General features: G+C 43.9%; 1 protein-coding gene across 5 annotated transcripts; it reads left to right on the top strand.

Annotated features, from left to right (window-relative positions):
- Nucleotides 1-41536: 41536 nt before the first annotated feature.
- PRDM1 (PR/SET domain 1) lies at nucleotides 41537-142249 on the top strand. Of its 5 annotated transcripts, none has more exons than XM_063329865.1 (7): nucleotides 41537-41572; nucleotides 118948-119196; nucleotides 125896-126015; nucleotides 129193-129445; nucleotides 137202-138310; nucleotides 138617-138745; nucleotides 139157-142249. In XM_063329865.1, the coding sequence occupies exons 2-7, from the start codon at nucleotides 119014-119016 to the stop codon at nucleotides 139730-139732; spliced, it is 2370 nt and encodes a 789-aa protein (XP_063185935.1). In that variant the 5' UTR covers nucleotides 41537-41572; nucleotides 118948-119013; the 3' UTR covers nucleotides 139733-142249. The 5 variants fall into 5 exon arrangements, with proteins under 5 accessions (XP_063185935.1, XP_063185932.1, XP_063185931.1 ...); XM_063329862.1 differs by lacking the exon at nucleotides 41537-41572 and adding an exon at nucleotides 86006-86317; XM_063329861.1 differs by lacking the exon at nucleotides 41537-41572 and adding an exon at nucleotides 117302-117418.
- Nucleotides 142250-144179: the final 1930 nt, after the last annotated feature.

Below are 144179 nucleotides of genomic sequence, written 5' to 3'. Positions count from 1 at the left end.
CCCTGTATGCACCTCTGTAGAGACACCATACTTCTAGGTTAAATGTGAGAAAAAATGTCCTTTTGTAATTATCATCTCCTTGTTAGGCAGCAGATTTTACCACAAAACGTTTGATGTTTGTCACTGACAAGAAGGTTCTATCCTTCTCACACGATGTGACACAATCTCTGGCCCCAGACTCAGAATATATCAGCCAATGTCAACACTTTCTTCTTCCACTTTCTAAATATTGCTGATCAGGCCAAGTTTCATTTCACTGAAAAGGCCACTTTCTTTCCTGGCCCGGTGAAAGAGAGAAACTCGGAAGGGTTCAGACATGATAGCTGCGTCTCTCTCAGTTTAGACTGCAACCTCTGCATATTTCAGCCGAAAACTTCCCTAGGTCGCAAGCATGCAAGGCGGCAAAATGTGAATTTGCTGTTGGGATACAGGCGCTTGGGCTGTTCTTAACCACGCTGCCTCCTCTCCTCTGACCGCCCCTCGCTCGGGACCGTTCTGCCAAAAGAGGTACTCCTGGAAAGAGCTGCAAGAGTGAAAGCAGAATTCTTTACAAGCATTTTGCTGAACTGAAAAAAACTGCATTTCAAGATGCCATGCCCATCCTCTTTATGGCAGCTTTGCAAAAGCGTTGAGTTAAAGTTTATGATAAACACATAATTAGGATAAACATTTTTTTGAGCTGCAGCCAACACAGAGCTCTGCCGTAGCGACTGATGATGTCAGGTGCTAACGATATAACAGGGTGGCTGACAACCAGAAGCCAGGATGGCTGGCTTCTGTCTTCTCTGGTCCTATCTAACACGCACGGTATCCACCCTAGAGAATTCAGGCCACGATTATTTGGTTTTGTCCAGTGTCTTTCTACACACGTGTTCACATACATATTTTGTCCTTTATCCCATTTTTTCAAATAGTCTAAGCCAAAAGATCTCCACCAAAAAATCAGCAACTACTTTCCATGAATATGAAGCTACCTGTCGTCAGCAGTTTTTCCACTTGAAATTCACTTTATTCATGCTTTCAGAGTGCCTCCTTCACATGTCCTCCTCCATTTCTCTATGTTCCTTACCTTGTGCTTCACGTTTCTGCTCAGGAGTTACTGGCGCTATGCTAACTGAATATTATTTTTTTCCTTTAGGTGTGAAAATTTTGTGCTCCTTCTCATGAAAAGATTTTTTGAAAATAGAGAAAACTAGGTTGAGAGGTTCAAAAGTGATGGCCCTGGTAACACACAAGCTACACTGAAGAGTTAACATGGGTTTGGTTGCAGAAATGGTAGCCCGCTCTAAGAATATTTCTGTCCAAATCTGAGTATTTATTGGGTAGGAAGCAAAAGTTAAAAAAAAACACCCAACTTTAAAGCACAGCAAAACATTTGAAATGGCAAGATGTTTTAACTGGAAGTCCCTTTCGTGGATAGAGGACATCCAATTCTAATTTCTTATTCAATTTAGCTCTTTATTTTGGGCCAAACAGAAAATGTGATTTCACTCAGGGAATTTCAAGCTGGTCCCTTTGAGAGCTGTAGGCATGTTCTGCTCTTGGCGAAAACAGACAAGAGGGAGGAGAAATGGGATAGTGCAAAATGGGGAGAAAAAAAGGTTTTTTTGTTTCCAGAAGTAAAGCAGTTGGTCAGTCAAGTCAGATACTCTGGGGTGGCAGGTGAGCCACGGTTGCTTTTGCTTTAGACCCCGTGCTCACCTGGGACATTATCTGGGTCTAACCAAATCCCTTCCTCTGCTGTGAATGCTGCCTAACTCAGTAGGCCTCTAAAATACGGATGGCAAAGCAAGGGAAGAGAGCCAGAGGACTCAGCAGGGAAAGAGCCAGGAGAGAAGGAAGGAGAAGATGCAAGAAGGTGACCACGGGGTACGAGCGCAGAAAGGGGCACGAGAAATCAGGAGGCGGAGTGCGGTCGCAGACATTTAAGCTTGGTCCAGTCCCATGGGATGGGTGAAAGGGCCTCCTGGCTGGGTTAGTCTGGATCATCCAGTGACTGAGGCTTACTAAGAAAGGGAAAAGTCTCCACAGCAAAGGAGGCCTTCCACTGGGGAATTCCCTAAATGTCTGCTCTGCCCAAAGCTTCCCTTTTCTCAAGATGCCAAAAAAAGCAGGGGAAGGGAAACACAGACTTTCATTATTTTAGTCACCATTTAGGACTGAAATGCAATATACAAATTTTGTTCTAATTTCAAGTTCCCACATCTTTTTTTGTTTGACGGGTAGGAACTTCAAGCTTTGGTGCTACCAATAGACTTTCTCATCTATATTAACTTCAATTTTATGACCCCTACATCTCTTTTTCATTCTCTCTGGTATAATTCATTGCTATCTGTAGTATAACGCTTACAAAACTGTCCCCTGCTTTCTTCCTTCCTCTGAGTTCACAGTCTGGAATAACTTCCAGACATGGAAAGATTTGAGGCTGGAGAGTCTACATGGCTCCATTCACCTTGCTGCCCACCCAGCAGCCTGCAGCCAGCAAAACACCTGTACCTGGTCCTGAAGCCATCATTTTTTCTCCGTGCAGGCGTGCAGAAGAAGACAAATCTGCATGGAAAAGACAACAAAAAGCAAGTTTAGCTGTGTAAGCCTTACTTATGGTACCACAGCACTGGTATAACTACTTTATGTAGACGCAGCCTGCTCTTGTTTGATAAAGAGAAGAGAAAATCTCTTCTTTGATGAATCCAGCCACAGATATTACCCCAGCCTATGCTGTAATCCTGCCCTGTGCGTTATTCTCACTGCCTAACTCCTCTTCTTCAAGGCAGCACAGGTCAGATCCACATGGACACCAAGTACATTGGAAGAACTACGCGCTTTCCTTTTGCTTGGTGTTGAAACCAGAAACCTTAGTCTGCGCACGTTCCCCATATTGAAACAAGGACATGGTTCTGGTGGATGTCCAGGATACTACGGTCTAAAGCAATATGAACATTTCTCTCTAGTAAACAGGCCTTCATTTAATAAAATCGCATGAGTACCATAAACCTAAAAAAAAAAAAGAAATATTTGAAATATATGTTGACTCAGTTCTCTGGAGACTATAGTCTAACAATACATGTGTCCAATTTTATTATTCCTGTGTCCAGTATGAACTGATCACTTAAGGCATAACTAAATCCCTGTTGGCAAATGGACAGCATTCCTTGACGGGCATAACAAGTTGTATATGTCTGATGAGCCAAAAAAACCCTTTTTGAAGTGATTCAGCTTTGGAAAAGAGAAGTATTAAAAAATATAATTTTTTGTGAAAAACATTTACCCCAAAATTTGAAACAGGTGAAGGATGTGCAGAAGTGATGCCATTATTTGTACTGTATTTCACCAGAATTTCAGGGTTATTTTTGTGATAGCTTTTGAGGCACATCAATTATGCTGCTACCACCTGGTTTTAGGTCGGCAGCTGAACTTCCCTTCATACCCAGGACAGGTCTCCTCCTTTTCAGCCGTAAGGCTGGAGGGAAAATCCTGGCCACCCACTGGGCTCTGCAGCGGCATCCTCGCTCCCCCAAAGGGGAGTTTCCCATGCCCAGGCCATGGAAGGCGAATGCTAAGAAAAACTGAGCTGAGGAGAACAACGGGGCTGTGATTTGTCATGAGTTTTTCATGCCTTCATTAACAAAGCCAAGGATGGGGAAGGCCAGGGATAGGACCCTCTACAGAAAATGTAGTCAGAAGCAAGCGGAGTAAAACACGAGCCAGACGGTGCTCCTAGCGCTGGGCACATAACACTGCACAACTGGGCAGCAATTTGGCTAATCTTTTTTTAATAGCACCTTACTTGATCGTCAAGTCGTAACTAAAAAAGGCCCTACAGAATTATTTTTTTTTACTTCCATACTTTCTCAGGGAAATTTGAAGAAGCCTCTTCAGGCCGTGCTTTACTATTGAGAATATCCTCTTGGCAGGTTACTGGTTTTGATAGCTATTTTATATCCCTGTATCTTCCAAGTGTGTCTCCTCGCCTTCAGGGGAATGGGAATACTGACTTACAAGAGGAACAAGAAGGGAGCAAGAAGAAATCTGAACGATATTTTTCTCCTTGCATGGGTAATTTATTTGCTAAAAAAAGAGAACAATTTCATGTTGATCAAAATGAACGGGTTTTTTTTAGATAAGGAATTTAAATTAATTGTTTCAGTGTCTCCTTGAAGCAAAATATTTTGATGTTCTCATTTTGAAAAGCCTGAAATGAAAGGGAATTTTTATTTCAAGCTACATTAAAGTTGGCTTCACATGAAACCGTGGATGTCAAAGAGCATTCCTGTTCTGTTGGGGAAAAAATGAAAGTATGTCTGTAGTGGTACGGAAACTCAAATTTCTTTTGAATTATGAGATTTTACTGAATCAAAATAAAATGTGTATGAATAATGAGAGCACTGTTTCGTTTTATATAGAATAATTAAAATTGCATGTAAATGGAACAGTAGGTTTGCCTATTTCTTTTGGTGCAAGTTTGAATTAAACAAAATGTCTACTAATAATTTCAAATATGTGATGGCGATTTTCTGAACTCAACAGTATGCAAAAAACAAGCAAAAAATATCATCTTCTATACTTCCCCATCTTTCCCCAGATACTAAAATGACTGCAATATCACAACTTCCAAGTCAAAACCATATTTATTTATGGTAATTTTCCTATGCCATTTCCTATGACTGTAGGTGTGTGCAAATTTTGGGTTACCCTACAACAGAATATTTTCCTTCCAAAAAATAAGAAGTAGCAGGCCTTTGCTAAACAAAACCCTCTTCCTAAAATATTCTCTACGGACATGGGAGATAAGGCCTTTTTTTTTAAAGTGGCCTCTTTGTAAAGCTTCAAATTTAGATGGAACAGAAAATAGAACCCAATTCTAATTAGGGTCTAATGGCCCCTCGCTGGCTGTGGGAGAATTGTTTCAATTACACTGTGACTAGTGTCATTGCATATCAATAGCTGGAGCCTCTAATAATGCCAATAAACTATTTCTTTTGTTTCCTTTGTTAAATTGTTTGGTTTGAAGCTATAAATTGGGGACAACAGCATCAAGTGTCAACCTATCCTTGTGAAACCATTATGGGGTGCACAGCGTTCTGGGGTTTTAAATGTCCATTGCTAGCAGGGCCTCTGGCTATGCTGGACTGCATCTCCTCCCTTGCCTGTTGTTCCTGCTATTCACGCTCCAAGAAAGGGCAGAATTAAAAGATTACCAACTTGAGATCCAAGTGGAATATACTCCTTTTCTCGTGTTGATCTGATCAAATATAGCACCTGGGTTTTAAACTGACCTCATACTGCGGCTTGTTCTTAAATAATCAGTTAATTAAAATGTGACGCATCACAAACACCGAAACTTTAAATAACTTCAGTTGCCTAAAAAAAGAACCAATAGCTTTCCTTAGGAGGAAAAGTACTAGTAGCTTACTGAGAAAGCTTAGCCTCCAAGGCCAGTCTAGCTAACTATGGCCTTAGGGCCTAATCCTTGCAAAGTCAATCTGGAGAATGTCCTAATTCCACTGCCTGCTCTTCACGATCATCCTTCTGCTTTTTTTTACCCACCCTTGCATCCGTTTAGTGTCCTCATTTGCTTTCTAATGACTTTCTAAAGTGAACTCAGCTTTGGTTTCTTTCCCAGATGACCTTTAGGTGGCTTTCCTTTCCGTGCTTCCCTACATCACGGCAATAGGAACTGTGATGCTCATACCTGTATGAGCACCATATCAATACCATATGCTCCAGACACAGAGCACGTAACCAGCAACAAAGCTGAACCATGCTAAAACACACCTGTAACTTCCCAAAAGAGTAGGTGGAGCCGTGTAGGCATCTAAGCCACTTCTCTTGCACTTGGAAACAAGCAAAGGTGCTGAAAGATTTTAGCCCTGGTAGCCAGGACTGATGTTTTATGTATGTGGGGTATTTCCAGTGTAATTTCCTGTGGAGCTTGCTGCTTTTCTGAACCTACGATAATTCAGCTCGGTGGTGTTAGAGATGAGACAGTGACTCCTTTCTGGACAAGGTCGCGTGTCAAAGCAGAGTTTCAAACATTTCTGCCAACCTGATTCTTAAATACCGCAAGTACTATGAAACCCTTGTTCTTCTTGGGGTTATAAATAATCAGCTGTCAGAGCTGTCATGTAATTACCACGAAGCTACTTTCATTTGGAGAGAAACATAGTAATGATAGCCTCTTTTCTGGTATGGTGTTTATTGTTTCACCTTCAGAGCATGAGCACCATTTCTTTTTTTCAGCCTCTAATTCAGCGTTTTTCATCCTTTTACATATCCCTAATTTTTTTTTCTGAGAAAAAGACAAGCGTGGAGAGCAGGGGCAGTGCAACCCAGCATAGCAAATGTAAAGCCTCCTTGTCTCAAGCTGCTTGTCTTGTACCTTCCGGGGACCCCCGAAGAAGAAGCCTGAGGATCTATAGCAGTATGTGGGCCAACAGCCGAAAAGCAGGAAGCCAGAAGTCCTCACAGAAGGAAGTGAAAATACTGCAGTGTTGTAATCACTGTAACCTAACACGTACGAGAACATAAAGGCAAATGAGATGGTTCATCCTTACTGTAATTTCTTGTTACTTACACTCCGGTTTTCAAGTGCAAACTCTTTAAGCAATTAAGACTTGCAGTTAAAAGCGCTTGTTGAAGGAGCCTTGTAGTAGCATTAATTCTCTCACGTCTGACACACTGACCTGAAACACTTAATTCCCTTTACGGCATCAGGCTTCTTACTAACAGGGAAATCTTTGATAGCGAGGACTTGACAACCTGACAATACGGTCGAATTTCTGAAGTGAAAAACTCCTTGGGTAAAAATAAGGTGGGTTAAACGGATACACCTATGCTAATAACTAGGTACCTGTTTACAGTTATTAGTCACCTCATTAAAAGTATTACTCTAAATAACATGCCAGTTATATTTGTTAAACCCATTTCACAGGAAGCTTAACTAAAAAGGAACGAGGTTAAGGGCCAGATTTTAACCTCTGCATAAGTAGGTGGCTAATCACGGCTTCAGACGTGCGGCGGAGGGGGGGGCCCTGAATCAGGGCAGACCTAAAAGATACGTGCACACGTAATCACTTCCACAACGCTTGAGCCTGGGGCATGTTGCGGGATTGGGGTCTGAGCGAGAGGAGCAAACACTAGCAGAGCTGGGAATACCTTTTACTGCTCTGGGGATAATGCTTTTCTCTTTATGGGGAGGCTTTTAAATTATCTCTCAGTATAGCATATTAACAACCTTGGGGTTTTTTCTGAATGCTGGTCCACATATGTGGTGCGCCTGCAGATGCCGTGTGAGTTGTTCCAGCTCCCCTCAGCCCTGCCAGGCCTCCTCAGTCCTGACTTGCACACTGTCCTGGTCCGCTTCTTTCCACAGCAGAGGTTACCAGCTGTGGGACGCACTCTTATATTGTAGGAACTATGATGTTATTACCAAATTTATTTTTCCGTGTAACTTGAGAGAGGAATAAAAAGCAGATTCTCGGCTAGCGCAGATCATCACAGCCCATTTGTGATGGGGGAGGTTCATCACACTACACAGAACAATGTCGATCGCTGTCAAACGGGAATTTGACTCTCAAAACCCAGGCGCTGGTGGTGACTCCACCAACCCTCCACAAGTCCTGGTCTCCAGAAGGGCTAGATGGGAGGATAATTCCAGATAAAATGCCTCGGGCGCTACATGGGTTGGACCCCTCTTGCATTTTCAACAGGGTATTTTTTTTATTTTTTTTTTTTATTCTTGAACCAGGTTCAAAAAGGCCTTTAATGGGCAGCAGGGGACGGGGATGGGACTGAAGTCACTATTTCTGCCGCTTCCCCAGCTGCGAGCCGAGCTGTGGGCCAGCAGCCCCACATGGGCCAGAGCTCAGAGCACTCTCGTTCCTCTCTTCACTGTCCTCTGGTAGGCTGCCTGCTCCTGCCCCATCCAGCTTATTTTGCGTTTGCAAGGTAAAATTTCTGGTAGGGTACACACTGCATTGGTTCAGAGACTCTGAAGAAGGGCACAAAATAAGCAGAAGGAGCATACAGCTGGGGATGGGAAGTAGTGGGCATGGGGAGGGTCAGAGTGGGACCTTCCCCCGCAGCGGCACTGAGCTGTTGCATTGGCTCCCGCACCTCCTGTAGACATAGCCCACATCCACCACCCTGAAAGCCCCTGTTCAGCTGCCATCAAAACCCCAGAAGAAGCTTTGCTGGTCAAAAGCTTTAGAGGTGTTTAGCTGCAGGCCTGTATGCAATGCCAGGCTTGTCCTGACAATGAAAACTGAGCAACCTATTGCCACCCCACAGCCAAAGCGAGACGAGTTGACTTCCAGAGTAGGAGGGAACACAGTGGGGTCGGGAAGGAAGAGCTCCAGGTTCTTGACCCTGCTCTCAGGACTACTTCATGATCACTGGTGGAGAAGGATATAAGGAAGACACTGGTGTGAGGGCACTTACAGCCACCCACAGCACTGCAGAGTTTCCGAAGAAAAGAGCCATCCTTGGTCAGCTGCATGGGCCATCACAGGATGTTTTACGCCTTGCACAGTGACAGATCCGGAGCAGGGGAAGACAGACACCTCCAAGTCAAACGCTGGAGTACCAGAAACCACAATGCACAAGATGTCCCCTTGTCTAACTCCAGGCAGCTACATGCAGGGTATGGGCAAGAGATGGGTCACTGTACTGCACGTTTTGGAACCTACTCTGAGATGCCAAATCCTCCTCAAGGACTCAACGAGCATCCCAAAGCCCTCAGCCAGGGTTTGGGGCTCCATTCAGGAAGTCAGACATCAGCAGGTGTTGTGGCATTTAACCTGTAGGCAACTGTGCTCTTTATTGGATTGGGCCTGTCAGATCAGATCTTGAAAGCTATTTGTGTTAGTGCTTGGCTCAGCAGTGTGTGCAAGAGAGCAGAAATGCAAGCTATGTAGATATCCGTCCTCCATCAGTGCCTAAGCACAGCTGAAATAATTACCAGATGGTGATGAAAGTGACCCACAAGAGAATCACATAACTCCATCCTAAACAAGCTAAGATAAAATTATTGTCGCAGAGGTAAAGGGATAATAGCAACAGGCTTCATGAAAGGAAAAGATGACTTTTAATCTCCTGTACAGGGACTAGTTTCTCTTGCTGGAGATAATACCTGAAGGAATAGAAGAATCCTAATGTTCCCATGTTCCCTTATGAAATACTTTGAAATGTGTAAGTGGAAACTTACTTTAAATACATATCAAGACTACTCATAAGGAGTATGAATCATTCTGATTTACCAGAACAAAAAAAAAGAGGTTTGCTTTTCTTTTTAATGTATTTGATTCTACAGAATTTAGCTTATTTACCTCAGAGTTGGATTATAGGCATATTGAAAAATGACCAGAGGCTTGATTTAAGCTGAAATATATATTATTCAATAAAGAGTCCAAGTTAGTAATGTAAGTTCTAAATTGCTTCAGCATATTTTTAAGAGGGAGAAAACATTTAAAGAACTGTAAATTTACAGGTATACCGTATTACTTCAAATCACCCATTTAAACTTCTGAAATATTTTAAGTATACGAGAGACGAGATGACAACTTCCTAATTTTCTAATTGGGGTCTTGTCATGTGATGTTGCCTGGCGGGAGCTCTGTGGCTACCAGGAGACAGGTAGAGCCTGGGCAGGGCTGTGGGAAGAGGAGGCGATGTGAGCCCCGGCCCTGGCATCCCACTGTGCAGCGGATGTCCGGAGGACATCAGCTGAGTGAGACCAGAGACTGTCTCTCTTCAGGAAACGCAGCAAAATCTCTCTTTTTAGGAAAGTCTTCTCACCAGAAAAGTAACTTGGAACGGATAGCCTTCCGTATTCCATTAATCTACCTTTACTCTCCAAGATATGACAGAAAAAATAGGGAAAATTACTACTGAGGTCATGGGAAGATGAAAACTACTTTGAGTTTGACTCTGAAGAGGCAGAATTCAGCAGAGACTGCACTGTTGTTGCTGATTTTATGTAGAACGTACTTAGATACTAACAAGATTATAAAACCCAGATAGGTGCCTAGATAATCAGACAGACTGACTGAACTTATTTGTTTGCTTGGTTTTTCTTTTTGTTGATTTGAAGCCAAAGATCCAACCAAAGATCTCTGCAAAGTCACAGCAGTCTGTAAGTGGTATTTTCTCACATAAAGTTGTCTGAGAGGCTGAGGAAGAAAGACGAAGAGAACTTAAAACAGTACTTTTAGAGCTTTTTTAATAAAGATGTATTTGGAGTGCATTCACCATTCAATGTACATGCAGATCAGCCTTAATAATAAAGTACATTATATTTATAAATTTCAAAGAAGAAAATACTTCAGAGAAAGGATAAGGTAAGCCTGAGGAGTCTTAAACAAACATTTTTATACGGTCTCATTTTCTTCCAAAAGTTTCTTGGAGAAGACACTGAATTTTATCATTTAAATCCTATTTATAGAAGTTGACAGATTTACTTTCAAATGTGGTCTGTTTCTCTGTCCAAGGGCACATAAGTCCCCATGTCACACAAACATCTGATTATTTATTAAATCTCAACTGTGCAGATCCGGCAAAGTTTCAGACTTTTGTTTAATTTTCCGTGTAAGAATTAGGTCGCCTCTAATCTCCACATTTTAATAACTTCCTCTTCAACTGAAATTTAAATTGCTGAGAACCTTTGTGGGGGAGAGGAAAACTCTCATAATCATCTCATTTGAATGACTTGAGAAAAACAACACGAGTATCACTGGGTGCAGGTAAGCGGACTGCAGGTGAGCAGCCACAGCCCAGTGAGCTGTCTCATGTTGTCCCACCAGGCTGAATCTGGCTTGCTTCGGCTTTAGGGTTAGGATGAGTAGGATCGTTGATACTGGGTAATTCAGACCATCCCTGTGCTAGGCATGGGAATGGACGGTGCACCCCACTGAGGTACCTCCACTTGACAGAGAGAAATTGGTGGAGAGTTGGCTACCTCTGTAGCTCCGGGTACAAGAATACTGCCTGTGGAAGAGGAGGAGCGCAAGAAGAATCCCCAAAAGAGACATAGTAGGTGCATTTTGCGAATTCCTGGGACCTGTAACACAGGCTGTGAGGTATTCAGTCATGTGTCCATAAGGAAAATGCTACATGAAAAGATACTGGCAACAGATATGCTAGCAAATTTTATATGGTTCAGTGTGGGGATTGTCCCCTTGCAGGATTACAGGCTCCTCAGTCAGCCCAGTTTGGTGGGTGGTGAGAGCAATGACATCCCTCCTTCAATGGGGGTTGTTGTTCAGTTCCTCCCAAACTGGTTCTTAGAGATCTTTCTTAAACAGCAACCCTGCTGGAAAAGCTAAGCCCATCTAACTCTGATCTTGCTGCAAGGAATCATGTACCCAGTGCCTGAGGAAGCGGAGAGGGGGACACAGCAGAGGACAGAAGGAGCAGTGGAGAAGGGAAGAAGGTTGACCTTGAAGAGAATGCCTCATCCCCTGAAGTGTTCAAGGCCAGGTTGGATGGGGCTTTGAGCCACCTAGTGTAGTGGAAGGTGTCCCTGCCCATGGCAGGGACATTGGAACTAGATGACCTTTAAGGTCCTTTCCAACTCTAACCGTTCTATGATTCTATGAACCACCCCCAGCTTTCAATCTAACAGTGGCTTGCCATTTGGGCAGCAGCTCATGGTCTATCACACCTGTAAGAAGCTTCAGAGAAACACTGAAAAGACGACTTCTGCCTGTATATAACTGTCCATCTTTTCAGCAGCCTTTCCTTCTGAAAGTGAAGACCTTCCACTGCCTCATTTGCAATGACTGACACCTTGAGGGTTGCAGGGTTCTCACCCACCACATGGAGTTGCAACAGAAAACACAGCAGCTGCAGAAACTCGCATCTAAGGAAGGTTGCCTACATCCTTGTCCCACTCTTGGCTAGAGAGAAGCCCCACTAAACCTGATAATTAAACCTTGGCAGGCAGGCAGAAGTGTGCAGCAGAACCAGCATTTCTTCTCATAGAATAATAGAATCATAGGGTTGGAAGGGACCTCTGGAGATCATCTAGTCCAACCGTTTTGAATGTCTCCAGAGACAGAGACTCCACCGCCTCTCTGGGCAGCCTGTTCCAGTGCTCTGCCACCCTCAAAGTAAAGAAGTTCCTCCTCATGTTTAGGTGGAACTTCCTATGTTCAAGTTTGTGCCCATTACCTCTTGCCTGGTCCCCGGGCACCTTCATAAAGGACATGACCTTATTTTCAAAAATGATAAGTAAATTTCACAAATTACTCAGTCAAAATTATATTAAAGAGACCTCTAATACCATGAATGCCAGCTTCAGGCTCAAAAGTGATATGCGTGCCTTTTTACTGCAGAGTGTGTTTATATTTTTCCAGGAAGTTGGTGCTGAGAAGTTTCTTGCACAAGACACGGTAAGTGCCTCAGAGTCCAAATGGTATAGATCAGAAATGGTAGGTACTGTCTAATCCACTCAAATTTTTGCTAAATACTCTCTCAGTTTCACTCTTCCCATGCTCCCTTTCTCTGCTGAACTATTTCTTCCCATTAAAACCTGAAAAAAAATATACATACTTCGGCTGGCAAAGTCTCTTGAATGACTATTTTGCATTTATGAAAGGGGAAGCTATGATGGGTGAAATGAAAAGTCAGGACTTCCAGGTGTCCCAAAGGGCATTCCTAGGACATCATCTAGAAAATCATGACAAACTGGGCACAACCTGGCACCAGCACCATTGTAGCCCCTGAAGAATTCTCTTTGCATCCATCTTTCACTCACGATGACCATTGCATCTGTGGATCAGCTCCATCTGTTTTTGCCTTCCCTTAGACCCTCTATGGTTTGGAAACAGAGAATTTTGGACATTTGGAAACAGAGTGGTCTAATCTGCTCTCCTGGGATGTGTACTGGTGATGTGAAAGGCACAAGAAACTTAGATGAGCACCTAATCCCTGCCCCAGAGTGATGCAAAACTACTTTAAAGACAAGGCTGAAGAAGATTAGCACTATCAGTCTTGTACCTGAGCAATCTATGCTGCATGCTGCTGGCAGCTTCAGCTCCTTCAGAGCATTCCCATCTACCGTTGGCTTGCTCTACACAACGTGACCATATCGCAATTCCTAGAAACTGGCAGATAATCGCTTCTGAATTATAAACCTCCCGCATATTCTCTATTCCTCTAATATTTTTTTTTCTTTCTGACACTTTATCTTTTCAGTTTAATTTCTACGTCAGGAAGCTCGCAATTCACAGGAAGGGGTTTCAAACTGCTCAGCAAATTGAAGTAGATTAATAGAAGTGTGGTTCAACGGAACGAGGACACTATCCGTCACCCCCACTGTCCTGTTTCTGCCAGTGACAAATAGGGCAAGAACGGCCTAGACATGCTGGCTGCAACAGCTTGTAGCCCTATGAAGCTCCTTCCCTGCCTCCTCTTCCTTTGCCTGGACCAGGAGAAGCAGAGCAGGAGCTGGAGAAAGCTGACACCACCTCCCAAACTGCCACCACCATCCATCAAGACCAAAGGTCTGACATGGCCAATGCTGCACCCCATAACATGCAGAGCTTCATCAAGGTGCAGGCTGGCCCTCAAACCATCTGGAGAGCTTGCTCACTCATTGCCTTTCCTCTCCTCTGTGCCTCCTACACAAAGGGAGTGGTGGGGTGGAAGGGAAAAGGGCAGAGTGACCCCTCCAGCTCTGCCCTCACTGCTCCACTGGCCCTGTGCTGCCATTCACCTCCCTTCTCTCTGCAGCTGAATCCTCACAGGACTTCTGCCATGTTGCCTCCAAAATCCCCAGGTATCCACAGGCTCACCTAGCTCAGATCTCACAGCTATCTGGGGTGAGTGTTCTGGGAGCAGGGTGCCCTTCCTTCTGTGCAAGAAAGCCATGACAGCCTCTGGTCAAGGGAGGACCACTGAAACCTGGGGAACTTGCACCCTGAGTCACTCTCCAGCACAGATGATCAATGAAGACTGTCTTGCCGCAACCTGAGTCTGTGCTGAGGAGCATGATCTATCTAGAAAAGACTAGCACAGAGTGATATCTCATGTCCAGATCCCAGTGATCCATCTACAACACAGGTGATTCCACTTGGAGCAAGATGCTATGTGCCTTCTCCCGCTACCTCCAATGGCTCCAACACAGCTAGCAACTTTTCACCATCAACATGAGATGTCTTATCATACAGCTCTCCAAGCTGTCAGGATTTCCTCACAACCTGGAAGCTCTTTGGAGTCACCAGATCTCCATGGTAAGCAATGCCAGGTGGATCCCACCTTGCCTGCCCAGCTCACAGAAAAAAAACCCTCCTCTGTCCCTGTCCCATCTGTTCCAGGTCTGCAGGGTGTGCTTAAATCCCACAGTCTTTCAAGACCCCCTTAAATCCTGCAGTCCTCTCTTGGCTAAGTTTACAAGCCTTGCCAAGTGCCCCCTCACATGCCACTCTACAAGACAACATGATACCCAGAGAGACCACCTTTGCACCACACCTTGACAACACCTTTATGAGTTCTTGCCCATTCACTCCGCTGCCTCCATCAACCCATGCCACCCAGACACAAAGTGATAAGAGCTCTCCCCACCAGGAGAAGGCAAGGAGCGTCAGCTGGCCATCATGCATTCTGAGCTAATTCTGTGTCCCTGGGAAATTTGGCAGGCGGGGACTGCAAGTCCTGTTTCCAATGCCTGGCCCTGCCACGTCTCCTTGCAGGGTCAGCACCTAGCAGCTACTCAGGTGCCTCAAGGGAGCAGTGGGTGCAGCTGGGGTGCCCTGCCATGTGTCCCCTTCTGGTTCCCTATTTTTAACCCAGTGACTCTCCCCTATATCTCTTTTTATCATTTTTGCTATTTGTGATCACCTAGGGTTTTTTCGCCTCCAGTGTCTTCTCTTCATCTCTTATCCATCTGAGGTTTCTTTTTTTTGTTGTTGTTTTTAGCCTCTGTTAGGGATGGGCTGCCTCCCATTCCTGAAGGGGAAAAAAAAGATGGGGACAGTAGCCAAAAGCAGATAACTTTGGAGGAGTACAAAACAAGGAAAAATACAGCAACATTTTCCTGGTACACTTTCCCAACCATCATGCTCTCCTAGCCTCCAGCAACTTGCAGGTCAGGGATGTAAGCACACACTTTCTGCAGAAACACTGTTCATCAGAACTCTCCTTCTTTAGTCACCCACAGTGGAGCATGTTGTATTATCTCCTCCAAATAAATGAATATTAAAGGTTAAGCCTGGATATGGCAAACATTACTGGGTGAACAAGGCGTGCTGCACCATGCCCATAAATGAGAGAGACCCATGATGTCCTTGGAGAGAGAACAGAACTTTCATAAAGCCACGGAGGTTCTTGTAACAAGCTTCATTACAAATGCAGACCGTCTGCCCATAAACCAAAAGTCAGTTCCTGCCAATTTCCTTGTACGCATCTAGTTCCTGGTACCTTATGAACCAGGGCTGGGTTTCCTTTCAGTAATGAAATGGAAAATGAAAGAGCATGAAGGGGCAGCAATGGCATGCTCTAACAGAGAGATACATATGAAGAGTAAAATTCTTACCTTCTTGAAGTTAGCAGGATGCTAACACTGACTTCGTGGGGCCAGAGTTTCACTCTGATCCGGAGAAGCTGGCAGACAACCTCATCAGTCTTTGGAAAGTGCTGCTATACTTGTATTCCCAGTATTTTCAGCAATTTTAATGACATTAAGCCCTAGGGGGTGAAGCCCCAGGAAACAGAAGGATGCAAGCATTCTGAGTGATAAAATCATGAGCCCTGCTAACTTTCCTCACCCAAATCAATACCCTCAACTGCTCCACGCAGAGCTGCAATGAAAGGAACAACACAAAGCTACCACTGGGACCCTGAAATTTTTTTGAGGGAAAACAAGCACTGCTCAGCCACAAACACAATGTTCTGACCAGGCCACTTTATTATTATTTTTTTTTCTGTCTTGGGAAGTGCTGAAAATTCACCACCACGCTTCCACTCACTCTCTGGATCAGTCATATGACAATTTATCTTATTTACATTTTTACTATTTACATACCTACTCTAATCGCAGTTATTCTGAAGAATTGTGGACACACTATATGCAGGTGCCTAACTCCACCATAAATATTTACAGCAGCATTGCCACTTAAGAGCTTTCCCATGTGGCCTTTTTAGGCAGCAATTTATGCATGTTTTAACTCTTCTGATGCATTAGAGCATGCAGGTGAAGTTTCTCTTTAAAAGTGCAACCAGTGACATCAAGAATTGCCTAATAGCTAGGACATGCTTCATGTAATACTCATGCCGGTTTGGGATCTAATCCTTCAAGCATTCTATGCCTGGCCCTAATAATGTCTTCTTTAGATTTCTGTAGCCTAACACATTGGCTGCTTTCTTTTTGTAGTCTTTTTTTTTTTTTTTAAAATCCTCCCACCTCTCCCACTTCATTCATTGGCAAAAGACCCAACTGAACCAAATGGTAAAGGAAGCAAGAGGAAGCCTGCAAGCAGAACTTATAAAACCGATCTAATCTTTTAAAAAAACTAGTTTCTAAAAAGTCATGCAGCATTTATTGTGTGAATAGAGCTTTGTGAAGGGGTCCCTTTATTATTTAAATTCAAGTAAGAATTTAACAAAAACACTTCTGAAGTTTAAAGCAGTGAAGCTGGTGATGACAGAGATTAATGCTCAGTTTCAGGGAATCCACTTATTAATTTTGTCAGCCTGAAAACAACGGTTAACAGTTTCCAAAATAGCTGAACAATGTCAGCAAACATTTGCTTTGACTGAACTGAGACCCTCCCTTGCCCTAAGATCTGCCCCGGGACATTTTCAGAAAGGCTTTCTTTATCTCTTGACAGTGTGAAAAAAACTTTACCTGCAAATTGACTTGTGTGTAGAAGGAAGCTATCATTCATGCTAATGGAGCCCATCAGCTTGCTTTCACTGTACCATGATACCCTGGAGCAAAAAATGTGAAGCCTGTTAAGCCCTGGGCTTAGCAATAGGATTTACCAACTCTAAAATGCCTACCTTCCTCTGTACACATGTTGTCCACCACTATCCCACACATTTCTCTCTGTTTCTGTGACAGCTGGTCAATGTAAACTAGCTCTTAAAAGATTTTATGTTGATTTTTGTGCTCTGTGAGCTGTTTGCTTAAAATAAACCCTACAAATTTAAAAAAGCAAAGGCACAAAGAGACACTGGAAAACTGCAGTAGAAACAGAGTAGAAAATTGTACAGAAAATTGTTTACAAAGCTCCCAATAATTTGGTAATGTGAAGCATCTTCCCTGCTCGTCGCGCTCCTCAAATAAGACGTTGGTGGGCACATTCTGAAAGCATTAGAGTTCATGGCTCCTGCAAAAACATCGGTTTTATAAAATGTGAAGGCATGAGAAGGGTTTATCCCAGACCACAAAGCTGGAGAACAAAAGCGTGAACAAGCTGGTGCCAACTGCGCTCGATATAAAGGCTTTGACTGGGACACTCAGGTGGGTTAAGATGCACCAGATGTGTCTAAGTGGTGGGCAGCAACTTTCTTAGAGGTAATTTCCCAGTTAGTAGTATCATAATGCTAACACGCAAAGAAGCTTTCAGTGGGGGGAAGAAATGGCTCTAAGCCATCATCACCAAATGGAGAACATCAGGCTACTCCCAGCCTGGCCTCCTGAGATCTGGAGCTGTGCCAGCCCTGGGATCTGACACACCCCATCTCAGGCAAAAGAAGAAGGGTCGGGACAAAGGGCTCATCGACAGGCCCTGCATCTCAGGTCTCTTCTCTTGCCCATAAAAGCTGATCCCAGCCCTCCAGAGCTGGTTCCGTTGGCCCTTACCCCACACTGGACCCTGTCCAAAGCTGTGAAAGCACTACCCTCCTCATAACCCAATCAACGCTCCATACTGCCAGGCAAAAGTTTAAAAAACTGAAGTCATTATTGATCGGAAGGGGAAAACACCTTGGAGGATGTGACCGAAGCCAAAAGAGAAGCAGCAAGATTAAACAGAACCAGGTCAGGGCAGGACAGCAGTCTCCACAGGCGGCACGGAGCAGATACCCTTCACTTCAGGTGAGACAACAATTTATACATCCCTCCGCTGTGGATAGGTGGCAAAATGAGACTGGTCAGGAGCAGGGTCAGACAGTGAAATACAACAGGACAAGGAAACAAACCAACCTGAGAGAAGCATTTTATGGAAGCCTGCAGTGAAGTGTAATGATCAGAGCCTCCTTTTTTTTCTTGCAACAAAAATAGTCCTCTTACACAAAGTGCTGAGACCAATTGGAACTAGGTAGTGGTGAAAAAAGTAGTGTAGTTGAATCACTAAGGAGCCACAAATAGAAGAAGTAAATCTCCCTTTACATGTTGATGAGTAGCTGGAAAAAGGGAATTGTCTTTTTTAGACAGGACAAAGATGGATTGCTTTCATGCCAACAGAAAAAGGTCGGTCATGCGCAAATCTTCATACAGAAGAAAAAATGCCTAACACAATCCTGGGCATGTTTGGTTCCGACACATCGCTACAACAGAAGATTTATGTGACTTCCCAGATAAGCACACCTAAAAAGAACAGCCAAGGCACCACAGCGTCATCCACGGCTGCCTGGCCTGTGACAGGGCATTCTAATAAAAGAACCATGACCTGGTTTAGCGTTCTTCCACTGGCACATATGATCCAGGAGCATCTCTATCAAATGAAAGTTAAACAGAATTCTGTTAGACTGAAAATAGAAATTATAAGATTTCCAAGACACCTTGATATTGAAAGATCTCAAAATTGTGAGATTTCTGGAGATTTTCTTCACCTTGGGACTGTGTAACAACCAACATTTCACACTAAACTTCTAGATATTCTTTTAATGCAATACTAGGACATCAATTAAAATTTTGATAACTCAGTTAATTCTTACGTCTATTTAACCCGGGGTGGGGGACGGGGACAGTCATAATCCAGGAGACTCTGGCTCTGCTACGAGCATCTACATTTGTTATTCATTACACTTCTCCGAATACTTGGGATATCTCTGCTCACCTGCAATACTTCTTACCCAGAAAGTCCTATTTCTCAGCTACCGGTGCAGATCTGAGACGCCCTCCAACTCCCTCGCTATTTGCAACCCCTTGTTTTCCGGGTGTGGAGGCACTGTTTATTGTCCACATGGGGCACGCATTCAATGTGTTTCCAGCACTCCAGCCCAGGCCCTTCTTGGCCAGTCCCACTGCACTACTTTGTGCAGCATTTCACCTGTGAGTCAATTCAGTCTGGTCTCACGAAGTCTTTTTCACTAATACTCAGTCCTCCTCCTGGCTATAGCTAGCACTTCCATTCTCCATCACGCAGCCTTGGAGTTTTGGTCTGGAGCCCATTTCTCAGTGGGTATGGCACCAAAGGACCCTGAGGATAGACAGGAGTTTCAAAGGCAGATGCGCTGTGCTTGACGAAGACTACAGAAGTCCAACCAGAAAGGATAATAAGTCTTTTGAAAAATTATTTCTTTGCATCCTGTTGTACCATAAAAGTACATTACAGACCATAGATTGTCTGGACTTACAAATGAATTCCCAATGTTTAATCTATCTGAATTTCTTTCTTGTGGTTTTTTACTTCAGTGTAATCCTTCACTAAACATTTTTCAGCCATTAGCTCAGGACTATACATTTTTCATTATTAAACTGCTGCATGTTTTCATTATATCTGCACGTCAGATTTTACTTAGTGATATATCAGTGGGATCACCTCTCTTATTACTGCAATTGAATTCCTCTTCTGAGAGAAATACAGTTATTTCAGATGAAAAGGGGCTCCTCAAAGCTAAATGGCCATGAAGCATATTGTCAAAACAGATACTCAGATTATTCGTGCTGGATCCATGACAATGTGTATTAACTGAAGTAATATCAAAGTAATATCAGTTATGAGAAGGCGACCAAACTAAAATATGTCTCTTCGGGGCAAGGTGCTATGTGCAGCTTGAGGAAACACCTGCCCCATGGAAGAGCTGCCTAAATAGACAAGACAGACAAAAGGTGTGAGAAAAGAAGTGTTGTTGCCCCATGTTACAAACTGGGACTTGAGTCACAGGGTGAGTAAGTGATCTGGAGAAGGTCACACAGGAAATCTGTGTCACGGTTGGTTATTAAACCCAGATTTCCTGATTTGCCACTGAATCCCATAATTACAAGACCATCCTTCCTGTCCCTTCCAACTCTATCCATAAAGTACCAAAATTTCGCCAGTTGGGCAATGCTTTACGGGAAGAAAAAGCCTTCCGTGCATCCTGCAGCATGACCTTGGGTGATTCCCACCATTGGGTTTGAAACTGTGTCCCTAGAGAGAATTACATTTCCTTGTCCCCATCAGGCTGCTGCCTACGCTTGTGCAGATGTCCTCCCACCCAGCTTGCACCCTGGCACTGAGCCTGCTCCGCTCCCTCACACCACCCTTCCCTGATCCTGGGCCACAGCTCCTCTCATGGTCCTCCGTGCAGGCTTCTGAACAAACCCTGCCACTGCCTTCTGGTTTAGTGGGGTTTCCTCACTTCGTTGGTTGTGGTCTGGCTGGTGGGGCTGGAGAGAGGAGGCCCTGGAGACCTTCAGGGCTGGTCCTGCAATGTGTTTAGTGATTCGACTTGAAACAAATGAAATGGGGTCACAGCGCACACAGGCTGGCTAAATCTTATCCCTCATACTTCAATAAAAAAGGAGGAAAAAAGACTAAAGATGCCTGTGTCACTGTGGGGGTAGACCTACCAAGATTTCTACCAGCAGGGGGAGGAGACCCAGGGCTCCAGAAATATCAAATTTCCTGGAAATTTAGGGAGCTTCTGGAAATCAGAAGACAAAGGAGATTGGGCTGGGACTCCTGTAAATAAGAGGTGGAAAAGGGATGTAAAGATATGAGGTGGACACAATTCAGCCTACCTAGGAAAGGAAACAAGAGGAAGCAAGCAGTACATGTCCAAAATACCAAGTTTAACAGGAATATAATCATACAACGTCACAGATTTCCATGATTTGCTGAAGAAGACTAGTCAGATCTACAGATGAAAAAATAATTTGGCTTTTTGAGAGGTTTGAAATCTGGTTTTGGAAGTGTTAAAGAAGTAGGTAGTGGAAATAAAGAGAACATACAGACGGGCAGCCTTCCCTATGGAAGAAGCAGCAAACTCATTTTCAAGTTTAAAAAAACAGGGCCATATGGCTGGATGGTAATGCAGGGCTGAACCCTATTTAATATCAGCATTAACACTATAGAAGCTGTTGCTATAGTAGTGACATCTGGAAGAAACCTTCAAATAGATTATTCTCTAACCTGGATGAAGGATTCTGCCAGCCTGTCTGTCAAAGAAAGCCTTCAGAGCAAATCAATAACAAAGATCTTGTTACCTGAATGCAATGTAATTTAGCGGCTAATCAGTTTGACAACATTAGAAATATAAGGAGAGAAGAAAAGAAGAACGGAAACCAGGAGATGTAATTAACAGCCAGGAAGGCAGAAAAGACTCCAGAAACACAAGGAGAAACATCAAACTTTTATATGCCACTATCCATTGAACCTGATCGGTAAAATCACACTTTCACTCTAAACCGTTCCTGGTCTAGCCGACACTTACTGTTCATAGGTTCCACTTAAAAACCAGTAACATTGCCAATGGATAGTTTTATTAGTAAAGATGAGAGATGCATGCACAAAATACTGCTAATTGCCAGAGCAGTGATAGATTCAACATCCCATCTTTGCTTAATGTTGATTTGAATACCTGTTTTTCTTTGGCCAAGTGAGAAGGTTCCTCTTCACTAATTAAAATGAGTGTGCTGAGCACAGACGTTTGGCAGCCTCTGGAAATTCAATTCCTCCTCATAGTTGGCCTCTCTGGCTGAAACAATATGTGAAATTGTTGCTAGAATGGCAGGTTTGTTGGTCTGTTTATTAGTTTATATTATACTTACACAAAACCATTTTGGACCTGATTTACTTCTTCTGACACTGAAGAGATCAGCTGAAGTTGACAGGAACAATTCTCAGCACCGCTTGCACCTTTTGTAGTCATTGAAATCATAAAAGAGTGCAGGAAAATTATCAGTGCCATTTCTATTCACTTGCACAATGTACAAAATAACTGCATGTCCAACCCTCTCATGTGAAATCATAATCACGACCATATGTTTTTGGAAGGTAACAGGCTGTATGTGGGGATACAGCATTTAACTCTAGAGAAAAAAATCTTGGAAATAGTAATTGACATTTTTCACGCTTGTTTTCAAAAAATGCTGTCCTTTCCATCCTTTCATGTAATAAACCTATTTGTTTCCTGCAGAGAACGAAATTATTTATTCACTAAATAGACCTTGACATTCATCAGAGGTCTTACCCTGATCCCTTCAAAGTCAGGATGGGAGAATACCTGGTCCAACCCTGTATGCCTTCACCATTCCATGGAGCAGATCCGACAGGGAGCAAAGGCAGGACACAATTCCTGACTTGCAGCCTACAGGCTTCCCTGGGGCGCAAGGGAAACCTACTTCTCAGGAACAAGCATGGGCCCACGCTTAATAGGTGATGTGTATTCACCCCAGAAGTTTTGTTGTGGAGTCCAACAGGAGCAGATTCTTGCCGTTTCCTAACGTCATCTAATGTGCCACCTGCAGATGTCTCAGAAAATGAGTGTTTTTATAGTTCTCACTTTCCTCCTTGTTCACAGACATATGTGAGTGGGAGCTAGATAGACTATTCATATCAATAACAATTAATACCAGCATTACCTAGATGTTAACACAAAATGCGCTATTTTCAGTATGCCGTAATCCTCACACATTAATTACAACAGTAATTCTGGACTTTCTTGTTCATGAAGCAGAGTTAGAATGTACGAGGGTCAGCACTGGTTCAAAAGGTGAAAAGAGAGACAACCTTTAGGCCACAAAGCCCATGCTCTTTGCAAATTTTGTTTTATTTAAATATATATATATAAGTGCGATTAAAATTATTTAATACCAGAACTCAGAGTGCCTAAACAGGAGTAGCTGCGAGAGGAAGAAAAAGTAGATGGAGGACTAGAAAAAAAATAGAGATTCAGTTTCGAGAAAGTGGTTAAGAAGTCCCTGGATGGCTGTTCATGCAGTTCTTACGTTGGCAAAACTGCCACTGACTTTAATTGCAGTTCACTCAGTTGGATCAGCCTGCTAATCAACTAAGCACTTTTCATTTCATGGCAATAAGAAGGTGTGCTGAAAATGCCATCATATCTCTAACCATCTTCAAAGCCTAGAATGTCTTCACACCATTTCATGGGTTTCCCCTTTCCAGTACTAAAAAAGGATGCTATAAAAGTCATGATTTAAATGATATATTGCAATTTTATGGACTTGGAAGCTAATTTTGCTTAGAAGCATTTTTATGGACTTTGGAAGCTGAGAGTAGGGGGAAGCAGAGCTCCTAAGATCAAAAACTTTCCTTCTGTAGAAAAGGGTTTCGGGGGGAGCAGTTTCTGCCTCCTCTGGATAGAACTCAATTGCTTCTTAAGTCTCCGATATTGAAAGGTTTTTGCTGAAAAATACACGTAAAGAGGGAATTCATTTTATCTGCCTTGCAAACAAAAGAGATTATTTTCAGTTTCTGTTATGAGAGGGAGAAGGGAGGGGGTCTTTCCAGGGAAAAGCTGTAAGATGTTTTCCTTAATTAGTTTAATTACAAAATGTACTAAGACTATTAGATAAACATTAGGTTGTTTTCGGGTTCAAAACAGGCAGATGTTAGCAGGATTAAATCAAAATACTTTATACGCCTTTGAAGATTTTTTTTACTCAAAGACCTCAGCTCGTTTTTTTTTCTTTTTAGGCTCTGTAACAGCTGATATTACATTTTTTTTCCCCCCTTGGATTACAATTATGATCATCTAACTCATACAAGTCAGCTTTCATTAGCAAAGCAAGCAGGATTTGGCCTATGGTATCACATTTCTGGAATCTGATGATTTCTTTTGTATTCATCCATTCTCCCCGCTCTGATCAGATTCTAATTATAGCTAAATTACAGCTATTGTCTCAAAGGCTGAGTAACATATTTGTGGTGTTTGGGGGGGAAACAGAAGATGGCTGATTTAAAAATAGGAATTATACAAAGTAATAAGAGTTGTTTATAATCGTTTTTTTTATGGAAGATGGCAGTGGTGGGGAGGAGGGAGGCATCTTTCTGTCCAAGTAGGAGAGAGTGGACAGTTTGCTGAATTGAAGCTACAGCTTCCCTCAATGTTAACACTCAATCAGCTGCTATGAGGCACTGAAGAACTAGGTAACGCCAGGGTAAAAAGTACAAAACATGCTGTTTTGGGACCTAACAAAGAGTTCACGGGATATATCAACAGAATCACTGGAGAAATAAATGTAGACACGTAGAAAAATATTCATAGTCATGAACAAATCTGCTATAAACTTGAAATGATGTCACAGTAACATACATACCAAGAGGAGAAATAACACTATATTAAGCAAACGTGTACAGAACTGAACCCCATGCTCGTGTATTCTCATGAACAATAACAACAGTTTTCTGAAACCATCGAAATTATTTCCAAACTGAATATAGGCCAATGGCATTTCAGGCACAAATGTCCTTAACTATAATCATTTTATCATCTGAGAGTGACAATCTGACATAACTGCTTTTAAAGGTGTGAATGTTATCAACCATAAATTAAAACAGAACGCAAAGTAAAAAGAGCAGTAAACTATTTTGGTCAGAAAGGCAGTTTCCAGTGCTAATGTATTTACAAAGCATTTTTACTTCGTCACTTTTTAAATCTAGTGCTAAAGACTACCTCTAAGATTGCTTATTACCGGCCTGCAAATTACTCCAAGATACATGCAAAGCCAAATGAAAGACTTCGCAAACATTCTTGCATATCAATAGAAGTTGTTTTACAAGAACAAGGCTAAATGCAGTATATTTTATTGCGTTACCCTGCTGGTCACCTCAGTAAGATGAAAATGTCAAAAGCTTTTTTAGCATTTGGTTTTCAAAAGGAGCTTTGGGTACTTGGCAGCCTTTCACCTCCACAACTGGTCTAAAAGCGTAAGTGTGAGTTCATTGTTTTCTCTTCACCAGCATCCACCGAGTAGACAATAACAACAAAACCCACTGGGCAGGCTGATGATGAGCAGACAGCTTCACAAAAAAATCCATAAAGCACAGCAAAGAGGTATATGGATAACACCGCAAAGGTAGTGATATATCACTACGCATTCAGTAAAAAACGTGTGCATTGTGAATATGTGCTATTGCATGTGCCCGCACAGGCCAGTGGCCTACCTTTCACACATGGTAATCCCTTTAAAAGCCTTTGATGAAAAAGTACAGGCTAAAATCCCTGAAATGTTCTTCCTGTGCACAAACTGAGACGTGCAGTTCCTCCTCAGAAAGAACTGTGGAAATATCATCAGGTGTTAGTGTAATGCAATGACCATCAGATTTCATTAAATTACTAAATCTATTAAATGCTTAAATCCTTGGGCACACCAATTCATGTCAAATGTAAACATACGGTGAAACCCTTTTAAATCAATTACCTGATGATAAAGGAATAATCTTCTTACTTAAATGAAAGCAATTAATGTATGTCAGGGCTATGCATTTAAGAGGTTTCCAGGATGAGAATCATCCATTTGATAGTACCTAAACTCACACTTTCAGAAGTTAAATATTGCTAGCAGATGTTGGGTAGTACTAAAATATGGGGAAAACTAGTGTTTAATTTTTTTTTTCTTTCAGCATGTTTCATTCCATAGGATCTCACACCATTGTACTTTACACAACACTGAAATGCAGCCACTGATTTTCCTCTTGCCATTTGTTTGAGTATCAGTAAGTGTGACACCAGGAGGGGAGCAGAAGTGGTGATGCTGCTCCACTCGTACTGGTGAAAGGTAGCATTGTGGGGTTCCTACTAGCAAGGGTGACATGAATAGCACGTGAAAGAGAAAAAGAGACGTGATAGGGCCAGGCGATGTGCCCTGGCAGCAGTGTCTCAGCTGCTCAAGGTGATGATGGCCATGAGGCCAGGCACAGCATCCCCATGTTGGACTGGGCACATAATCTGCTTGTTCTGAGACCCCTGGACCACAAAACCTGAGATTTTTGAACGGCCCCAACATACACCAGGCCAGCTGACAAAGAAGAAATACAGTCACTAGTTTAACCAAGAGCATTTACAGAAATTTCATACAGGACCTGCTACATTGTCTTTGACTCTGTCTTGCCGACTAGGCCTGTCTCTTGTGCTTGGCAGGAACTGTGGCCCTTGGTCTTGCTCTTGGCAATGTGAATCTAAGGATAAATGAAGAATTGCAACTGCCTCCCTTTTCATGCCCTCTCTGTCTCCTTTACTCCTTTCAGCCCTTTAGTTCCCACTTTTACAGATGACTTTTTAAAAAAATTATTTCTGCAGTATCATGGCTTGGCGGTATTGACAAAGAGGTGGGTGTTACCCCCTCAGGTCCACACATCCTTTCTCCCTCAACCTGTGATCCATTCACCTCACCATGGGCCTCACCAACACCAGAGGTACAAAGCACCACCATGGTGGCAGAACTAGGAGTCACCCTGTACGTGTAACCACTAAGAGGTCATGTCCTGAGCAGAAGAATGATAGTGAATGCCAAGCATGATCTTGGGGGGTCTGGCCTTGTGCCTTGGGCTCTAGCTGAAGAGTAGTCTTCAGTGTGCATTATGTTGGATACTTCCAATGCACTGGAAAGGCTAAGTGATACTCATGTGCAGTGTGACCATGCCCCCAGTGAAACTGTGTTACACGTGGTTTGTGCAAGAAGTCTAGTCTCGACAAATATGCAATATACGGTCAGTCATTCTACAGCAGGGCCCTAAGGCAGCCCAGTTAAGTGGCAGTGACAAGTGTGGGCATTGGTGGAGCACGCTGAAACCCATTTGACTGAGAAATAGTAGCCGTTCCTCCAGCACGAGTTCAGTGTTCGCTAACATTGCAGAGCACTGCGTGGGTTAGACGCACCCAAGGTTGCAGGAGGATGGCTGCCTCTCCCTTCCCACTGCCCCGCCCCAGCTTTCATCCTCATTCTGTGAGGAAGCAGTTGCTCTTCCTGGCACATAGGGAAGGCAGAAATTCCAGCCTGCTGCCAGCCCAGAGCTCAGAAACTTAAGTTGTCAGATGCAGTCACATAGATAGGTAGATAGTTGAAGATAGAGTGCAGATAGAGGTGGAGACATCTCATGAGTCTTGGGCCTTTCTTTTCCTTCGGTTGACTGGCCTTTGGCACCAGACCTCGTGTAAAGTTTCACTAGTTGCATCCTGAATTCCGTCAGTCAATCTACTGTGTAGGGTCCTGGCAATTTTCTCCTCCCTGCCCTTTCCTTCATCCCCTCCTCCCACACCTATACTTTGGGTGTTTTTAGCTAAGGCTTCGCTGTATCCTGCCATGCAATGTGCCTAATACCTATGTCTATATGTCAAACATAAAATCAGAGAGGGGAAAAACAAGTCACACTCAGAAACACCTCCAGGATCACTACGTCCAGCTGTAAAATCTTTGGACCTGTATGTCTTTGCTCTGATCCCATTCTGAGAGCCATTTTCAGAAGCGATGCACAAGACCCTTTGATGTAGAGAAGTCCTTGGCCTACAGGGTCCCAGTCTTGGCTGAGTGCATCATGAATGATGACAAAATTCATTTCCCTCCACAACCTATGACATAGCTTGGCTGTGTTTGTTACCACATCCCGCACCCCAGGTTTCACCGACAGGTTTACAAGAGTCCCCATCCATACAGGATGACACAGAACCGCATCCTCAGCGACATCATATGCAGTATAAATGTATCACACTGAAGTGTTTGACTCATAGTCACTTTTCACTCTCACTGCCCTCATATATCCCCAAATTGACTTCTGGAACTTCAGCTACGGTTTACCTCCAGTGTACAGCCTACATACCGTATATGACTGCCAGGAAAAACTTTGAGTTCTCTCCTGTTTCTGCTGAACTTCATCACAAATTCCCCTTAACCTTTAATGTGTAGATTCAAGTTCTTTCTCTAATGACTGAAGATCACTTTTAAAACCAGACCACTTCTAAGTATTAAAACCTGGGAAAGGAAATAAGGTTAAAAGACCTTCTTCCACTGTTTCCAAACCCAAATAACCAACCAAACTGCTTAATTTCAAAATCTTTCGGAGTCGAAAAAAATGTCCTGCCTGAGACTCTCCACACCAAACTTAAGCCACAAATACGTTTTTACCGTGATCATTTACAACTGGTAAATGTGTGGTTTGTAATGGAATGATTATACAGCTTTAGCTTGGGATGTCATAGGCTTTCTGGTAAGGTGAGTAACTAAGAACACAGCCTGTTCTGATCCTTCATGCATACATTAGGCACAACCGTTGCAGTAAAACTGCTCCCTGGCCCTTCACACACAGTTTCACCAGTTCTGGGGTTTGTGGAATTCTTTTTTTAATAAAGTATATAGTCTAAGGCCCAGCTTGAAACAAAAATGCTCGTTGCTTGCTGAGTTGTATGAACTTTGGAAATATGGTAATAAAATGGACACATATGTTCTATTATTATTATTATTATGCTTAAGGGCTACAAAAATAAATCATTCTCCAAGCTCACATGGACAAAATGAGCACTGCCTTCTGTGAGTGTCTGTACTTACATGTATCTGTTTACGTAGATGCATCTGTTCTTGATATCTCATGGAAAAATCAAATATTGTATCTTATGAAAAACCATTGCTGAAGCATTGTTCAGAAAATCAATCCTAAACCAGAAGTCCATTAAAAAAAACTGAATACCTGGGTCTCTCTGCTTGGAACTCTCTTTTATTGTTATTAATAGATCATTTATCTTCAATATGGTTGGAGATAAAAATTCCTTTTTAAAGTGATGAAATGAAGAGATTTGCAAGTGCTGAAACCCCCTGATCTCCCCCCTCTCTCTCAGCACCTGATACAGGCTTAAGGTTTCACAGTTTGTAAAAATCAATGGGAAGTTCTCCCCTTGCCAGCAGCCCAGGCCAATTTAATAAGTACCTGAACAGAGAGGCGGCCTGTCGAAGGGGCAGTCACCTTTTGCCTGGCAGGAGGAGCTGCGAGGGCTGGGACACTGGAGCGCATTGTGTCTCTGTGCGAAGGCCTTAATCAGCAGTGACGAGATTTCTTCTCAAGTCCAGCTTCCCCCCCGCCAGCCTGACTGTAACCCGGAGGGGAACCTGCGAGGGGATGGCCAACTTCTGCCGCAGGTTGCAGTTACCGGGAGGGGGGGGACTTCACATGTCACATAAAGGGCTTTCTCCTCTCTCACAAGGACAAGCACTTTGCAGGGAAACTCCAAGCAGCTGCTGGGCAATTTCCTTTCAAGTCTGTCCCAACATCGCTGTTTACAGTTTTATGAAGGCAGCTCTGACTGCCCCTTCGCCTTCTCTCCCTCCCACTTGTTCAAGTTTGTCGATACCCGATCCATGAACATTTGTTTCCTCCTTCCCTGGAGGAGTTTTGCGCTCCACTGACCTCAAGTTCAGCCCCAGCGAGGCTGGCAGGAGGGCTCAGCTGGCTCTCCTTTCCCCACTTGCTGCAGTCCCTTGTGTTGGACAAGCAAAACCAGTGTAACTCAAGCAGGAGGGGGAAACCCTTCCCTTGCCAGCTCCTCACACCGCCCCGGGCTCTGCTGCTGGGGAAAAGCTTGCCTGCCCTGGTCCCTGCCCACAGAGGTGAAACCCCTACGTTCTGTCCATGGAGGTCACTGGCGCTGGGGGTGTACGGGCAAGTCCAGACCCTCATCCCCGCTCCGGCTACCCTTAGCTCTCCTCCCTGGTCTGCACCGCTCCACGCTGCTCTGCACGGCACCCCGCACCTCACCGCACAGCACCGCACACCTGCGGTCTTGCTGCATCTTCCCCAGGTGGGTCCCAACCTTGCGGCACTGCTGTGGGTGCACGGGGGGAGGGGGGGGTGTGAAACACCGGGGGATGGCAGTGGGGTGGATGGATGGATGGATGGATGGATGGATGGATGGTTGCGTGTTTAATTCCCTCACAGCTTGATCTCCAGGTGGTTGCCCTCCCACTCTATATCAATACTCTTCATCATCAGACCTCTCTTGCCTCCCCCCGCCTTTCCTCTCCCTACTTCTTCTCCCTCTTTTCAGCACTGACAAAGCTTTTTTCTTTAACCCATTCGGGCTGTCCGCTGCGATCTGCCGAAGATGGATTGAGGAGGGGTTGGGAGGTCGGGGCTTTCTGCCTGTCACCAGCTGCGCGGCCGCCCGCCTAGTGCGCGGAGCCGCCCCGGAGCGGGGATCCGCGGGGATCCGCGGGGATGCGCGGAGCTGTCGCCGGCCACTCGCGGCGGGGACGGTAGCGGGAGCCTCGGGTGGAAAGAAAGGGTGCGCGGGCTGTCGGGCAGCGGCGCAGACCCCCCGCCAAACCCGGATCAGGGGAGGGGAGAGTTCTCCCCTCCACCTCCCGGGGATAAATCACCCCGGCTCTCCCGCCGGCTTCCGCGGCGCCTCGCGGAGGGTGGGCGCAGTCGGGCAGCGGGAGGCGGGCAGGGCGCGCTGCCGGCTCGGCGCTCGGCTCCTCATCCCGGCGGGGAGAACCGCTCTGGTTCCCCTTGCCCGGAGCCAGTTCGGCCCTGGCCCCACGGCACTCGGAAAGCGCTGCCCCTCCGGTGGCTCCTTCTGCGCCACCGGCCACCCAAAGGTTTATTAAATGCCGGCATTCGTTGCTTTCTAATTAGCGGCGCCCGAGTCCGTCTGCTTCGTCTTGTTCTTCAAGACGTTGCTGCTACGCGAGTGCACATCAAACAAGGAGAAAAAAATACCTACATTTAAATTAAATTACCGCGCCCTACTCGCAGGAAAAAAAAAAACCAAAAAACCAAACCACCACACATTGCGGGAGATAATCTCTTTACTTTCTGCTGTCCTCTGCCCTTATTCATTCCGGTCGCCGCGCTGTGATTTATTTGCGTGTATTTTTGTTTCCCGATAGTTACATAGGAAACCCGTTTACGCAAACTGCAGCAAGGGAACCGAGGCAAAAAAATAAAAAAGGTTTTGGGAAGGATGTGAAAATGAATGTGGTTTGATAGCGCCAGGACTACCGCGGGGTTCCCATTTAAACCGCACTCCTTGTCCTGGCGCTTCGGGTGTGCAAAAAAAATAATAAAATAAACTAAATAAAGAAAAAATCCAAACCCCAAGCACTCGGAATAATGTATTTTTCTGGGTGCTCATGAGGATCGGGTGGTGGAAGCCCGCGCGGCTTTGCTCCGCGATGACCCGAGGAAAGCTCCGGCGACCGGAGCCCCCCGCTCCCGCCGCCGCGGCGGGGAGGCAAGTCCGGCCGCCGCTCGCTGCTGCCCGGTGCCGGGCGCTGCCGCCCAGGTGCGCTAATTGATGCTCTCCGTCTCCCACCGGGGCGCACCTCGCAGGTGGGGAGCGGAGCGTCGGGGACCCCCCACCCCGGGCTCCCCCGACACCCCCAGCGGGGCCGGCTCCGCTCCCCCCGGGCCGCGGGGCTGCCGGCTCGGCTGCCGCGGGAGCCCTCGCCGGGAGCTGCCGCTGGCGCCGTTTTGCCACTGCCCAGCCCGATCTGGGGCCATTTTTTTAATTTTTTGTCTTTTTCCCTCGCACCGGTGGGTGGCCGGTGGAATAACCGGGCGGCCAGCCGGCACAGCCCGGTGCGGTGGCTGCTCTGAAGGGCGCCCCGCAAACGAGGAACTTCTCGGCGGTTCCTGTGCCGAAGAGCGGGTGGGTGGGTGAATCAGCCACCGTCCCCATGGATGCTCGGGAAACGCAGCCGGGCTGGTGTCGGGAAGGAGAGAGGGCATCTTTTTTTTTTTTTTCTTGTTCTTCCCGGAGGTCTATGTGAAAGCAAAAAAAAAAATCCCTTTAAAGTGCGTTTTAAAGTGCACGGGTTTATGATAAAGCAGGAAGTCCCCCGGCAGAGAGTTTAGGTTCAGTCCCAGGAGTTAACTCGTTCCTCCGCGCCCCGCTGCCGCAGGCGGGGGGGGGCGGGAGGTGACCGAGCCCCGCCGCTCCTCGCCAGCTCCGCGGCGCTGGGAGCCACTCGCCGGGGCTACTCCAAATTTGTCCCTTCGTACGCGGTTTATAAAAACCGCTTCCCATCTGCCAGCAGCTCCCCAGAAGCGAAATGACCTGTTATTATCGGCTGGCTGAGTTTACCGCTTGCCTTTGGGGTAAGGCAACGGTAACCTTCTCACAATAAACTTACCCCGGGGGTGGAAATGAGATTCCGGGAGGCTGCTGATGCCTTCCTTGGATTGTCCTAAATGTTACATTTTGCATAGTCTCTAGTGGCTTCCTGGTAATTAAAACACCCCGGAACTATATTGGGGGGGGGGGGTTCAAGGACAAGAGGTCCCGTGCTTGCAGGGGGAGAGGTATACATGCTGGATTTTGGGAACGGGGAACAGCAATCTTCCTTCAAGCAAGCACTTACTCTACTCCTAAATCACGCCCCTTCAAACCCAATTCACCTAATCCAGTAAGGACCCGAGCCTCTTCCTCACTAGTACAGAAAAGAAGGGGGTTTGGGGGCTTTGGGATTGTTGGCATGCTACTGATTGATCCCAGCTATCGGGAAGACAGACTGGATGCAATTCAGCAGATGCAAACAAGCAGAGCCTGGCTGAGAGATTGTTTTCCTCCAGAAAGTAACCTTGCAAGATGCTGAGGTTATTGACTTTGGAGTGGGGAAGGAGGTGTCTGATAATCAGCTCGCTCTCTATCTCCCTTAGATTTATAGATCAGGGCCTCCCTGTCACTCCTGAAAATATAATCATGCTGGCAATAAACCCTGAGGGAAGAATGAGACAGCAAGTGTTTCTCCTCGGAGCAAACGCAGTGACCTTTGAGTTACGTACTTAAATGAGCCACGATGTTACAGCAAGCCCAGCGCGGGTTAATTTGATTGCCCTGTCATGGTTAAGCGGCCCGAGAAGGTGCCCGAGCTGTCCCAGTTCATGCAGGGCTGGCGCCGCTTCCCACACAGCCAGCGCAGGGTGCCTTGCTCAGGATCCGAAACTGCTGCCACCAGGCACAGGGCTGGTTTTGAGATTTGTAGTCTGGGAAGCGGGGGGAGATATCTGCCTCACTTTGTTTCACCAGATGGGAAAACTGCACCAGAGGGATTGCTTTTTTCTTCTTATTATTTGTGATTTTTTTTTTTTTTGGACAGAAACATTTCCTGTCTTCTTTGCAAAAATGTATTTTATGACCATTTTGCTGTGCAGACTTCTCCCTCTCTGGACATTGCACAGAGTAATGCAACACCTTCAATCTGTGGAGCAGATACCTCTTGATTTCTTTATCTCAGAACATGCCTTTGTCTCTCTTCGACCTGTTCTTGCTCTTCAGTGAAAACTCACCTTTTTACAAGCTGTCAAACGTAACACTAACAGCTGAGCATTCCTTGGGAAAAAAAACCATATTTACTTAAAAATCACTTAGTATTTATGGGTCCTTGATTTTTTATTAGCCTTTTAACAATGTCTCTCACTTTAACACTAATCCAGAGGGAAGGGGCTCTCTCCTGTGCCTGTAGCAGATATATCCAAACAGAGAAGGGGAGAAGAGCTGTTTAATCGCTTCTAGTATTTCTGATATTTAAGGCCATTTTGGAACATGAAAAAGACCCCACTTCAGTGTGCCCTCTGCTAAAAAAATAATATTTTCAAATTCCATGCTGGTGATAGCAGGATTCAAACAAACAGCACAAAAGGCTGCAAATTCAACTGCTCCTACAGTCCCATTCCACAGAGGAGGCACCATTTCCCAAGGGACTTCCATTTAACAAGGAAGAACATAATCAGAAGATGAAAGTTTGGCCCTTTGACACAACGATGGCTCAGGCTTCGAAGCTCTCCTTCACTTTCTTTCCTAAACTCAGCTGAGTAACCCCAGCCTGCCCACAGTCTGGCGGAGGAAAGGAGGCTAAGTGCAACTAAGTGGTATCCATCTTAAATGCCGCAAAGTGGTTACTTTGGCCAAATGCTTGACAGACTAAGAGGCATTTCAGAGAGGCCCGAGGCAGCCGTGAGCATGGGTAAGAGCTTGGCAAATGGCAAACAGCAGATACAAGGTTTGAAAAAAGCATTCGCCAATTTGCCTCTCAGTTTGCTGTAGTGACTCAGGATGGAAATCTGGACATCACTGTGGATAACGCAGTGAAAACCTCTGGTCAAAGGGCAGCAACAGCAAAAGAAGATAATTAAATATTGGCTAGCAAAGGAAAGGGGAGGCAGGCGTGGGAGAAAGATTTACATAAGCTTTGTCATCATGTAGATCAGCGGGAAGCCCCTGCCAGGAATAGGATCTCAGAAAGAAAAGAGCAGAAATAAAATGGCTCAGGGAAAAGCACCGCGAATTGTCAGTGATACAGACAACACTAATATGTGAAAAGACCATGGCTGCTTTGGGGAGCATGGGATAATCAGAGGGTAAGATGAATAACACAGATGTGTAAAGTATAATGAGTGTAATATAAGGTAGATTAGGAACTTCTTGGCCACCCTCATGACTTGCATGAGCAATATGTAAACAAGACAAGAGGAAATGGAAAAGAGATCTTAGGAATTCTCTGCACAAGGCATAGTTAACTTGTGGAACGGACTGTCATAAGATGACATTAAATGCAAGGTCTTGACGGAATTCAAAGGAAAAATATACATGGATAATGAGAGTTATATTCCTAATGAAGACAATCATATTTTTGTATTACCACATTTAGAAGCAATGCAAATCATCATCTCTAAGTCTAAATAACAGAATGTAGGAAGAAACATGACTAATCTAGAAATGCTTTTTTTGGGTGGCTTTTACAGCTTCCTCTGGAGTAGCCACTAGCAGCCATAATTTGAGGTTGAACATTGGATACACCTTGGACTGAGCTCGTATAACCATTCCCATGTTTTTCACATCTCTCCTGGTGCAGCTTTCTTTCCTGGACAGCTTTTAGCCCTGCTTGCTTGCACCAAGTCTGGAACTGAATTCACAGAATAGAAGCGCTGAATATGACACCAAAATATGAAGTAGAACAAAGCAAATAATGTTCCTTTCTTTTCTCCATGTTCTTAATGGCACCTATGTGAATTAGGATGCCTCATTGACTATAAAAATATTAAGTCTGCAGATTTTTGAAGATGGGACTTGGGAACTTTTGAAAACATTATCCACTGCTTAAATAATAGTGCGTAATATATGAACTGTTTCCTCCTTGACCTATTCAAAACAAGAATCGTGACCGTTTATCTGATTCTTCACATGTGTGAGAGTCAGTTTGACTTTCCCTTCCAATTCAAGTAATTGCTACAGGAAATCTTTATATTTGTGTTCTAATTTTGGGACTTAGATTTGTTTTTAGTGGAACTAGAAAAGAGTACAGGCATGCAATGTAAAATTTCTTTAAAACTACAAAGAGAAAAGTTCCACTTTTATTTTTGTTCCTTAACTTTTAATAAGAATAACTTTAATTTAACATATCTGGGCAACTTGCAGACTAGCAGATGGTGCCTGCATATCCGGGGTTCTAAGTACCCTGGACAAATACAGTGACTTAACAAATTTTAAAAAAAAATCTCTCAAATAAAATAAACCCAAGAACAACCACTGACACTCAGCAAATATGCTTACAGACATACAACACTATTTCTTTGCGCTTCTAAGCACCCATGTATTCTAGGCAAGGGGAAAAGAGTAGGGGGGTTGTACCCTGAAAGAAAATACCTTCAGTAAAAATTCAAGCTGTTTGAAGCTCAGAAAGAAAATTAGCAGTAATTTTCCACGACTCTAATAGAGTAATTTCTCCCTCAGTACAGACTGAGCTTCAATACCTCTGCTAACTGAAATTCCAGAGGGAGGGAAATTTCTTAACTAGACTCCTTGCCACTTCGGATCAAGCACCTTCAATGTGGGATTGCTGAAGCAGGTTACAAACGTAGAAGCACCAATACTTACAATTGCTAGGACATGGTGGACTGCTTGACATGGAAATATTATTTACCTTGTACAGAAAAAGTAAGGCACAATGTTCTGCCCAAAGTTTATAGGAAGCCTGTCTAGTTCAGGAACAAAAAGCTATGTTCTAATTCCCATAGGAAGCCCACCTTTTCCACCCTGTATTTAATCCGCCTAGCCCACCTCACACAGCACCACACGTTTGTCACATTTTGCCCATATCAGTTGTCTTTATGGCCGAAGGACAAAAAAGGGTGTAGACTGCCCCAGAGCACTTTTCCGTCAGCTCTTTTCTTCAGAACAGGATGCCATTTAGACTCATGCATGCCATTATCATAAATAACCTCAGAACTACTTAAATCACAAACAGAGTTTGCAAGCATTTGGAAACCAAAAATATGTGCCAGGTACACATTTTAATTTATACTTCCTTCATCGCTTTTCGCTTATAAATGTTGGCAAATTAGAATATTGTGAAAACTGTACTTAAAGGGACGGCTTTGAGTTTGCTCATCTCTCCGCTGCTCAGCACCCTGGCGTGCCTTCTCTGTGCACCTTGACATGCAAACACGGGCTTTGGCTGCCTCGGATTATTCTGCTATTGATCATTAAATTGTTTTTGTGCTAGACAGCACTCCTCCCCATAATTTTAAGGATGGAAAGACTTTTAGTCAGTTGATTTAAAAATGCGTTTCACTCGTTTGAGACCACTTTTTCTGATGTTAAAAAAGGTAACAAACAAACAAAGCTCCACAATTTACTTAAAACATCATGGACACTTGATGGACACTTAACTTGATATTCCTTTAATTCTAGCCTTTTGTAAGTAGAGCTCTTTTAATTGCCGATATTTAAATCAAAATGCCCTGTGATGAAAGTGTGACAACAAATAAATAGTTCGTGCCTCTTTTTAAACTAAAAAAAAAAAAAGAAAAAGTAAAGTTCCTTCCTCTCACTTTCTGTATTTTCCGCCCTTTCCTTTTGTTTTCCGAGCACCCGAAGGTAACAGAACTTGATAAAAATGCAGGGGGAGGGGTAGGGTGGGGAAGATAACATTATCCTAGGCCCTTGCTCTGTTTTGTTAGGACAGATTTAATCTTTGGGCAGCATCAGAAGATAGGCCTGAATGAATCTTCACTCTCTCTTCTTTTATCTGGATTACTCTCAACTCTTTTCAGGGATGATATCTCACTATTCTTATTTGTTAAATTAGGCTATTGTTTCCCTGTATTTCACTTATTGTAAAATGTTTTCTTTCTTAACTTCAGGCCATTGTTCCTGTGTAGTGAGCATGCTGTCACTGGAGAGGGGATTCGAGGAGGGAACTATATAATTGGGGACAGATTCTGCCCTATTTTGCCAGTTAGCAGTAGTTTGCTGTCTAGTGCTCTTGATTTCATGGGGAAACTTCTAGCTTCATTTCTAGCAGAAAAAAACCCCCATGGATAAAAGGGGTCAAATTCGGCCTTATAATTGAAGGGGAAATTAAAGAAAGATAATGAATATTATGGAATATGGAACAGTCTCAAATGGCAATTCAATTTTCAAGTTAGCAAATACTCACAATAACAGGCCATGCACTGGATGGTTTTTGAGAGAGCATTTGTTCACAGTCTTGATTTGTCAGTGCTTCTCGTTGCCTCATGATAAACACTGAAAAAAGGAGAAACACAAACACAAAAGTCACGGTCCTTTTTGTCCCATTTAACAGTGAATCTCAAGGCTAATGGTTGTATTTCAGACACAGAAACCTCAGGCCAGAATGCTAAAATATGTGGCGCTGGGACTTCGCTTGTTGTCACTGGAATGTATATTCTGGGTGGTAACCTTTTATCTAACTGCGCTTTGAAAATAAAAACGCCCAAACAAAACCCACTGTAATTACAGTTTGCTTGTTCACACTGAGTAAAACACGTCAGACGTTTGGGGAGAGCAGGCTGAGGTGCGGAGAAACCAAACACGAGTACATGCTTGTGCTTCACAGTGTGCGCAACCTGATGGCTGGCACTGGCATCAGCCTAGCTTTGACGAAACCCAAGGGATTGCTGCTGTGTGTGCTTGTGAGGAGGGCTTGAGTGAAGGTGGTTACAGGCCAGCTCATTAAAGATGATGAACATGTGTTGTACCACGTTTGATGACTGTTGAGAGAAGGCCAGAGTGCAAGAGCTTACATAAAAGCATTAACAAGGACATAATGCCAGTTGACTCACTCGGCACGATGTTGTCCCTGCACAGAGCATGTGGAGCCATAATTAGTGAAGTGAGTGCTGCCATGTCTTCCGGGAACTGTTGGGAGCCACCAGCTCCGTTACGTGGTTAATGACCACCTATCCACGAGCGCTGTACAGTACAAGGTGATGGGCATTTCACAGGAAGCACATGAAGAGCCTCTCCAGGGGCAGCTACTGCTCTTTTCTCGCTCTCTCCCATCTGGTTTGAATGATACCAAAGTTTGGACCAGAAATGCTCACTGAAAATCTCGTTCTTCACACAGGAGGGCCACATCCATGAGAGTGGGGTGCCTACAGTAAAAGAAGGGAGCAAGACAGAAGTCGTTAACTATTTAATTGCTCTTTCAAAATGAAGCAGGGAGGCAATGGCATTTAACATACTTGTACTGAGAGCACCTCCCACCCTGAAAATGTTTATTTTGAGCTCCAAAAAACCCACAACACTGGGCCAGATCCATCCCTGGCATAAACGTGGGATGTGGGACTTGCTGTCAGTGGGGTGCAGAGCCTTTTGGTTGGATGCAGGAGGAGGCCCCATGGAGGCACCACCATATCCCCACACCAGACACTGGAGGTGGCCTGAGGCATCCCGCCCTGTGCAAGACAAGGCGCCAGCTCTTCCATGGGGTTTTCACCAGCTCCTTTAGATAAACTGACTGAAGGGATCAAGCAGGTTGAGGGGGGAGAGGACATACAGGAGATCAGTCCCACCAGAAGCCAGGGACTTCCAGAGCCTGCACCTCTGAAACACCCCACTCCCACCAGTCCCCCACCACGGCGTTCCATGCCCTTCCCCAACCACTGAGCTCCCATGGACCCCGTTATCTTTTTATTTTTGTCGTGTTTTTTCAACAAATTATAAACGGGAGAGGAGGTCTGACAGTGCTGGGCGAGCAGAGGCGTCACCACCGCCCCTGCAGCGGGCCCAGGGGCGCCCCCGCACCCCGCCGCGCCTGAGGGGAAGCGGCTGCCCCTGACAAGGGCCGGGGGGAGTCCGGTCTTCCCCCGCCCCCCCCGCGTCCCCAGCCCCCCGTGGAGCGGGGGAAGGAGCGGGGCAGGGGGTGAGGCCCTCGCTGCGGGGGCTCCTGCCCCCCGTGTCCCACCACCCCACCTCCGGGGCCAAAGTGAAAGCGAAGCGGCTCCCGAAGCCCTTTGGGGGTGGCCGCAGGCGCCATGTGACAGCCGGGAAGCGGCCCGGCCGCACGGGGCTGCGGAGGGCGATTAACGGGAGGCCGGGAGGGGGCGATTAATGGAAGGCGGCGGGGGGGGGGGGGCTGTATGATTTCTAACGGCTGCGGTGCCCCCCCCCACCCCCTCCGCCCTCTCGCCGGAGCGGCCCCGCACCGCCTTCTCCCTTCGCTTCGCTTCCCTCCCCTCTCCGCCGTCCCGCTCCGCGGCCGGTCCCGGGAGGCGGCAGCGGAGGCCGGGCCGGGCAGGGCAGGGCAGGGCAGGGCAGGGCGGGCGGCTGCCCCCGTCCCTCCCTTCCCCTCCCCTCCGCCGCGTCCCCCTCAGGCGGGGCAGGGCAGGAGCGCGCCCCGCAGCGCTGCCCCCGGGAGGAGGGACTCGCCGCTCCGGCATGGTCACGGCGGCTTATTAGGGTGGTCGCCTCCCTTCCCTGTTTTTCTTTTAATTGCTATTTCTTTTTAATAATTTCCCTCCTCCTCCTCGTCCGCCGCGGCTGTCACCGCTCTCACCGTTACTCTTATCACCGCTCTTCCCCGGCGCGGCCCTGCCCCTTTTGTGCCCGCCGCGATGAGGCGAGGGGCCGGCGGCCGGCGGGCGCGGCCGGCCCGCGGCGCCCGGGGGCAGCGGCAGGTAAGCGGCGGGGGGGCGGGTGACGGCGGCGGCGAGGGGCGGGAAGGGGCCAGGCAGGCCGTGGGGTGGGGGGAAGGGGAGGCCAGCCGGTGTTCACAGCGGGCGAGGTGCCGGTGCGGAGGGCGCGGAGCCGGGCGGCGGTGCGGTGACACCCGGTGCCGCCCCCCCCGCCCCCGGAGCAACCCGCTCCTCAACCGGCCGGGTTTGCTCCTTCCTTTGTTTTATTTAGGCTGTGTATTAAAACTTGTTATCGCCGCCAGCCAAAAGGACACCCCCATCCCCCCCCCCCAGACACACACACACTTCAGACCTCCGGGGTCTCTGCCCGTTCCCGCTTCGCCCCGTGCTTTAACTCTCCCCCATACCAATATTAAACCTGTCTCCTGCGCGTCTTCCCTCTCTCCAGCCTGTCCACCCTCCCGAGTCGTGTCCCCCCTGCGCTCGCCCTCCAACCTTTGTGCCTATTTTGATTTATTCCACACACACCCCCCGCCGCCTTTGGTTTCTAAGGGACTCCCCTCCAACCTGTCTGTAGGTATGTTTGTGTAACCGGACACTGAGAGTAGCTGTCTGCCGAGGAATTAACTCGGCAACCCCCAAAGCTTAGTTTGCATTCAATAGAGGTGTTTGTTTTGCAGGTTTAAAACCCTCCAGACGGGTCGAAGAAATCGCCCGAAAAGAGGAACCACTTGGCAGATTTTTGTTTCCTCCCGTGAAATCCCACTGGACGTGGTGCAGGTGGGATATCAGGAGGGGAGAGATTTTTTTTTGGGAGGGGGTGGGAGTTGGTGGTGGTTTTGGATGGAGAGTGACCAGGCGCCGAGTGGGGTTGGGAAGAGAAGGGGGGAAAGGGCTTTAAAGTTGGGAGCGTGGAGCCGCGCTTTCCCCCTTCCCCTCATCTGAGGGCAGGGAGGACAGCTCAAGGCTCTCGCTCTCTCGTTCGTTAAAAATAAATACTACAGAAGTTGGCAAATTTTGTAGTTTTAGAGAAGTGGATTCTCTCCAGGATTAACGAAAAAAATGTTGATGTTTGAGGAACTGCTCTTGCTCAACCCGTAAATAAAGCGGAGATGTTGACAGTTTGTCTAGCCTCTGGTAAACGAGAACAAAAAAACATTTCATTTCTTGAAGGGCATCAATAATTGTGAGGGTGGGAGGGGGAGGAAGGAGTTTAACTATTAACCTTTATCTGGGATCGTAAATGACTTGAAACTCGTGTTTCTGAAGCTTCTTTTACCCATTTGCTTTTCTGTTTCCCCCCCCCCCCTTCGCTTTCCTTCCCTGGAGATGGTGAAAGGTAAATGAAAACGATGATGCTCGCATTAATTGGACAAGCAGGCGATTTTATGGCTCACCAGTAAAAAATAAATGCTACGGGAAAGTTGCTGTTTGCAGTGCGAGCGGTGGGAAAGTGGTCTGGAGGGTGTGTGGGGAGGGGGGGCCGCCAGAGCAACGGGGCTGGCTGCGGGCTGTGCGGTTACTTTAGGGGGGTTTTGGTTTTGTGTTTCCAGATCATTCACTTGAAGACGCAGGAGGACGATTCGTGGAAGGTAAGAGAGCCTTTTTCCCCAACAATTATATCCTCTGGGGCCACGTACCTGAGTGTTTGCCTACCGCTCAGGCCCGCAGTGCCAGCACACTCGTGCCGGGAAGCAATAAATAAGGAGAATGCTGAGCTGTTGCTGGTCACGGTGTGGATACTGGGAAGCGGAGTGTTTTTTAGCAAGCAAATAAGCTGCTTTTACGCACCGAGATGCTTGTTAAGCTGATGAATTCCTCCGTTCCAAAAATATGGGGTACCCTTTCTTTTCTTGATCAGGACATAGCTTAGGAAAACAGGAGATGAAGAGTACAATGAAAAAGTTTCTGTTGCGACTGTTTTCTACACGTGGAAGTAATATGCTGAACTTAAGATGTAGGTTGTTTCCAACAAAGAAGTTAGTATTAATTTCGGTATGAATTGGGAAAAAAAAAATAACCTTGTACCGTCTTAATTGCACCTTTCCCAAATGTGGTGTTATGTTATTTTGTGGCACGATTGCTGTCTGAAGTGAAATGAAATGACTCTTACTACTTAGGAAAATAAACTGTCCATCCACCAGAACTCTTCTCCTTCCTAAAGTCTTAATGAAGTGAAAGAGGGAGATCTTGGGGAGGAGGCAAGGATGGGGGAGATACAGGATCATAAAATTTGGCAGATCAAGTGATTGGGGGTGTGTGTGTCTTTGTTAGTTTGTCAGCGTTGCAGTTACAAGCAAAATATGCTGTTCCAGTAAATTCAAATTCAAGTAATTTAAAATGAAAATTGTAAAAATGCTTCCCCATTATATTTTTTTTCTTAGTAAGAACAGCGTGTTTTACTTGATTGTCATTATTTTGTTATTCTCTTGTCTAGGAATCAAAAATACAAAGACTGAATAATACTGCTTATTCTCATGAGTTACTGTAGAAATCTGTACAGCATGCTCAGTTGTGAGGGAGTTCCTCTTCCCCCCTTTTAAATGAGTCCCTGCCAGCAACAAGTGTGTTGATATACTGATCTGAAGGACTTGGGCATGATGCCAACTCAAGCAATTTAAATGACATGGTTAATAGTGTCTCTACTGTCCTTATCACACAGTAGTTGTCTTTAATAAACTCAGTGAACTTCCAAGTGATAATCATGGATGACAAATTAACTTGAGTCCTAGCTCTCCTGTTCAGATGAACTCTGTTGTGCTCTGATTGATAAATACTAAATGCTAAAAGCAGATGAACTATAAGAATTTGCAAAATGTACCTCTGTCCTCTAAATATGTGATTTTTTTCAGGCAAATAAGAGCCAATTAGATTATCTGAAGGAATTTCTGGATTCTACTGCTAGCAGTGTCATTTTCTTAAGTTTTTCTGTAGTAATAAATTTATGTGGGACACTGCATCCTTCAAATGAATACTTATAGAACATTTGAAAAGGGGAAATAATTTTGCATAAAGTAGGTAAGCCAGTATAATATGTCTAACAAATTCAGACACTCTGTAATTCCTGTAAAGCATTTTGGATGGAAGTGAAAATGATTGTTCCATCAATTTCAATTTGAAATAGGTAACCTTTAAAAAGCAACTAACAGAATTTCAGAAGTACGCACACAGGCAAAGAGTAAGCTGTTTCACAGTGGGAGTTTTTTGAGTACCTCTAGTACTTTTCCCCTTGTAGAATTAAAAGATGACATAATGCGAAACTACAGAAGAAGAGGCAGAGTAGCACAATTGACAGTTTAACTGCAAATTGCATGTATGATTGCTTAGAGTATGATTTTTATTTTTTGAGATATTTGATCCTAAAAATATCTTTGCTAGATCTCATCTTCCTGATTTCCAAACCTGCTAAATCTTGCCAAAAGCCGTAGAAATGCTCATGTTCTCAGCAGCTGTTAAGAGCTTGCTAAAGCGCTTAATTATGATGTGTTTCATGTCTTGTGGCTGTGATTGAAATAGTGCCCTGTGCTTAACCAATAAGTTTGGAAATGCTGCTTTTAATGACCAAGATTGTATTTTTGAAAATTAATACATGAATGCAGATTGTCTGATGTCACAGGTCTGATTTCTTGTGGCTTAGTTTGCAAAATTCATTCCTTTGAGACTAGTGGAAAATAACTAGATTCTACCTGTGTCTTAAAAGTAACAATAGATAAATAATATAAATAATTACTTTCCTAAAAGCCTTGTACAAGTGAAGAAGTGACAGATTTTTTTTTTCCACTTTATATGTCACCAATCATATTACAGCCACAACTAAAGTTATTTAAGTGTTAGCTTTCATAAAAGTGAAAGACCTAACCTGAGATAGTACTGAAGTCTTATAATGAAACTCCTCTGGCCCAGAGAATGGGGCAAAGAAGGGAATGCGCCTTTATGTATATATTCGCGATGCATTAGATAGTTAATTTCAGTCATTCCTTGACAGTATGGATCTGGCCTATTCATTAAAAATAAATATTTGTTGGTTCCAAGTAACATTTGGAAAGATACTCGATGATGTGAAGACACAGTATTTCTAGAAACGCTTTTTGATAGCTGATAGGTCACTCCTCCTTTTTGGATGCTCTGAAGTTAGGATAGTGGCTTTCTGATACTCAGGATGTGAAGTTAAAAGTGATCTTCATTGTTAAGCCTTGTGATTTATGAGTTTTTTCCCTGCAGCCCTCCTCAAACCTGATAGCTCTTTCAGTTTCACAGTTGGCCTCATGTTCCACTTTTCTTTTTGCTTTGAAGGCTGGGCGGAAGCCTTGTCAGGGTTTGGAGTTGTACTGCTCCGTGCGGGGCTGGGTGGCTGTGCTTGAAACCATATGGGTGTTAACTCTTCAAGAATTGTTGCCACCGTTCCCGATTCCTCTTTTGTATTAAAACCAATGCTTAGGATCTCTTCATTAGCAGTGTAATGCATTAGAAACCACAAGCTAAACATCATGTACTTGCATAATGGCACTTTGAAAGGTAAGGCTATGAAGACTTGGGGGGTTTTTTTTGGTGAAAACAGGGCACATTAAGCGCACAGAAAAAGTGTTCAGGTTCAGAAAGATTTACAGATGTAGTATGCCTGAACCATTTCTCTCTAAAACATCTTTCCCTTTTATCCTCCATTGTTTGCCGTGTTCATCACTTAAGACCTGAAATTGCTAACATGCATAATAAGCACAATTTTACTACTGTGAGGAATGCCACTGAAGTAGTTGGAATAATTTTTGGTAAAGCAGTGCCCTGTGTTTGGAGAATGGACTTGCCCTTGTCTTTTAAGCTCCGCAGGGCAGGGAATTGTCTTCGAAGTATTTTCTGTAAAGTGCCTGGTGTGTCTGTGTGTGCCAAAAACTGATAAATAATAACAAACAGTAGTTGACAATTTATGTAGACTTTTTTTTTTTAATTATTATTTTGGAATTTGCCTATAGGGTACTTTCTAGCAAAAAGAAAAATGCCAGAGTGTCTTCCAGCTGGGGCAAGATGTGCTCTGACAGCGAGAGCAGCTTTTAATCGAAATAGAACACACATTTAATCGATAGTATCTTCTGTGAAGCCGTTGGGCCAAAACATCAACTGGCGTAAATCAGTGTATCTCCACTGAAGTCTGTAGAGACATGGCTGACTTACACCAGATGATGTGAGCGTCCTTTTTGGCTTTAACAGTTTTCCTTTAATCTTCTTGCCACTTAAACTTTTACTATGATCTGCCCACATTCCAGAAGTGTGGAATGAAGATGGGATAACATTTCCTTACTTCCCTCCTCCTTTGAGCCTTTGGCGGCTTTTCTTTTGTGTGATGGTGTATGTTTTATTAGTTATATATGCTCTAGTCTCCCCTTCAAGCCTGTGAAGGTAGCCGTCCTCCTCAAATCACACCTGAAAAGGAGTGTCGTCATATTCAGAAACACTCTGGTCTTGCTTAGCTTGCCAGATGCAGGTGTACTGTAAATAGCTTCCTGATCATACTGTATTTGTTACTAAAGGTTCCTAAATACTGTTGTTAGTAACCCTCTTATTAGCAATTTGTGTCATGTGAAGAAGTTTAGAAACATTGCCCCCCACATCTATTTCCCAGAATAATTTTATTGTGTCTGCCAAGCATCTTAATGTTTTAGTTACTAAACTACATCATCCATATGAAGTAATTGAAAATGCTGAGTGTGTACAGCTTGTGTGGTGGGAAGACTCAAATGATATTTGGGCAGTAAAGAGGAGAAATAAATGATTTTTCTTTATCTTCCAAGCCTCTAATAAACAGTTTTGAATGCAGTGTTAGTAAACTAGTTCTTGTTAGACATGGGAAAACTGTGAGTAATGAGCCGCTCATTTTCAAAAGCTCAAGCTAAATCTTTTTCTTTCCTATTGAAGTATAATGCCATTTTTAGAAATTCAGGATAAATATTTTTAACAAAACTTGTTAAGTAAAGCAGAAGGGTAATCAAGTTTGTTAGACGATTGCCCAAAACTGATGGTTTTGAAGAAAGATGGGATACGTGTGTGTGTGTGTGTGTGTGTGTGTGTGTGTTCAGGTTTGGAAGCAACAGAGAAATCATAAATCCTAACACACACACACACACAGAGCAGCTATGAGGAGAACGTGATTAACTGCCTAATCATATATTTTTGCTCAAACGTCTTCTCACCCTATGCCCAGTTTTTCCTGAGCTTTATAAACTAATAATATCTTCAGTGGAAAAAAAAAAAGTAATAAGATGAAAATATTGTGCCCAGATGCTGCACGGCAGAAGGTTACATAGAAATGTCTGTAGAGCCTGATAAAGCGTGGATTCTGCAAGTGGAAATGAGCATACTCCATTTCCTTTGAACTGACTGGAAAGTTACTTTCCTCTTTCCAGCTTGCCAGTTCTTCCAGAGCTATAAAGGATGGTAGTAACTAAACCTTTCAGCAACATTTTATTAAAGCAGGAAATATATGTAATTACAACATTTCAAGTGACTCAATAAAGATACATAGAAAACCAATAATATATGCAATAATTTAGTTCTTACAGGCACTCAGATGTCCATTTTCTTTTTTGTTTGTAGTTAGGAAAAACTTTGGATGGAAATGGGGCTGCAGAAGGGCAAGAGTTGACGCCAGAAAAGTAAAGCACATTTCAGAGCCTGTCTTGATTTTATTTTCTATCGGTGACACAGTCTTTGCAGAAAGTGAAAATATTCTAACAAAACTCTAAACTTGACTGTAAGGCTGTAAGAGTTAGCCATTTTCAAAAATATGTGTCTCTTCAAGCTTATGCAAGAAGACATGTTTTCAGTCTTTTTTTTGTATCTATTTTATTGTCAGAAACACTTTGCAGGTCTTAAATTAGTCCTAGTGGGACATCAGCTCCAGTTGAGTTATGACAGTTTATAGCAGCTGAGGATCTGATATAATGCTGACTTGAGAGCCTGGTCCTGCCAATAATGTAACATTCAATGAAGTCAGATTTCATAGTTAGCATGTTATGGTAAGGAAAATTGAACTTCAACATTTTTACCCAAGAATTTCCTAAAAATATAAATTTATAAGATGCTTTCATAGGAGAGGGAAGTCCTGTTATTTCACTGTTTTTAATGTTTCTTAAACTTCTGTATGGTATTTACAAACTCCAGCTAATGATGAAGAATCAAATGCCATAAACTTGCATTGTAGTTTGCTATGTCTAATGGTGATTTTAGGGTTGCAAATGCTTCACTGGCATTTATTTAATGGATAAAATAAATTCATTTATCTGTTCAGTTGTAACAGCAGCTTATGAATTGGAGAATGATTTCTGTTAAATATTTTCAAGTAACTTTCTTTTCCACCTTTTTAATGAAATTGCAGAAATGTACAAAAGACAAGAGGTAGATGTTGGCAAGTGATTTAGAGAAAGTAAAAAAGAAAATAATTTTTTAAGTGAAAATCAGTAAAGCTAGAAATGATTGCTTTTGTGTGAACTTTGTTCCTAAAGAGAAAAACACCCCCGAAAGATTTTTTTCTTTTTAAGTTTTATAAATATTGTAAAACAGTGAAAGAAATTATACATTGTGGATTGCTTTTGTCTGTAGCAAGGATTTTTTAAGGATAGATCTTGGAGGATTTTATATATTAACTACAGATCACTCCCGGCCAGTCACAAAAACTCTCCATGATGCCTGCTCGTGTAAGGTTTTTGTTTTGAAATCAAACACTTTTCTTTTTTTTTTTTGCTTCTGCATTATAAACAATTTGAGTAATATATGGGACATGCTACACTGAATAGCAGAACACCCAAAAGTTTAGCGGCTCGGGAGTTTTATCCTTCCACCCCTGCTCTGCAGTTGTGTTTGCGCAAGTTAAGTGTCCAGTTATATGAATCTGCCTGCAGCGGGGAGGGGAACACATGGGAAGGCGCAGACCGAAAGTTGTTCGTGTGGGAGTGTTGGCAAGATCAGAGCCTTGTACTGTAAATTGGCCCTCGTGATTTCAAAATTAAAGCTATAAGCCTAAAAATAGTTACCCTGAATTTAAATACGCAGTGACAGAATTGTAAAGTGCTCTTCTGCTGTGACTTTGTATGCCGAGTTATCTATTACAGAACTTACTAATGAAATTTAAAAAATAAATAAAAAAAAACCACTATGGAAAAAATATATCTGATCAAAGCGATTGTTAGAAATGACACTATTTGATAAGATCATCTACTGAAAATAAAGGGGGAAATGAGATCTGACTGAGGTAAAACCAGGTAAATAGCTTTCAGCTCTGCTTTTGTTATTCAAGAAGAAAGAGAAACAATAGGTGCTGTTTAGAGTCAGGAGCTGCCCTTCTAACCTCTGCTGCTCTTAAAATGCCTGAAGGTTATTGCATGGTTCATGGTGGCTTTTATGCTTGCGGTTCAACTTTTAATTTTCTAACAAAAGGAGATGCAGTACCAGCCTGCTGATAAACACAGCGCAGAACAATCGGAGAGAAAAATGGAAAAATTCCTCATGCTTTTTTTCCTCCTTTCCCGTTAGTGAAGTACAGTGGCAGATTTTTAACAGAAGGAGAAGAGCACTGCCTCCTATGTTAAGCTGCCAAAGCTGGAGACGGGTTTTTAAGAAGTGTTTTCCACATTTATTTCTACAAGGATAGGATGTGCTTTTACATTCAGTAGCCCCAGCCCAAACAAATGATCTGTTGCATGCTGTTACGGGAAGTGATCTGTACGTCCACGGGGGCTGTATCTATTTCAACAAGATTTCTAATTCTTGCTGCACTGGCAAAGTCAAGTCACGTTACCCTTAAATCCAGCCTTCGCAGCATCAAAAACTCCAGCTGCCTGGCCCAGAAGCGTTCCTGCTGAGCATGAGAAGCACCCTTTCCCTGCGAGTTGTAAAGCGGGGCACAGCGTAAGTAAACACGGACGAATCTCAGCCAGGGCTTTGGCCCTGTACCTTATACGAGCTGCCTGAATTTGTTGGAGTGATCATCGCCGATGTTTAGAATACCCAGCTTGCTGTGATGCTTTTTACTTGGATACCGGTGCGATCAGAGGAGAGAAGGGGTCAACTTCTGAAGGTATTGTTTTCCAGCACAGCTGAAAGTAATGGAATGTAACAGTTTTAGGAATGTACACCTGTGAGTATATAATAAGAGAGTATCTGTTTGTGTATTTTCCCCGCTGACATTCAGATCAAAGGTTGTTGTAGTAAGAAAAAGGGAAAGGGGCCACATGTCTCTCCAACTCTGACCTGTTACCTTGCTCGGTGTTTGCAAGTTTTCACTAGCAAATCAGTCATGAGCCTGCTTTGATGAGGTGACTTAACTTTCAGGGATTCACTTAGGGCACATGGATATCCAGTTAAAAAAGTGGCAGATTCAGTGATTTTTAATCACTAAGTGATTAAAAGAAGAAATACTATCAGCAAGTGCCGCCGCATAAATATCAAAACTGATGCCCAGTGCATTGGATAGCGCTGGGATATTGTCACGAGGATTTAAAAAAAAACTCCACCATTGTGTTTTGGGGCAGTGAGTGTTACTCCTGGATGACTGATGCCAGAAAGGCTGACAAGTAAGCTGAGAAACATCTTCAACTCTTTACAAACACATACCAGCTTAAGCATCTTCTTCGACCCTTTACAACTACATGCCAGCTAAAACAAAAAGCTGAGGAGGAGCCTGTCTCTTGCCTTCCAGCTTGCTTACAGCTAAAGGAAATGTATACCGAATGGAGGGGGATCCCCCAGGCCCTGGAAGTTGTTTAATTAATCATCACTTTCAGCCTGCTCATTAGATGGCTTTTCTTTTCTCACATGGGCAAATGAAAAAGATGATTACACCTGGGAGAAACAAGGACACCTGTTAAATCTTCCACTATTGTTAATCAGAGTTTAAAAAAAAAATAAATTTAGATTTAATTTTAGATATGCAGAATAAGTAGAACTATGCTTGCTTGCTTTTTATATAGGTTATGTTGGGTTTGTGCTGGTACATATTTGTGTCATAATAATGTATTCTATTACACCTCACAGTAATTCTTATCTTCCTTAACTGAATTTGCTTAAATCAGAAGTAGTAGCTTTTTTTTATCTATTAAGGTAGAGAAACTTTTACCATCAAATTTTTGCTCGCTTCCGTGACACATCTCACTTGATTTCTGTGTAACAAAGGTGTTTTACGTGAGAGTCAAAACTACCCTCACCAGAGTCTTCAGTGGTTTTCTGCTTCTGTTGCATTAACATTTTGGTCATGATCGACGTCTTGGCAGCTTATGATGTAATTTATCATGTTTCTTCAGCGCTGGGGCTTTGTCAGCAACAGGGAATTTCAGGAAGAATTTTCCATTGGCTCAAGGAAGCCAGCAGCAGCACTGTGAGAATTTTACATGGAAATCTGAGTGTAGACATGGCCTAAGGGAAGCTACTCGTGTGTCTGATTTTGGGGCACGTTTGGTAAAAAGTTGTAAGCCAGGGGTGTTGGGTAACTGCGGTCATCAAGAGCTTAGCTTGCTGTCCGTGCCCGATATGTGTAAGACCTCTTGCAATCTTTTCTCAACATGTTGTGGAAAGTTATTAGTGCTTTGATAATACACATTTTTCTCTTTCCCTGTGGGCTCTGCAGCTCCAGTTTGCTCTGGATGAATTCCTGGGGCGCATTGTTTGCTTACTGTACTCAGGCCTGGGAAATCAGTATCTTATGAGGCGATAAAGGCTGTTGTTTGGGCAGTTTGATTTAAGATGTTCTTTCCAAGATAGCGAGTCAAATCGAGTCCTCATTTTTGCTTCATACAGATTTATTCCACAGAAAATCACAAGCTGTGTATAATTTGCAAATGTTTGCTTTAGTTGCAGAGTTTTCACAGTGTGTTCTCCCAGTCGAAGGGTGGGGAAAAATATGCAGTAAGGCCTGTGACACCATTTCACACAACCCTCGGCCACATGGTTGTATTTTATTTTTTGCTTTCCATTGGCAGACACTAAAGGGGGTGTTAATTCATGGCCTGCTAATTGTGCTTAGGTCGATTCAGCCGTCGGCAGAAAAAAAAGGGGTTACCAGCCTTGCTGTTTCCCATGGCATCAGTGGTGCAACAGCAAAGCCATCAGCCTGGCTTCTCCTTTGCTTGCGCACTGCTTCTTCAGAAGGTAGCAGTGTGGTTGCTTGTCAACCAGTGGTACTGTGTGCTTGCTGTGTCAGCCCTCTATTTTTGGGTTGACAAGCTATGAAGTAGTGACTTGACTTTCAGGTGGTGCTGCTGTGTGTATCTCAGAGCTCTGTGGTAGGAACTAATTACCTTAAAGATCGCTTCCTGGAGCGATGTCTGAAGGATGTTTGCCTTCAGATGCTAACCTGTTTAATTTTCCCACCGTTACATTGGCTACGAGCAGGCGTGGTGAACTGTTTGCCTGCTGGACCTTGCCCTAGCCCATCAGGTTTACATCTAGTCCATCTTTGGCCATTTGGCTGAAGTGGCATTGTTCCAGAAGGTGCAGGTCCACAACAGCTTAAGCTCTCCCTTGCCATCCAGTTCTTGCCCTCTCCCTCGCTCTAGAGCTGGCTCACACCCATCCCGAAGGCGCCACCCTTACAACCCTCAACCTGCAAAGACACAGAAAATCAAGTTGCTTTCCTGCAGAATTATCTCCCCAAATTGGCTTTTCATGGCAGTGGACACGTTCCGCTGCCAGCAGCAAAGACGTGGTGGGGAGAAGGGGCAATGGTAGCACGGCCCCAGCACCGGCACAGTTTAGTTACCTTGAGAGTGTTGTAAAAATGGAGCTCTTTCCTAGCGCTGTGGTTATTACACATATTTCTAAGCAGGAAGGCCTTTTCATTGTTTTATCACATGTCTGTGTACATGAGAGAGCAAGACAAAAGCTAGGGACATTTTATGCATCACTGTTAAAGGGCCTGGGGGGGTGGCGTTTGTTTTAAATGTTATCAGAATCCTTGTGGTTGGCAGGGACTGAGAGCTGGTCTGTATTGTCATATTATTTTTCTTTATGTTGGAGATAATGTATCAGCATAACAATTTCCAAACTAGGAAACTACACCGCTTTAACTTAAATCCAAGGAACAAGCTCTGTGCCTCTCTGATTCCTGCTTTCTGCAGAAGACTTGGCAATACCATAGCAGGCATTTTTGGCTGAGGCAAGGAGTCTATTTGCAGTATTTATGTAAATATTTTTTTTTTGGAGGAAATGCCACTCACTGTACTTCATACTTAAGGTGATCAGCCAGTGGGAGAAAATGAGTTTTTGCTGTTTAGCTTGCTAAAGAAGATAGAACCCTTTCTACTTTTTTTTTTTTTTTGCCTTTTAGATATCAGAACTTTTTATCTTCCCTGTTTTGTTTTTTTTTTTTTTCCCTAAAACAAGGCTAAAGAACTAAAGTATGAGCTGTCTGAGTCTGGAATTTGGAACGATAAATTTTTTATTAAATTTGTTTTCTTATTTTGCTTATCAGCTGAAGTGTTGAAAAAATCAAACCCCCAAAACCTGAGTGTATGACATGCATAACTTAAAAAAAAAACCAAACAAACAAAACAACAAAAGTCTGATTAAAATACCTTGCCCTTACAATTGCTTAAGTTTTTGTCTCTTGATATATGTGGTGTTAAAAACCAGCAAAAATAGGTAGTGAGATGAGGGTTCAAGGAGAGGAGGAAAAAAAGCAAGCTCTAAGAGAAAAGTGAATTTTGATACAAAAATAAATGCAGCAACAAGCACAATGCCATCTGTCCTCAGAATAATGTTAAAATGGTTTTGTTTAAGTTTCATCCTCGGAGGGGCTTTGTTGTGTTCCAGTGATTCATAGGATAAAGTGATTTTTATGTCTTTTTCACTTATATTTAAGTGGGATTTCGCTCAGATAAACAAAGTAACACACACTCAAAGACTCTTTCTGCCTCATTTAAACACCCCACCTTATCAAAACTCCATTGCCATGAGTGATGGATCTTGGCTCTGGATGGGAGAATGAAGTATTCAATTACCTTATTTTCATGTGCTAATGAAGCAGAATGTGGCTTTAGGGGGTTTCTTTTCAGCAAGGTAGCCTGTTTGGCTATGCACATGCCGCCTTCTTATGTTTCCTTCCACGTCTCTGTCTACACTCAAGCGGTGGCCTTCATGGGCAACAGTGGCTAATCCGCCTGCCTGACAACAAGCCCTGGCTGCCTTCAGCCCAGCAGGAGCAGCCCTGGCCTGTAATTAGCGGAGCCATCAAACCGACTGTTTGGGCTCGAAATGACTTCTTTTGGCACCCCTTGCAACAACTTTCAATATGCTGAAAATCCGTGCAGGTTTTGTTTGGTTGTTTTGGGTTTTTTTCTCGTTTTTCTTTGCATCTTGGAGTTCTGATGTGAGCTCAGAAGTCCTCATCCCGAGCGGCAGCAGATTGGTACTCCAAAAACTCTGTCTGTCCTCAAACTGGAAAATGTACAGTTTAAATGTTTGCTGTAATTTGTTCAGCTGAGCTTAAAAGTGCAGGTGCATTTGTTACTGAGAGTCACAAATAAAGGCAAGTATTTTTCATAGCAATGTCACGCTGCTGGTGGTGACATGTATCCACGAGTGGCTCTTCAGTACTGGCACCCCCTCCTCTGGCATCCCCAGCGTAACTTCTGTCAGAGGCACTGGTTTAATGGGTGGGATCATTCATAGTTTGAAGCTATAATATACTTTAGGTGATAGCTCCTTAGCTGCAGTTGCACATCCTTTTAGCACTGTATAATTAAAGTTAACACATCGTGGGGGTTTTCCTAGCAACTGTATGCTAGGAATTACTGTGTCAGCTTCACCACAATAGATGATGGAGGGAAATAACCATTCGGGAGTTACTCACTGCCAGTTATGAAGTTGAGGAATTGGAAAAAGGCAACAAATTTCCCCTTTTTCCTTCCCCCAGAGAATAAAATAAGAAAGCTTTACACAGTACATTGAAAAACATATCCAAGTTTGGATTTTTTTTTTTGTGGAGAGTTGTAAAGAAAGTGAAGAAGTGACTTATATGGCTGTGGTAGGTGTAAAAGAGTCACCTTCAGTTCTCCTGTAAAGCATTAAGACGGGGGGCAGGAGCCTTTTAATATAATACAAGTTACACTTCTCCTCCCTAAGATTCATAAAGAATGTTCCTAAGAATTATTCAGCATCATAATGAATCTCTGCTCCTGCTAACTGATGGTAACTTGTAAGTAAGAGGAGGAAGTGTAATAGACACCGAGTAGTAGCATGAGTTTTGTAAGGTACACCAGGCTGCTGGGTGTTCTGTATTCTCCTGAAAGAAAAATATGGAAAAAGAAATGTATGAAAACAAAAACTGAAGCCCTCGGGTGTTCTTTTGAGATAATCTTTCACAAAGGTACTAAAGTAAGTGTAGTGGTAAAGTCCTGTCATGAATTACAACAGGTGAAAAAAACAGGAGGTGACTGATAATAGTCCTCGGCTCTCAACCTCGAAGAAACTCCTATTTAACTGGAGCTTTTAAAAATTGGTATTGGGAGGGGTGTGTGTTTAGGCAGAGAGAGATCAAGAAGCAGCTGTGATCAGTGGGGTTACCTGGCCAGTGGTTTGAAGTTATGTATGTAAAGGCTGCTGGGGGAAGATAACTCGAGAAGTACGCAAGAAAATTAGGTAACTTGATAACGCGCATTGTGGCTGAAGTACATCATAAACCAGATTTGATGGTGCAGTGATGTTACCAGTTCCCCTTCACGGAAATAAGGCTGATCCTGTGTTCTGCTGCAGCCGTTGAATACGGCTTCATTGCCAATGGCCCAGCCTGCACGGCTCCCAGGAAATTCATCTCATCTGAAGGAAATTCCCGACATGCTTCCCCTCCCTCCAGCCTTCCTCCCCTTGAGGGGGAATTTCCTTGCCTCTCCTGTATCTTTTGGCAGTCCTATCTCCAAAGTGATCTGAGGGAAAATAAGGTGTAGTTGTAGTTCTGCAGAGCACTGGCTGCCTTTGGCAACCAGAGAAGCATGCTGAGATGTGAACCAAGTCGCAGCAGCTCTTTAATCCCTTACATTTGGGGAAACAGTCCTGTGCTCTTTAGCTGAAGTTCGGTAAAAGAAGTTTTCGTGACTAATATTTTGTTTGCCAAAATGTGCTGTTCTGGAAAGCAAAGCAATTAACTTCGTTGGTTATGAATTCAATTTGTTGTTGTGGTTACAAGTTGGAGAGTTTTCAGTTGAAACTTTTTAAAGCTTTTAATTTTTTTTTAATCTTTCTCAAAGCACAGCATCTCAGAGCGTCCTTTTCAAAATAAAACATGTATTTTTTTTAAATACACAAATTTTCTTTGGGAACCCTTGATGAGACATGTTTTGTTTCACATTGCTTAACATTATTCATTTGTCCCAAAACAAAACTTCTTCACTGTGCCGAAAAAAACCCACCTCCCTCCCTTCTTAGCTGGTTTTGACACAATTCTCCTCCTCCTCCCCTCCACCCCCTTTTCTATGTCCCTTTCTTGGATCTGAGTAGTAAAGCGTCTGGTATCTCAGTGTGGCTTGAAATTACTGAAGCAAACTTTCCAGAATTTTGAAAAAAATAAAGGGAAGCGATGTAACAGAACGTCTCCTGACTTGAAAAAAGTGAACTTGTTTATACTGCTGCACTCAGCACTGGTCAGCTTGGCAAGAGCAGATACTTAATGTGCATTCAGAGCTGGTAGTAAATTAAAATTAATAATAAACTGCATATCTTTTATAAAAGTGTATTTCTTCTCAGAATAAAAATAAGTTTGTTACTTCTTTAGTTACCTAGGCTTTTAGCTTATTTCCCGGGTGTTTCTCAATTGAGAACATCTCACTAAAGTTGTTCATTTTAACTTGTGTCTCACTTTCTGGTCACCAGCACCTTGCTACACCATTTACGTTGGAAACACAGCAGAGGTGTTTGTTTCCATGAGCATGCTTACTGAATGTTTTAGAACTTTGTAAACTGTTGTGTCTTGGAAGACTCCTCTCAGAAAAACTAAATTTTTCATCACTTTCCATTTTAGAATGGTGATGACAGGAAAGAGAAAAAACATTTTATGGTGGTAGAGGTAGTATCTTCTATATTATTTTATATCGAGGAGAAATGTTGAGTTCACTTTACAGTGAGATGTGTCTTTGTATATTTAAATATGCCTAATTCCTAGGCATGAATTTTGTGTGAGAAGCAGTTATCTTACTGCATCTTATCTCACTGTAGAGGGAACTGTGAAAATTGTATGATCATACGGTGTAACTTTTGTATATAATAGGTATATACAATATAACCACTGAATTTGGAGTACTGAATTGTAATATTCAGTGCCTAACAGTTTAGAAGAGATTAATGTGTTTATTACTTCAGAGATGCACAGACTAGCAGTCTTCCTTCTGCCCGATTAATGTTAAATTTATCTCTACCAAGAAATATAAAGCAAACAGTCTCAATAACCAAGCAAAACCAGGACAAATGGGGAGAAGAGTATAAAAATAGCAAAATCATCTCAAGAAGGGAAGGCTCCCTTCCCAGTGAATTGATTGCAAACCTAAGATTATCATTTGGATCATGCTGCTTCTTGCATATCAGTAATCTTATGCAGACATACAGGGCCATTGGTTTCTATTGTGGCAGCATAGGCAGACATGTATCTTGGGGAAACTGAAAGCATTTACAGTTAAAAACCCATACCACTGCACTAAATTCAACCTGCAAACCTTCATGCATAAATAATCGTAAAGTCACACTTCAGGCTGCTTTGTGTTGGATTTCACTTCAGCTTCTCAGTGATCTTAAGGACCAGAGCAAGTAAAGCCACGACAGTAGGCTGTTCTTGAGGTGACCAGAATATGGTAAATGTCAGAAATCCACATCTGAAATAAGAGGTCACACGCTCTTTACCAAGCGCAGACGAAGAAAAAAGGCTCTTTGATGTGGCTGTAGCGTAGTATCAGCTTTGTCTCTAACAAGACCTCTGCGCTGTGAACTTGATTTGTGTGTAAAAGGCTGTTCTGTTGGGTGGAAGGGCTGATACAGCTTATCCTTCCTGTCGTCTCCACCCCCACCCGCCTTCTGCACCTCTCCGTGATCTCTGTTTTGGCTGGCTCGAGTCTTGGCCAGCTAGTCGTCATCCCAGCCCAATCACCTAAAAACCCCTGGATAATCCCATTCCAGTGCATAAACCAGAGCAGCCATAACAGCGATAAACAATTGCAGAGCAGCTGCTTATTGCAGGCGTACACCCACTGGTGATGCCTGGGGAGGGAGGCAGGGGGACCTCAGATGCTGCTGCCCAGAGAGTAGCACCTCAGGTGGCAAACCATGCCTCCCTGTCTCCCTCTGGTTCCCAGCCCACGGGGCAATTTCTGTACCTAGAGCAATTCATGCTTTTGCTGAATATGAATATTCATATTCATAATCATATTCATATGCTGAATATGAAGTATACCCCCTCTTTCTTAATATTAACGTTGCCTTTCACCCCACTGCTGCTCCTGCCCCTTTCTGTGCCTGGGGCAATACACAGTAAGTACCTAACGGCTCCTCTTTCATGCTTTCCTCCTGCACGGTCCTCCCTTGCCCAGGCATTTTGTCCCTGTAAAGGAGCTTTGTTTGGTATACCTGGTCTGGCAGCATAAGACAGGACAGTGCCCCTCTTTCAATCATAATTATTTACAGATTAGGTTTCTATACATGGAGATGTGAATATGGTAAACATTCTAATAAATACTGTCTTTTGTAGACATTAGATATGGTAGGAAGATGGTAAAGGATGAAATAACTAAGAGCCTCCAGTGGGGCAACGTCACTGCCCTTCTGCTATACCTTTCTCATGCTGCCATTGCCTTTTAAGTAGCTTTATGTTTTGGAGAAAAGGGGTTAGGTATTCTGCTAGGTAAGAAACATCCTTCCAGTCACGTTAATGTAATTAAGCTGTTACATGGATCATTGGTCCTCGTACTTCAACCATGAAACGGTGTTGGCCGGTTTGAGAAGAAAACCTCAGCTCCTGCATAGGCGCTGCTTGCATTAGGGCAGCTGGTCAGGGATGCGTGTGTGAGGGTTTTCACTTCATTCAGAATTTGGGCTATCCATAAAGATGGTAGAAAATGGTATTTAGTAGTTAGTTAAGGACATGCTCAACTTGATTATTGAAAATTAAGGGGGTCCCACATATTGCCACGGCAGAATAGCTACTATTGTGGTGCACGCGTCGGCGTGCTTTTTCGGTGCAGTGACGCAGGGTGCTGCAGGACAGAAGGGTGGTCCCGCGAGCCCTGCCGTCCCCGATCCCCGTTGCACCCAGAGCCAGGCACAGCACAGCAGGGTGTCAGGCTTGGGCTGGAAAAACACTTTCACAGGCTACAAAGCCTGGGTGTCCAGTTAGGGTGTCATTACTAATGCATTACCCAGGCGTACCAGTGGTAATAGTGATTTCTGCTGTCCCGCTCCTTACCTCTCTGTCCCAGAAAAGTGCTGATAATCTCCACCTCTGCCAGTACAGTACTGGCTGTGATGGTGTATAAAAATCATTAGTGACCAGCTACGCAGTGTGGCTGGATTTGAGGAAAATGCATGTATTTGGACTTGAGAAAGGAGCCTGAGCACCAAGCTGCCTGTTCCGCCTTTGCCGCGGGGAGTGCAAGGATGGGAAGCGATGGGTGAGGCGAGCCTAGGGTCCCCTCCTCCCACCCCATGGGCTCACGGGGCAGAGCCGCCACGCCAGGTAGGGCAATTATTAATTGTAAAGGAGGGATCAATCAAAGGAGATTAATACCTCCTAGCAAATTACTCCACCCTGTAATCTTTTACTTTTGGTTATATGGTTTAATATCTTCGTATGGTAGAGCATTAGCTGTTTCACGTGTTCACATCGCAAATCAGTTTGGTCAGTTCTAAGTCTGCTGTATAGGCACTTAGATCACAGCTGACAGGAGGGACTGCTCCTCCAGGTATCATCCTGCAAATTGCTCCTCCATGCATCAGAAATCTGGCTTTTCTCCTACCTGGGTAAGGAACAAAAGAGGAGCTGATAGAAGCTGCTCATTGCTGTTAGCCATGAAGCAGCCGTGACCTTGTTTGTTTTGAGCTAGTTTTCGGATGAAGAAAGCATTGACATTTCTTTCCCCTCCTTTTAGATTGATGGGTGGAAGCAGTCCTTGGGATTTGGCTATTTTCAAAACAAAATATTTGACCTGAGAGGTAATATTTATAGCAGGCAGCTAATAGAAAACACGCTTGCCCTCTCTCTGTCTCTCTTGTGTATGCGTGTGTGTGCACTGTGGGTTCCCTCCTGGTCCTGACCTCTGCCGCGCGCGCTGTGGCTTCATTGACTTCACCTTCTGTTCCCTTCTCCGGAGAAATGAATCACTGGAAGCAGCGGGGCTCGGTATGCGAGGAAGCAGGGTGCAGGAAGTTCACGGCAGTCCCGTGCCATTCTGACCCTCTGCAAATGTCCCCTCCTGACGGAGTGATGGATGGCGTGGGGCTTCTACGTCCCTCACTTGTGAACTCCAAAGGTCACCCGAGAGAGCGTTATTCTCCCTTTGGAAAGAGACCCCGGAGGGATGTTGATTTAGTGACATCTAGCAAGGACTGACCCTGTCAGTCAGTGCAGTAATGTCGTAGCAGGGAATGGTGTTAGCATTGGGTCACTGGACCTGAAGCAGGGGGAAGCGATAGGTTGGACCCCGTGGAAACCCTCCTCCCGGGTCACTGATTGGATCTGGCAGGTGGGAAAGGGCTATTTTGGATGAGGTATCTGGCTGATGGAGCAACTGCAGCCCCAGCTCCCTGGCGGCAGCAAGTGCTTTGCATTTAAACGAGGGCTGGGTGAAGCCACCTCATTTGCTTCCAAACAGGCGCGCTCCCTTTTTTTCTGTCAAGGAAAAAATATTTTGTCAGTGCGACAGTGGAGTCTCTAGGGAGCTTAAAAATGTAAATAGAATGCCCATGTAAATAGAAATGGTGCCTGCTGTTTTTAGGCTCCAGCTTCCTAGGAATTTTGGATTTGAACAAACCCGGTTTTCTCATGTTTGGACCCCTGTGCGTCTCCATAAATCCATTATTGTTCAGTGAGGATTTGCTCTGAGGGGAGATGGCTCAGTGGGATTCAAGGCGGTCATAGAACAGGCAGTGAGGTGCTTATGCCACTAAAATGAATGTGGAGGGGTAAAAGCAAACCAGTTGCAAAGCAGCATGTGGGGTGAGGCGGGAAGAACCTGGGCTGGAACAAATACAATTCTGGTCTCCCTTCTCTGTTTCCCACAGAGCAGATCAGTACTTGCAGTCAGAAGATAGCCCCTGCCTGAGGTGCAGTGCCGGTGGGCCTACCATCGAGGCGTTTGCAATACCAGTGTATATACTCTGGCCATAGCTGTAGACTTACCCTGTGTTTCAAAACACATCATGTTTTTTCCCAGCCAAAATTACAGATACACCAAACAGCAGTGGCTTCACGACAATCCTAAAGCTGGAGACCCAACACAAAAATCCAGCATTTCACAAACATCATGAAGTTACAGTTTTTGGTTCAGCCATTAAGGGTTTGGAAATAGAGAACATACTCTAAACAAGTTGGAATTTGAGTGAATTTAAGCTGAGTATTTATTAAAGCTCTATTGAGACTGGGCCGTGATGAGGCTGGATTGCAGAGCTACAGGCTGCGATCAACACTCAGCAGGAGGTTATTTAGATTAAATACCAACTGCCTTGGAATGGTGGGAAAAGTTTCAGACAGAAGTTTTATTTACTGTTTTTTGGGATAAAGTTGTGGGCTTGCAGTAATATTTCAGGAATTCTGCCGGACAGATAGTTTTCCTCCTTGACGAAATGTTCTTTTTGCGTTGCAGTGTTCTTGAATTCAGCTACTCCCTTGTATATCCTCTGATGAATATGGTTGATATCCAATTTGCTCCCCTCCCTTATCTCCTTACCATGAGACTATAATCATCCTTTTGCTTTCTTTTAGTCTGCTTTTTTTTTTCTTCCTCCCCAGGAGAAAAACAAGACAAGGGAGAACTTTTGTTTGGGGGGGAAAACAAAACCTTCACAATTTTCTCATTTTTCTCAAGGTTTTTCTCCCTTTTCCTTCTTTCCTTTTCCATTTTTCGTGTTGACCTTCCTTCTCACCTTTCCTTTTCCTGTGTGCTAGCTAAAGGGTGGGCTTGCTCCTCCCTTCTCATCTGCTCTTTTATTTTTGAAAATAAGAATGATGACTGATTGTTTTTCCCCCCTTGTCGTTTATCTGCTTGTCCGCACCTGTTTCTTTCACTCTGGTTTCCTTCAAGTTTTAGCACGTATTCTCTCTTGTTCTGCCTTTTGCTTTTCGTTTCTCCTCTGTGATTACGCCGGATCCCCCTGGTCCCCCCTCTCCTCCTTTCTGAGTTGCCAGCCCTGGGCTTGCTTCCTCCTCCCCAGCTGGGACAGAAGACTTTGCTGTTGCAGTGCTGTGGACACACTCCTGCCTTCCCATTTCTCCCACTACAGCGGCATTCGGTTTGAGCGCTAATGTGATTTGCATCGTTTTGTTTCGGGGTCAGCCCTTTCAATAACAAAGGCACGTAGGAAGCACCGTAATGACTATGTTGCAGTGCTAGGCTTGAACTGCATGAAACAGGGTCCACTGACTTACTTTCAGAATGAGTGCGCAGTGTATAAAAAATCATGAAGAGGAAAAATGATACTCATGCAGTTAATGTCCCTGTAAACAGAATGAGTGATTACGTAAACAAATGTGGCAAGCACCTCCCTAAAATTAAGAAAAACGCATGTTTCCTGTAATACTGCTTCATGTTTATACGGGGTCTCTTGTCTATTTCTGGCTGCATAAAGTGAGCAATACAAAATACTGGAAATTATAGTTAGACTACTAAAGGTCTCCAGCCTTTCTCACTTGGGCAAGTAAGTGAGATTTCCTGTTTCTCATTGTCATCTGGCTACATGACGGATGTATTCTGTACAATTGCTAATTCTATTTAAAAGGTTTTTTTGTTTGTTTGTTTTTTAAGGCATTCTCAAGTGCCACAAAGTTTTCCTGAAATTAGTTTTACTAGTTGGTGCATTTCTTTTGCCTCAGTTACTTTTCTTTGTCTGTATTGGAGCTTGGAGGTTCCAGGTAAGACCATGCCTACCAAAAGTCAGTGGAGGTACACAGTCCTTGTCACACACTGCTGTGAAATAAATCACCCCACAAAGGACCTTGGCCGTAATGGGCTAAAAGCAGCTGCTCTCAAAAAGCCACAGGCGCAGGCGTGCACAGTACGTCAGCAGGGAACTGATGGGAATGTGGAGGTCTCGCAAGCACAAGCTAATCAGAGAGAGTCAAATGCTGGAACAAAACGAACTGGCCCATGGCCAATGCTTAGCACATGGATGGGAGGGAGGTACAAAGACCAAAGTATTTTATCTGTAGAGGCGCAGTCTGAAAGGCTGATGTGTGAAGGGTGGTACTGCTCAGCAGAAGCTGACGAAGCCCAAGTGATCTCAGTTGCCAAGGGAACCCTACATGTCCTTGTGTGAGCCGTGCGGGACAGGCTTGGCAGCTGGCATCCATTCGCCATGTTAGAAAAAGAAATTGACGTCAAATTTGTACAATACAGATACTTTTGCTTAATAATTTCAACAAAATTCAACAATACAAAAATTATAAAATTTGTTAAAACTGAAAATACTGAAAGCCTTTGATCAGCATCTACTCAATCCCAAACTGAAACTGTCATCTTGTTTGATTTTCCAGTGTCACAGTGAAACCAAATGCTCATTAAATCACTGTAACAGTGTTTAACATCCTCATGTCTTTTAAGTAGTCTAAAGAAGTTTTTGTTTCCAGCAAAATAATTTCATCAAAGTCACATTTACCATCTGAACTTTGCTAAGGAGGTTAATCAAATTGTAATTTAATATCTGAACCACAAACACTCTGTCAGTTGTGCAAAGCTCTCTGGTTACACTTTCAGGTCTTATCATAGAATCACAGAATGGTTTGGGTTGGAAGGGACCTTAAAGATCATCTAGTTCAAATCCTCCTGCCTTGGGCAGGGACACTTCCCATTAGACTAGGTTGCTCAAAGCCTCATCCAACCTGGCCTCGGGTTTTACATCCTAATTATCCTTACATACTAATCTCTCGGTCTTACATCCTAATTATTCCCCTTCCATCCTGCCCAGCATAGAAATGCTGTAATACTTTAAAAGCTTATAGCTCTTAACCAGAACCTATAAGTGAACAATCTCAAGACACTTTTAAATAGTGTCTCCTGCAGACCCTTATAGTGCTTAAACACGGACTGTTTCTTACAGCACCTGTCTCATATGAGCTTCTGGGGAGGGTCCCATATGTACGCAGTTTCATCTGTGTATCCTGATGAAGAAGAAACTGGAAATACCCATGCTATTTAGTTCAAAAAAGATGTCAACAGACATTGGAAAATTAAGATTGTTAAAAGGGGAAAAAACATGAGCAAAAAAAGCTTCACAGGTCCTCAGCTTGTGCAGCACTCTAGTATCACAAGTGAGCGGCAGTGCAAGGTAGATGGCAGTGAGCTGCTCATGAGTTGTTTTCTGCAGGGTAGAGAGAGACTGATCCTTGGCCGGTGTGCATTGACTTACACAGCGTCCTCTTTCCAGGGTGCTTCCTTGCAGAAGGTGTGACCAAAATGGCAAGCCATCTCAGATGGTGCTTGATTACGATGATTTAGGAGTGACGCCTGGTGCTGGCCAAGCAGTAGCCACCACAGGGAATGCGTACCATGGCAGCTCTGGTTTGTAAGCAGTTGGGTCCACGTTTGCAGGAGATCCCAGTTAGTGCACTTCTGTTTGAAAATGTTTAAACAAAAAATTTTAAAGTAGTTTGGGACTTTGTGCCAGGGTCTGTGAGCACCCCTCTATGTGCCCCATCAAAATTTCCCATGAGAAAGGCCATTTTAGGAAGTGTGCTCTTCTACTGTTGTAACATCTCTACTTTCCAGAGAATTCAGCATAAAACTATAATTAATATGGTTATTAAAATTCAAGCACACAGCTCAGTTGCTAAAATGATTGCACATCAGCAACAAAAAAATAAATCCTTATACAATAAATGCCATTTTCTCTTTCGCTAATCTAAAGAGAAACATTCTTGTTCTTCATGTAAACCAGGCAAGTGTAGTTACCTTCCTATTTTGGATTTCATCAGTACGTCACACAGTTTATTTTCCAAAATCTAATAAAACGGATGGGAAAAAGTCTTTGGAAGTCATTAAAATGAACACTAATATATATAATTTAAAATGTGGTTTCTCTGCTTCTACAAGCTGTTTGCATGCTATGCTGTACTACTGGTTTAAGATCTCTTAGATGAGCAAAGTGTGATGAATAACAAAGCTGCAGCTTTCCCCAGCATAGGGGTGACAGCCTGAGCAGAGATTTCTACTAATACAAAGAGAATTCCTGAGAATACATAAAGCTGCTATTTATTGTGGTAGCCTCTGAGCCTAAATAACAACTCTGCAAGTTGAACATAGAGGTCCCAAATTGCCACCTCATACCAATTCCCAGGAGGATATTTCACATCTCAGCTGAAAACAAAACTCCAAAGTTTTCTTTTCCATGGGTTTCTGAAAATAACGTATTCAGGTTGTGTCTGTGTCCTCTCTTAAAAATTTGGTCCTAGGTTCTGGCTCTGCACGCATGGCAAAACTGCCAACAGTTTTAAGCTGGCTTTGTATTGGGACCATGAATTTTATTTTCAGCCATGAGATTTCAAGGCAAGATTGTGAATTAATACAAATTCTTAAGCTATCAACGATTTCACAGCACACACAAAAATCACGCAAAGGTAATGTATAGTTGATCACTTGCAGTGTTGTCAGGAGAGTTTTATGTGGGCCTGAATTTGTTTCATGTGCTTACAGTAGCTCTGAACAGCGCAGCCTCCAACATTACGTGTCATAGAAGTAAGAAAATATACATTTCTCTGTCACTCTTAATTGGATACTGAGCTGTGATAGACTTGTGAAAGCTATGTGGAAGAAGCGCTATTTATTTCTATATGAGGTACTGCAGGAAATGTATGAGAAATGCTGTGGGGTTAACACATTTGAGAAATAAGTATGGGTTCAATGTATTGCACATACAAAGCATTATTTTCTTCCTTTTTTCCTCCCCTCTAGATCAATATATTGCGTTTAGATGACAGGGAGAATATAAGTAAGGCTCCAGATCTGCAAACATTCAATAGGACTGCCCATGGCAGCAAACCTAAGTATACTCATTTGTCAGATAAGCAATTTAGAGAGATAGTAGGATTCATAACCGACTGTTTTGTTTGCTTCCTTGCTTATAAATGGTTTATTTTCGGCTGATCTTAGGTTGGCTGTGTGCAGACGGCATCAAGCCATGTTCTGAGGCAAACCTGCTTTGTTACATTTGGAAAAAAATGGTTTGGATTATGGTTTTCCCTCAAATTATTAACAGGCACAAATGGTGTTTTATTTAACTTGCTTTTTATTTACATGATGATCAATGATAGGGCAATGCCTGAATTAGCTTGGAAACCATGCAACTGTTTTTATTTGACCTGGTTTCTATGTTTGGATGAGTTTCTTTTTCCTGCATATAAATATCCATAAAAACGTGTTGAAAATTTCAGGTCTCACCTAGTTATTCACTTTGTTGTGGCTACTGCTATCTTTATGAGTTTGATTCTACAAACACTTATGTACCAATGTTCTACTTGATGGCCTGTTAAAATACATTGTGCAAATAAAACCCCCTCCGCTTCATCTAATTTTAATGTCATATTCTAGGAGAATCACAGAAATAATAGATAGATAGGTCAACTGGTGCAAACTTTTCAGTTGTGTAAGACTGTTCCCCAATTCCTGACTCTTGTCTAATGTTTCTTTCTGATTATTTTTATTACTTACCAGTTGTTGTCTGTTACTTAATAGACAGCCAGATACCAGGCGTTACTTAGGTAGAAGGCTTTCTTTGCCCCTGAAGCTTGAGCAGTTAGTCATGTTATTATTATCCACAGAACATTGTTTTTCCTATGGAAAGACTGGTAGCTACGCTGTTTATAAGCTGGCTACTAAGAAGGCGTAAAACCCCATACAGTTCTGACTGTTCCTCTATACATGGAAAGTACAAAATAATTTAAGAACTGTGTTTCTCTTTTTTACTCAGGCGATGTTCCGAGTAAGATTTCAGCAGAATTGCTTTTGTGATGCAGCAAGAATAAAATAAAAAAAAACTGTCCAAGGACTCCACTGTTTGTCCTCTTTTTCTGTCTTTCTCTTTTTTTATGTTTTGCAAACGGGCCTCGCTGTTACCCAAATTAACCTCTTCTGAGTTTTGCTTCCCACCCCCCGCCCCGTATTTGGATCAGGCTTCTTTCTGTCTGGGTGGGGCGAAAAGTGAACTTTCCTAACATACAGTACAAATTAGGTCTTTTTAAAAACAAAGGCTCCTCTTAAGAATAGCTGTATTTTATTTCTGACAAAAGAAGGGAAAACACAAGTGCGCACACTAAATCAAGAAGTCAAACGTGTGTAATCTGATGCCAAGTGTAAACATGTATGGGCTTTACAAGGCTTGCCGACAGTAGATACTCTGATTTTCTTTCATTTGAAAAAGTGCTTTTGAGTTTTCACAGTAGTGCTTGCAAGAGTCAGTCAAAATCGCAAAGTGAATAAGAGCAGGTCTATACAACAGCTCATGTTGAATCGAGTCGTTTTTGATTTTTTATGGACACAGTATTTTCTACTCAGAGTAGCTAATATAAATTTGGTAGCTCTAGCTCCATATGCAGCGGGGCTTTTTGGCCTGGCTTTTTGGCAAAAAGTTTCTGAAGTGAATACTATAAAAAGCTGCTAAAGAGTCAAAATATTATAGTCCCTCACATACTAACAAAATTGTTTGATTTCAAGGGAGGTTAAGCACCTAACTACCTCAGGATATTGGCCCTAAAGACCACCTGAATTCACCTCTGGCACCGAAGGGCCTGAATACCTTTCTGTGTTCAGCGAAGGAAAAACAGAGCACAGAAGTTAGCGATTTAATAAAGAAAGATGTTGTCTTGTCTTCACTGCTGTTCTATCAGGCGGCTGCTGTAACAAATCATGGTATTGCTCCATCTGTGCAGAAGTACTGATGTAAAACTGTAAATTTTCAGGCTGCTTAACATTTGTACTGAACGGTTCAAGCTGTGTTAATTATATATCTGTAAGCACTCTGGTACTGACTGTTGGTTGGGTAGATCCCAGAGGTCTGCCAAGGAATTTTTCACATAATTTTAATGTTAACAGTATTTTTGTAGCTGGGTATTTATTTTAAATGTATCACAAGGGTTTCTAAGCACTAAAAAAATCATGTTTGCAGTTAGTGAGTGTGACTTCCGTTCTTCCCCCTTACCTCTAATCACATCCCATGACTGTGAGAAAGGGTGTTTCATTTTTGCTTGTTCATGCTTTAGAGCAGTTACCAGATTGCTTTGATACTGTTGTGGGGAGGCAAATGTAATGACTTTAGCCCTTTACGTTTTTTCTGAAGACAGTGAGGCATGTGGTGATGGTCTTTACTTCTAGTGCAGAGGGAGATACTGATCAAAACAAAGTTAAAGAGTTTTTCTGTGCTGAGAGACGACGTGCCCCACAGTGGATGCTCTGAGCCTCTGGTGTCCTGGCTCTCGGGGAAAGTGGAAGATCAGGGAGGTGTTACATCACCTTTCTTCCTCCTCTCCCTCCTATTCCTCACTTGGCACTGGCTGAGGCTGGTTCAGCCTACCATGCCACCTACAGCAGCCATGGGACTGGTCCAGCCTAAGCCACTTGGCACTTCTGAAAAATTGGGCGCCAGAAGCCAACTGGAAGAGCTCTGCAGCTCTGGAGAACTATGGTACCCAAGGAGCTGCACTGGTAGCTCAGGATCGCCATACTAAACCAATGCCCCTAATGCTGGGCATTCCCTACATAGGTCTGTAGGCAGAAAGGACCGCAGGATGCTGGGTTCACCCCCCACCCTTGAGACACCCCCGTGGCAGGCAAACTCCCACCTGCCCCACTCCAGACATGGAAGCAAATGTAGCACTAGCCAAGTCCCCATCCCTAAAAATGTCTAGGGAGGACAGTGCGACCAATTCCTTAGGAAAGACTGACAAGAAGAGATGGGATGGTATGCTGCTGCTTGCTCTGCCTGTGCCACCAGACCCGAGGGACACCTTCCGAAGAAGGATCTAGAAAAGCCTAGATGGACTCATACAGTACTTCTCTTTCCCTTCCCTCCTCCCCCAAGCTTTTTCCATGTAAAAAACCAGAACTGGCTCCTAAAAGTCACTTGGATGAATATAAACTCTTGAAAGTGTCACGTAGCCCTTGGAATAATTCCAAATAAACCCCGGCTTATTTGGAAAAATTGCTCCTTGAAAGAAAAGCACAAACATTGGTCTCGATCCAAAGCCATGAAATCAACAGGGAGACTCTCATTACAGAGGGCTTTGGATCTGGCCCACTGGTGGCTATGATCAGAATGATGGTCTGTTACAGTAAATCATTTTTAGATTCCTTGTTTTACAGATGCCTGCAAAGTTTTGGTGAGAGGAGAGAGAAAAGAACAACCTTCAGTTGCCTTCCAGTGAAATCTTCTCTTTTCCAAACTCTTTGAAACTATAATTTATGGGCTGTCTTATTATTCTACTTTGAATCCAGTACCACCTTTCTTTTTACAACGATTAGAGATGTATGTAACCATTTAGAATGGAGAGTGAATTAGCCATGCCAAGCACTTCTAATGCTCTTTATTTTCTTTTTGTGTTTTCCTTAACTGCTCAGTTTGTTGGATTATCTGAATCCATGGGTCATCCTATGTGACCTAAATACCCATGACACAGAAGAAGAGAGAGAGAACAGCAGGAACTGAAAGAAAAATTCAAAGTTTGTCCTAATTAATGTGTTATATATTGAGTTTTTCAGTGTGTTTTTGCAGAACAGAAGCTTGAAACTGCTTATTTGTTAGTATAATTTGCTTTGCATCCAGTTTTTTATCATCTGCGTTTGGTTTTTTTTTTACTGAGAACAGTGGACGCAGAGTGTGCTAGCTTTGCCAGAAAACCACAAGCTTCGCTAGAAGAGAGTTGCTGATTGCAACGAAGAGCAAAGCATTGGTCTAGAGGCTGGAGAAAGGAGTTTATTATGAGTTAGGGTATCAAGACAGATAAGCAGAAAAGACAAGAAAAAAAATTAAATCAGTGCAGAGAATATGGGGTCTTTAGATTATCACTTGTAATGTAATTAAACTCCAGCTTCCAAGAACTGCAAGTCAGGCTCTGAGGTCATGAAGTTGGCTTAAAAATTACAGGTTATGAAAGTAATATTTTGAGTTCTTTAATTAGCCTTCTGGGTTTGGTGCTATTAGATTTCGGTTTCAGGCTTTTCTTTGTCACCAAGAAGACTAGACACTTAATTTCTTTCTCTCATGAAGGCTGAGATTCCCACAAAATCACACGATTTTTTAATACAAGGCTTTAAAAAAAGCCTGTGTTGAAAGACTCACAATAGAATTCTTAAAAGCTCACAGCAGTGATCTTGCATAAAGTACAAGCTGATGGTAGATAAGCAGGGTCTCCAGACTAACTCTAATAAATACATTCTGTTCCTCACCTCATCAGATAGATATCATCTTACCATCCCTAAATACTGTGCTCATAAACTCTTAAGGAGCACCTGCGACCTTTAACTGTACAGAATAGTCTCTACCGTGCCTGCAGTGGCAGAGTTTCTCCATCTCCCATGCCAGGTTGGCAGCTCCAGGTGTGTCCTGTTCTCTCTTTTGTACTGAGAAAGGAGAAAACAGGGGGCAAGAGGGTGCAAAGTGGGCTATGTCTGTCTCTCTAATTAGCAGCTCTAATTAGTTGTCCTTTCCCAGAAGCCATGGAGATGGTGGAGGGGCACCAGTAATAATAGGTTTTCCTATTGGCAAGTCTGGAAATTTAATAGAGACTGAAATTTTTCAGGTCATCCAGAAGAATGGGTAGTAATGCATCTGAGAAATCGATGCATTGGCAGAGAAGCAGGACAGGACGCGCTAGTGGGTTTCATTGACGGGCCTGCTAGGATTGAAAGTATGTCTGTATGGTGTTTAAGTGTTTCAGAGAGATGAATCAAATTCCACTCTTCTGTTAGACTCACAGTGAAGCCAGTAATGTTCTGGAAACAGGATCAGCTTTACAAATAAGTGCTACAGGCTTATATCTTGGTCCAAACTTTAGGACTCATGATAGCAGGATCTCACAAGTGGGCCCTGGCTGCTCTTTCTGGAGGAGGTAAGAAGGCAGAAGAGAAAAGGTGATCCATATTTCTGCCCTTAATTTTGAAAAGCGATGACCGTTTCAAGTAGAAAAGAGTTATAGCTGGGGTCGAGGCATCTGGGATAGGATGAGGTTGTCTTACTGAGTCCCAAGTGAAGGAGGCTTGTCAATCCTGAGGAAGAGACAGAGTGGTGATCTGAATGGCTGGGCCATGCCCCACCTTGTCCAGCAGTTTTTGTGGCTGGAACAGGGCAATAGCACAGCACTGTGCAAAGGGGACATACTAATTCCTGATTTTGCTCATCAGTACATCTTAGCAGATCCTTTTTTTGAGTGCATGAGACTGAGTGAATAAGGAGAAGCTGTGGGACTGAGATGGGGACTACTGATGTGTGGGAGGTAAAAGGCTTTTTAGTCCCCTTTAGCCAAGAAAATCCATACTTGGCCCCACTTGTGCAAGTTACTGTCTCTGGTTTGAAGAAATGGTTGAACCGATGTGCATTGGTTTAGTTTGGTTTGGGTTGGTTTGGTTTGGTTGTTGATGTTTTGGGGGGGTTGGGTGTTTACACTTTAGAGAAGGTCTTAATGCTGAATGCCCAGAATCTACATGCTGTCATACACAATGATGTGTATGATGTGGTTTCTTTAATATTCTGCGTTCCTGCAAATACAGGATTATTTGTTTTCTGACTTTTGAATGGAACAGTAATATGTATATATATGTGTGTGTGTAGATGTGTTCACTTACGGTAAATGTGGAAACAGGGGAGACCAGGGAAGGATAAATGAAGAGTCAAAGTGAATTTCAGAGGAGGTAAGTGCTGAAAATGGGTAAACAGAAGACTCTACTTCTGTGGGAAAACATGGAGGAACAAAACCACAAACAGGAGAGGAAACAGCCAAATCTAAACAATGAGCTGCAGCAGCGAGCTGCAGCAAATGTGATTTTAAAGAACAGCGTGTTCACAACAGGCATGCGTCACTGCTGAAGATGGAGTATGTGAGCACTGCTTTCCTGCTTCCCCATCCCCAGTACCTCCATGGAAAGCTCAGCCTCTCCTGTCCACCTTATTTGTTCAGTAGTGGACTTCATACGACTGATTCAGTTCTCATTAAACTGATTTACTGGGCTCGCTGGCTCTGCTCAGCTTCAGTTTATTCCTACTTTGTTTAAAATTCGGGAAGTGCTGGGGGAGGGGACAGGACACTAATGGCCGTTCTTGTGCAAGTGGAGTGGTAGCTGATTTATTGCAAAGGTTATAAAGGAAAAGTATTAAGTGTGTTCCATTCTGCTTGGCAAAGCCATCCTGCACAATGTCCAACAAAACCCTGAGAGCGCTGGTTTGTACCAAAAAAAAAAAGAAAGGGAGGAGGGGTATGCGTGTGTGCGGAGGGGGGACGCTCCACCAAAGATGTGCTCTTCTTCTTTTGAGCATTAATTAAGACTGTAAATCACAGGCAACATGAAACAACTGTATTCGACGGAACGTGGACAGTTCTGGAGTTCTGCTGTGCTTGCGCGATCAGTTCGAATACCTACACTGAAATGCTAATGGGAGAGCAAACTTCAAAGAGAAATTTTGGCATGAAGAAGTGGTCTGCAGGACCATTACATGGATAAAGTTGTAAAATAGACTCCTCCGTGCAAACTGGGAAGGGCGGTGGAATGAAAGTTTGAAAGGTTTATAGGAACTCAGGCTTCTTTTCCTATCGTGCACAAAGTCAGTCCCACATTAGTTTGGTCTTGTCTTGAAATAGGCTTGTGTGTTTGTGTTTTGAATAATAGAGGGGAGAGGAGGGTGACAGCCAAAAAATTGTACTTGGATAATGAAAAGCTCAGTTAATAGTCTTTAAAATTAATTTTCTTTTTCTGATAAATAGTTGAGGGAGCTCTTTTGTCACATCATAAGTAATGGTGGGTCACATTCCCAGGCTTATAGAATTTAAAGCCTTAATTTGTTATGATCAGGTAGTTTTATCTTCAGCAGAACATCAGTTATAGAAATTCACCCAGTAATTCCTGCATGGATCTCATGTCCTAAACGAATGTGCTAAAGCTTGTTTTTACGAAGCCATCTAATCTTGATTTAAAGGCATTAACTAATTCAGAGCACCCCCCACACACACCCATGTCAGCTTGTTCACTTTGTTATTATTTACATAATATAAAACTTAATCTTTAAAATTTATTTCTCTGTGACTTCATCTAGTTTCAGTTTCTTGCTAATGTGTCAGTACTGGGCTGCAGTGGAGCTGCACTAGGGTAGTTAAGAAGATCATTTTCACCCATTGTAGAATATGGCCCATTTGTTCCTTGTTTTACTTTGGTGTAAAGCTACTGGATGCAAGTAACATCTTGATGAAAAATGGTCTGTCCTTAATAGTTAATTCACGAGCAACTTATTTCCCAGCACAACATATTTACGTAATTATAAGTAGACTTCTGTCCAACTGCTTGTCCGGGATTCCTCAAAGTGTTTTTGGTTTGCCAAGTGTGGTTTGAGATGTAATTAATAACGTGGGGGATTCCAGAATGGCTGATGAGGTTCATTTTCTGTCTTGTAGAATATGATATTGTAATAGAGATGCTCTCTTTAGATATGCGAGATGTAAAAAAAAAAAATAATACAATTGTAAAGAATAACTTTGGAAAAAAAAATCTGGAGTTACTTATATTTAGTATATAGAAATCAGGAGTCCTGTTTGCAGCAATAGTCCCCAATGCTTACCATAAAGCTGCTTCTTCCACTGACCTTATTAATTTTATGCCATCAAAGGATAACCATCTGATGTTGTGATACTACTCTGAAGACTATTCATTAATATAGATATATTATTTCTATATTTAAATATAGTATAAATGTTTATGCAATAAGTGCAGAAAAGGAATTTGTTCTATTACAGGAATGCACAAGCTAGAGGGTTTATGGAATGAGAATTTGAGTGCCTTAAACCAAAGGTAGGGTTCAGAGTAATTGGACTTGTAGCTTACAGAAAGAGCCAATTTATCTTATGTTGTCAAAGACAGTACTTGATGTAAAGCACAGTGTGTCCACTGCTTTGCTGCTGTACTAGTACGTCAAACCAGTACTTCTCCTTTCCTTAATGACAGAAAAAGCACACCAGCTGACCTTCTGTTACATTTAAGGCAGCATCTTTTTTCTTGATTGGGAACCAGGATTGTGCTGGCTTAGCATGCAGCGCCTTGTGGAGGTACTCACATGGTCTTGAAACAAGAGTAAATGCGTGCTGTTTGCCAAAAAGGGCTGAACCATAGCACAATCTTGTGTTTGAAAAGGCTTACACTTGCATGTAAGGCTTATGCTTGCATGTCCAGATGTAAATAGTTTAAAGAGTGCACAGTCTTGAATTGTACTTACGCTGGAAAAAAAAAAATAATAGTCTTGTCAAGAAGGCTGAGATAACAGTAGACACCTCTGTTACTTACCTGCTGTTCTCTCTCTACCAAAAAAGGAGGCATGGCATAAATGAACACTATTAATAATTCTTATTTAAAAAAGAGATCTCAGTGTTATTACAGTAATTTATACAAAAGGCGCATTTGTGGCTTGCCTAACTCGGTGCATCGCCACTGATTTCCGTGGACCTAAACCAGTGTTTCTTAGACCTAAACCAGTGTTTCTTAGACCCAGGCAGAGTGGCTGCATTCAGCTGCTGAGGACATCATGTGCAGCCCCTATGCAAAAGCATACTTTCGTTATTCAGTCGTCTTTCTGGCAATGCTGTGGCTAGTTTAGATTGGCTGTGGGTAAATATGTGGTCACAGGAAAAACATGCATAAAAAAACCTTCTGACCTGAAATGATTGGCAGATGCAAAGGATCTGTCCCAGGCTCTTTAAAACAAGCATACTATAACCTTAGTTCCCTGCTTGCCCTGGTGTATATATTCCTGCCAATTCTTGGATCATCCAGGAAGAATACCTATCCATAGCCCAGGGGTTTATGTCAATTCACAGATACTTTATATGTAGGGGAAGCAGGCAAACATTTCTGAATGAGAGGTGATAAAGGGAAGCAAGAACCAAGGAAAGTGCTGGGTTTTCTTGTTGACTTCAGATCAAGACCCAGTGCCTTCCTGGGAAATCCACTCCATGCAAATGAAGTGCATGGAAGTACTTGCCAAATGAAAAATACTGGCTAGTGCTATGTAAATGAATGGACTTTCTGCCCACGCTGGCTGAATCTGTGATAGCAGAACAGCTGGGCAAACGCCCTTCAACAGCACCGAAGCGTGGTTGCTGTTCCACAGGGATCTTGTATCCATCTACGCACACAGGTAAGCGTGTTTTAAGTGTCATCTTGTGGCAAGCATATTGACTTGGAAGAGAGAACATCCATCCTGAATTTCATCACACTTTGTCTCCAGCGTGATCCTGGGCAGGGAGCCGGAGTGGTGTATTTTTCACCCAGCTTCACAGGCCTGAATTTGAGTCAGTTCTCTCAGAGTTGCCCTTTATTGTCCATGGAGAAAAACAGCCAACATTTGCAACACATTTATCAATTTGTTTCAGACATCTGCAACAGAGAAGTTTACATTTAGTGAGATGAAACCAACACTTTAGCACCAGACTTTAAAATGCGTTAAGATGTCCAGTGTTGCAGATGGATACACATTGGGCATACCAAAAGATGGTGGACATCACTCTAGGCTGTTCTCTGTTCCCCGAGGAGACAAAATACCTTTAACAATCAATCTCTGAGCCTCTGGGTTAATGATGCCAGCCTACTGGGCATAGGAGCCCTAGGTGCTGGAAATCTCTGCTGCGAGCTGGTGGGGATGGTTGCTAGCAGTTTTGGTGGTGATGGTTGCTAGCGGTTTTGGCCTGACTCAACCAACATTCTTTTGGACAATTCCTGGGGACGATTTGGGTGTTAAAGACAGGCCTGACTCAACCAACACTCTTTTGGACAATTCCTGGGCACAGTTTGGGTGTTAAAGACAGACCAGGGGTTGTTGCAGGTAGGTGGCTTGGATGCAGCCCTGTCATAGGGGCTAAAAGATGCTGGTAGGGGAGACATAGGCCCATCTGGGTGAGTAGTCTGCAGTGATGTATGATGATTGCAGCCATGGCTGTAGCCTGTGTCCCCCTGTTCCTTGTTTATTAAACCATGGTGTTCGCTACCTTGGAGTTGTTCACGAATGTAAGTTAAAGCTTGTGGAAGAGCACCCAGCCATGGTAGGTACAGCCGGAGCAGCTCCTTGATCCATTTTGCCCACAGCTGTAGAGTTGCTTGTGGCTTTATCATTGGGGAAGGCTGGGGTGGGGGAAGGTAAATGTGTCTGCAGGTAGAAAGAGGGGGGTGGCAGCCACTGCTTTAAACCAGCATTGCTGCCAGAAACCTGTTCTTCAAATGACCCCCTGTTGACTTCACCTGCCAATCAGCGATCGTTTGCATAGTTCAGTATATTGGCTTCGGGGAGCCCCAGAACAAAGGCTTTCCTTAAAAAACTCAGACCTTACTCAGATAAAACTCCCACTCATGCCCCAGGGACTTTTGCGTGACGAAGGATTACGGGATGGTGTCTCAGCTTTCCAGTGTGTACTGCTTGTAGCCGTTTTTTACTTTTGGGGATGAATAAGACTGTGCCCATTAGAGCAAAAATTGGTTTCCGTTTGCTCCTGCTGAGTTTGCTGGCAACTTTTTTTACGATCCTCTTTGTAGGGATGGTAAACGAGGTGGGGGTTTTGAGGAACCTACAGGTGAAGGGGAAGGACATCCATCAGAAGGAGGTGAATGTGGGGAAGGAGAGGGCTTTGAAGATCTTAGCAGGCATTTGAGTTTCCTAAATTGCCCATGCTCCCACGCACATGGGCCCCAAGGTTTCAGAGGCGAGATGAGATGCTCAGCCCTGGCAGGACTGTGGTTTAGCCCCAGCTCAGCCCGGGAGTCTGTTCAGTGCCTGGGGATCCCGAGATGCTTTTTTCCCCCCTCCTTTCCTGGTGTGGCAGGTATGCTGCATCATGCCTTTAGTTTCTGTGATTCTGCAATTACTCATTGTTATTTTGTGTGAGCAAAGCGGGCAGACGTTACAAGACCTTCCTCGTCAGCACGTCCTGTAGTTTCTGTTTCCTTGGATGAAGCAGTAGAGCAGTCACTTCAGGGCCAGAGAACTGGGCCCCATTTCGTCAGCTGGAAGGTGACTAGTTAAAATCTAACTAGCAGTCTCACACCCAGTGCCTGACAGGAACAGTCTTTGAAGACTATTAAGAAAATAAAAATTCCCTGCTCTGTCACATAATGGAAATGAGTATACTTCAACAGCCATCCGCTCTAATCTGTTAGCCAGCCCTTAGCAGCTTACCAAGCCTGTATTTAACCTATTTCCCTAATGGCAATTAAGAAATGTTTTCATTTCCCAGGGAGAGGATTGCCAATGAAATCCCCCCCTTCTCCCCCCCTCCCTCAATCCCCATCCTGCGGCTTCGCTCTCTCCCTCCTCTTCCCCACTCCCCAGCTTCTTCTTCCTTAGCCCAAGGCATCCAAAGCATTCCCCCTGTGTTTGGGTAGCATGCAGTGAGGAAGAAATGATTAAGCAGCTGAATGTTTGAAATCCAGCTAAATGCACCGATTATTATCTGCTTAGGGCTTTCTTATCTCGAACTGTGTGGTGCTTAATGGCAGGCCCATTGTTTTCAGCTCAAAGGTATTAATGAAGGAATCAGGGCAGCAGGCTGATGTCATAGGTGGCTGAAAGGTGACTTGCTGCACTGATTTCCCTTACTCCACCCCTTCGAGAGTCCCTTCCAACTAGTTCAGGAGAAGGGTTGGTATTTTTAGAGGGGGGGGGGGCAGCCAGGTTGCATTTGTGCGTCTGGTAAAGGGATTGCAGAGGCTCCTAAATATCCTGCTTAAAAGATGTACTCTCTTAGCTTCTGCTCTACTTTCTCACTTCATAAAGGCTCTGAACTGCTGGCACAGGTCTCAGTGTGAAAGCGGCCGGCCAGGCCCTGGTTCACACCAGCCACTGGCCAGCAGACTACCCTTCATGTCCTGACCTATATAGCCAAGGTGAGGTTTCCACTTGGTGTTTTTTGATGCGAAGAAAGAAGAGTTGTGAGTAAGTAGCTGCCACCAAGGGTCACTTCTTGAGGTGGACGCAGCCCCCAAGATGATGGACAACTTAAGGAAGTGCTTATGTAGTCAAGTATCAGTTGTAGTTTTTGTCACTCTTCCGAGTTAAATTACTTTTTTAAAAAAAAAAAAATAGTTATTAGATGCAAAGCGGTGTATGTAGTGTGAAGAGACTCATCTCTGGGGTGGGATACTGTGAGCGTATTCATTTTTCTATTACTCAGCACAAGCAGGGGAAGAAAGAGGTGAAGATTCAGACGCGATTAGATTTCATTGTCATTGCTTGTATTTTAATCATACATTGTTATTTCTGTAATTCTTTTTGTGACAGATTTAATCTGACATTCCCTTCTTTCTTATCATAGACTTGAAAAACACGCTGCTTCCTTTGACTTAAAGCTTAAGAATTAATAGTATTGCTCTACACTGTAGAACTTGGCATCACACTGCGTGCAGAAATGGTAAACACAAATAAAATTTCATCAAGCTAAGAATTTGAAGAAAGATGTGTTGCCAGAAACTGACTTGTGGAGCTTTTGTGATTTATGGAACAATAAAAGAAAAACAGCTTTTAGACAGTGATGTCATAAGGTAGCAGGTAAAGACTTCTTGTGTGCATACATATCCAGGCAGGTCTCAGATAAGAATAAAAAATACTGCTTTTTGTGTAATGCATAACTTAATCAGAGTCTTTGTGACTACAGTTAAAATTAATGTCTTTGCTGGCATGTGATTACTAAGTTAGGGTTTCTGTTTTACCTAAAAGATTGAGTGAAGAATTTACTCCTTTTTCTTATTCTTGGTTGTTTTTGTTTATTTTTCTCCATTTCAGTTTAGTTTTGGTCTGTTGGACACGTAGTAGCTTTCACTGTTCAGTGATACCCATACATGCATCAAAGCCAGCTGCTGTCTTGATGAATAAGATTTGCTTAACAGCAAATCATCAAACATGGAAATGTTGCCTTCAAATTTGTTTTTTTCCTGAGGGAAAAAACACAATACCTATATACCACTAGATTTCTCTTTTTTTTTTTTTTCTCCTTTCAATTTATTTGCTCAAGGTTGAGGGTTTTTTGTCATTGGAAATTAAATCAGCTAGCATTCTGAAAGAAAAACTGGAGAACATTTAAAAAATTTTAGCCAAGGTGCTCCAAAAGCGTTGAGTGAACTGACCGGCACTTCCAGTCCCGTCCTCTCCCGTCCCCCCTCCCCGTTTCTGTAGGTTCAGCAGTAAAAACCTATTGAAATGTGAGATCACCAAACTGAAGCAATCAGTCTGAAATGATTAAGGAAGACGACTATTCTTTTCTTCAGATGACCAAAAGTCATCTTGTTCAGAGTTCTTATCTTCGAGCTGCTATTTCACAACTGTTTCTGTCTTTCTGAGTTTGTATTTCCTGTTAAACTCTAAGAGTGCTTTACCTCATATGTAAGTTTGTATGTAGAAACCATCACCAGTAGTTATAAGAAGTGGGGTCCGTCTTCCCCTAAAATTATGTTGAGATTTTTTAAAGGAAAAAGTGTTTGTTTATTTCTTCAGTAATTTAGCAGATTACGTGTCAAGCCCAGGGTGAAATTTTGTTTGCTGAACTTATCTTAAACCTCAGGAGGGGAGGAAGGTTCCGTTTAAAGGTCAAAGTGTTTCAGGATTTCAATTCAGTATATTTTTTACCTTTAAAGTTTTCCCTTACCCCACCCAGACCTCGGACCCTGGAAGCTTTTCAGGTGTCTTACGCGTGTTAACCTTGTATTGAAATTTTTGAAATGTCTCTACATTAAATAGTAGTAAATAGTTAAATATCCGCGTAGGTATTATCATCCACTGTGCACAAACATCACTCTGTGAAGAAATTTGGTGTTTGAGGTTAAGGGAGAATGCTGGAGCTGACAAAATTCAGATGCTAATGATAATTAATTTATGTAGTGGCAAAGATAGGTGCGCTGCCAGGTGCTTTACAGGCAGATAAGATCTGGTTTCTGCTTCAGTGACTTTACAATCTGAGGCCCTGCCTTTGCCACTAGTTATGCACATGAGTTATGCCACCGAGTGCAGGGACACTACTCATGCATGTGAAGTTACTCACCTGTAGTGAGCATATCTGTGTACAGTTTCAACTACCTTAGCTTTTCAATTGATTTCACGGTGAGTCAGTAATTGTTTGGTGTGATAATTGAAGTTATTTAATAAGCTCTGCAAGCCAGAAGTTAAAAGAAAACACAGGAGTCCCCTTTCCTTAAGGGAACTGAGAACTGAGATTTTTCTGGGAAGTTTTTTAGGATGCAAACAATCCATGTTAAATCTGGCACTTTCATGTCACACTGGTTTAAATTATGTCTATTTGCTTACAAATCAACCAGGAGAAAAAAAAATCACCCGATAATTGGAAGGGAAAAGTGCTATTCTCCTTCCTCATTTGTCGTGATGCTGATCTTGGGGCCACATTAAGAGTGTTTCCAGCGAAATTACTTTCAAGTCTGGGAAAATTTAATCAGCAGAGGCCTTGGTAGCTGTAAATTTGTGGCAGCAGTCCCTAATTCATCTTGTAATTCTATGACAGGCTCTGAATTGCCCGTATTTGGCCAGGGATCACCTCAGTGGACAGTTAATGAAAGAGTAGAGGGAACTTGAAGGTCAGTCGCACTGAATTCTTTTTTCTTCCTGGATGTGTCTATTTTATTGCAACCTTTCTTTGTATAATTTATAAAACAAAGTCCTTTTTTATGTTTCCTGCAAAGGCAAATCTATCTCTCTTTGTTTATCTGCCTTCTTTCTTTGAAGCATTTACAAAATAGCCCAAAGAGTCTCAAAATGTATGTTTCTGTTGAAATTACTGCCAGAATTACATTCTAGCCAATTTATATTTCTTGTCTGAGCGTGGTTGTGAGAATAAAACTGCAACAGATGCTGCAACCAGGTATTTTTTTGAGAGTGGAATTTGTACGTTGACATGTAAATCTAATCTCAGTACAATGAGAAGACTTTAGTTACTGGCTCAAACTCAGAATAAATTAATTTGAACTTCAGAAAACTGTAAGACTCCAATCAACATAGCACCAAAAATAAATCTAGGTCTGCTGGATTCAGACCAGACAGCAGATAAGCTGGAATAGCTTTTGTTTATTGAAATACTATAGTAAATGGGTGCTGATGTAGCAAAACACGGGATTTTCTTGTGGCATGTATAGCGTAACAGATATGTTGAAAATAAAATGGAAAAAATAAAGAGAAGGGAACAGAATAAAAATTATAATGGCCTTTTCTTTTTCTTCTTTCTGCTTTCTTATTTAATAAAGTGAATTCCTGTTAGCACTATTTTCTCTTTTTCAGGATCTTTTCTTTCTTTGGAGGATATCAGCCTTACCTCTTGTTTTGTTTCATTCACCCGCTCCCTCAGAGTATCTTGTGTCTTAATCTTCTCTCTCTAGGTTATTGCTCCACCCTTTTTGCCTCCTTTTTCTATCCATTTCCTATTGCTTTTTTCTCCTCCTTCATTTTGACTTTCATTCCAAATGCAGTACCTTCCCACCTCAGAGTTCCCTTCCTCTGTTCAGCCTGTGTCAGAAAAAAATTCGTAGGGCTTGCCATCATTTTACACTTCAAGATCAAGTGTTTTGAATGACCACTCTGGCTTCAGAGGCAAAGCGGGTGTTGGTAGATGAAGTAGTGGTTTTTCAGCACCTGAACTCTTAGCATCCTTTCCGTCACAACAAGATCACTGCTGCTACTTCTCAGGTTGAATTCAAAATTGGGAAGCTCTTGGGAAGCTTCATTTACTATTAAATTAAACCTACAAAGTGGGGAGAAAGAGGAGGTATGAAAGGTGGGTAAAGTCCACTTTCTGCCTGGTATTAATAAAAGATTTAGAGGTGAGTTTATTTTTCAAAGTACATTGAATTTAAACTAGCCATAAGAATTACCTGCATTTTTATGGTTATCATCTAGTCAGGGATGCCCTTACTGTAAATACAGTACAAGCTCTTTTATTTGTAAATTTAGGATTTCGTGTCACTTTTTAATGGGCTTCTGACGCACATGTCCATTTGACCAGCTGTGATACAGCAGTGGTCATTGCTAGCTGCAGGACCTGCTACTTTGCGTGCACTAGCTGAGCCTGTCTCAGGTGGTGGAACATCTCTTGTGGACGGTGTGAATGTGACCACTCTTTGTCATTTACCAGCACCAGGAGATTTCCAGCTTTAGCACTTGTGCAGATCACAAGTGTGCTATGGGAAACAAGATGTTGCCTTCTAACTCGGTCGTGCTGTTGCGTCTGTGCAGGCCAGAGCGGGTTTTGCCCACATCGAACCCTTTCAAAATGATGCCAACATAATCTCAGTCAAGTCCTGTGGAACAAAAAATGGTCTTTGTTCTTGCACAAAACAATGTGGGGAGCAAGGTGGCCTCTCACTTTGTAAGCAACACCGCATTTCTACACGTGCTGAGCTTCCAATATTTGTACAAGAAGCCACTGTGAGAAGGTTGATTGGAAGTGATCATGCTTGTTCTACATCTTGATTTTGTGTATTTCTATTTAAATCAGAATAAGTGGTCATATTTGAAATGCTGGAGTTGACAGTAACTGCAGAGTAATGAAATTGCTTGGAGGAGGACATGAAAATCTTCTGTTTGTTTGTGGAAGGCTATTGTTAATTTAATAGAATTGGGTGTCAACCTTCAAAAACCATCATACGCTATGTGTTTGTAAAGTACTTTCATTAATGGTGTAAAAAAATCCAATAACAACCCAAGAAACTTCTCATTGTGAGATGAGGAAAATATTAGTGCCTTTCCTGACAGGATTTCTTTTCACGAGGGATTCCTCTGTGGAACACTAATCAAGTCCATTCAGAAAGGCCTTAATTAATTTAATTAAAATCTGTCAGATCAAACTGATTAGCCTGACATCCAGCCTGGCGGGAGGGAAGAGGCCGGTACACGCGTTGTAGCTGTGGTGAGGTGGGCTTGCCGTCTGCAATCAGAGACGTATGGCCACTGCCGTGATCAAAGCTGTCTTTCATTGTCCTCGGAATAAACGTTATGGCTCCCCCAGGCCGAGTGATCCAGTTTCTTTTTGTTAGAAAATATTTTATACCTTCGCAGCCCCGGCAGCTCAGGAGAGGACGGCAGGTACCTGGCTCTGCGCGTGATTGAAGGGGAGCACCGGGTGACCTTTCTTACCCTTCCGACAATGGGAATAACAGATTAAATGTTTTTCATCCCTTTGCCATCCTCTGTCATAGCCGTTGGCCATGACCGCTGCCCATTGGCAGGAGAGACACAAAAGCCACGTTGACAGGGGTGGCTGTGGGTGCGGGATGGTGAGGATGGATGTCACCGCAGCAGAGCCTTCCAAAGAACGGCATGTCCATGCGGGGCATCTTCCTTTCGAGAACAGAACTGAGGTGGGAGCTGAGAAACTACACCCTCTGCTATCTGCCTGTGCCTGTCCCCAAAATATGGGGAACTACCTCAGCCACGTAGGCTTCTTAATCCTACAGCTGCTAATAATGATGTGCGGTTTCTATGGCAAACATAAGGGCAGCCAGCGCAATCTGTGTCTCTAGCCCTTTCCACTTCCCCTACCCCACACATGTCCTTATGGAGTATCTCTCATCTTCAAAGCTTTTTTTACAAACACTTTTATCCATCGTTAAGAGTGGGGTGGATCCATCAAAAGGGTAATAGCTAGTAAATGCTCAGGTTTTTAGGTCCCAATCCTGCAGGCGCTTAGGCATATGTTTTAGCTTTATGTACCGTAATTCAGGCTTCAGTGGAACCATTCACAGTGCATGAAGTTAAGCATATGTGTAAGTTAGGAACTGCAAAGATTAAACAGCATTCCTGTTTGCTAGAAATCAAAAGGTAGATGAAAACAGTGACCCCAGCTATAGAGGAACCGCAGTTCCTGAAGGAAGAGCAGCAGCTGACATGAAAGACTTGCCAACGGAAGACCTGCCAGTGGCACGTAAGCATTTGGTCTTTATTTGTGAGAAGGACCCTTCTCCTGGCAAAATGCTAACAGTTTCTCCAAGGGTGGAAGGCACTTGGGGCATCCAGTTCCAGTTGCACGGGCACACACATGGTGAAAGCATCCTTCTACAGTTTAGCAGTATGTATCCAATTTCAGTACTTGGGCTCGACCAAACTTTTTGCCAGTGAAATGACAGAGATGCGTTGTCGGAAGAAATAGAACGTAAGTTTCATCTGCAGATATTTTTCCTGACTTGTAGCTTCCCGATATTTTCTGTCCCTGTCAGTTGAATTGATACTGATATCCTTGAAACAGGCAAGGTAGCTTTAGTTGGAACGCTGAACCTGCAGTAAAAAGTCTGTGTTTGGTCAGTTTAGGATCTCACCACTGAAGAAGCATGCTTTGTGGAATGATTCAGGGTCATAAGGGTAGGGCAGGCAAATGCATAAGAAAATAAGCCACTAGCAAATACGTTTGTCTTTTTTTGAGATAATGTAATATTTTGCCTTCTCTGCTATCTAAGCCTAAGCTTAGATGCGTAGACACATTTTCCCCTGCCTGCCAAGGGCTTCTTTCATCCTGATCTTGTAGTGTTTCCATGCTGTCCCGAGGATCCACTCATGATGAGATTTTTTTTGCAAGTGAATGTATTACACAGTGTCTGCATGATCTCTGTTGAGGATGACTCAACTCTAACAGTTTCTTCCTAGTGGAACCAGAGTCTATTTCTTTTTTCTTTTTGCTTTTACCATGGGGTCCCTTCTCTGGCATCTTCCCAGTTTCTCCATTATTTTTGTCTTGAGATAATACAAAACTGAATTCTGTTCCACTGTACTCATTAAATGGGATTCTGCTCTAAATTTTATTTTATACTTAATCTTAAGGTACGTAGCCTGAAAAACACTTGAGATTCCTGTTGTGTAAATGAGAGTGAGTGGTTGGCTCAACTCATTGCAATAATGCGTATTTGTAGACATAAATCGGCAAAAAGAAGGAATTTCTAGAGAGGTGTTTCCTAATAGGATTTTATAAAGTTTGTCTCTTCCCATAAAACAACTGTACTAACTCTATGTACTATTTGAATCAAAGTGATTTTTATTTTTTCTTCATCATTTCCTTTCAGCAGCCTAATATTTGTGAGGAAATAACACTGGACATTATTGATCTATTTTTTTCTTTTCTTCCTGGCTCCTAGGTCACAGTTTAGGCCCTAGTTCAGCAAAGTACTTAAGAAGAGGCTTATCTTTAAGCACATGTTCAAGTCTCAGCGGAGTAAATGAGAATTAAGCAAATACTTAAGTACTTTACTGAATAGGGATAGAATTAAGCACGTAGTTGAATGTTTTGCTGAATCAGGGCCTTAAAATTAAAAATTAATCTTATTTGTGCTACAAAGATTGGAAAGCTAGGCACTAGATTTGGATCTTGAATTAATATAAACCAGGAAGAGGGTAGCACCAAATGTCACAAGAAGAAATAGGTGTAAAAATGGGGTAAAGCTGGGGTTGTTAAAATCATGGGTAGGACATAGGAGAGATGCGTGTTCAGTTCCTACCTCTGTTTTAGACTAAATTGCTGGAGACTGACAATCCCTTTTGCTTTAGTCCTGGCAGTGGTGAGCCCTGGCATGCACAGAAAGCCCTATAACGTTCATAGCTGCCGTGCTAAGTCTAAAGTTGCACGAGAAGGGGCTTAGTCTTTCTAAGCCTCAATACATACTCTATCTGTCCTGTGAAGGGAAGGTAATGCCACTTCCCTTCTTTCACATCGTGTCTCCCTTCACTATCTGATTGCAAACTCTTTGAGGTGGTGAGGTTTCCTTCTACACGTTTATGTGATGCCTGGCACAGCGCTCTTGCTTGTGGCTTCAAGATGGTTTTGTAATAAAAGCCCATAATAATAAATCTTGTGCTTTGGGCTTGACAAAATAATTTAAGTGAAGTGACTGAGTATCATTACAGCTAAAGTTTTTGTCAAGATTTAGGTTAATACAAAATAACGGCAGCACTAAGTAGCTGCGTATGAGCTGCATGAGTAACTTGTGAGACTCTACAAAAAAAGATTTGAAGAAACATGGTAACTTTCCACTGTTTTTTAGGAAGACAGCTGCTGTTTTCAGCCTCTAGAGTTGAGCTGCTTATAGGTGAATGTATGGGAATGAAACCTCTTACGCATGGACTTGTTGTAGGGGATGTTTGTTAATAACAATCTGCAAACCTCTAGTATGTGTTTTTAGTGCCCGTGAATTCCTTCTGAGCAGTTTTGGGTACCAGTAATACAGGTTTGAGTTGTGTAAGCGAAGTACTTGACAACCATGGAGCTTGTGCCCAGGGTTGGCTCAGTGTGCCTCAAGATGTTCTGTGTTGGGGCGGCTGGTGGTACCCTTTGGTGATGCTTAGGGAAGACTGACTGACCCAAGTGCTCTTCTTAAACTTAAATTCATTTAAGGATACGTTAACAAGTATGCCTAGTGAGTGTAATACGATCTGTAATGGGTGCTAGCTAATGGTTAACGGGCTCTATTGAACCTGTGCTCCTTAAACAAACGCTATCAGTGTGGGATGAGTTGTCTTATTTCTGCAGACAGGCGTAGTGCAGCTTGGAGACTAATGCTTTCTTCTTAAGAGTAGAAGCCAGCAGGAGGGCTTTCACTGCCTGCTCAAACAGGGAAGGCAAGGCAGGCATCACGTTACTAGAGCTGCTATTTTCAAATAAAGGGAGGGATGAGGGTAGTGGGGTCTCCGAGTATGTCCCGAAGTTCGTAGGGTGGCTGACCTCGACTCAGCTGTTACTTTGCTTTTTTAACTGACTGTTGTCAGAACAGGTGCTTGATTCAGTATAAAGCTTCCCAGGATAGTTGGCGTAACTTTGCTTTCACGCTTCGAGAAAGGGGAGAGAGACGGGCAAGATCATGCTTTACGTGGGAGGTTACCGTGTGGAGATACTCTGTACGGTCAATGGAGGGACAAGATAGTGCTGAAACTCTGAGCTTTCTGTACAAGGCAAAAACGTAATAGATCAGGTGAGTCAAAACTCTGTGGATCTTGCTTCTATGCTGGGGGCTTTGAAAACTTTGTGGAAATTGCTTGTCGTAAGGCATATGGGATAACAATCTTATTTTCTGAACTTTTACCAAGGCAAAAATTGATGTTTTATATATGGGAGAGAACTCTTCACCCAAGCACAGTTCTTGCAGTGATAGCATTGCGTGGTAAGCTTGATTAATCACCTTGGCTTATAAATGGGTTGAGTTAGTATCTTTAATCTGAACAGTTCTTGACCTGTTAGAAAAACACTGCTTCTGGACAAGATGCAATTTTATCTTTTTTTTTTTTTTTTCCTAATGGCAAACGCAAATCTCTTCTATGCATTTGAAATAAGAGAAGTAGGCTTTTGTTGAGCACAAGCAAATTATTCATTCCTACAGGTAGAAACCCGGAACTCAGCATGGAAGGCTTCAAAAGCACATCTAGAGCAAACCCAATGTATTTTGTTTTTTCAGAGTTACGGACAGAGTGAGTTGGTATTTCAGTTTTTTGACCATGGGCTAGTAGGAGATATATAAAGTACTTCAGAAATTGTCTCTTTGTGATCATTTTTTCAGGTTAAGTTTTCCTCCCTTGATGAATTAAGTGACCTACCTCTACAAACAAATGAGACTGTTAGCTTTGAATAAAGTAATGGATTTATAACGCTATAGTATCTACTGCTCACAGTAGAAGCTTTTGTTCAGGACAGGAGCTTAGAATTTGATGCGTTTAAAGTATTTTTATTGACCAGATAAAAAATTCATTGTTATAACATCGTTGGCCATTCAACTCCCTCTTCATTTAGGTTGTCCTTGCACTGGTGTTAAGTACATTTAATTCAATGAAATTCCCTGTGACTTAGAGCATTAAACGTGTGATGAACAAAATTATGAGAGAATTAAAAGATAACTCTCTCCCTTTTATTTTTGTGTTGTTTATTAACAGTATGCTTCATTTGACTTTGGTTGCACAAAAGTTCTGTCAATTAAGTTAGTAGTAAAATGTCACTTTCTAGTTAACATGTCACGAAAGCCTCTAGAGTTTATAATGATTATTTTAAGAATCTTTCATTCACAAAATAAAATACATAGCCGTAAATCTTTTCTTATTTAATCTTTTAAAATGACTATCAAAGAACAAAACCTTAATTTGTAGCCTGAAGTTATTTTGTTAAAATCATTTTTCCTTGACAGACTTATTCATGCATAAGTATAATTTGATATGATAACTGAATTGTTTTATAATGCAGAATGAAACAAAAGTGAACGTATTTTAAATAGATCAATGAAATATTGACAGGCCTGAAACACAGATGATGTTGTTTTGTGAATTGCCTGGTCACTTTTTTCTTAGGCAGAAAAATCACACTTGGACCATCTCTTTGAATTATTCTGTTAACTGCAGAAATTTTAAGATTATAAATCAAAATTTTTGAAGTGAATCTGAAATTATGAATCCGGAATGAGAGGCTGGTTTTAGACTCCGTCTTTGTTAAACAAAGATGCATTAGCTATTTTGCTGGGAAGTTCCTCTTTTAAGCATAGCAAAGCTATAAATATTTATCTCCTTAATAGCTTTTTGGATTAAAGTAATGACGTCTAAAATGACTTTATGAATGCAAGTTTCAGGATTTTTTTTTGTTTTGTTTCACTAACATCCATTTTATGGAGACTTTATGAGTTCCAGTGCACCTTCCAAATATTGACAGTGCCGGGGCTGGATGGAAAGTTCAGACCAAATCTTGAACCTCCTCCGTGTTGGTTCTACAGACTGTCTGGAGTCCAAAGGTTACGAACTGCTTGTAAACTATCTCCAGAATAAAAGCCTGTGTGCCAGGACATCAGTGCTGGTATTGTGTTCTCTATTCTTTTCCTAATTTGCAGTTTCTCCCAGCCCTGCTCCCGTGGATTCTCAATGGCCCGCATTGCTTCAGCCTATTTAATTCCGTGAGGCGATGCTAATGGATGGCAACTGAAAGTCTGTCCTGAGGCCCTGAGACTTTTCAGAGATGTTAATTCGCTTAGTACTACAAAACTAAAAAAAAGGAAGAGTAGTTCTAAATTGTCCGCTCCTGAGGCACAGATACTAAACCCCTGGATTCGGCAAGCTCTTTAAGTGAATGCACAGCTTTAATGACACTGACTTTACAGAACTAGTTTCTTTAACATTAAGCACTGCGTACAAATATGAGGTAACCGATGCAATTTGTTTGCAGTAAAGGGTCTCTTTGCAGCATTTTTTTTCTCTGTTGGGTCTGGCAACGTAAAGATTTAAATTTGTGTTCAAAATACGCTGTACAAAATTGACCCAGTGACTACTGAAGTCAACAGAAGTCTTCCTGTGAATCGGGATTTAAGAGTTTGCTTTACTTAGCTCTGGAAGATGTGCATGCTAACTCAAATGAGACCATTTATATACTTAAATGTGAGACAGTAACACACTCCTGAACAACCTACAGGTTTTCCAGAGCAGATCTGGACTCTTGTGGTAGGTACTTGGCGGAGAATCCTCAAGCTTGAGTTAGGTGCTAAGGCTCTCCAGGTGTCTCACTGGGAGAAGATAGTGATCAGGAGAGGACTCCCAGGAGCCAACAAGCTCAGCCAGAAGCATCCAGAGTTCAGTTCAACATCACGATTTGTGTATTTTTGCAAAGTGGAGGATGGGACATAGTCCAACCACATCCTCCCCCAATAAACTGAATTGCCTGTCTGTGCTTTGGATGGCCTTTGAGGATGAAGGCTCAACCTCTCAGGCAGAAGTGCAAAATGGTAGATTTCCTCAATGTTATAAAAAAAATGTGTTCTAAATTAACATTTCTGCCTAAAGCCCTTTTCCAAATAAATACTTTTGCTAGAGAGACAGGGAGCAATCACTTACAGCTTTCCACAGGCAAACACTGTATGTATTTTACTCACGACTGTGATAAATTTACCTCTGTTTTAGTTCATTAAGAAAACTTCAGCAGGGAAATGCAATTTCTGCTCATTATGTGTAAACATAACAAATGGCACTTATCTCCTTTGACTGGTTGTTTTTCCTGAAATTCCTGGTAAACAGGTATAATTAATATAAAAACGTAATGCATTTTTCCCCTTGCATCAGTGTGTGGGTTTTAGTTAGTAACCAAGTGTGCAGAATCAGTGGTTCATCAAAGTGATCAAAGGTCCAATGAAAGCAACTTAGTGAGTCTTTAACTCTGAATTGATCCTCAGTGATAAACTTGTTGCTTTATTCACCAGAAAGAATAGTTTTTACCAATAATTTTTTTTTTGTATCAGAATTTTTTAATGTTATGGTGGCATATGCCTCATGGGCATGCTCTAAACACCCTTCGTAGCCAGAAGTGATCTGGATGATAAATCATTTTACGAGGCTTCGAATGTTCTTAACTCTTAGTGAGATAATCCCGATTTTAGTGTGTTAAATATTTTCAAGAAGTGGGCCCGCTGACTTTTAATCTGCAGCTCTGTTTTGTACAGCATGCAGTTTCCAGGTACTCAGTATCTCTCGTGCTGCGTAACCCGTATCGCGTGCAGGGCTATCTAATCTTCCGGCAGGTGAGAAGCTGTAATTTGTGGGGCGTCTTATCGAAATACAGAAAACTGATGGGGAAAGAATGGTGATTGAGCCCTGCTTGGCCCGTACGGTCTTAATTCTGGGTTGGTTTTTTTTTTGAAAAATAAGCGGCGAGGAATGAATAATCTTCAGAGCTGTTAAAGCTCTGCTGCAGGTTGGGTGGTGTGACAGAGAGCGAGGAGCTGCACGGGGCACCAGCGCCCCTCGCTCGCCAAGATCTGTTTGTCCAGTGATGCAAGAGTTTGCTAATTAAACAGTTCCCAGCGGTGTTTGGGGCAGAACCTGTGGACATTTAACCAATTGAACAATTTATTGCTGTAATTGAAGGGGTTAGCTGGTGTTTATTAACTAGCCTTCCTGTCACGTTCGAATGGCTGGACTAACCCTTGGTCCCTGACTTGTTTTCAAGCGTCCCACCGGTGGTGTTGGCACTGCGGTTGTCACTCTTCAGGCTGCTGCTTCAAGGCCAGAACTTTACTTATCCCCCTTTTGCAAACTCAGCAACATTATTGGGCTTCTTTTTTTTTTTTTTCTTCTCTCCCATGCAGGAGCAAGCATTTTATTACAAATGAAGTGCTATCCCTTTAGAGTAAAAAGGAAATTTTATCTGAGACACAAAATAAATTGGGATAATTAGGGAATTTCAGCAAACCACTTCTGGCTTGAAAATGAGGTTTACGCTTTGTAATCTCAGCGTAGCACTAGCTGATTTTCCTTTTACGATCATGGCAACCTCTGCTGTCTCCATCGTCATTAAAGTGGGTTCGGGGCTAGGATAAAGGCGTGATGGCGGGAGCATGCAGCAGGGCTCCCCGCCACACCGCGGGGGCACCCCCAGTTCGGGGGACAGATCTATTCAGGGGAACAATGAGTCCTGATGGTGATAACAGGCTGCTTCTCCCCCTTACCCATGAAAGCTTCTATAACTAGAACTAATTGGCCGTTCCTAAAGTGTAATTAGCAGGGATATTAATCTAGGCCTGACAGGTGTGAAAATGTGTTTCTTTGAGTCCATTCAAAAGGCACCCTATCTGATCAACCATAGGGGGAGCCTGAAGCAATTGTGTCTATAAACTCGCAAGGCTTTAGTTTGTCGGAACTGAACAGCCCACTTTTATTAATCGCGTTTGAGTCAGAGGACATTAACTCAACAGAAACGGACGGGAGGAAGTTCACTTAATACTAACATAATACTTGGTATCACTTCCATCATCAGGAAGGGAAGTGCTTGCTTCCGCCTTCATTTGGGTATGGGAAGAAAAGGGAGGACTTTTTCAAAAAACACATTTTAATTAGAAAGATAGGTGTGAATTATTTTGCATTGAGGATCATTCAGTGGGTGGGTTTTTTTTCTCCTAGTTCACTTCTAGTGAAGTTTGACAATCACCGTTTGCAATGTTTGTTACTTTTCTTATTTAGTTGTTCTTCATCCCACTGGGCGCAGCACATAGCAGTGACTTTAAAAGGTGGTGCCACCAAGGCGGCATTCTCATCAGCTGTGCAGGTATTAAATAGTCCTAATGTAACAATCTGCGATGGGGTTTCAGGGCTTGTTTAAGGAACTTGGGCCACATACGTCACCACTAGCTCAGCTTCTTCATGTGTGGTGTAAACGGGCACAGCTCAGTGGAGCGGCACTGATTTATATGTGTCAGAAGATCCTGAATTCAACCAGCAGACTTACCATGGGATATTGAAAGGGTCCCAGCTGAATCTGCAGATGGCTGTTTGTGCTAGTGGGCTTCAGGCTTGGAACTAGATGAGAAAATCTGTATTTCCCGTTTTAATTAGAGGGACGTTCACAATATAAGACTAAATGACAAAGCCTACCCCAAAGACCTGCATCTGTTTTACATAAAATAAATGCATTATATGAGTGAGAAATAACTTGAAGATAGTCTTGATACTGGAAATAGTGTGTGTTCATCGGCATGCACATGCATGTGTACTGCTCAGTCAGAATTTTCCCCAAAAGAAGAAATTTGTTTTATTATGTATGGTCTGCTCTGAAAAATGTATACATAGTGCTTTACTAGTTCATCCGTCTGTAAGTATCTGGATGCCTAGAGCACTGTGATATTTCTTAGAAATATCTTAAGACGATTTCCTAGAAAAGATGAGTCTAGAGGAGGTCTCCCTGGTCACTCAGCCCAGTCTCCTGATGGAAGAGGCAACTTCATAAAAAAATTGTTCTACTAATGAACAAGGGCTGTCTTACCAAGGCTAGGATGTTTTTTCCCCACTGCTGTGATGAAAAAGCCCCTCTCAGACTGAAGAATCAAGTTCTGGCCTGAACTTGCTCAGATCAGTTTTCTTCTTGTGTGAAAATCTTCAGGTGAAATAGCTCAAGAAACAGCTCCTTGCTGTTTACCCCATGACATATTTACAGAGCACAACCATATCCTTTCCCAACCTTGGCAAAGACAGAAAGCAAGAAAGTTCATGCTTGCGTTGCATTACAGAACAAGGCTCAGTGGCCTTCAAGAGCATGAGCAGTGACTGAGATAGCCTTAGAAACAGTATGAGTATGTCCCAGGACTTAAAATTGTGTGCCTTTCTAAGCAGTGAGGCTTATTAACTTAGTTGCTAATGTGTTTGCATCACTTTCTTGATGCAGCGATGTCCCTTACAACACGACACTCTTCCACAGTCAGCAGGCTTGCATCTGGCTCTGCCGGCTTTGCAGCAGAGCATGCTGTGTGGTGCAGACGTGCCTTTTTGCATCTTTTCTCAGAAAGGCTCTGCATTTTCTAACCTACTGCCGTCTAAATTGATCTTGATTCAATGCGGATGACCAGCATAGGAAATGACACCCTCCTTCCGGAGCATTATTGCGATTTGTCATTTCTTTGGAACCCGTTGCCCTTCTGTCAAGACTTTGAATTTTCTAGGTGATGTATAGGTTTAGTATTCAATTCCTGATGTAGGAGGGCAAGGCAGTCTTTTTCTTGTTTACCCTAGATAGTGCAAAACATACATGAGGAAGGAGGGTCTTGTGATTGAGACAAAGGGCTGTGATTCAGGACATGTGGGTTCAGATCCTGTCCCTGCTGTCTGCTTTCAATGAAACCTTGGTGAAGTCATTGGATCTCTTCCTCTTACGTAAAATCTCTGAGTCTTTCTCTCTTTTCTGTTGAGCTGAGAGATTCTCGTCACCAGCTGCGCGTTAGTATGCCTTCCCCACCATCGTTGTCCACTAATGCAAGCTGGACAGCCTGCCTTCTCACGTTTGGGGAAGGGGGTTCAGGTATGAGAGTTTTGGGGTCCGTTCTTAGAACAGAGAATGTGATCAGAACATGATCCCATGCCCAAATCTGCTACCAGGACTCCTCCTTGCTTTTTCGGCTCTCCCCCAATTCTCTCCCACCCAGCACCTCCTTTTTTCCCCCGTCCCCCTGAACCACCCAGACGTAGAGAGGAAGAGAAGGTCTTGCTTTCGCCCTCCCCACTGTGAAGCCAAAATATATTATTATCAGTCTCCTCTTAACCAGACGTGGGAACAAGATTACTCAAATTGATGTCAACCGAGTACAAGTCACGTGGTTTTGCAAGTTGCTGACTAAAATTATTGGAATTACCCAGAGCTAAATGATTTGTTCTAGCTGGAAATTGGAGAGCCTGTGGTGTTTACACCATTGGTCATGGCGGAAGGGGTAAGTCCGGCTGCTTCACCTCTTCATACTTTTTATAGACAAAAAGGGTGCACAGTGAAGATGTTTGTTCATACTTGCTTAACCTCAAATGGTTTGGACAGTTACTTTCTTCATACCTCAGTTATATTTTCATTCCTATTCAATTTTCATTAGCAAGTTATTTGGCAGTTACCCAGAGTGATGTTTAATAATTGCATTGAGATGTTTCTCTCTCAGAAATCTAAACTGTCATAATGCAGTAAAACCTGCTTTTGCTCAAGAGATACCTGAGCAGAAAAAAATCCACTATTAAAATAATGGCTAAATAAGCACTGATGTGGTATTTATTGATAGAAAGCTGCAGCTCCTTGCTGCGCGGCTGGTAAGAAACAAGAGAATGAATAATAGCCACCAGTGTCCCAAGTTTGAAAAGTCAGAGGAAATGGCAGCAAGAAAAAGCAAATGAAGATGGATGAAACCCCAGGAGGGTGAAGGGAGACGTCCTCCATGCTGGATGGGGCTGGGGGGCTGACTCCTGGGTCACCTCAGCCGTGGCTTTTCGGAGGGGTGTTTTGAAAGGGCCCTGTTTGGGAGAAGTGCTTCCTGGCTGCCACCGCCGCCCACCGCTTGCAGATGCTGCCTGTGGGTCAGGGGGAGGTCACCGCCAGTTAACTCAACACCTCCAGCGAGGAGAAAGCTCTTGGGGATAAACTGCCTTACCATCACTGTCTAACCCGCACCGAGAGAACTCCCAGATGCTTAACTTGTCCCTTTGCTTTGTCCTGACGTACATTTTCTGGGGCATCTTTAACCAATACCTCTCCCCTCGCTCAGCACAGTGGGTTCAGCATCAGTTTCTCCAGCCTGGTGGGTTGGGTTTTCTCCTGGCAGGTCCTTCTGCCCATGCTGTGGCCAGGGCCAGGCTGCCCTATGGTGCCTCACTGGCACCGGAGCAAAGATGCCAGGAACCGAGCGAGACTTCAGGGTCTGCCGAGGCAGCAGCATCCCACGCACACGTTGGTGTCCCCAGGGCTTGCCGTGTGTGCCAGGGCATGCCTGGTCATCCCCTGGGACCTAAAACTCATAGAATCATAGAATGGTTCGGGTTAGAAGGGACCTTAAAGATCATCTAGTTCCAACCCCCCTGCCATGGGCAGGGACACCTCCCACTAGACCAGGCTGCTCAAAGCCCCATCCAGCCTGGTCTTGAACACTTCCAGGGATGGGGCATCCACAGCTTCCCTGGGCAACCTGTTCCAGTGTCTCACCACCCTCACAGGAAAGAATTTCTTCCTAATATCTAATCTAAATCTACCCTCTTTCAGTTTAAAACCGTTACCCCTCGTCCTATCCCTCCACTCCCTGATAAAGAGTCCCTCCCCATCTTTCCTGTAGGCCCCCTTTAGGTACAGGAAGGCTGCTATAAGGTCAAGCTCCTCATTGCCATGGCACTCGCAGCTCCTTAGTGCCAAAGGGAAGAGGCAGCTCTGACACCTCTGCCTGTACTCTGAGTGTTGTTAGTGGTGGGGACATCAAGGGTGACACCATCCAGATAGACTGGACAGTGTTTGCTTATAAAATGCAAAGTCTGAGTACGTCCAGCAAATTGCATCGAGTGTTGTAGCTCTCCAGAAGCAGACTAGTTGCATTTAAATCATTATGTTTCAAAAAGATTAAAGATGCAAATAAATGGCACAAGTAGTGCAGGAGCCCATTTCTTACATATACACAGAGGTACATGAGAAATAGGGGTATTTTACATTGCTCCCAGGTTTTTTTTGCTACTGACAGCAGCTAGAGAGCCCTGCTCACAGGGGAGTCTGGGTGCAGGCACTCCCTGGTTCTTACTTCCCCAGGCGTGAGAATTGGTGGGGCTTTCTCGAGCATCCACACGGATTCTGGGCAAAAATCTGGAAAAGTTAAAATGCTGAGGCAAGGGGATTGAACTCTGCAAAACCTCTGCAGGTTGCAGACTGCTGTGTTCGTGTCCATAAAAGAATTTAGTAGGCATATATTTTATGTGTGTGGGTACATCAGTAGATGCATAAAAATACATATGTCTGTTTTCAATAAAAGCATTCCATGATCTAAACATCTTAAAAATCTTAGGCTTCACATTTTCTCGAACAGGCTTGTTCAGGGAAACAAAAGAGGGTGCTTGACAAGATTATGGTGTTGCTTCTATACATTTCCTTTATTCTTGTGGCTAAAAGGAAATTACAACGTGTTGTTAAGTCAAAGTGTGGTCTGTGGAGCTGAACCAAAAAACCTTTAAATGGACTAAAATTCCCCTTCTGATAAAAGGGAAAACTACACAGCAGAGAGACAGGATATCTTTAATTTAAATAGTGGGTTTAGGTATATTAATTTGAGTTCAAAGCATCTTTCAAAGGGTATGATGCCCACATTTTTAATTTTACCTAATACTGAGCATCTGGTGTGGACTGGTTTGTGGTACTGAGAGCAAAAGGAAATACATTACTCATAGATGAAAGGAGTGAGGGGGAATCACTGTCCTGACTAAAAATAGCCTTTTTTCCACCAGTTAATATCAGCTGGAGGTTTGATTAAATAGTAATTGTCTAGAAAAAGACAATAATTGAGTGTGACTGTTTCCTTTCAGGGGCCAGGCCCAGGTGGTGAAAGTTAAGTATTGTCCTTCAGATAAGGTCCTGAAAGCAGTTTTCCTGGATGTCCACCGAGCCCTTCTGCAAAATGTCCTTTCTGGGTGCTGAGCTGCAGACAGACAAAATCCAGGCCTTTTTGCAGGGCAGCAGCAGCAGCAGCAGCTTTCGGGGATGTAGCGCCGGAGGATTTTATGGCTGCACTGCAGATACGAGCCGGCTCACCTCTTTGGCTGGAACTCTAACCCAGAGGCGCAGAGATCACAAGAGACAAATGTCTTGAATTAAGAAATGGGGTTGACATCTATAAAAGTCAGAGCACATCTAGTAGGCAACATGTGTAATAAGACTATAACATTATATCTAATAGGGAGATCGGAAAGCTGTCTAAAAAACCACAGCTTCCATTCAGATACGCACGTTCAAAAACAAAATACCCCAGGTTAGTGCTTTTGGGGGTTTTTAGCCCCTTAATTTATAATTTCGCTCCTTAATTTTGCCCCTTATCATCTTTTCCTAAAAATCAGTTGACCTTTTTCAGTACAGGGTTAGTGATAATACTGCTAACAACTTTGCCTAGCTTTATTGGATTCCATAGTGAAGAACTGCATATTTCTGTGAGGTTAACACTATTTTCCTCTAGATTTCTGTAAGGTTATTCTCTCTGAATGACCCTTTTATGCTTCGTAATGTTAACACTTAATCACTTGTCTGGGACTTTGCATATTATGAGTATCTAAGCATTATTTAATTAACCTTTGCAAGTGTCCAGTGGGCCAGAGAGCCATGAGATGGAGCCAGGCAGGAAATGCTTTTTCTGCCTTGTGAAAGTTTTCAAATTGCTACTTATTCTGAGTGGAATGGACTCAAAACGTTGGGGATTTTTTTGCAGAGGAAAAGTGGAGGAGGAGAGTGTGTGAGAGACCAACTGGTCTGCTGCGAAATCGCCAGCAGTTACAGAGTGCTCCCCGGGGAAGGGGAAAGCTGTCGTTTCAGCCCTTTGTCCCGCTTGGTGAAGATGTAGGACTTCAGCCCTTTCGCCTCCACATGCTGAATTAGGACCGTAGTGGCTGGGCCAGAGTCAGGCCAGCTCTGCCGGGTGGCCTGGGGACAAGTGCTCGGAGAAGTGGTCACCGTAGCCTGCTGGTGAGAGCAGCTCCCAAAAGCTTCGCCAGCCGTAGCTCGGACCATCTTTTTTTCTCTTGTGCTCCAGGTAAGTGGTCTCACTGCAAGATGAGGCTGAGCACTAGCCAGAAATACCACTCACCTGAAAAGCAGTGCGCGTCTTCTACTGCGAAGCCTGGGTTTTGGCCAGTCAACTTTTTCCAGGGTAGGTAAGGGTAGTGGCTTCAAAGCCACAGCAGAAATTGATACTGTATTCAGTTTGAGAATTCGGATATCCTGATTCTGTGGTTTAAACCACGAGACCACACTCTTTCTGAAATAGGTAGGAATATTTGCATTTTTACATAAGGAAACAGAGGCACGGAGACAGTACGAGGCATGCCAGAAGCCACGTAAGAAGCCTGTGGCAAAGCTAAGAACAGAACCCAGGTTTCCTGATACCAGCACCTGTGATTCAGCCACAGCGCGCTGTGAGGGCAGGACAGGAAGGAACGAAGGGATAAAAATTGAATTTCTTCTGAAAGTGAAGACTCTTCTTGCTTCAGTTAGTGTTTTCCATTATACCTAGAGCGAAGATGAAGTCAGATTCATTGCCGCAACCCTATAATCTGATTTTTCTTTTCTTTAACAGTTGGGTTTAACAATAACTATCGCTTTGGCACCTACCATTGGAAACCGCTGCCCTTCTGCTAACCACAGATTGGTAGGCTAAAGTAAGAGGCTGCCCATTGAGAATATAATCCTGGTCTGCAGGGGGGCACAGAGATTTCTTCACCTCTGGGAGGCAGCCTGTAGTTTAAAGTAACTGGAGCCTGAAACTCCTCATTTAGGTACAGCGTGCTGAAAATTAACATGAGCTTTAAAGAGGGGGAAAGCGGTCTTTAGCTGATGAGAAGGGTGACAAGTTCGCTTGTGCCAACTCAAAATATGTAGAAAATACATACGAAAATTTAAAGGGCATGTTAACCATGAGTTTGGGAAAGCAGGCATTTTCCTGTCTTCCTCCATTGCAAATACAGTGGAAAAACAATATAATTCTGTCTAGATTTACCAGTGTGTTTTAATAGAAAAAAATGGGGTCAGTAAGTCCTCTGAAAAGAGGCTAAAATGAAGGAAGATTGAGAGTTCATCGCTTCCATATTTTGAGCCTGCGACTTCCAAAATCAAAGGCCTAGTAATCCTAATGGATTGACTTCCAAAATTCCTTGGATTTGTATTGCTGGACTTGTCTCTCTCCAGGGCTTAGCTGGATCCCTGCAGATAGATTTTCAGGTTTATATGCTGTAATTCCACTTAGTCCAGCTGTAAACTTGTGGTGGCTGAATTAATACATTATAGGGGAGGGGAAAAAAGAAAAAAAAAAAAAGAGTATACCTACCAAACCCCTAGCTTGTATATCAAATCCTGAGGGGGGAAAACTGGGCATTTCAATTAGTTGGTTGTGTGGCCTGATTGAAGAACAGCCCCATGGCTAACAAAGCTTTGTCTGTAGTATCAGCTTGCTCCTCATCCACCAGGACAAATAGAGTGGTTGGTCATTAACGGGCTAGCCATCGGGTAGGGGTTTTGTTCTTAAATGGGGGCTTTGTCTTATCCCTGCTGTTTAAGCCCTCTCCAAGCACTCCTCACCTGTCATATCTGTCATACATTTAATTCATCACGCTCTCCGGTCAAAAGCTACACTGATAGTATCAAAAGAAGAGGAGGGGGCTTCTTATAACTTTAGCGATCAAAGGAGATTACCGAGCAAATAAGATTTTAATGAAGACGGCAGGTTTGGAAAGGAGAATTTACCGCATTGCGAATTGCTAACACATAAAGGTTCATTTTATCTGTACAGTATTTGAGGGTGGAATCCCAAACTATTACAGAAAGAAGGTTGGATACATGTGTTGGTTCGTGGTTTTAATTAAAAACACAGAGGTGGGGGGTGGGGGAAGCTCTTTTATTTCACTTATAAGGGTCATATTTTTAACCTGTAAATATGATAAGCGTGGCAGAAACAAGTTCGTTGCAATTATGACAAATACATTCAACAATCTGCCACTGAACCACTGTTGTCAGGCCGATGCTCTCAGTGATTTCTCCTAAGTTTCAAATTACCGGTCAGCACTGCAAATACGCTTGGCCTTGCTGTAAGCACCCAAGGGCGACTGGGAACTGACCACACGGATATTCCTGTGATCCTACGTGGCGGAGGCCAGAGATATCCGAAACGCATCCTTTGTGCTGGTGGGTGTTTTCCAGGATGTGCCAGGGCAGTGGGGAGCACCCAACGTCTTAGAGGTTTGCATGGAAAAAGTGTATGCTGCCCTGTGGCACCTTGTCGTGGAATGCAAGCTTGCACCCGCACCTTAATTCACAATTACTTTCTATTAAATTTGCAGTCTTTCCGCAGAGGAGTTATCCCATTTGGGACCGTCGGTCCAGAACACTTACTCCGTTTTCTGATAAAGTGGAAACAACCTGGTGGGGAATTACCTGTCGCGGTAGTCAAGTGCTGCATGGGCAGTCGTTTGGAGATTCAATTAGCGGCAAAGATGCTCTACTGGAAACATAAAGCCACATTCATCCACCAGTTGGTATCCATGCAGTGTACAGAGCTTTGGGACAAAAGCAGCAGCAGAACTAGGCAGATTTATTTTTGCAGTTTTTCCTTGCGATGAAAAGAAAGCCTCTGCGATGGCTGAAGCCTTTGATAAAAGAAGGGGTAGTTGTATTATTAGCATGGATGTTAACATCTTTACTTAAAAGACGGCATGGGGCAGGGGGAAGTGGCTGCCTAGCTTTCTTTAAATTGACTTAAAAATGTGGGGTCCAGGAAGGAGCTCAAAAAAACATGTCTGAGCTTGTCAGCCTTTACGGGTTTGGGTGGAAAACTCCAGTTCTCAGTTTCCGCTGAGTAATATTGAGAGCTCATTATTTGTGTGGTTTTCAACCTGGCTCTGAATTATGAATGATTTATTTAAGAAGTGATAAACTCTGGGCCTGCCCATCAGCTATGAGGAGGTCCCTACAGCTGAGGTGTTTTATGTTCAGCGAGGAGATGGGCCTCAGCACCCTTCCCACGTCGGAGTTAATATCTTTAATCTAAGTTTAATATCTTTAATATTTTCAGCAGAGGGCCAGTGTCCATCCCTTTAGTTGCTTTTCTGTAGCCCCCGGCATCTCCTGATATGCAAGGCACAATGAACTAGTTTCACCAAAAGAGAGATGAAAAATCGCATGCTGTCATCTGGTGACATGAATTCAGCTGGACCAAAGTCAGACCCAGATTTATTTGCCGGCAAAGACGGGGTAAAGATACAGCCCGCACCAGTTTGGAAACTCTGCTTGAACCTTGCATTGAGTAAGCGTGTGAGCAAATAGCTTCTAAACTGATTTGCTTGAATCAATAATGATAAAACCTGTGTGTGAGGAGGGCCTATATTTATCTGATACCGTGATGAGGGAGCAGCAGCAGGGCTCTCCCCGGCGCTCACACCAGTGCAGTGGGTGAGCGTTGGTGGCACCCAGAGTCGTTCTGCAAAACTCTGCCCCGTTAACAGGGTTGGTATGTGTGCCAGACACAAACGTTTGCCTTTGCTGTTGGTTTAAGGGCCTCCATGCTTTTATTCAGCTGCAAACTGATTTTTTTCCCCGTCTGTAAGTTGAGGGAGGGAGAGGCTAACTTCCAATGTCGTCTTCTCCTTCACAGATTAGAAACTCTGGGAAGGTGCATGGGTTACTTGAGGCATAGACCAACCGTCCTGACTAATGGGTTCTGCTTATAGATCTTTAGAGGCATTTGCAGGACCAAAGTACTTACGTAAAGAAGTGTTTTTTAAAATAACGTTAAGTCCACATGACAGCATATAAAAGTCAAATGACAGGGCAATTCGTGGGTTATTGTTACAAAACTAACCTTTCAAATGAGATACTAAAATACTCTGTGGTTGGAGTTTCACTTAAGGAATTTACTTCTAAGCCACTTTTCTCCAAGTTTAAATCTGTCTACAGAAAACTTCAAAAACTTTTTTTTTTTTTAAGGAAAAGAGAGAAAGAAAAATAGTATGCTTTTTTTTTCTGCGTTAAAGTGAATGCTTCTGAAACATGCCACCCCATACCTGACTGGAATAAAAAAAATAATTAATTTACCTTCAGAAACTGGGCATCAGTGTTCTTTGACAGAACAAAAGCCACCGTGCCAACACTTAGCAGCGCAACACATCAACTGCTCTTATAGCTCATACTTTATTCTCTGCATCAAAGCTGGGGGGGGGGGGGGGGGAAGAAAAAACAGAGAGTGAGAGAGCGAAAGAGTCAAGCTCTTCAGAGCCTCTAATGACGCGTGCCAAACACGTGGAAGGTAAATCCCCTAATTCAGTCTATTCTTTCAGCATTCCCTGGCGGGCGGCCAAGCTAAATATTTCTGCCGGATAAAAAATGCACCCTCGTACGCGGCACTTTCTTAACAGGATGGCTCTCTGGCTTTAGCGGAGGGGGCTTCTCTGGGGGAAAGCCAACATGTGTGTTCTCTTATCTATTTATTTATTTTATTAAAAAGGGGCTTTATGGGCTGTGATTGGATTAACTTAGTGAACCCTGGAGGAAGAGGAAAAACAAATTGGGAAGCTGGTTTAGCACCCCCACCTTTTTGTCATCTTCTTTTGGGATTTCCTGGCTGGCTGCCACCTTGAGCCTGTTGAATGTTCTTTAGATCAATCAATTAAAAAGGCTTTAATATTTGGGTGATTGGAACGCAACATATGGGCTGCTGGTGCGGATGTCATGTGGTGCGTGGAGTTAATTGAAATGATTAATAGAGGTGTTAGTTTCTTCAAGACTAATTGAAGAAAGAATATAATTGGAAGCATGGACTAACCATTATTGTTGACTTTTTTTTTTAACATATTGTGTCCCTTAAACACTTCTACATGTTTATAAGCATGCAGATGGATTTTGTTTAGATTTCTTTGCTACAGTGATTTGCAAAAATCACATCTACCATACAAAAGTCAAATCTATTCTTATGTAAATTAATCTGAAAAAGTATTTCCATGTGTCTTCTCTCTTTCAGTAACCAGGGGACACGCTGAATTTCTGGTACCTGTTTGTCTTTAGAACCTCGCTAGGCTTAAACCAATTTACCCAGCCTCACTGTTACCTGTGGGGTTACAGCATCCATCCTCAGAAACTGAGCATGAGCCTTCGAAGGTCTGTTAGGGCACCCGTCTCTCTGCACAGAGTTGTGACAATTTACGCTCTTCTGGTGTCCTAGCACACTCCAAGTGTGCCAGGAATTTCAGGGAAATAGTATCTCTATTGTACTGCCCCACAACTTGTCAGCTTGACCATATTTCAAAGGGATGCAGTTTACCTATACGCAGGACTGGCAAAAGCCTGGCTTTGACAGTCAGAAAGAAATGTGAAGTGAGAGAAATTTGGAGAACTGCTGTCGGATCTTTTGGCCTCTCCACCTTCTTTAAGAATAATACACACTTTTTTCAGTAGTAGTAGTCGTCTGCGAATTTTTACCAAAATTGTTAAGCTATCGTGAAGTACAAAATGAAAACCGTGAACTGGCTGCAGAGGACATCTGGCAGCAAGGAGAGGGTACAAAGGATGTGTCTCTGAAAGTCATCCTGCTGCACAGGGTCACTCTCAGGTTAGAAATGGGGAAACTGAGAAAACATGAGAATCTCTTGTCTGCAGGCAGCAAGCACGGGCTGGCTGCCCAAGCAAGAGCAGCGTTGCGTCCTGCTTGCTGCTGGGCTGTGGTTACCAGTGCCGGAGCAAACTTTCAGCTGGGGATTTCTTAACATTGAAGACCATGGCTTAAATATCTCGTGAATCTGCTAGAGGGCAAGCAGTTACCTTCGGGAGAAGGGAATATGGCAGGATGGTAATGGAGGGTTGATCCAAAAGGTAAGTCAGTTTGGACTTAGGAGGAGAGATAGGCTACATTTTGAAGCGCAGTATTTTCACACCAGTCATCTTTTTGCCTGCTTTTGGTAATAGAGGAAAAGTTGAGGCATAATTCTAATGCTCTGGAAAAGAACAGTCTTTATGGATTGGACATACAGATTTTCTCAATTGTTTTCCTTTGCACATGTGCTGCAGCTTATGTGTTTGTGCATCTTTTTCAGTAGTCAGAAAGTTTATTCTGCAGTCCAGAATAAACTGAGCAGAGAAGCGATAGATAAGTTTAGAGGGGGTTTGTTGCTGGCTTAGAAGAAAAAGAGTATAGGATGGTTTTAATATTTTAGAGTCTTCCCACACAGATTTCCAGTGATGCTTTGAAGGCAACTGTGCGTCTGCAAAGACTTTGAGCCTCCCCGGAAGATGTGGCCTGTCTTGTGTACACATCTGAGCGAAGCGTTTGTAGAAAGGAAGTGGCTGCCCTGTACTGGGGGGCTGAGAGGAAGGGAAGACATTAGGTCTGATTGCAAGCTTCCCTCACTCCCCGTTGCCTGATTTGTGTGCACGTTAGCGCTAATCATTCTAGATGAGGAGTATGCTGGGACAGACCGGGGCAAATCAATCTTTCAAAAAAATATTTTTTTTTATTAGTGTTATTTGGTGACCAGATTAGTCACTTAAGGATCTGATTTTATTACAGCAAACTACTGCAATTAGATAGTAATTTGCATATTTTTTTAATCTTAACAGTGATGAAAAATATTAGCATCAGCATTTTTCTTGTCTCCATTGCTCTTTAGGTTTTAGTACGTGAGAAGAAGTGTTTTATGTAAACTTGTTGGAACAGGAGCATCTTCTCTGTCTTTATCAAACCTTGCCATGTTGTGTAGTTAATACAATTCTAGTGCATTGGCCTGGGCCACTGAAAGAGGAATAGCAAGCCAAGGAAATAGGGTTTAAATCTATGCACGTGCTTTGTATGTGATTTGTGTGTTATGATCATATTCTTGTCGTCAGGTAAAGGAGAATGTTCAATAACATCCCCCTAAAATTGATCTCAGGAAACTGATCTCCAGTACAAGCAGGGCTGGTAGCATCACCTGTTGCTAAGACAGACAGACCATTTGCATTGGAGATCCGACTTCTAGGTGCTCATAAACCTACTAAATTCTAAACGTGTGGCTCAGTTGTTTCTTATATTTTACTTTCTTCAGGCTGTATTTTTCCCCAAAACCTAATCTGCCATTTCCAAGAGCTTGGCTACGGAAAAAATGGCGTTGCTAACCTTAAAAGTGTGATGACTTTTCTTTTGAAAAGTAATCTCCGCCATGATAGCCCCCATTTTTTGGAGCAGAAGTTTGAATTACAGGTTCAGTGGCCAGGACAAGGACAGTGTATGTGGCAGGGGAGGGTGGTGGCCATTGTTGTCAGGGATGCTCAAATACCATCCCTCTGCTGGGAGCACTTCCCGGTTCCTGGATCTGCACATTTGTGCTTCACTTACAGTGGGACTCTGTCAGGGCAAGACCAGTACACACACTAGTCCTGTCCCCACCTTCATCCCAGACTCCCACGCCCAGAAGAGTTGCTTTTGAGCTAGAAGCCAACTTAGATGACTGGCAGAGCAGTCCCCCCAGGAGCTGCAGGAGGCCATCGTGGCTTGCTTCAATGAGTGATCACTGTTGGGTCTAGACCTGAGCCCCTGAACTGAGAGCAAAAGAGAGCACGTTCGGTGCGTGCTTACTGCAAAGCGTCCTGAGGCCAGAGAGTCATCAAAAGGAGCTGTTTTTAAAAGCCTGTGGACAAGAGCTGAACTTGTTGGGGATTATGAAGGAGGAGAGACTGCGTCTGGAGATCAGCAGTGTCAGGGAGGAGGGAAACCGAGAGTAAGGTTGGTACAAGACTGAGGGATTTATCTTTATGGGTTATTGTAGACGAAGACGAGCGAGCTCGGTGTTAAAAGCGGGTGGGATGTAAGCCAGCTCTGATCCAAAAGCTGCCTGACTGCATTAGCACAGTGCTAAGCCCAAGCTAATATATCCGGCTTCTCACCAGGGCTTATTAGCTCGGGCTCAGTGCCATACTAACATAGTCACAGGACTTCCAGTTGGCTTGACACCACGCGCTCAAAGTGTGAACTGAGCTCACCGCTACGTGCCTGCTGAGGAGCCCAGGAGATGCCTGGAGACTTGACCACACCACGCCGCTCTTCAGGCTGCGGAGGCCAGGCCTGCTTGCCAGCGGGAAGGGGCATGTGGGGATGGAGAGTCTACCGTGTTTGCTTAGATCAGGAGGGGAAAGAAGCGCAGTGGAGATGAGGAACCTGGAGGTACTCAAGCTGGGTTGATGACAAGACCTGGCACAAGGAGCCTGGGTGTGGGAGAGGAAAATGGGAGTGACTGGAAAGGGAAACTACAAGAAGGGTTAGGAGGAACAAGGTGAGGACTTGCTGGGCAAGGAAACCAATCAGAAGTCTGAGGCAAGGTCTGGAAGATGGGCTGAGACAGGAAGAGAGGGCAGGAGGAACAAACTCCACACCAAACCTGGCATGAAACCGAGATGCCTGAAAGCAGTTATTCCTCTGCTTCCAGCACGTCACCTGGGGGAAACCACCAGCAGAAGTGTCCTGTCCCTTCCAGTGCTTGTGCTGACCTTGCCAAAAACAACCGTATGGTTGCTGAGACAGGTCTTAGCTTCCCTGCAGAGGTCTGCCTGTGGCAGATCAGAATATCCCAGCCCTGCTGATGATCCGTGTGGGTGTTGATGTGATGCCAGGTCATGGGATCTCTGCTTTTTCTATTTACGGTTTCAAAAATCGTCACAAAAACTGTTGAAGAACATTACTAAAATTGCAAACCCAAGTTCTCTAGAGTTTAGGTTGTTTGCCTAACCCCAATTTGATCCTCTTATGCATTATGATACAGTCTTTAATTACTCATTTAATTACTGTTTTTTCTACTGGTTACTTGCCTCATTCAGGCATCAGACAAGCTTGCTAGGGGAGATGAATTGGAGTGGTGTAATGAAATTTTATCTTTAAGACACCTCTCCCCCCATCTCATTCACTGCAGCGTGAGGAAGCAAACCAGCCGTGGTAGGAAGGAGTGTTGCTCTTCTCAGGGCAGGTGAGCTCTGCTCTGAGGAACCAAGTATTATTTCTGCCTGTGATTCTGAGTACGATTCACACCAATTCACCTCAGCAAAGCCTTTTGCAAGTGGTCGTTAATTTTGACATCTTCTGGGTGCGTGATGTGAAGCCCTGCAAAATACGGAGCCATCACCGATGCGAGGAGGAGAAATGCTTTGAATATAGAAAGTAATACACCGTGATGAGTAATCGGCGGCTCTGCATCCCAAAATTATTGTACACTTTTGATGTTCATGTCATTGTGTCTCCATACCCCTTCTGCAAGCGAGAATAGGAATAATACCTTCATCAGCATATGGGGCAGGTATTGTGACAATCAGATTAGTCATTATTTGATATTTGTGAGGTGTTCGAGTGCTGCTGTTGTGATGAGCAAAGTGGAAAAATACAAGACAAAATGGGTTTGTCTTTCATTTGAACGGTCTGTGGTAAAAGGCACTGGGCCTTTCAAGGAGAAAGAAGAGAGAAAAAAATCTGGAAAATTACTTCTTTAGTCAGCACTCTTCTTTCTAAACACTTCAGTGAGGAAGAGATTTGGTGGAAAAAAAAGACGGTGCATGGTATGCCAGGAGTGCAGACCTGAGTTTCTGTATGCAATTCTACGCCTTGTGTCTCCTACCGTTTGAAAGAGTGCCTGATTTGGCACCATAATAGTCTCCGGTTACTGTCATTTTGGAGCATTTGTCTCGCTGCAAAAAGTGTGGCTTTTTACGTGATGCTGTTGTCTTGCAAATTGCTGTAGGTTTTTACAGAACTTTGACTCAGCTTCAGGGAAGGAGGAATGAAGAAGCAGAAGAGTGAAGTTCTGGAAGCTGAAACCCTCCTTTCCCTGTGTTTGAGCAATCCGTGCTCTTATGAAACCTTTTGAAATCTCATTCGCTGATGTCTTTCTGACCCCCAAAATTATTCTTGTGCAAATGTTGACACCCAGCAGAGATGAAATCATTGACCTAGGAAAACATGTCGAGCTTATCAGAAACTGCAGGATTCCAACAATACGCTAGCAACACCAGCCTTTATTTTTTTCTTTCTTTTTTTTCTTTATTTTTTTTTTGTTTTGTTTGTGGTTAGTTGGCAGATGGTATTGTGAATCAGGTTATACATATCTGAGGAAGCAGAATATTGTTTCAGTTCATATGAACCTGAGTCCATGTCACGTACCAAACTGGTTTTCATTTTCTGGTCTTCTCGTCTGCTCATTAATTTTCTGTGCGCTTACGATTTTGATATGTTTACTAATTTTATGTTGACAGTTTTAATTACATGCTCCCAGAGTGCATTAACAGAACAAGGACTAGATATGTTTTCCAATTGAATTCAGGCTGTGTGTAAATTTTCTGTGTGGGTTGAACCCAAAGCGCACTGAAATCAAAGGACATCAAAGTTTCTCCGCTGACCGCCTGAAATCAGTTACTCCTCAGCTGTTGTTTTTTTGATTATTCTGACACTAATTTCCTTTTATTTGATTGCTGAAGGAAAGTGAACTGAAAGTGGGTAGCCAAAACATCAGAAGAATTTTGGAGGCTTTGGCCTCCCATATCATGCCATTAGACAGCAGGCAGGGAAAAAAGAACAATTTCAATCCAGTGACTCGTGCATGCCTGTAAAGCCAGAGGAGGCGTTTAAACTTGATTTTACGTCTTAGAACTTTTAGAGTCACTAGGTAATTCCAAAAAGAAAAATATGTTTCTACGGAGTTTGCTGTGCGTAGGAGGAGGGATCTGCCCCCTAAGAAACTAGCAAAACCCCAGTATTTTATATATCGTTGGTCCAAAAGTGACAATTTTGAGTTCTGCTGTTCAGACATGAGTTTTGTTTTTTCTGTTTTAGATTAAAGGCGTGTCTGAATGTTCATTGTCCCTATGATAAAAGCAGTAAAAATAGGTGCAAAATGGCTCTTGTGCAATGTTGTAATTTACCTTTATTTTAAACTGGCTTACACATCTTAATGCATTATGACAATCAGAATTATCAGGCCACCAGGCGGAGAGGAGTTTGTTTTGTTAATTGCTCTTGTTAAGCCTAATTACAGAACGGGGTGGAGTGGATGCGAGGGGAGGGAGGAATCTGCTAGCAAGAGGAAATTCTAAAATCCTCGGAGCGGTTCCAGGCAGTGCGTGTTGGGGAGCGAGAGGGCGGGTGGGGTGTGTGTGTACCGGGGTGCGAGCGTGTGTGCGTGCGTGTGTGCATGTGCGTGCATATGTGTGTGTGTGTGTCAGGGTGACAGAGTGCATGACAGACCTCCCATATGGACTAAAATCCTGAGATGCATGAGCTGGAGGTGGGGAGCCCTTGCTGTGTGGACACATGAAGGTAACAGCTGAACAAAGAAATGTGCCGTATTTTGCCTTATGAATTAACTCCTTTTTCTGTCTTTTTTTTTTTTTTTTTTGGGGTGGGGGGGTGGGGGGGCATGATGCAGATTACTTTGCAGTTAATTTTTGAATTTTGTGTTGGGTTGAGTTTGCTGATGTGATGTGCCATCCTTTGATATTACAGGGTTGTGGGCACAAGGTATGTGTCCGTAGCTGTGGGCTGGTATCCTAGATCCCTTGGAACCCTTTCCCTTCTTCCCGGTGCCTGCAGCAGAGCAGTGCTGCCCGCAGTCTGTGTTTATTTGTTCAGACTTTCCCTATGGAAAGCATAGGTCCGAAGAGCCCTCCTGCCCTGCGTTATTCCAGCTCGTTTGTGTGCCCCACATTAGGCTGCTGGCGACTTGCTGTGCCTGACCCGCATTGTCAGCCCCCTCCATTGCCTCGGGAGCCTCTGGCACAGAAGTTTTTGATAAGGCAGGGTTCTTTTGAGCAAGCCAGGCGCAAAGCAAATGATTATATAGCAAATCTGTGCTCTTCTCCGGGGTATGTTACCTGACTTGTTTGCTGCCAAGGTGGTTTTATTGTTTTGGCTACTGGGCGGAGGGGAGGAGACTCAGAACAGCAGAGGAGTCACGCTTTTGTTTTGCTTAATTACAATGTACGCTTTTAATAAAACCTTTTAGTGCCATGAATTAAATGGCATTGCAATCCTGCACAAGAAGAAAAATGCTACTGCTGTTGCAGCTGACAGCTGAGTGGTTAGATGGCCAGCGTGGCTCTGAGGCTCAGAAGCCTTTTCTCCGCTGGCTGGAGATACTGCTGGGTAAATGTGTTTACTTTTTCCTTAGTATTTATACTAGTTAATGTGTCGCACTAGATAAATCTACTTCCTGAGTCCATCTTTCAGCTTGCTCCCTTCCCTCCCGATTGACAAATGGTTTGAGTTTGACACCGTTTTATCAGTTGAGCCCCTGCTGGGTGCTGCATGCCTGCTTGTTTCTGCTTTATCACGAAAAGTGAATTATCTGCAATATTTTGTTACCATCTAACTAGCAGTTGGCAGGCTTTCCTATATGAACTGATTCAGATTTCAGCAAGGGGAGGCTGTTGTCTCTTTCTCTGCAAAGCCCCCTTGTTGCTCTCCAGGAAAACAAAAGATCCCAGAGCTTTCTGCACCGCAATCTGCTGCTGTCCCACTTTCAAGGAGGTGTTTTGTTTGTTGCGGCAGCTTCCTATCTTAAAATGATAAACTGAGCGGACATGTGCGCCGTTTTAAACCTCTGTCTCCAGGGCTTTGTGTATCACTTAGGATAAAATACATTATTTTGTGGTAGGCTGTGGTGTGATTTACACTTGGTTTAAAGATTACAAAGCAAAAGGGAAAGCATCAACATCTTTAGCAGCGGTAGTCTGATGAGGAATAGCTGTCAGAAGAACTCTACTGACTTACCTCAAGTGGGTTGCAAATGCATTAGGGATTCATTAATATTAATAGTGGAATAGACATTTCCTGCATTCGTTTGACATCTTCCACGCTCTTTTTTTTTTGCTTTGCCTTTTTTTTTTTTTTAAGAGCAACTTGGAGTGCAGTTTTAACACTTATTCAAGTTAATACAAGGATGATAAGCTAAAGTTAAACAGAAGGAGACCCCTGAGTGTGTGGGGTCGGTCTCTAGGAGTCCTGGAATTTGGTGCTGTGCTTTAAAGATTGTGGTAAACTCTTGGGTGAGGCTTTCAAGGCAGTTTCCAAAACGGGTCCGCTAGGTACGATTGTAACCAGAAGAAATTGTTGTCAGAAGAAACTGTTCCATGAGGGTGACGGGAAGGTCACTATCAAAATGGCACGTAAGGGTTAATAACTTCGTAGATTTCTAAAGCAGGCACAGTAGTAGTGGCTTGTTCACCTACTGGTGAAAAACAGAAATTTCGAACCATTCTTCAGTCTTCAAATGTTTTATGAGGTTGGCTGAACAGTTCAGTTTGAAAAAATAAATAGGTGCAAGGTAATTTTTACTTATTTTCTCTTTTAAGTCTTGTGATGCACATTTTGATGCTTCTGCTCTGCCACCAGTAGGCTTCCAAGCTTTCTTCAGAAAAAAACAACAAACCGACATTTGAGAAAAACCCCAAACATCTTTGAGACGTGAAATAAAACCAAGAATATTGTCAGCACCAGGAGGGAGCATGCAGTTGCGATGATGGTTTTTCAGTGTCCTGTGCAGCGCATCACAGTTTCGGCCCACTGAGCCCTTTAACTAGGAGGACTCGCTGTAGTAAAGCGAGGCAGGGGCTTGCTTTTTATAGAAAACACGGCTAAGAGTCGCAGTCCATAAAACGTCAAAAGAAAAAGATAAGCCCCCGCAAAGTGCCTAGTCTGGCAAGACTGGTGATGCAGCAGCTACAAACGCAGGAGTGCGCACGAGTTTGGCAGCTCTTACTGATAGGGCAATTTGAATTGTCAGCGTGCGTCTGCTCTACTTGTTGAGCCTAATGAAGAGTACAGTTTAATCACTGGTGTGCCAAATTGACCATGATTAGCTGTTATTGCAGATTAGTGCATTGTCTGGGGCTCCAGAATTATTGATCCGGGTGCTGTGCGCTGGTGTTTTCTGTGCCCTCTATCGTAACCTCTTCTTAATGCTTAGGGGAGGGAAGCAGGAAAGGAGAGTAGGAGGGAAGAAGTCCAGATGGGAAGAAAACAGGTCCTGAAAAGACCACATAGGAACTAGGTCAGGTACTCTGGAGATTAAAGAAGCATGCTTCATCCCTGGACGCAGGAGGCAGGGACAAGTAGCATACAATTACGAGGAATTAGAACGGCAACAAGTAGTGCAGATTTATCAGCTTTAATTGTCTATTGTCAGGACAGAGCCCTTCTTGTAGATCAGGCGCTGCCAATGCTTTAATACCTCTAATGGACTCTCTATTGTGGGATTATCTCTCCTAAGGACAATGTCTTTCTTAAAACTAGTTGTTTTGGGAGAGGGAGCTAAAAAAAAAAAAAAAAAGAAGGGGGGGGGAAGTAGCTGCAGCCCTCGTTTTTTTCTCTCTGGTTTGTCAAATTCTGTAGGAAGTAGCTGAGAGCCCAGTGTTGCCCTTCTGTCAGCAGCGCTATTCCTTCAGGGGAACTGATAGATACCTATTGAACATTAACCCCCTTTGCTCCACCTTCCCCAACGAGCTCCTCCAGAAAACAATAGCTGGTTGATAAAGAGCAGATAAGCAAGGACACCCGGCTTAAGAATCTCTTTGCTATCTTTATTTTAAAAGCTTTCCTGGGTTTTGCAAAGTAAACATTACAACATTTAAAGAAGGATAAGGTGTCAACTATTTAATGAGAAGTTGTGTTTAATAGCAGAGGAATTCTTCCCTCCCCCAGCCAACACACAGGTATGAAAAGACTGTTATTTCACCACCGTGGGGTAGGAAAGGTGGAGAAACGACAACTGTACTCTTAGAAGCTTAAAAAGTGGTCCTTCAGCCCACTCGCCAGATTCCCTAATCAGCTCTAAACATACAGTCACTATTTCAGATCATTTGGTCCTAGCTGCACGGTAGTTGCATAGCTGGATCTGTGATAATCTGTGGGTAAATATTTTTGTTTCCACCGTATGCGCTTTGTCATGGTGTGTAGCTGTTGTTTTTGTTAATCTGTTTTGAAATGCGCTCTGTGGCCAGTTCTTTGTCTGAGAAAAGTGGCGTGGTTCCACCCATGGATCTCACCTTCCTTCTGCTGTGTTCATCAACTCCAGGAGATCGGGCAGCCTGGAGAGTTACCTGAAATGAAAACTGAATTGTGCAGGAACTGAGTGTGAAGTTTCACTGTGGTTCATATCACTATGACTTACCAGGCAGGTTGAGGAGACAATACCCCAAAAAGTGCCGTGACTGCCAAGTTGGGAAGAGACGTGAAAGCTGATGAACTATTGCAATTAATTTTGAGGTGGCTTTGTTATTTCAGATTGTTTTGAGCTTGTTGCGGGGCTGATGTCTTTGAAATAGTCACAGGAGTGAGCCTTCTAATGTATGTATACCGTCCCATCCCTCATCCATAACAACCTGGAAATCAGCCTATTTTAAAGGAAAATTTCACAAAGCACACCCTTTCCTCTGACAGTCCTCTGTCACCAGTAAGGTTGGAAAGTGGTTGGAATGGGTTTGCCTGTTTTCACTGATTTTTCCTCAGACTCGGTTGCTATGGACAGAATATTCAAAAGTCCATGTCTGGGATGTGGAAGGTTATTTTTTTGTGCTCAGGTTTTCTTGTCTGGTATAAACTTGGGTTGGTAGAAACATGCTAAGACAATACAAGCATTGTATGGGCTCCTGGCTATCATCCCTACTTTTCCCGAGACCACTGTCACTCAGAAGTGTGATGGGAAGGCTGATGGAACCAAGAGGGGAAAATGTGTGGTCTTTGCCTTGAGACATTTCCCTTCTTGTAAGGGACAAGGAGATGGCTCCTTATGTTTAGTCCAGACCTTGCTGCCTTCTCCCACGATGGAAAAAAAAAAGCAGAGCCGTGACAAAACCTCTGCTGCTGCTGCTGCTTTCTCAATACCTTCGCCCCAGCTTGCTTCCTGGGAAACAAGAGTGAGTGGCTTCAGACTGTTTCATCTTTGCTGCTCAGCTGCGTTCTCAGCGAAGAGAAGCCCAGCTTCTCACAGTGACTTCTGGCCCTGCTGATAGTGGGCCCAGACAGCCTGGGCTCCTTCTTCTCAAACTTGAGCCTCAACAAGAGGAAATGGCTGAAGCTTAGTTCTCGCTTCTGTGTGCTGCAAGAATGTTTTTTTCCATTGGAGGAGGGTTGTTTTGGCTTATTCATAAGTCATCTGAGCAGTGTTTTAATAAGGCCTAGCTGGAAACAAAAAGGGATATGGTATTTTAGTTTGACTCCTTTTTTCTCTTTTTAAGGAAAATTTCTTGAGAGGAAAAAACAACCGAAATCAAGAGAGATGTTAAGGCTTGCACTAGGCAGTAGCTGAGAGTGCAGCCAAAAGATCTGTTCTTGGTATTGCACAGCTGAGACAAAAATAAACGTGAAGGCATTTGGAAGCGCTACGAGGCAGTGACCAGGGTGCTCTGTAATTAAAGGCAGTCCCTGAAAGCTGCGTGTGTTAATTCAAAAGCCTCCTGGCTACAACATACACCACCCCAAATGCCCTTGCAAAAACCTTCATGTAGATTCAAGTGCAATTTTAATTTCTCTCCTTATAGGCAGTACCATGCTGAAGTAGTCGAGGGCATACAAAGCCTCTGAGATGGTATCTGAAGCCCATAGGCTGTGTTTTGTAAAGGTCAGGACAGTCTGTGAGAAGAAGGCTTTAACTTTTCCTGTTGCACAGGGTGCTGGGTCTCTCTCTTTCCCTTGAATCTAACAGCAACCACGTTTTCAGAAACATGGCCCCAAAACACGAGTTTATCTCAGCAGAACTTGAAAGCAAGTTCTTTGAGTTTCTTTGAGTTCTTTGAGTAAGAATCAGACTTCTTTGAGTTTGATTTCTCGGTTGGCTTTTAAAAGCTGTGCAGTCGTGCAACTACATCATGTACCTTCTCCGAGTAATGACCACAACTGGTCCCCAAATGTTTACCAGCACAAGGATGCCTACATGCAGGAAGTGGGAAATGGGGGTGGGTCTGGTAGTTACTCTTGATGTGGTCAATCTGCCACTGACCTTGTTTGGGTAAGGGGAAGGGGAGGATGTGAAAATGAGACTCCGCTTTAATCTCTTGTGTGCATTTTATCTCCCCTCCAACTTTCTAAAGAAGTTTCATCTATTAGAGCCAGCTCCCTTCCCTCCTTCTTCCCCTTACGATTACAGCTCTCGCAGGCGCAGGGAGAACAGCAGCAGCAGCGGCAGCTGAGCGGGGCAGGCTTGTTGTTGAGCTGAAGTGGTGATAGCATCAAAGGAAATGGATGGGGATTTCTGAGATCAGAGCTGTTAGGGCCATTCATGATTTGTTGCCAGGCTGAAAGCTGCTGCAGAGAGAGCTGCCTGAGAAATGCTGATTAATACGGTAATTGAGGTTTTCTATGAGCGAGAAGGAAAAAATGAAAATATGACTAAAAATGTTCTTTTTGAAATGAACAACATTTTGAGATTGCACATTCCAGACAATAGCAGCTACTGGCATGAAAGATTTCTATAAAAGAGCAGAAAACTGCTGGTTGAACAGGGCATCTTTTTATGTTTCTCTATTAAGGAGGAAGGTCAGAAGGTCAGTCTATATATTTCTTTAATGGCAGAGTTTCCTTTTTGATTCTTACTTCAGTACACATTCTTAACAATTTGTTTCTGTCTCTTCTTTCTTGATAAACTTAGTTTTACTCCACAGCAGGCACCATTAGGCTAGACCTGCACGCCAGTGAAATCCCTTCTCCTGCGCTACAGTAGTTCTGGGCTCAGCTTCCCTGAGACACCTGGAGCTAATTTCAGGATAGCCTCGGAGTGTGCCACGGAGTTATTTGAAGTCCATAGGCTTCATAGGCTGTACTCGCCTCCTCAGGTTCCGGGAAGGGAGCCGCACTGACCTGGGATATTGGCATCCTCCTGTCATCCTGACAAATATTTCACTTCATCTGATCTGATCTAATCTCTGCTTCCTCTTCTTCTCCTGCCCAAAAGCATTCTCAGTTCGTTGAAAGGCAGATTTGCTTTTCTCCTGTTCTCTCCTTCAAATTAAGAAGAACAGCCCCTGAAGGAAACCCATCAACCCTTTCTTCTTGCCCCCCCCCCCTTTTTTTTTCTTTCAAGCTAACAGGGAAGTGAAAAGCTCTGAAACAGCTGCCTCTCAGAGTGAGACTATTTTTCGGTAAAATAATCACCTTCAGTATGACTACATTGTTTTTCTGTTCTATGCGGTGTGACTCAGCATCAGTTAATTAACCCAATCAAGTAGGCCGGATTTCTCTCCTTTAATGAATGGTTCTTCCTACTTCAGAGCCTTCCTAGACCTCATTTTGGATGCGCCTCGGTTTTACTGGGTATATCCAATTACATTTATATCCTTCAGCCCAGTGCTCGGGCCACCTCTCTTGTGGAATTACGCCATGGTGGAAGTTAAGCTGGGACGCTCACTCACTTGCAAGCAGTTGCCCTACTTATGTCTGCTGCCACGAGCCCTCCTGTGTTAGCGCATACAGAAGGTCTTTACACAGATATACTATTCTCAGCATCGCAGACCGAAAATGGCAAGTAATCCTTTCCACACGTCTTTTTATCAGAGGGAGGAGGAGCAGGTTAAGGGAAAGGGATGTGTGTACACCCATCAGAGAGACAGACAGGCACCCGATTGCGTAAAACGTGCTTTTTTTTTTCCTCTTTCTCCCTTTTTGCCTGTGAAGAAGTACGTAACACCCAGATCAGCCCAGAATATAAGTGTGTTTAAAAGAAGAATGTGAAACTAGCTGCCACGTAAAGTGCTGGGAAACTGAGTAAGAAATACACACGCAGACAGGCAAGAAGGAGGAAAAGTGTAGTGGAGTTGCCTCTCAGTGCAGCAGCTAGCGTTCGCAGTGGGCTGTCGATGGCTATAAATGGAATTGTGCATCACCGTTCCTCGGAGCCTGAGGACGCCTCGCTGAAGAGACAGGACCACTGAAGGAAGTAAGGCATCTGGTTGTTTGGTAATGAGAAGCAGGAATGCTCTTAATAATAAACAAACAGGACATTGTATGCCATCATCACAGGATGTCCTTCCTTCAGCCAGCACGCCGACTTGGATCGGAGGGGGGAAAAAAAGAAATAATAATGGGGCGCGGGGTCCGCTAATTGCTATACCAATCCTCCTTCCATCACCAGCCTGTTCCTGGATGGTCGCTTGTGTATCGCCCCGCGCAAGATGAAGCACTCGTTTTCTTGCCCCCTGGCAAAAGAGGCGTCGAGGTTGGGGGCGCTGCCGGCCTTGCCCCGCTCCCGCCATGTCGCTTCCCAGCGGCTGCTGAGGCGGCAGCGAGGGAACAGCTGTCCCTAAAGGAAGAAACGGAAATGTTTTTCCTAATTCCTTTTACAAGCGTTGATTAGAGGGAGATGCTAGGAAGGGATAAAATCAGAACTCTGAAACTCCCCGATTGGTCACAGCAAGTAAAGTGCTGTCATCGTTAAGGGTTAAATCGGGTTTTAGTCGATATTCTGGAACCTGGGAGTGATTTTAATTGTTTTGGTTTTTTTTTTTTTTATGGTGTTCTAACTAGTCAAATCGAGGGAGAATGAAAGCGGGTACGTGTTGACCCTCTGGAGCTTAAAAACAGCAGGAGAAACAGATTTTTAGTGAAAACGGGCTCGCGCTGCGCCTCCCGCCGAGCCCAGAGGTGCCCGCCCGACCCAGGTCTCCCCGCCTGCGCAGGGAGGCCCTCCCCGGCCGTCGCACCTTGGTCGAAAAGGGAGAAAAATAAATAAATAGAATAAAATAGATAATAACGATAATTTTAAGAGGGCGGCAGGTAGAGCCCCACCTCCCCGCCCTGTGAGGGCGAAGGGAGGGGCCGGGCCGGGCCGGGCCGGGCGCGCGGGGCCGGGCGGTGCGCGCGGCTGTGGCAGGCGGCCCCCCAGCGTTCCCCGGCGGCAAGAGCAGCGGCGGCGGCGGCGGCACCTGTCTTGACAGCGGGGGGGAGGAGCGGGAGGGAGCGGCGGCGGCGGCGGCGGGAGGTGTGAGTCAGTCTCCCGGGGAGCCGGCCGCTGGAAGGAAGGAGGAATGTTTACTCTGTAGAGATGAGCCAGGGTTGCCGCCGACGGTGGGCTTCGGTGTGGAGAGGCGCGCGGACTCTGCCCCGGTAAGGAAAGGAGAGCGATGCCTCCCCCCTCGCCCCGCTTCTTCCCCTCACCCCCCGCCCCCCGACTTCCACCGTCCCGGCTCCTTCTTCTCGGCGGCGCCCGGAGGACGGAGCGAAAGTTTCCTCGTCGTCGCCTCTCCCGGGCGGGGAACGCTCCGCTGGTCGGCATTAACCCTTTCGCTCCGCCGCCCAACTGTCACCCCCCACCGCCCCTTCCCGTCCCGAGTTTCGCTGTTTACCTCCTTCTCCCCCTTTTAATGCCGAGAGCCGGCAACCATCGGCGGGACGGGGTTCGGGGGGCTGGTCCCCCCGGCGGCCCTGGCAGGGGGGGAGCTGCCTGTCCGCTGCCACCTCCCCCCCCCGCCTCCGCCGGGCCGGCCGGGCCTCCCCGGGGCGGGAGAGGCGGGCCCGGGGGTCTGCCCTCAGCCCGGGGGGAGTCGGTCAGCCCTTAACCTCTGCCTTGGGGGATCGCGCTCTTCCAGTCTTCGTGTTTTCGTTTTTCCCGGCGGAGGGGTGTGAGTCTCGCAGTAGCTGCGTGTCCAAAAAGGAAGAAATGAAGGGATTTTACACCGGGCTTGAGCGTCATTCCCAGCTACCGGCGTAGGCACAGATTTTGGTCCCTGATGAACCTTACGGAAAGAGCCCGACCTCGGACCTGTTTGGGGATAGGTTTGATAACAGTGTCCTAAATAGACAGACGGATTGAAGGATTTGGTGGAATTGTCCTGCGAGACTCCCAGCCAGTGCTTTGCGATGGTAATTCTCGGAGGTACCATCAAAATCAATTGGGGTAGAAAAACCTATTTAAAATTATTTACTTTATTTATTTCTCCTGCTCCTTTTCTCCCCACCCCCCCACCCCGGGAACGTGTTGCAGTGCTTTGTGCAGGGCTGCCGCTGCTGCAGTGATGCTGGCAGGATGTCGGCTTTCTCAGCCTTCCATGCCAAAGGATAAGGGGACGTCAGGAGGAGGAGGCGGGGGGGCCAGGTTGTTTTGAAAGTTGTTTGTGTGTTGAAAGCCGGTGGGAAAGTTCAGGCTTCCCCATTTGGAAGAGGCAAGGCTGGGTTCCGCTCTTCCAACATGCGCTTTCCATTTTTAGCTTCATTCAGACGCAGACAGCAGCTCCTTTCCTCTTCCTCTCCTTGTTTGTGACACTTTTTTGAGGCAGCTTTTCCACAGGCAACTAAGTGGTCTCGCGGCCATGACCCCACGTTTTCTTCAGTACGGAATATTTTTTTTCTCTCTGGGGCATTAAGGAAAGGGTCTGAAAAAGGTAAAGCGGTTGTCAGCCTAGGGATTTTTTCCTCTTTGTTTTTGTTCCCTCCTCATTACCAAGGCTGGCGTTTTAAGGTGCTGCTTCAGTCAGCACAGCTTCGTTTACACTGCTTTTTGGCTATTACTCAACTGTACCAACTATCCTGCATACGCTTTTAAAGTGTCACAGACTACTGTATTAGTCACGCTGTCTCAACGGAAACCACAACACTGAAGGACAATGAGGATTAAAGGCTGTTTTCTTATTTTCCAGGCTGCTACACAGTGTAGCTCGGACGCTGTGAGTTTCAAGAATCTGGTGAAAGGGAGAGAGTGGACAATGAAAATGGACATGGAGGATGCAGACATGACTCTGTGGACGGAAGCCGATTTTGAAGAGAAGTGCACATACATTGTAAATGATCACCCGTTGGATCCCAGTGCCGACGGAGGCACCCTAACTCAGGCAGAGGCTTCCTTGCCAAGGAACTTGACTTTCAAATATGCATCTAACTGCAAAGAGGTAAGCGGCGATGCTCTGGGGAAGGTTGGAGTCAGACAAGCCAAATCACAGCGCTTTGCAAAGTGTGTGCTCACCCTGGCTCCCATTCTTCAACACACACACACACACACACACACACCCCACCACCATCAACAACAGATGCTGCCCGCTGACTTTTAAGATGGTACCCTAATAAGTCCTGCAAGAAACTGAGCTGTTCATATGTCATGCAGCATTTTCACTGGAAATCGCAGCTAGCCTATCCCTGAAACTGGTTCTCTACCAATTCGCAAACAGTTAAATTTTCACACAATTTGAACAGCATCTGAATAAGCATATTTAAACTGTGGGGTAGTTCTCTGTGCCAATTTCTAGACTGCTGTTTGCCAGGACCATTCATTGCCTCTGGCTCAGAGATTAAAGTGCCTCGGTTGTCCAATAAATAGCTTTAAAAAAAGTAGAGGGGAAAAAAAAACAAATTCCTGGAAATGTGTTTAATTATTTCTTTTTGTTTTCCCTTTGGTTATGAAATTGCTTTATTCTTTTCGTGAGCTTGCCGTATTTGCGACTTCCTAAATTCTTAAAAACTCCAGCATATCGGTTAAGGAAGTGATGGTAGAACTGTAGCGAACTTGACAGAAGGGTGGCCGTAGCTTAAATTAACTTTTGTTTATCTGGGACAGTATCTTCACTGGTAGCTAGCTGTGCGAGTCTGCCCTATCCTTGTCCCTAGAGTGGGTACATTCTTTGTTGTTGTTTCAGAAGGGCTGGAAAGAAATGAGCCCGGATGAGCAATTTGGTTTTGTGTTTACTCCTTCATATAGAGTAGCTATTATAGCTAGGTGTGATGTTCGGCGGGGTAATAACCCAAGGGACAACCCTTCATTTCTCCTTGTGCTGAGACTTGTGGTATAGCAGCTATTACCTGTGCTTCTACTTTGGCTAAACACACTGACCACAGAGCTAAAAAGAAGAGGTACACTCATCTGTGCCTATCAAATATTTCCTTCCAAAGTAGGTACTTGTTTCATCCTGCGTACAGAAATAGGGCCGGACCCCCAGCTGGAGGGTATTGGCACCGTGGAATTTAACTTGGCAGTGTGTAATATAGTGCCTAGTAGGTTTGGTAAGAGGTTAAAGCTAAATTCTCCTGTAAAATCACTTCTCTTCCCATCTGCCCTGCCCTGCCCTGAAGAACTTTGGCAGAGAAAGGACATGCTCCAGAAAAAGAGTGTGAAGCCTTGTTTTGTGTTATTGCATTGTTAGATAGGTCTTACTTTTGGGGGGCGAGATAAAGCTGCGACTCTGCTGTGTGTTATGGAAGGATTTCTTGGTCGAAGGATGAGCTTGCAGCTCAACAGCTCGGGCAGATCCTCGGCAGCCGGCTGGTGACTGATTGGCTGCTCAGGCTGCTCGCTCTCTCTGCCTCCGCGGCAGGAGACGTCCGAGGAGCTTTCAAAATTCCCAGCGCCGTGTTTGGAAACACCGAGATGTAATTTCCTTACACTACAGCTCGGGTCAGTGAATCAGGGTAGGAGGATTGCTGCCATCTCTGTATAAGAGGTGTGTGGGGGGAGAGAGAAGTCGTTGAAAGATTCCTGGTTCTTCCTTGTAAAATGCGACCCGTGCAGCTCCCTGCTAGTGGGAGTCTGAATATAGGACATCCTCCTTTTGTTCTCCAGAGTTCCCCCCCGTCTTGTATTTGCACTGAATAGTACCTACCATAAGAAGCGATAGGAGCTTTCAAATCCTGAATATTTCTAAGGTAGCTCTGAATGAAAGGGCCGATCTGATCCTTTTTTTCCCCCACCTTCTGTGAAAGCTACAGTCCTGTGAATGTCCGGACAGGTCACTCATTTGCTACTTGTCTGCAGGGTGAAATAGTTGCAAATGGCGTAATCTGCTTGCATTCTAGCAACTTCTGATGTGAAACATTATTTTTTTCCGTCTGCCTTCCAAGTTTGATTTTGTTCAACGGGGTCAGGACTAAGTGCGTGTTGCTCTCGCACATCAGTGTTTGTGGGGTCAGTGAGGGAGCCTGATTCTGGTTTTGACCTCATGGAAAACCACTGGAGTCCCGACAGCTCGATAGGGTGGGTTTTTTTCACTTGCGAAAGGATGAGGTAAGACTTCGGGGGATGCATGCATGCGTGTTTGTCAGTGGGTTTCAGATGTGAGCTGTCTTCATTGTTAACTTTGGGGAGAGCTGTGACTTCATCTGGTCGAGAGTTTTAAATGCTGAGTCAGTTTATTGATAAAAACATATATAATACATCGCTTGTGAAATGCTAATACTGTCATGATTAGATCACGAAATCCTAGTGCTGTCATGATTAGTATTATATCTCCACTTGAAGTAGGAAAAGTACTGCGTGCCGACTTAGGAGGGAGGAAGTACTACCGCTGTTGTTTGGGAAGGGTTGCTTTTTGTGTTTCTTTTCCTTGCATGCTTTGTGAAGTGAGTAGCTCCTTTTTAAAGGGTTATTGAGTTTGCAAGGGAGTCCATGACACGTCATACTCTTGTTTGTTTTTGGATCTTCATCAGGGATTTTTCTGAAGGACACATTTTTCAGTATGAGTTCACAGTATGTGTCAGCATTTTAAAAAATGAATTACTACTGCTCGTAACATTTTAGGCTGCTAGATTTACATGAAGTCATTTATTTATTTCTATGCATGAATTATTTATCCTTTGCTCCAGTTTTAGCAATTGACAAAAAATGATGAAACTCAGTGCCAAAATCATGCTCTAGAAGGCCATATGTGAATGATCTTTTCCATGCAGATATTTAGAAACCTTTTTTTCAGTATTTTTTCCCTTTGGTCTCAGTCCTTAAAACCCAAACAGCCCTTCTTGATATAGAGTGCCAGTTACTCTGCTGTCTTGAATATCACTAGTGCGTCCTGGTCTGTGAGCTTGACAGAGGGAAACATATCTCAGCAAACCCGTTACTTGTTGCATTTCTCTGATAAGGCCGTTTCTTAGAGACAGACCCTCAATCAGTGATTTTGGTGAAAGCAGTGATTTTGGGCTGTTACGAAGTGTGCCTTGCTGACCTCGGACGCTTGCTCTCCCCTATTGTTTTTATTTATTTTATTTCTTTTATATGTGATCACCCAGGAAGCGGTCTGAAAGCCTTTTATTTCATGGCATCTCTTTTAGAAAACTCGTCACTGAACGAAGGGGCAAAATTTATCCAAGCCTAGAACTAGTAGTTTAAAAAAAAAATAAATCGGTGTTATTCCAGGACACGTGATGGCCTTTCCATTTGTGTTTGGAGAATGCTGTTATTTTTCTGAAGCCAATAAGAGTTTGTTCGGTGTTTGGGGTTGTTTTTAAAGCAGTTCAGCGGTCCCATTGCCAAACACCCTCCCCTTGCAGCATTAACAGGGGTCGTCCTTTACTTCCAGCGCGCTCTCCCCAAAGAAAGATGTAGGAGTGTTGGTCTTTGGAAGCGCCTTTATTATCAAATTTGGCAACGGGGCTCTGCCACCCGGCCTGCTGGCCAGGCCCGCCGGGCTCCGTCCCAGCCCCTGCCCGCCGCCCTGCTCCCGGCCGCCGGCCCCCGGCGCCGCATTAGGACCCTGGTCAGTTCCAGGCCCGCCGCCGCCGCCGCCCGGGGCTGCTCACGGCCCCGGCCCCGGGGCTCCCCGCGCCGGGCCGGCCCGCGGCGGCCGGGCTCTCCCCCGCCAGCCCGCCCGGCAGCCGCAGCGCCTCCAGGTTGCAGCTGGTTCCCGCTCTCCATCCCGGCTCCGCTCGGCGCATCCCGTCCCGCTTGGAGCCAGGGGAGAGCGGGTTAGCTCAGCCCGGCCTCGTCAGGAGCCACAGCTGCCTGCAGCGCCGGGAACCGGCCGTACGGCCTCAGGCTAACGTTTGGCTTCGTCTTCGTGCTGGAAATGCTGTTTTGCTGTAAGGAAAAATGTGGTAGCGGCCCGCTTGCAAGAGCGTTGAAAGTTTGGAGCTTTGAAGGAAGAGGGGGGTAAGCGTCTGTAGAGAGGAAATTGTTCTGAAAATAGCGCGTTGCTCCCACACGGCGTGGTGCAGACCCAGAAGGCTGCACAAGGGCGGTAGGCTCTTATTTGTGGGGAGCGAGCTCAGGTCATGCTCCTCTGTGGTTCCCTGACACGAGGCTGTTTCGGAAGGTCTCATCGCCGAGAGGCAGCAATGTGCTGAAGGACACCTGGTGGACACAAGTCTGAAATGCCTCTCTGCGACAGCTTTTCGGCAGCCGGGAGGCAGCTTCTCCTCAGCTCTGGACGTGGAGTTCCTTCGCTGTTTTGCCTACAAGTGCTCGGCAGCTCTGTACTTCGTGGCCTCTTGTTAAGCTGCCCCCCCCCGCAAGCTGCAGCGAGGCAGGAGCCCCTTTTGGCTGCGGCAGTGGGGCTGCCAGAAGCCTGGAGCCAGCCTGTCCTGACAGTGCCGGCACCCCTTTCCTGGAGGATACCCCTCCCTCCTCGACCACAGCAGCTGAGCTTGTTTGGGGCACAACGGAGGCCAAGAATTGCTGACCAGAAATCCACCCTCAGTTAAAAGTCATCTGGACAGCTTTAGTCTGGTTTAGCAAAACTTCAGAGTTGGCACACGTGGATGTGCAGAACATCCTCTGCCAAAATAACCTGATGGGCACTGGGTGAGAAATTGTCTTAGTGTTCAGCTGCACCGGGGAAGAAGCAAACACTGCTTGTAAGGTGGGTATCAAAAAGTATCTGCTGTGTCAGAGACGCCAGTTCAGTCAGTGTTTCAAGTTGACTAGTTCGAGGAGTGATTTCTAGAGATTCTGAGAATTTCATTAAAGCTGATTTAATTAAGGCCAAGATATTTTAAAACCATGAAAAAACTGAAGCTACCATACAGTAAAACTGGTAGGGTGTGCTGTATCTTGGTTGTGAACTTTTCCTGAGAGGGCAGATGGATGTAAATGAAGATATATGGGGAAGATGAGAAGAACATCTGCCTTTTTCAGCTCTCTATGAGAAATGTACAAGCAAGACAAAAATAAAACTGAGCCACTGAGCTTGTTTCAGCTTGTGGTAGGTGTAGGAAAATTTCTGGAAGTCCCTTTTCTCTCTCTTCAGTCCAGATGCACAGATCAATGGAGCATTTAACTACCTCTACTGTTGACGTTTAATTTTTTTGTAGTGTGCTGAAACACATGTTGAAATGCAGACAAGCGCAAACAGCCACCATGTACACCCAGCAGTCTGTTTCCGGGTGGATTACCTCCATGATTCCATGGCTGTTATTTGTCCTTTTTATTTTGACATTTAACGTGAAATTATGCTAGGCGTTAGTTGTTTACTGGAATTTTCAATCTTGACCAATACACAGGCAAGTATTTCTCCCTCTCTCACTTGGTGTGAGAGGATGATACAACTGAAGAAAATGCAGCATGAGAAAATCACAAAGCTTAGCTAATTTGTGAAGTGCTGTCTACAGTCCAGGGTTTTTACTGTCCTTTGCTGCAAAGGACTGTTACAAAGAAAATTAAATGCTTGCTGAAGTGAGCTATCTGCAGGGTCTGATGAGTGCTAATCTGTTTTGGTAGAAATGTTGATTCCTTGTGGGTTACAGTAATCCCAACTCTTGGTTTTCATCAGCCACTGCTGCTGTTCCCCTCTCGTTTTGAAAGTGGCAAGATGTGTGAAGGGGATACGGTTATTACATTTGGCCATGAAACTTTGGTTCTAATACCAAATTAATGGGCTTTTCACCTTCCTTTTTTTCCACTATCTGAGCAGCAGGATCAATCTTGCAAAGGCTTGGGGTTTTTGGTTTACAAAATTGTTGGTTTTCCAACATTGTTTGGATACATTACATTTAAAAAGATTAGTGAGGAACAGAGAGAGACAAAACCAATAACTCAGCAGTGTTTTGCAAAGGGTTACTCCAAGGCACGTTCTTCTGAATAATGATGAATTGCTTCCTGATTTGTGGTCAGTGACTTTTTTTGGTATAATTACTGTCAAGAAGGAAGCCGAACAACTAGAGTACATTTCTTAGACCTAGCATAGTGGAGCATTTTCATCAAAACCCTGACGCCTTTTTGACCAAACCCACTTGACATGTTACCGGAACTGCTGCCTCCTTTTTATAAAAGAGGGTGATCTGTGAGTACATGTCCCAAAGCCATTTCATATTCTGTTTTGTATGCCACTGTATGCTGGTGAGAGAATTGTAGGTTGTCTTTTTTTTTTTTTTGTTCTCCTTTTAGCTATTGGGACGGGTATAGAGTGAAGAGGGTGGGGGTGGGGAAGATGTTTCATTTTGATCTGGAGGAGCAGTCATTCCAGTTCCTAACTTATTAGAAAAGCAAGCTCTGTAGCAGTTAAGTGATTGATAGCTATCGAATAGTTCTGTTTGCTGGAACTAGACTTTTGGGGGTTGCCTTTGATAGCAGAAATAACTTCTGAAGATATTTGACAGTCTCTGTACGTTTCACTTACTGTTTCTTCTTGTAAATGTACTTCCACAAAACACATTTTTCAGGCGGTGTTCATCTTTGGCTTCCATGTGTCTCGGTAAGATGTTAGTATCTAACAAGCTGGTCATACCGTATCAAACACGATTGTTAATTTATTTCTGTTTTGTTCACCTGTCACTAAAAATTTCTTGCACCGGTTGCTTTACCTTGTTAGGCTTGGGGGACAGGGGAGAGGAAGGAAGACTTTTTGATTTCTGCTGGTGATGAACTAACTGATCCTGTGCTGCTCTTCTTGTAGGTCACTGGAGTTATAAGCAAAGAGTACATCCCAAAAGGAACGCGCTTTGGACCCCTGGTAGGAGAGATCTATACCAGCGATACGGTTCCCAAGAATGCGAACAGAAAATACTTTTGGCGGGTAAGCAGGAAAAAACAGCACCATGTTGTTGCAGTAAGCAGATCACTAAATGAGTACAGCTGAGAAGCTGGGTCACTTCCTGCTTCAGACCTGTGCAAATGCAGGGGGCAACTTCTGTACACTGCCAGGCACAAACAGACAGTGGGCTGAAGTAAGCCAAGTAAAAGCCTGGCTGTCTTGGATGTAGGGACTGTGTGGGTGGAGAGAGCAGGGGAGATCCAGAGCCCTTCCCGGCTCTGTCTTCCAAAATGGATCAGTGCTTGATTGTGTAAAGAAGTAGTTGTTGCCTACTGAAGGGGCAGGTTATTTTGGATTTCTTCACCACGGAAAGTCATTCTTGTTTATGCAAATACCACGTATCCTTGATTTTTCCAGCTATGAAGAAGCTGTGAAAGTACTGCATAATCTTTTGCTCTGGAATTATGATACATTTTGTGACATTTTTTCCCTGGGTTTTGAATAGACCTGCTATAACACAGTGGTGGTGGCCGTCGGTGTATATCATTCAAGTCATAAGCTTTTCAGAAAGTGTTAAAAGAGCAGCCCATGGATCTTAGTGAAGAGAAAAATCCATTAATGGCAGACAAACACTAGAGGTGATGCCTAATTTGTACTCCGTAGTACAAGCTGAAAGGGAACACCAGCCAATTTGTTTTGGCTTGGGAAGTGTGTGCTGGGGAATATGCTTCCAGTTTATCAGTTGACATAATCCTCAGTCTCCTCTACAGACCCATTATTAATTGTTAGAGAACATTCCTTCAGCCCCATCTCCTTCCATGGATTTGTTTTGCTGCCTTCTAGCCATTTAGGTTGTGTCTAAATCGGTGGATTTGGGAGTATATCCAAGCCTCTGTGCCCAGGTGCCTGCCTGCCTGCCTTAGCAATATCCCGACCTCTTATCCAGGTGAAACCCAGGGCAAGCACCAGCGTTCCCCACACCCCTTTCTTCCTACCTAATTGCATCATTTTGGTTTTCTCGGATCATCTTTGTGCAATGTAATACAGCATTGCACAGGCAGTTATTTGCATGAGTGTTTTTACAGAGCAGGCGACTGTTTTCACATTCATAAGGCTACAAAATGTTTCTTATACTCGAGTTTTTCGGGAGCTTGCTTCTGGCATAGGAAGAGACTTGTATGCCAGGCCAAGCCCTGCCAGTTGGTAATAAGACAGCAAACATTGGGAAGAGGGGCTGCTAACCACCTTGCAGGACTCATTCGTATATTGCAGCAAGAAAGATGACATCATTCTCATGATGTGATTTTAAGCCTTAATGCAGAGGGATCCTCGGAAATAATATCCTAGGAGCCGTCTAAGCATCGTTAAATTCCCTATTATAATCTCTTGATTCGTTCAAGACATGCTGCTGCACCGAAAATGAATTCCTTCCTCGGGGTCTGAAACAGGCTTGCATATGCAAAGGAAATTGTGGGAGATGATAACTTCCCACATGTTATTAAAGGCATCCTGGGCTTGCTGGCAGGAGGGGGAACATCTGCTGTGTGCGCGGCGGGACGCTGCCTGCGCTTTGCCCGCACGAGGGGAGCGGGGCTGCCCGGGGCCAACGTCATTTCTGGGAACCACGCCGTGACTCAGCACATCTGGTCTCGCCTTCCCCAGAATAGGTGGGAGCCCGGTGGGGCGCCTTCACCCCGCAGCCAGGAGCAGGGTGACCAGCAGCATCCGTGGCCCTGCCGTGGGAGCCGTGGAGGGCCGATTTGGGAAGCGGCGGCAGGCGTCGAGTGCCGGAGCCCCGTGTTCCTGGAAGTTTGCGAGCCGAGGTGAACAGAGAAACCCGAAGGCTTCTCTTGATGCAGCACAACTCGCCCGGCTCTCTTCCATTTTCTCATAACAAACACACCGCAAAATCTCTCGCAAGCTGCTTTGATGAGGCCACATGTATTTCCCCCTTCTCAGTTTACAGGAAGTTACTCTTAAAGAAAGTGATTCTGGTGTTTACGGCCCGCATTAAAGGGCCAGGCTCCCTTGCCCCTCTCCGCCAGCAGCTCTCCTGGGCAGAACAGGAGAGTTCCCAGCTGGCCAGTGGGCGCTCATGGGGCATGCTGCCCGGCCAGGTCAGTGCGAAAGACGGTGGTGTGAACACAAAGGCAAAGGCAGGAACACACCGTAGAGTGTTTTCCCCCAAGATAAGTTTTCTCTCCCCTTTGGAAAGGCATTTCCTGCTCAGCGAGGTGCGCCGCTGGTGCAAGCTGCTCCCACTTCGAGGTCTGACTTTCGCCTGGTCATCTGTTTTGCAAAAACCAGAAAGCCCATTTCATCCAGCGCAGAGCTAGTTCCCCCCGAAAGTAAGGGATGTGTCTTTAACAAATGTACCTCCTGGATTTTTCATTGCTTTTTTTTTTTTAAATAATTTTCTTATTCTTACCACATTAAGAAACAGTAGCTTCTCTTAGTGATTGGGACTTCTTTCCCCGCAAGCCACTGAGCAGATTTTAGATTCATGTTTTCTTTCCCTTCTGTGGACAAGCCAGAACGTGTCCCTCGATAGGAAAAGTGACTTCTCATCGGTTGGCCCCTCTCCAGGTCTTCGTTAAGTTATGGCAGGTGAAGTTCATCTTTGCCTCGCCCAGCCTTTCTACAAAAGGGCTACAGTCCAACTATGAGCAAGTGTTGCTTTAGGACTCTGGGGGGGTGGAGGATGTTTGCATAGTTTAAACCTTTGGGCGGAGGTGGTAGGAAACTGCAAGTACAGAGGCCATAGAAAAAGGCGAGAAAGACTCTGACGTAGCACAGCCAGTCAGTCTTATACACAGGTGACTCAAAGCATTAATGCAAGCATGCACTCAGACCTGCAGTCATTAGCATTACCCACTTGTTGATCATAGCACCAGGAAAAGGACTCTAAGGTAGACTGCTCATGCAGGGAGAGTACTCTGCATTTCAGATTTTGGATCTGATTTGTCCATACTAACAGAGCCACAGAGGCTAAGCAGACATGGAAAGGTGACTGTGGATTTGCCGTGGAATAAGCATCTCTTTTCTTAACGCAGAGGATATCATAGTGGGAAAGAGGGGGACTCAGCTTGAATTCTTATTTTAGTAATACCTTATTGTTTACAAAAAACCCCACCTTATCATTTTTCCTCTCTGGACTCTGTGCGCATGTGTTGTGTATTATGTGTATATATATTCATAGGCACTTCCTCTCTATTCCAGATCTATTCAAGTGGTGAGCTTCACCATTTCATTGACGGATTTAACGAGGACAAGAGCAACTGGATGCGTTATGTAAACCCTGGCTACTCCGTTCAGGAACAGAACTTGGCTGCTTGTCAGAATGGAATGAACATTTACTTCTACACCATCAAGCCCATCCCTGCCAACCAAGAGCTGCTTGTGTGGTATTGCCGGGACTTTGCAGAGAGGCTGCACTATCCCTCCTCCAGAGAGCTGACAATGATGAACCTCAGTAAGTGGATTACAGTATAAAGAAAGAATGCTAGTAATGTCTCTCCTGCCTATGTGATCTAATAATAAGTTGTATAATTACACAGCTGCATCATCTGTTGTGTCACAGTAGGTAGCTCGGAGTGGAAAAGGGGAATTAAAAAACCCAGCACAACAGAATGAGTTCCCTGTGCCCGTTCAAATGTAAACAGATTATAAAAAATCTGAACAGTTACTGGTTTACAAACTGAGTCTTATCTGATGAAGTTCTGGACAAACAACCTGAATGTATCCCCGGCCTTCAGAACCATGGATGTTGGTTCACTCTCAGATTTTCCAAGTCCAGATCTCTTAGTGCGTTGCGCAAAAGCCTGCTTTGATAGCATATACTAAAGGCTGTCCAGTCATGTTCCCAAAGGGCTGCCCTCACTCTACGAGGAAGCGGCCATATGCCATGACTCTGTCTAGGTGCCTGGCAAAATATGTGTTGACTGCATAATGCTCGTCGAGCCTTGCATCTACGCTTACTTGTCTTACAGGAGCAAACCTCCTGTGGCCTTCTCATCTGGTTACTTGTTTTTTAAGCTCAGTGTAGTTTGTCCCTGTTTCTTGGCTGTATGTCGCAGCTTTCATTTTCTGTTCAAAAATAATAGCACTGGTAGCAGGGGGAAGAGGTATTTCCAGGAGTTTATCTCTTCTGTTTCTCTGTGGTTTCTGACCATTTCCACCCGCAGCACTTTACTCATAGCTTAATCACTGCCTAGCGCCTCATCCAGAGCCCCTTGAAGAGAGGGAGAGATTCTTGCTGACTTCTCATTCGACTCTTACGGTGCCTCCCCTCCTGCTAGCTGCTCTGAGATAGAGCAGAGCATTCTTTTGTCCTTCTGCCAGCACCTACACTGAAATTTGAAGGAAAAACTGCAAATAGTTGTGGTTTGGTTTTTTTTATAAAAAGGACTATTTGCTGTTAATTGGCAAGAAATAATGGGTTATAAAATATCAGTATTACTTTGGGGATCATTGGAGCTAAAACATAACCCTGCATCATGAAAATGATGTCACGCATTCAGATTAATCAAAAGTACATCTGTCCTCCATGGATGTTTCACCGGTTTTTGGTCTTTCCCTACAAACCATAGAAGAAAATTTGCTTTCTCTTAATGGCAGAGGGAAGAGAGGGAGGGCATATCCTATGCTGCTATATTCCCTATTCAAAAAATATCTCACTGATGCTGTCATCTTTGCACATATGTCATTTCACCACTCGCTGTGCACTTTTATTTCCTGATGTGATGAACTGCTGGCTACAGGTGGGAAAAGACAACAACGTTAAGGGTTCCTGTGGGTCAGGAGTTTGCAAAGATCCAGCCAAGACACATCTGGCCACTAGCTAGGAGGATACACAAGCACATCCTCAGTTTCCTGCATCTGCTGTCATCTTACGTTGCCTTGCAGAAGCACCAAGGAATGTATTTGTAAAGTGTCAACTAATTACCTGGTTACTCTTACTAAGGTCAAAACTAAAGGTGTCTGGACATGTGCAGAATAATTAATTTTAGTAAAAGTAGGCTCAGTAAGTTTATAGAGATGGAATCTTAAGCAAAAATTGTGTAGTTCAGCCTTACATTTGAAAAAGCTGAGATCAAAATACCTCTTCTTGTTTTTAAAGATAATTCCATTTAAACCATTTAGAAATTTTATGTTAGCCCGTGCACCTAAAGAAAAGAACAGTTCAGAAAAATGAAAAACAGTTCTCACTTTTTTTATCTTTTTCCCTCGTCTTTGTGACAAACATGTTCAGGCCTAAGGACTGCAATTGGGCCAGAAACCCTACAGGTACCATAAGGATTGGGGTTTTCTAAAGTTTCTGTGCCCTTTTTTGAAAACTACAGAAAAAAATCGAGAGGTCTCCCAAAGATGCTAATTTACTGAAGGCTCTGTAGCAACAGTGGAGCAGGGATGGTTTTTCCAGTGTTAGTACTGGAACCAGATAAGTTGAAAGTGAATGTCAGCACCATTCAGTTTTCTTCTTCCTTCCAGGCCAATTCTAGTTAAATCTAAAATTAGCGACCATCCCGCTGCCTCTCCAGCCTCTCTCTCTAGCACAAGCCTGGCCAAGGTTCCCTCATGCTGTGTTCATCTACAAATAAAGTGCAGAAGGCTTGCCCCAGATAGCTAGCATCCTGCGCCTGCTGCAGGTGTGGGGCTTTGCCCCATCAAAACATCTTAACACAGTCTTGCTTGGGGCGACCCCCCACATTGGTCACCTCCTTCACCTGCTAGAAAGTCAGGAAGGTCTCTCCAGCCAAACCAATTGCTAATAATTCAGTGTTTAAAGTGGCACGGCTTCCCTCAGAGGAGCAAGTGAGCATCGTCACCTCTCCCGGCTCCTGGATGCTGGTTTTGGCACCCTCTGAGGAAGAGGGAGGCAAAATCGGGGTCCAGGTCCCACCGCAGGCTAAAGTGAGGGCTCCCTCCCACTGGGACACGTGCTGGCACAAGCGTGGGGCAGCAGCACTGCCAGCCCATGGCCGTAGTGTGTCGTGCCCAGCTCCCTCCCTCTACCGTGTCTTGGGTGTGCAGAGCGTGCTAGTGCCTGCGGGAGGCTTTGGAATAGCTGTGTCTTGGATGGTTGCCTGGCCCGGCACAGGAGAGGCCACCTGGGACACACACCTACAGAGAGCTTCCAGTGTGGCCTCGGTCTTGCCAACTTAAAATATAGGCAGGTGCTTTAGGTGCCTCAGGGGTTTGGGGATCACGGTCTTGAAGTTCAGCACCTCAGTTCCTTTTTAAGCACCCGGGCAGGATAGGCCTCTGGGGAAAAACGTATCAGAGAATTTCTCTGGCTTTATTTCCTGTAATTAGTGGCCTCAAAAATGACAGAACCACCACTTTAGAGCATAAATAATTTTACACATCCATATATAACATCTACTTGCCTCTGTAACAGCAAACTTTCAAATTAAAGGTAACTTCTGTAGCGTTAGTTCATTTGTGCCGTAGAAGGAAAGCATCCAGATTAAAGGCAGCAATTAGGCACGTACTTAGTTATGGGTTTAACCCTGTCCTCTGTGTTTTCTTGAACTGGGGCCTTTGACCCAGTCCTTCAGACGCTGAAGCACACACCTACCTTCACGGCCATGATTAGCTCTGAGTGGAGCTACGTAACTTCAAGTGGATGTTGAAGTGCCTGCAAAGGAGTTGCTCAATAGTGGTGGCGTCAAGACTCTGCATTATCCCGGCAGTGGAAACTCAGTCTCGTTTCAAATGATTCCCTTCTCCTTCCTGCCTGTTTTGAGGCCACTGGTGGTTTTTTCTATCAAGATTTGAGATACGTCACCTTCAGATGGTGCCGTTGTCCAGTAAATGGTTTTAAGTGCGATGGCACAAGATTTCTGTGTTCTGCTGGCCAAAAAATCAGTTTTCGGTAATTTGTTAAATGTGCTTAACCTCATTCAGCTGTGCCCTCAGATTGTCTTTTAGTCTGTCATATTTCATTTTTGAACTAGCAAACAAACGGAGGAAATTTACTTTGAGGGTCTCACATAGTTTAGCATTTCATTCCTACCTCATCATAGGAGGATTATTTTGGGATGGAGGGTGGAGAGGGTGATAGTTTTTGTTTTGGTTTTTTTTTTTTTTAAATTAAAAAACCCCCGAACCTGCATTGAGTCAGGACATGACTATTTGATAATAATGTTCATGTATTGCAATCATATGATGCAACTTCCTGCTGCTCCTGTCTGTTTGTCTCCTCAGTCAAGTACGGGCAGGTGACATCTTTCGGTCAAGCTTCAGAAAAAAAGTTTGAGTTGGGGGGAAGACAATTTGCATATTTACAAATCATTTGGCAATCTTTCTGTTTCATTAACAGGTTTAATGAGGTGTTATTGATAATCTTTCGTATTCTATGAAGATTGACTTTTTAATGCTGTTTCTTCAATGTAATTTATTCTTTTCTTCTTCCTGTTGGCCCTGACACGCTGGCCGTTAGCTAAGCCCCGCCACTCGCTTTCCCTTTTGTTTATGGACAGTTTCACTTTCTGGTTTTGAAGCTTTTCTGTTTGTGTTGAGAGGAAACATCTGCACTTGCTTAAAAAAAAATGCCTCCTGGAATCTTCAGAAGGGCTCAGGAAAATGATTTTGAAATTATATGAAAGGTTGTCTTCACAAAACCAGAATTTAGGGACTAAAGTTGACTTTATATTGAGGATTATTTGAAGGCTCCCCTAAAGACCTTCTCTGAGCAGAATGTTTTCAAAGGCATGTCACCCTGTCTTGGACACATTTAGAAAACAGATGATCAAATTATATACTTCTAAATGTTGGTCGCCGTTCTCATTTTGAGTGAAAACACTCTTTGTTTTGCCCGCTTCACAACTTCGAGGTTCTCTTTCTACTAGCAAAAGAGGTGCTTAATTTAGATCGAAAATGTGAATCGGCATAATTAAGCTCCACCACTCGAGGTGTTCAGTACCATCTCGCTCCTGAAATTACTATTGAAATTACTGCCTGCCTACAACTGTTTTTCAAGTTTTTAGAAAAAACAGATCATTGTTTTTATGAAGTCTTTCTCAGGCTACAGCTTGGAGCCCGAGAAATGAGAGCAAAGCCTACGGCTATGCAGCAGTCTGTAGCTGGAACACCCACATTGGAGTGACTTCAGGCAGCTGCTCCGCTCAAGTTTTATTAATACTTAAAAGTAACAGGAGTTTTGTCCCTTTTCCTCTTGCACGCACTCACTAATCTCAGATCTGGGCAAATAATCTATTGACCTCGGTGAGAAGTGGATCAAGCTCCTAAAGAGGCACGTCTGGGTTTTTTTCTTTCTCCCCCCCCCTCGGATCAGTAACTTAGAAATGCAGCTGCACTGTTCTTGTTTTGTCATGAACGTCTTTTCTCCGTGTCTCCGTGACCACAGAAACTAGACAGATCTTGGAAGAGTGTGTGCCTATATTTAATGTATATACATGTATATGGGAGTGGGAGGGAGAAATACATTTGAAGAGTGAGAGGGAGACATTGTGATCATTAAGAACTTAAATCTAAAATCACAAGTTAAAAAAGAAAACAACATAAGAAATATATCTCTTTAACTTTGAAGTATGGCTCCTTTAAGACCAACAAGAAAGGTTGTAAAGCTCTCGATCAGTTTCTGCCTTGGTTTAAATCCATGTTCAGTATAAAACATAAGACCTTCTTCTTGGCCCCTTCTCTTATTTTACACGGTGCTGACACACTTGTTTATGTTTTGATCTCTCTTGTGTTCCCAATTGTCCCTTGTGCTCAGGTAATAGGGGAAAAAGCCAAGAGGGGATTTATGGACCAAAGATAGCTTGCAAACTAAAGAGAGCTGACATAGTTAGACTTGAAAAATAATCTTTAAATATTGCAACTTCTCTCTACATGTGGAAATTAGTAGGAGGGGAGGCTTTACTGGGAACTTTAAAGGGAAGGAAAGAACAATTATCTTTAGTTTGTCAAGTGGGGACACGGGCCTGTTGCACAACGAAAGTTACATTCTCGGCGTAAGCTTCCTTTCTGTCACTCGCAGACTTGCTCCGGCGCATAAGGCACGTACATCCCCACCCTGGTGTTTAACCTTGTGACAGCAGGAGCCGTTCCTCCAGCTGAAGCGGCCCCGGTTTCTCTATCACTTTTCCAGCAGCGCCAGCACTTCTCCTTCCTCTTTCCCTCCCCCCAGATTTTTGTTCTTTAAAAGAGAAAAGTGTCAATTTGAACTTCCTGCTTGACAGACCCCACTGAGAAACTGATACGGGGCTGATAAGGTGGTATTTATTTATTTTTTTCTGCTGCAAGGCTTCACAAGTTCTGCTTCCCTCCCCCACCACCCAGCTTTCAATACTTCCCGGTCTCAATACTTCCCGATGTTGATAGCGTCACCGGGAATGTCTGCTCTGAGATGCTGGCGTGGTTACAGACAGCTGATAAGAAGATGTAGATAATACTGTCCCCAATGCCATTGTGGAGCTTCTTGAACCTAGTAGGACCTCTATGTTATACCCAAAAATCTGGGTGGACATTTAGAAAATAAATTAGCAGTCCACAAGTATAGACAAAATGACAAAAGAAAGTAGATGATTTTTAATGCCAGGCAACACAACACCCTATTAATTTATTTTTGTCACAGCTCTGCATTAAGCGTTAACATCGAGAGAAGTAACTGGGAAGCCGTGTGTGTATTGTGCTTGCTGTACAACATGCCCTATGTTTTATCTTAAGTATTTAAATTGAACGTAACTGTGTTAAATTGCATTTCATTGCAACTTTAAAATACACAAACTTCCCAAACATCTCAAACTAAATTTGCTTGTTACTAGTCTAATGCCATTTGAAAAAGGATGCTACTGTAAAATTGGGTTTCTGTGAGTAGGAGCATGCTTTGAAAACAGCTGTTTTCGTGGATACATTTAGTAAATGGCTGTTCCGTTGCCTTATAGGGTAATGTTGCCAAATTATAGATTCCGTCAGAGTAGTGAATAGTGAAGCAAAGAATCCAAGTTGAAAGCAGCGTGGTCATTGCCTGTATCCGTCGTCTTCACTGGGTTCAGCTGGTCCTCCAAAAATCAGAAATAACTGTTTCTCAGCCCAGTTAGTGAAATAAGAACAGTAGAAACTCGGCTGAAGGGCTGCAATACTTTCGAGTGACATACATACCTATCAGTGTTGACTTGTACCTCCTGATGGAAAACCTTGCACATAACTAACCACGAATATGAAACCTTCTTGTAGTTTTTCCTCTATAATAAAATACCTTACAAGTCATCATTTCAAGATTATATAACTATTAACTCTGGGAGATTAGATAAAAGCAGGCTTCTTTTTCTATTGAAGACATCTTTCAGTGTACTGTTTATATTATATTATATTATGTCAAGATAAACAAGGTAGAGTCTTTGAATACAATTAAACAGTCTATGCGCTGAACTGATTCAAATGGTTGCTAGCTTCTGTTCCCTTCTAAACGCATATTTCTTTTGCCTGTTTTTTTAAAGTACATTTCAACTTAAGCTGGAGCCAACCAGTCTTGCTTTCTTTTGCTTTGCTTCAGCATTTTTTTTATAAAGTACAGCTGTAAGCAGAGGAGTTTTGCATAGACTGAATGCCACAGAAATCTGCAGTAAATAGTCTGCTTTGTTGTAGATGTTCCTAAGCAGTATATTTAATGAGTAATGATCTGTTTACTGATGGAGAATACCTTCTCTTTGAAGAAGGCTTTCATCCTAGCCAGCCATGGTTTTTTTGGTACTGTAAGTAATTGAACTGGCTGGTGAAGTGACTGCTGCGGTTTGGCAAAAGACGATTTGTCATGCCTTGTTATTTTACTGAGGAACATTTCTGGGAGCTTGCGTTCTGCAAAGTCCTTCTGTTAAGCCTGTATTGTGAACAAATGCTTGTTACCGCGTTTATTAGAAATACCGCTTCAGTAGACATTCAACAGCAAAGCTAGTCACATTTAAGGGGAAAGAAAGGTGAAACCAGTTTGCAAAGTGGAGACTAGCACTCTGCAGATGAATCATCATCAAGATCTGGATGTGCTGGCTGGTATCCCTTAAATTAACAATGCCTTTTATTAACACTTAATACCAGCAGGCATTTCTTCACACAGAAATTAGGTTTTTTGCAAGTTAAACGATTGCTCATCTCCGAGAGTGGCCCTTCCTTCCCACTAAACTTGCAGGTGTTAGGTTGTGTTTTGAAAAGAGATAATGACGGTGGCGTATCTAAATAATCATTACCTTGTCTTTGTATTTCAGCACAAACCCACGTTAATCCAAAGCAGCACAGTGCTGATAAAGATGAGCTCTGTCAGAAAAGTATCCCAAAGAAGGAGCACAGTGTGAAAGAAATCCTGAAAATGGAATCCAATCCTCCAAAAGGAAAAGACTTCTTCCAGACCAACATTTCACCAGTTACTCCAGAAAAAGACTTGGATGATTTGCGTAAGAACTATAGCCCGGAGAGGTGTTTCTTCCCTCGAGTTGTCTACCCGATCCGACCTCACATTCCAGAAGACTATCTGAAAGCTTCCTTAGCGTATGGGATGGACAGACCCAGCTACATGACTCACTCGCCCATCCAGACGTCTACGACACCGAGTCCTTCCGGGAGGAGCAGCCCAGACCAAAGTTTAAAAAGTTCAAGCCCTCACAGCAGTCCAGGGGTCACGGTTTCACCTCTGGCACCTACTTCCCAAGAGCACAGAGAGCCATACTCTTACTTGAATGGATCATATGGCTCAGAAGGATTGGGGTCTTATCCTGGATACGCACCCCCTGGCCACCTCCCACCTGCCTTTCTACCGTCCTATAACCCCCACTACCCCAAATTCCTGTTACCTCCGTTCAATATGAGCTGTAATAACCTGAGCGCTTTGAACAATATCAATGGCATCAACAATTTCAATCTCTTCCCAAGGATGTATCCTCTTTATGGCAACCTGCTCAGCGGAGGTAGCCTTTCCCACCACATGTTGAACCCCGCCACGCTCCCCAGTTCACTGCCCAGTGAAGGAGGCCGTCGCTTGCTGCAGCCTGATCATCCGAGAGACTTCCTCATACCAGCACCTAACAGTGCCTTCTCTATCACGGGCGCTGCTGCCAGCATGAAGGACAAGCCATGCAGCCCCACCAGCGGGTCACCCACAGCTGGTACAGCAGCCAGTTCAGAACACATAATGCAACCTAAACCTACCTCAGTGGTGTTGGCTGCCACCGGCGGTGAAGAAGCCATGAATCTCATTAAAAGTAAGAGGAATGTGACCGGTTACAAAACCCTCCCATACCCACTGAAGAAGCAGAACGGGAAGATCAAGTATGAATGCAACGTCTGCTCCAAGACCTTTGGCCAGCTCTCCAACCTGAAGGTAGGCAGTGGAGAATAAGCCACAAGCCTTCTTGGAAGGTGCTGGTTTCTCCCTATAGGTTATTAGGAAAAGCAGGGACAGGCCTTCCTTGCTTGTTAGGCTATTTATCATTTTGGGCTTAATACAGCCCCCCCAGCAAGAAAGCATGGTTGTAAAGATGGTGTTTGAATACCAATGCCGCCTAATTAACTAGATAACATTGTATTTTGACAACAGCAGTCTTCCTCTAACTTTAGGAAACATCTGAAAGTACTTTTGTTACAGTACTGGAAACTGCAAATTTTTAATTGCTTTGTTTCTCCCTAGGTGCACCTCCGAGTACACAGCGGAGAGAGACCCTTTAAATGCCAGACTTGCAATAAAGGCTTCACGCAGCTGGCTCACCTCCAGAAGCACTATCTGGTACACACGGGAGAGAAACCCCACGAGTGTCAGGTATGTAACACGCACCACAGAGACAACTTCGCTTCCCTTGGAGGCCGAAGGCACGGCAGGGCTGGCGCAGAGCCCGTACGGCGTGCAGGGAGGGCTGCGCGACAAACCCTGGGCTGCTCAGGGCTGGAGTCCGTATCGCAGCCCGTCCCAGCCCTGTGAGGCAGCAGGGTTGCCTTTAGCCTGCTGGAGCAACATCTGCCTGATACGGTTTTGCCGCCGGCCATACTCAAAATACTGTTCAGCAATATTTAAATAAAAAAGGTGGGGAATTTTTTTTTTCCCCTTTGTGAGAAAGTGTGAAGATATAAAAAGCTGCTGCTTCATCCTGCCGTCTCCTCCTAGGTGTCTGTGATTTAAACCATAAAATCCCCTCCCACTCATTCACTGTTTCTCTGCCACCCCCCACATTAGGTTTGTCACAAGCGGTTCAGCAGCACCAGCAATCTCAAAACCCACCTGCGGCTCCACTCTGGAGAGAAGCCTTACCAGTGCAAGCTCTGCCCCGCCAAATTCACCCAGTTTGTGCACCTGAAGCTGCACAAGCGTCTCCACACCCGGGAACGTCCCCATAAATGCATCCACTGCCACAAGAGCTACATTCACCTCTGCAGCCTCCAGGTCCACCTGAAGGGCAACTGCCCCGTCGCCCCTGCCTCCGGCCTCTCCATGGAGGACCTGAATCGAATCAACGAGGAGATCGAGAAGTTCGACATCAGCGACAATGCTGACAAGTTGGAAGAAGTGGAGGACAATATCGACTTGACATCGATCGTGGAGAAGGATATACTGACCATGCTCAGGAGGGAAATGGAAGGAGCTAATCTGAAAGTGTCTCTACAGAGGAACCTGGGAAACGGACTTATCTCCTCAGGATGCAACCTTTACGAGTCGTCAGATATGTCAGTTATGAAGTTGCCTCACGGTCACCCACTACCTCTGTTACCTGTAAAGGTCAAGCAAGAAACAGTTGAACCGATGGACCCTTAAGACTTTTTGGCAAAGTGATTTTTTTTTTTTTTTTTCTATTTATGACTTGGCAAGTCAGGGTGCCTGTAGCAGTTGCTTGTACATAGTTTCAATGCTGCAAAGCAATCTTGGCTTACAGTAGTTTCCCTACGCTCTCCAGCTGAAAGAAGGAACTCCAAAGTTACTGTTTTCTCAGGGCATAAAAAGGGGCAAAGGACTGTGCGTTGCCTCGCCAGTTACTAAAAGACAATCATCTATCCATAATTATTTTTTCAATGATAGTACTTCATAATTTATTATGCAATTAATCATTCTAAAAGCAATAATTAGGAAAATGTTTACAATGACTGGAAAATTCATTGTAATTTTTACTTTAAATGTTTTTATTTTTTGTTTTATGGCCATTCGTTGTAGATACTTTTTTCTGCACATCTGTTTTAAGAACCTAAGATTGGGGTTTCAGTAAATGTGTTTTATGTACCAATGTCTTTTAAACAAACGTGGTTTTTCCTTTTGCCAAAGTTGGACATTTTGACATACAGAATCCTAGGTCCGCTGGTTTGAAAAAAAACAAAAAAGCTGTGTACTTTTATGTGCAAATCACCCCACTGGGAATTGAAAAGGAAAAAAAAAAAAAATAAACCAAACCCAGAGTAGCAGCAAGCGGGGGAAGAAACTGCTGCCCCTGCCTCTCTGAGGACAGGAGAGAGATTCTTCTGCCTGCAGCTCTACCCGCAACAGATGCGGCACAGCAAACCCCGACCTGCCATGGACAATACCACGGGTTTTTTGAAAACAGCTGTAGCCCCACAGATCGTCATGTATCTTTATGACCAAAGGAATGCATCAGCTTAAAGTGGCTCTTCCAAAAGAAAAATCTCACTGACGTTGTTTGTTTCAAAAAAAGCAGTTTAAAAGCAAACACACAAATTTTCTTAATATTTTGCCTGAAAGGGGGTTTTTGGCAGACTTGTTTCTTTTCTTTTTTTTTTTTTTGTTGGCCAGAGCCTTCCAGGGATAAAAAAAAAAAAAAGGATGGTCAGATTCCCTGAGAAAGAAGGGGTTCGGTTTTACTTGTATTTTCCTCTCCCACTTTGCCTGGGTAGAAGTGGGGAACAAAGTCCTTTCCTGGCACATAACATTTTTTTTTTCGTCCTTCTTGTACAACTCAAGATTTTTCTCAGTATTTGTGTTTGTACATTTTGTGGTTAATTTAATTAAATAAAAAAAAAGGGCATTGCAAAGTTGTTGAACAACAATTACCTCAGTGCTTGTGTCCAGTGGTGCAGACAATGCTGTTTTATCTAAATGCTTTGCTACTTTAGAGAAGAAACCAAAATGTGCACAGGGAAAGATAGAATGCACGTCCTTTTATCTTTTTGTTTTGCTAAGCCCAAAGATGATATGGTGATGTTTGAGGTGTAGCAAAGAATACATGTATATTTATAGATATATTTATACCACTATACTATATATGTATATGTATATATATTTATACCACTTAAGTTGTGAGCCAAACCATGTAATAAAACCTATTTTTCATCTAAGTGTGAAAATCAAATGTTATCCAGTTCTGCATATTACCAGTGACCTCAAACCCAGAAGGTTGTACCAAGGCATTTAGCGCTCGCCAGCGCGCAGGCAGCTGCCCAGGTGACGCCCGAGCTTCCAAAACACCTTACGTGGATAACGTCACCCACGCGTGGCGTCTCGGCCAATTCGGTGGGAGCCACCCTGTTTGCAGGACAAGGGGGGCGGTCACGGCTGCCCTGCGTACTCGTTGGGGTGGGGGGAGAAGGAGGCGGGTGGTCAGTGAACAAAACAGCCAGAAAAATGTAACTGAAAGAACTTGAAAAGAAGCCAAATACGAACCATGCGCGGCGTGTTCACGAAACGCAGCAACAGGCAGGGCGGAAGTTAGTTGGGATGAGCCCCTCGTCTCGTTTTGCCCTGCCATTAACGAGTTGCACGGTCAACGTGCATAAATATAAGTAGCATTATTATACACCTACCCTCCATGTATATCTTTTTGTCTGGTTATATTAAAAATTTTAAAATAGCCCGCTTCAGCAGTCCAGGATTCGGTGACCTTTTTTTTTTTTTCCATCAAACTTCATTTTAATGCCTTCTGTTAAAAAAACCAAAACAACAAACAATCCTGAAATATGTGTCTCTCAGCACAGCTTTTGAAGGACTACAGTTCATTACATTTCCACTCCTGCAAATTGTGAGGCTGACATCTTTTAAATGTAGCAATAGTTCATAAATATAGTACTTACTTGTAGGATAAACCAAAGTATCACTACTCTGTCACTGGACACACACTTTTCCTATTATTTGCCTGTAGTGCTTTCTTGTATTTGATACAAATTTTACAAGAATTTATATGCATCAGCTTTAAGAATTGTTACTTCTCTTTACTGTTTCCCCCTTCCCTTAGAAGTTTTACATGTGAATGTAGCAACAATCAACAGTGTTTTGGGGTTGGTTTTTTTTTTTTTTTTGTCTCTCTCGAGAAAGACTCTGACCAAAGTTAACAGGCTTTTTACTTTGCTAGAACAACAAACTATCATATGTTTACGTATTGGTTTACATCATTATTTATGTGCAAATTGTCAAATGTAAATTAAATATAAGTGTTCATTGCTTTACTGACGCTTCCCTTGTCTTCAATCTCTCTGCGCTGGCTGCGTCCTTCCCCTCCCGGCCGCAGACACAGGCTGCGCCGAGGGCGAGGATGGCTCCCAACGTGCCGACATCTGCCCTTGTGGGCTCTGATTTTCTGGGATTGATCGTTGCGAACAGCGATGCCAGAGCCGAATGCCCTGGCTTTGTTAATTACGGCTTTGTTAATTACGGCTTTGTTAATTACGGCGCTGGGTTCAGTTTTAGCCAATACCTTAAAAAAAAAAAAGGATCTTTTTAAAAAAAAACAAGAATTTTCAGTGTTTCGATGGAACTACTTGAATGCTATCTGCCTGGCAGATATGCGAACAGGGTTCTCATTTACATATTTCCAAATGATTGTCATTTCTGGCCTGAAACCCTAACCACTGGGACCACAATGACACACTCAAAATGTCAGCGTGAGACCACTTAAGTCCTGTATCGGCGTGGTGGGAACTGCATTCAAAACAAATGTGGATCTGTTTTCACTGCTCACGGCCGAGACGCGAACTTAAAGCCAGGAGAAGGTCCGAGGGTCCCTTCCCCACTACCTCGGCCAAAAAGTAACAGCAGGCCGGGATGCCCCAGAAAAAAAAGCTAATTCCACGTTTGCTACTTCCATCATTTAGCGTGAGATCTAAACCAGAGAGGCCATGTGCTGCCCTGCCCTACCTGAACGTTAAAGAAATAATGTTCCTGCTCATATTGAGACACTCAGCGCCGTATGATGTTTTAAAAGTTATTTCACTGTCCTCTTAAAAAATTCATTTAAACATCTGTCTCAAGAATTTGAAATACTGCCAACACCGAACTGTGGAGTTAAGAAAACCAGAGCACTGTTGTCATAAACGTGCCAAATGCAGCATGTTATATTCCTATAGTCGACAGAGCTATTGCTGTAATAATTTTTTAAAAAAAACATAGGATAACCGTTGCCGCCATAAATCATACTTCATTACTTGGCAAAGCGTTCCGTTGCGCTGGAGAGTTATGTCCTGGGGACACTTGTAAGCTTTAGAAGATGTTTAATAAAACACATTACATAAAAAGACAATGCACGTTATAGATCACAGCCCCGCCAGCCCCAGCCCGGCAGCTGCTGCCTTGGTTTCTGGCAGCCCCCGCAGCCGGCTGGAAGCCACCAGAAATGCGGTGGGTTTCAGCCATGGCAACGCCACCACCAGCAGGCCGGCTAACTGCCACAGCCGTAGCAAGGGGCAGGGACGGGGGGGAAAGCTCGTCGTTTTGGGTCCTGCCATGAAAACGGAGCCCTGCAAGGCTGTGTGCCCCCAGCGCAGGGCCATGGGTGGCCAGCGGGCGGGCAGGCTCCATGCCCACCTTGCCACCGTCGGCGTGAAAACGTTGGGGGACCAAGCGTGATGGGGCCTGGAAGGCGACGTGCCCTTTCCTTCCACGGCTTTGCCCGCTGCTTTGCCAGGGGATGGGGCAAATTACAGCCAAGATCATAGACTCAAACACAGATTTAAGGAGGATCCTGCCCTTCTGGCTGGTTTATAAAGCCCAGTGTCTCTCAGCTGGGTGCCGGGGGAGACACCGCTAATTCCCAGCGTGGGCAATTAGGACCTTGAGGTCGAAAACTGAAGAAGTGACTCACTGAGGGGGTATGAGCCCTTCGGGTTCAAATCAGCGGCTGCCGGTGCACGGCTGCGTCCCAACACGTGCTGGGACCGCGCTCCGTGCGGGAGGCAGTCCAAAACCTTTGCTGTCGTTCAGAGGCGTTACATTAGAGCGAGGGAAATAGTTGTGGCTGTAATTAAAGGCAGCCAGGAAACACTTGGCT

This window comes from Chroicocephalus ridibundus, chromosome 3 (assembly GCF_963924245.1).
Source record: "Chroicocephalus ridibundus chromosome 3, bChrRid1.1, whole genome shotgun sequence".
NCBI classification, from domain to species: domain Eukaryota; kingdom Metazoa; phylum Chordata; class Aves; order Charadriiformes; family Laridae; genus Chroicocephalus; species Chroicocephalus ridibundus.
Note: the sequence above shows the minus strand (reverse complement) of the source record. Positions and strands in the feature narration are given on the sequence as shown.

What these genes read in the sequence shown, in the direction of transcription:
- PRDM1 (XM_063329860.1), top strand. Translation starts at nt 118,915, where the DNA reads ATGAGGATTAAAGGCTGTTTTCTTATTTTCCAGGCTGCTACACAGTGT. An exon ending in ATGCATCTAACTGCAAAGAG is followed by an intron (nt 119,197 to 125,895) that starts GTAAGCGGCGAT and finishes CTCTTCTTGTAG; the next exon opens with GTCACTGGAGTTATAAGCAA. An exon ending in GCTGACAATGATGAACCTCA is followed by an intron (nt 129,446 to 137,201) that starts GTAAGTGGATTA and finishes TTTGTATTTCAG; the next exon opens with CACAAACCCACGTTAATCCA.